Consider the following 144179-nt stretch of genomic DNA (forward strand, 5'->3'; position numbering starts at 1 on the left):
GACCTGGGAGAGGAAGATCAACTGCTTTGAAAGAGCCCTCTAAAGGTCTTCATTTGGAGAATGTACCTGCAGCGTGCAAGCTGTCTGAGGAAGGGGCCTGGCATTTAGCAAAACTCTTCCCACCCTGAACTCTAGTAGGCTTCTCTAGGCCCTAGGCCAACAGGTAACTGGGGTCCACTTTGTATCCTTGAGATTGGTCAAGGATCAAATTTGGCCATTATTGATTGATGGCTCACAAGCAGGATCTGTACTGGTGTGAGGTACTCTCAGACTGAGGCCTGGCGGAAACTCTTCTTAAGCACTAACAGGGCACTCTCGGGGATGCACACCTGTACAAGACAGGGCTCTCAAAGTTACTCCTGTGTTTAAAACCCTTATTTCCATCGACTCCACACTTACAGTGTGGAAGGAAAGAGGTTCTTTATTTGGTGTGTAGTGTGCCCAACGAAGGCAAAGCAAAGCGCTGGCAGCGGCGTACAAGTAACGTGGCCACCAGCAGCTCTAGAACATAATTGACAAGTCCCCCTATGAAGCACCAGCCTCCTCCCTAAAACCAGCTGGTGATGCAAGCCCCCCACCCCCACCCCCAGTCCGGAAAGCCAGGAAGCACTGGAATGCGTTCTCTCACTCTATTGTGCCTAGGTGTTGCAAACCACTGAAGGACAGAGCTTCCTGCTTTGATCTCATGGCCCTGCCATTCTGTAGCACAGAGGGGTGAGTTTAAATTAAATTTCTTTCTCTGCTGATAAGTTCTAATGGGCCTCAGAAGGTGAATAATTATGCAGTAACATTTCATGGGTTGTTGGAGTGGGAATTCCCACTGCGCTGTCACCAGGAACAGAATGCTCAATGCTAAATGAAGCTTCGCAAGTAAGCCACAAGTGTCTTTCAAATCCCCCTGCCGATAATCCAGGCCATTTCTACTTTTATCTTTCTTGCCTCTGCTAAGCAGTGTCATTTTTCCCCCTTACATTCAAGTTTTTTAGGGTTTTTTTTTTTGTGTGTGTGTGTGTGTGTGTGTGTGTGTGTGTGTGAGACTTTAAACAAATATTGGAAACAATACTTAAAAGATCGTATTTTTGAGGATAAAAAACTTTTTGATGATTAAACCATGACAAACACATGACATTGACAAAAGCTGGGGCAGTATTCTGGAAAAAGGAACATAGACCTAGGCTGAAGAGCTACCTGAGATTTGCCCTCACATACTAGATTCAGGTCTAGCCCTCTTGACTTTTAGTGAACCAGTGTGACTTTTTAAGAGGTGATCTGATCACTAGTGTTTTGAATCTACCTAGTTCTGCACCCAAACAGTTTAGAAATGGGCTCTTCACAAGAGAAGGTTGAAAGGAAAAATGCCTTTGCTGTTCCATGCTATTTAGCTGAGGAGGACTAAATCTTTGAGATTTTAATTTACATTTAATCTTCTGCCAAGCTTATTAAGAATTGTCAACAGTTTGGACACTGTAAATGTAGCATGGCTGTTTAATATCAAAAGGAAATCAGACCCTGAGCCTAAAAATAAAAGAACCCTAAATTTGCCATTTAAAGCACAATGAAGGCTTTCTTGCTTCTTTATATTATTATTATTATTATTATTATTATTATTATTAAGAAAATTCCTTGTTCTTCGTTCACACCAGTGCTTCATTCCACACCGTTTTCCTTGTTTAGTTTCCTTTCTTTAAGTTTCTTCCCTTAAATGAATTGAACTCCCTCCCACAAGCTTAAAGATTTCTAAATCAACACATAGAAATCGGAGCCTGCTTATCAAGTTTTCGCTCCTCTCCTGGCAACCCGTTTGAAAGGGCCCAAACAATGAGTTGATTTACATTATACTCACTTCACCCTGAACTCTATTCGAATGCTGGAAACTTTCAATAATTCACCTTGGGTTATCTTTATGTCTGTGGGGGAACCAATCCTTCCAGCTTTCAAGTTTTTGGCCACTTCATTTTAAATCCTGAAACAGAAGAAAGAAAGTAGATGGTCTCCCCCTCCCCAGAGTTCAAGTAATTGTCTAGTTGAACTGAAAGTAAAGGATTTGTGCTGCCCAATTTTGCACCCCATTTAATGCCCCTAATTACACAGGGACCCTGTCGTCGGGTTTCCCATCCCTTCAGGAAGCTGTGTCCTTGCTTACATGCTGATCAGTGCTTCGTATCCCTTGCATACCTGTCCCTTATTTCAGCCCTCCCCCTCTTCCTAAGCAGGTTCTTTCCCCATTCAATTTAGCCAGCAATGGCTTTTGTAAGGGAAGGGACTTTGTGGCTGGTGGAAATGTACATTTTCATTGATTTAGTGGCATTTTAACAAGATTGTTGAGTTATATATACTCTGACTTTGGTTACATATGTGAACTCTTCATCAGGGGGAAAATAATCTTTATAGCATTATGTCTCCCCTCAACTTTAATTAAATGAGCTGTAAGGGGTTATAATTTACCAACCTTTATACTTTCAGATAAAGTAAGTTGGTGCATTTCTTCCAAAGAATAACTATTTTACTTCAAACTATGTGAGTTAAGTTTGGGCAAGGTACACACATACACACTTTTCACGTCCTCAGTGTTGACATATTTTAGACAATATCATAGTTAAGTATTGTATTAATGACTGGAGAGCAATAAAGCCACTTAACAAATATTTTGAGAACAGAGCATTGTGTGTTCTTCTGCTATATACACTTTATAGGAGGCATGACATGCTTTCTTTAGTATGTAATTATTAAATGAAATGTGTTGCCAGTGACATGTGACATGTGTTTTAGTATGAATACCCTGAAAGTCAGATTTAGCAAAGTTTTTCCATTCTTAAAATTCTAACTTGTTTTGTAGGGAGGTTACTTTCATAAAGGTGGTGGTAGATGATTTCTAGTAGAAGAGAAATGATCTTATCTTTGTGACTTCTTTAGTTAGTCTATGCTCTGAAAGCATGGGTATTTTAAAATTAAAGGTCAGCTAATGGCTATGGGATCTTAGGTAGTATTTAGAGTTTCCCTCCCCCATTGCCTTAGCCAAAAATTTTAAGAAAATATATCTAGTTTAATTCTATGTTTTTATTTCATGTGTGAACAGCCAGATTAAAAACAATCTGTCAGTATTCCTTTCTTTCTTTCTCTCTTTCTTTCTTTTTCTCCTTCTTTCTTTCTTTACTTTTTCTTCTTTGAGAAAGGGGTTTCTTACTGTCCTGGATCTCACTCTATAGACCAGGCTGGCCTCAAACTCAGAGATCTGCCTGTCTCTGCTACCCAAGTGCTGGGATTAAAAGTGTGTGCCACAACCACCTGGCTATGGCCAGTATTCTTACTTCAAATAATTAAATGTACCTTTTTAGCAGCATTCTATTTATAATCTATACCTTAAAAATTTTATACTTTGAAATGACTTTCTTGTTTTCCTTAATATAGTAATTTAAAATACAAATAATTTAGTGATTTCACTTATTTCTCTCCTTATTTTCTGACTTAATTTTTAGGCTATGTTTGTTTTGGAAATTGAGTTTGTCAGAGTACAAAAAGATTTAAAAGTTGGGGCTTTCTCTTTCTTCTGTCTGTCATCTGTCTGTCTCTCTTTCTCTCAGTACAGATAAGTATGCCTCTTACCTTTAAAAAATTACATGCATTTTTGTCTTGTTTAATTAAGATTATAGCAAAAAGGAAAAAATCTTTTAGTTAGAATATCTTTTCATATAACTAGACTTGCCAGGTAAAATACTAGATAACCAGTTAAATTTGAATTCAGGCTAACAGCAAATACTTTAAAAATATAAATATACCTTCCACAAAATTTGGATCACATTTATACTAAAGTTTTTCAACGGGCCTTTTTAAAGGTAAAAATTTAATGGAAGCCTCAATTTTCTATTTTACTTTTTAAAAACTAATTTTTAAAATAAAAATAAAATTATATCATTTCCCCCCACTCTCTTTTCAACTCTCCCCATGTCTACCCTCACTTCCCTGCCACACTCCTCAATTTCCTGACCTCTTTTTCTTTAGTTGTTATTGCTTACATAGATATGCATGTTAGGGAGGCACTCTACCAGACATATCCCTGGGCCTGATGTTTAAACTTCTGATAATTTTTTTAAGACTCTAGAAAAGTACAGATTACTGTAGAATAAGAACATTATAAAGTGCCTCGGTGGTGTCACATGCCTTTAATTCCAGTACTTGAGAGACAGAGGCAGGCAGATGTTTGTGAGTTCAAGGCTAGCCTGGTCTACAGATCGAGTTCTAGGACAGTCAAAGTCAGGACTGTTACACAGAGAAACTCTGTCTCGAAAACCAAAGGGGAAAAAAAAAAGTGCCCAGGTAGAAATGACCACATTACTCTCCAGGAGGACAAAGCAGTTTATACTCCAACAGACAGTGGCTGAATCAGCCTCAGGTCATACCATTGTGGAATTACACACACATACACACACACACACACACACACACACACACACACACACGTGTGCGCGCAAGTGTACGCTTGTGGCTTTTATAAGGAAGAAATCATTCTTCTTCTTTCTCTTCTTCCTCATCTTCATTTTGAGATGGTCTCATGTATCCCAGGCTAGCTGAAACTCACCTGCAGTTGAGGGAGGATTCCTGGGTTTTTTCCCTCCCTCCCTCCCTCCCTCCCTCCCTCCCTCCCTCCCTCCCTCCCTTCCTTTTTCCTTCCTTCCCTTTCTTTTGAGACAGACAGGGCTTCTTTGCATAGCCCTGGCTGTCCTGGAACTCACTTTGTTGACCAGGCTGGCCTCAAACTCAGAGATCTGTCTGCCTCTGCTTCCCAAGTGTTGTGACTAAAGGTGTGCGCCACCATAGCCTGGCTCAGAGTCTTAACTCTGCTTTGAGGGGAGGAAATGCAAGCTGGTGAGTTCATTGGTCATAGATGTTTCTAGAATATGGCCTCGGGGGAGCAGAGACAACTTTATCTCATGTTTTCTTGCTTGCTTGTTCTCTCTCTCTCTCTCTCTCTCTCTCTCTCTCTCTCTCTCTCTCTCTCTCTCTCTCTCTCTCCTCCCTCCTCTCTCCCTTTCTTTTTTCCCATCCCTCTTCACCCTTCTTTCTTTATTGCCTTCCTTTTTTTTGTTTTTGTTTTTGTTTTTGACAGGGTCTCTCTACATAGTTCTGGCTGTCTTGGAACTATGTAGACGAAGCTGGCTTTGAATTCACAAAGATCTACCTGCCTCTGCCTCCTGAATGCTGGGATTAAAGGTGTGTGCCACCACACCTTCTTTGTTCCTTCTCTCCCTTCCTTTCTTCCTTCTTTCCTTTCTACCTTTTCTTATACTGAGTCCCAGACTGGCCCTGCACTCATGGCAGTCCTTTTGCCTCAGCATCCACATATTGGATTACAGGAGTGTGCTACCACACCCAACTTATAATGATGTTTTAAATGTTATGTTTGGTTTTGTTCAGAAACATTCAATCAGCAAATGCTGAGTGCCTCCTTGTGTTCATTTGAATTATTAAAAATAAGTCTGAGTATAGTAATGATGAGTCATAATTCCAGAACATAGAATCATAAAAGAAAACTGAAACTATCCTTGTGTTCTTACTTTAGGGAAAATAAAGTCTTTGCTTGAAAAGTAAATTACCCCCTCCCCCATCACCCTGCTGTTATGTTGCTACAATTAACTATTTAAAAATGATTAGGAATTAGTTTGTCATCTTACAATGCTTTAAAGTATCTTAAAATAGTGTAAACTTTAGTCTCTGGGTATACATGTATTTACTCAGAATTCAGTATCTATTTTTGTTTAAAACTGTCCTGAGAATAGAGATTAGTTTGTCCTTATAGTTACTGATTATTTCATATTCTCTGTGTTTAGAAAAAGTCAAGAGCTCAGTAATGCTATTCCCTGGACTTTCAGGAAAGTGGCAGATTTTTTTTTCTGTTTTAACTGCACGTGAATTCACAATACACTGAAGAGATTTAAAACGGAGAAAAGAATCGCTGTCTTTTTAAAACTTGGAGGGCTGGTGAGATGTCTCAGCTTGTGGGTAAGAGCTCCTGTCACCAAGCCTGATGACCTGAGTTTGATGCCCAGAACCCACGAGGTGGAAAGAGAACCAGTTGCTCCTTGACCTAACTGCATACTGTGGCACATGTGTGCTCCCCCTAACAAGTGAATAAATGGAAAAAATTTCTTATTAAAAAATTCTTATTAAAAAAGATTTTTTTCAAAAGCAAAGGTAATGATTGTTAGACTTCATTAATTGTTCAAAGTTTTTGTTTAAAACTCTTACCTATAGATTCTGTGTATAAAGTCATTAGTTTTTAAATTTTTTTATTTATTTCTTGAATCAACAAATTCTTTTTGAGATGCTGATGCAGGCTGTGGATCTCCCTTAAAAAATACATTTCTCATCCTTTAATTCCAGCACTGGGGAGGCAGAAGCAGGCAGATCACTGTGAGTTTGAGGCCAACCTTGTTTATAGAGTGAGTTTCGGGACAGCTAGGGCTATGTAAAGAAACCCTGTTTCGAAAAAAGCAAATCAAAAGAAAAACAACAACAAACAAAGAAACAAACACCGACATGTCTCACACACTCTTCTGATGCCTGTCAGGGAACCACTGGGCTCCACCTGGGGAGTGAGCTATTACATTTGTATGCTGCACTAAAACGGGACTCATTTCAGAAGTATTCGTTGGAGTTTAGTCAAGGAAAACATCTTTACTCTCTGGTTCAATAGTCTCCCTTAACAAAAATTAATGTAGAAAAAGAATGGTTAAATCTTGTCTGACTACACTGTTGTGTTCTATTTTTAAATTAAGATGATAATCTTCATCAAAGAGAAAAACCATGCAGTACTGTTCAAGTTCAGAGTAGGACTGAATGTTGGGATTTCCATTTCTCTGGCTAGTTCTGGCTATGCTGGGTTTGTGATACCATTTGCCAAATGCTTTGATTTTGTCTAGGTTAATGTCATAAGACTTCTGCCAATATATCGGAACATCTCAAGCAGTTTTGTGCTATCGCTAGTGGAATCCCCAATTTTAAAACCATTTCATTACTCGAGTCAATATTTAGTAAAACGTGTGTGTGTGTGTGTGTGTGTGTGTGTGTGTGTGTGTGTGTGTGTAATGCTGGAAATAGAATACAGGACCTTGTACATGCAAGCCATACGCTGTACATCCTCAATACTCAAGGCAGTATTTATTTTAGAATGTTTGGAAAGCCATTCACAGCAATCCAGACCTCAGTAGTGTCTGGACTGAGTTGAAACTCAGTAGAGTTTTGGGCCATCAACACTGCTTTCTTCCAAATCTCATCCATGGCTTCTACTTAAAGACACCCCCCCCCCCAATTTCAACATTGTAAATCTGTCCCTTAAAAATGATTTTTTTTTAAGCCTTTAACTCATAGTGGGGATCTTTGAGTGTCTGCTTCCTCAGTGCTTCTCTTGTTTTCTACAAGACATTTATCAAGATCTTTCTTATTTAGACCAGGGAGGGGAATGATGCAACTGGGCTGCAGAAGGAACAAAGAAGTTAGGATAAGACCCTGATAGTGAAGATAGCAGAGATGATTCAATAGTCTGAGGCAATCTGTGTAGACATCAGAGCTAATCTATCCCTGCACTGAGGCTTGACATCAGAGCTAATCTATCCCTGCACTGAGGCTTGTGACAAAGGCTGGGACGCCTGAGGCCTTGCTGGGTATGTTGATGGAGGCACTGTATTCCTAACTCCTCTGTGTTGTAGTAAGGATGTATAAGGAAAGTATATCAGAGTGTGGAGGGGCTGGGAAAAAACACAGCTCCACACCAACATGTTAGCCAAAGAAGAAAAGCATAGATCTTTGTTCAGACATTTGTACTTTTACAGCCTAAGGAGAAGGCACACCAAAAAATACCTCTCCATCACAGTTGCATTTAGGAGGGATGTTGGGTTATCTGGTGGGATTCCATCCAGGAGGGATGTTGGGTTATCTGGTGGGATTCTATCTAGGAGGGATGGTTGGTTAATTAGCTGGTGGGATTCCAAAATGACTCTAGCTTGTGTCAAGTTGACATAAATTGAGTAACAAGCCAAAGCATGTAGGTGCAACCATCTACTGATGAGTGAGAGCTTCAGGACTGTGAAATACTCTTAATGATTCCAGCTGAGTCTATGCTGTTAATCTTATGCTCCTACTAAATGCTAGAAACACTCCATTTTACAATTCTTTCTGCAATTCTCAGTGTTGCATGCATGGGTTTTTCAGAATTATTAATCAGGCTTTTACTTTTTCTCTATTCCTTTAAAGAATTGTCCTTTCCCATGCTTGAGAATAACATTGACCTTGTTGAGTTTCAGTATCTCTTGCTCCATGAATTCTGTCTGTCCTAGAGAGCCAGGCTTTTCTTTTGGAGTAAATTGCTGTTCATTAGTGTCTGTCTTCTTGGGGTACACAGCTCTAAGAAACTGAATAGTGCTGGGTAGTGGTGGTGCATGCCTTTAATCCCAGCACTCAAGAGGCAGAGGCAGGCGAATCTCTGTGAGTTTGAGGCCAGCCTGGAATACAAAGCTAGTTCCAGGACAGCCAAAGTTATACGAAGAAACTCTGTCTTAAAAAAAACAAAACAAAACAAAAAAAAAAAACACCCTGAAGAGTAAAAGAATTTATGAAACTGGTGCAGGTAAATTTTGCTGAAACTAAAGCCTTGGGACCAAGAATTTGTATTCTTCTCTTATTTAGGGTTTTCTAAGGATTTGATGATGAAATATGTTTTCCTTCTAGTCCTAACCTGATTGCTAGACTGTATTACTTTATTTAGTGTTTGAACAATGTCCTGTGACCTCCCTTCATCCTTCCTGTTTTTCTTTTTCCTTCACTCTATCCTTCCCTTTTCCCTTTTCTCCCATCTTTTTGCTTCACAGTGGCCTACAACATTTGGTAATTTAACAATATCAACCCTTTCCTAGAATTTCTTCTTGACTGTCAATTGGGTCAAGTGTCAGTTTTAGATATGTACACTTGTGGTTTTAAAGTGAACTTTTAAGTATCCGTAATTATTATTGATAGGGAGCTAAAGGTTCAAAAGCTACAGCATCATCACATCTTTTATCTTCTTTCCTTTACTTCAAACTTTCTATTTCCTCTCTGTGGTGGTTGGAGTGAGAATGCCCCCCACAGGCTCATATATTTGAATAGTTGGTTCCCAGTTGGTGGAACTGTTTGGGAAGAATTAGCAGGTGTGGCCTTGTTGGGGGAGGTGTGTCATTGGGGTGGGCTTTGAAATTTCAAAAGACCCATGCCATTCCCAGTGTGTTCTCTCTCTTCCTCTTGCTTATGGTTTGGGATGTGAGTTTTCAGCTGTTTCTGCCTCCAAGCTTTCATTCTGCCATCATGGATTCGAATCTTCTGAAACAATTAAATGTTGTTTTGTTGTTGTTTGTTTTTTTGTTTGCTTGGTCATGGTATTTTATCACAGCAATAGAAAAGTAAGACACTCCCTTAACTGTTTCTTATTAGTAAATTTTCTAGCCATCCCATGGTGCCACTTCACAAATCATTTTGGAATAAAAGTTCAAACAAAAAGTGATACATGAGTTGATGCTAATGTAGTACAAATTTCATGTGGTCATATGACATCTCTGTGCTCTGTGTGAAACAGAACTATTCAGTGGTTGAAAGTCAGTTCAGTTGCTATGACCTAAGTAGACTCAACATGAAGGCATACTACAATTTGATTAAGAGGTGGTAGGGTATAGTGGCTGGGTTAGTTATACAAAAGGTGTGACATTGTTACATCTTTTGTTTTTACTGACACCTGTGCATTGTTTATTCTTTTAAATTCATTCTTGTCTCTTGCTGTCCTCATTGGTGTTTTAATTGTTTTAAGGCTCATCAGATAGCCATCTTTCCTGAGAAGGAAGGGTGGTTGGCTTCAAGGGTAAGATGTGGCCATGACTGAGAGCTGCTGTGACATATAACACTTCTAGATGTTTCTGTAGAGGATGTTACCTCTTTGGACACCTTCTGTGTTGCATGTAGGACTTTCTTGTCTTTTGTGTGTGTGTGTGTTAACCAGTGCTTGTCTTTAAGTCTTTTATTTCATAATGATATCCAGTCCCAGAGTGAAAGGAGAGGAAAATGGCTGAAGAGCCTCAGACAAGTTTGGATTAAAATGAGTCAAGTGAGAGGCTGAGTGCTGACTGGCAAAAATCAGTCTTTCTTAGGTCATAAATCCTTTGTTTTTCTTATAAAAATATCAATCCCTATTAAGCTTCTTTTTCAATTTAGAGTTACTTGCTTTAACAAAAAGAGTAGGAATTTAAAAGTTGGACTTATAAAATGGATTAAGTATATATCACTGTTACTTATTTTGAAACAATTATTCAAATGTGGTCCTAAAACATTGAGTTCCTCTGAGCTAGCAATTACATTTTAAAACACATAACCTTAAAAATTGGGGCTTGGAGTTCCTACATGTTTATTTGCATCATTTCCACCATCTCTCTCCTCCCTCCAACTCTTACCATTCCCCCAACTCTCTCTCAAATTCATGACCTCTACCTTACTTTTTATTGTCACATATATACATCTGTATGTACACACACTCTATCTATCTATCTATCTATCTATCTATCTATCTATCTATCTATCTATCTATACTATGTACTCAGATATATACATTTAGTGTTTCTCATCTGTATATGTGTTTAAGGCTGCTTGGCATTGGGTAACCTCTCAGAGGGTTAATCCCTGGAGAAGACTGAGTGAGTCTCTCTCTCTCAGTAGCTATTAATTGCCTATAGTTCTTCATCTAGGGGTGGGCCCTGTGAGATTTCCTCCATCTGCTTAGACATGTCAACTGGTGTTGTCATTATATGGGTCTTGTTTAGGTGACGTAGTTTTGAGATTTTTATGGGAGCAGCTTCCCTATCATATATAGAAGATACTATCTCTCAGTTGTTGTCTGGTCTTCTGGCTCTTACAGTCTCTCTGTTCCATCTTCCGTAATGTTCCCTGAGCCTTAAGTGTATGGTTTGCATTGTAGATGCATCAGCTGTGGTTGGGAACCTCAAGGTCTGTTCTCTCTTGACCAGTGGTAGATTTCTGTAATCATCCCCATCTGCTACACCAAGGAGCTTTTTTTGATGAAGGGTGAGAGCTACACTTACCTATGGATATAAGTATTTAGAACGCAAATGGTAATTATACTGGTTTAGGAAGTAGGTTCTCCTTTAGAGACCATAACCTCACCATACATTGGTAGTTGGTTAGGTTTACAGTACCAGTCATGAATTCCCTACTATTGAAGTAGCCTTAAATCCAATTAAATAGCTGTTAGTTATCCCTAAGATACAAGTGACAGTATCGCACCATGGGATATATCTTGTTGGGCTGGTCATTGTTATTGTCCATAGGCTTTGTATTTAGGTAGGACTCTTGATTGCTTTTCTGCCTGGACAGTTTGCATAGCATCTTTGAAAACTATTGTAAATTCATAGCTGATTATAATAACTTGAGGACAAGGTGTTTTGATTGTGTCAGTTTAAAGAAAGTGGTGTATTTTAAGAACCTTTCTAAGAAGTGTGTAGCAAGGAGATGTCTCAGTCTATAAAAGTCCTATGGTTCAAGCCTAAGAACCTGAGTTCGGATCCCCATATCCACATTTAGAGATACCTTGGTTGTGAAAACATGATTCTTGAGATTACAGTTGATCTTGTTCAACTGTTATTGGTCAGCTCAGGAAGGAATGTCTGTTGAGACAGCCTATCTCCAAAGATAGTCTGTCTGGCCTTGGAGAGACTGCAGGTGAGATACATAGTCCCATATAGCTGCCACAATTTCCTTATTCCCAAGCTCCTCACCCTTCCTCTATATAGGGTTGCAATCAGCTTTCTCCCCTGGCAGGCTCCTTCATTTCCCAAGGGAGAGGTTGCTCTCACTGTGTGTTCTGATAAATACAGTCTAATCTGTTGAAGTCATACTTTGGTCTCTTTCCTATCTCTGTTTTTTTTTTTTTTTTTTTTTTTTTTTTTCAAGACAGGGTTTCTTTGTGTAGCTTTGCACCTTTCCTGGAACTCACTTGGTAGCCCAGGCTGGCCTCGAACTCACAGAGATCTGCCTGCCTCTGCCTCCCGAGTGCTGGGATTAAAGGCGTGCACCACCACCACCTGGCCTGTCTCTGTCTTTTTACTCTGCACTCAGAAATCTCTTTTTTTGTTTTGTTTTGTTTTCTTTTTTTGAGACAGGGTTTCTCTGTGTTGTTTGGTGCCTGTCCTAGATCTCACTCTGTAGACCAAGCTGGCCTTGAACTCACAGAGATCCACCTGACTCTGCCTCTCCAGTGCTGGGATTAAAGGCATGCACCACCACTACCCGGCTGCACTCAGAAATCTAACAGACATATAAATTGGGCACAGAGATCCACCTGCCTCTGCCTCCCAAGTGTTAGGTAATAAGTTTTAGGCCTCCTGAAGGCCTCTCCACCAATGTAGCAAATCAAATCAAACCGAATCAGGAAAAGCCCAGGTTTAATGGGTAAAGCATTCCTGGGTGATTCCCAGACCCTCAGAGAGGAGACAGGGCTGAGAGGCTGGAAGAACCACGGGTCTGTTTTGGGGAGGATGCCACTTATATACCCTGTGAGAGTGGTCTTGAGCCTTTCTGGGGGAGGAGCTGTGTTTAGTGGGCTTTGAGGGGGCGGATTTGGGGAGGAGTTGTGTTTGGCGGGCTTTAAAGGGGCGGGTTTAGGGAAAGAGAGGGGAGAAGTGTTGAGGTGAATCTTCCACCAGACTCCTTCCAAAAACTAGGATCAAAGGCGTGTTCCACCATGCCCAGCTTCCACATTATTTTTTGAGACAGGCTCCCTCACTGAAGCTGGAGCTCACTGATTCAGCTAGACCAGAAATGTTCAGCAAGTCCCAAGGATCCTTCTGTCTCTACTTACCCTGCACTGGTATTACAGGCAAATGCCCTCATCAGCTAGTAACCTCATAGATTTTTGCAAACTGTTTGGAACTCCAGTTTGGGGCATGGTTGCAGGGTCCAAGGAGGGCAATCAGTGGTTTTACTTGGGAGAATGCTGCCTGTGCCTCCTTCATGATCATTGGAAGAAAAACAGGGATGAAAATGAGCAGGGCCACAATAAGAAAGCAAAGTGATTTTCTATTGTTTATAGGTATGGGGTAGATGTCAACAGACTCAGGGGTAAGTAATTGCAGGTATTTGCCCATCCAGTGGGAATTACAGATCTAGGGCCTGGGCTGATTCTGCCCTGGGATCCAATGTATTCATATCACATTTCTCTTTCCGGCCTGTCTAACCTGTTCTGGAAGGAGACACTACCAACAGCTGTCTGCCCAGATAGGGCCGAATAGCCCCAAAGCAGTCAGCGCCAATGTCTCTAAACAATGATCCTGGTTCTCAACCCCCACCCCATTTTCACTTTGTGTTTTCTTTTTAAAGGTGGAATAGTACCTAGTAAATTGCTCAAATATTTTTCTGTAAGATTTCAGACTATTGACCGAGAGCATTTAGAGAGGTTGGCTGTAGATGTCATTGTAAATAGAAGAAAATACAATTGAGAACACAAGGGACAGTGGTGCACAGTTGTTGCTCCAACACTGGGGTGTTGAAGCAAGAGGAGCATAAGTCTGAGGCCAGCCTGGGCTACATAGTGACACCTTGCCTTAAAGAAGGAGGGGGAGGGAAAGAAGAGGAGGAGGAAGTCCAGGAAAGGAGAGAGAGAGAGAGAGAGAGAGAGAGAGAGAGAGAGAGAGAGAGAGAGAGAGAACAGCTTCTTACTGATTTCCATAGTGGCTGCCCCAGCTTACACTCCCTCCAGCATTTGTCAACATTTGTTTTCTTGATGATAGCCATTCTCCCTCTTGAAGTAGTTCTTTTGTTTCTTGTTTGTTTTGTTTTGCTTTTCCTAGACAGGGTTTCTGTGTGTCACAGCCCTAGTTGTCCTGGAATTTACTTTGTAGACCAGGCTGGCCTTGAACTCACAGAGGTTGGCTTGCATCTGCCTCCCCAGTTCTGGGATTAAAGGCGTCTGCCACCACCGCCACTACCACCTGGCTCTCGAGATAGTTTTAATCTGTGTTTCCTTGATAGCTAATAATTTTGATAACTTACAAATATTTATTAGCCATTTGCATTTCTTCTTTTGAGAACCCTGTTTAATTCTAGTCTTAGGGTTTCTATTGCTGTGAAGAGACACCATGATCACGGCAACTCTAATCAAGAAAACATTTGAGTTGGTTCACTTACAGTTTCAGAGGTTCAGTCCATTATCATCATGATGAGGAGCATGGTGGCATGCAGGCAGATGTGGCACTGGAGTAGTAGCTGAGAGTAGAGTCCTACATCTTGCAGGCAACAGGAAGTCAACTGAGACATTGGGTGGTATTTGAGCATAGGAAACTTCAAAGCCCACCCCCACAGTGGCACACTTCCTCCAACATGGCCATACCTACTCCAACAAAGCCACACTTCCTAATAGTGCCACTCCCTATGAGATTATGGGGGCCAATTACATACAAACCACCACATTCCACTTCCTAGCCCCCATAAGCTTGTAACAATATCATAATGCAAAATGCATTTGGTCTAACTTCAAAAGTCCCCATAGTCTATCACAGTCTCAACAATGTTTAAAAGTCCAAAGTCTCTTCTGAGATTCATGCAATCTCTAAACTGTAATTCCCTATCAAATCAAAATAAAAAAGGCAGATCACATATGTCCAACATATAATGGTACTGAATGTACACTGCCATTCCAAAATGCAGGAAGGGGAGCATAGTGAGGAAATACTGGACCAAAGCAAGACAGAAAACCAGCTAGGCAAACTCCAAACCCTGTGTTTCCATGTCTGCAAAACACTCTTCAGATCAACAACTCCTTTGAGCTTTGTTAACTGCAAAACAATTCTTTCTCCTGGACTGGTTCTACTCCTTGTTAGCAGTTTTCCTCAGCAGGTATCTCATGACTCTGGGATCTCAAACATCTTAGGGTCTCCAAGACAATCCAGGCTTTAACTTCACAGCTTCATGCAGTGGCTTCCCTACTAGGCCTCCATTCAGGGACACCCCCAACACATGCCTGGCCTCAGCAGCTTTCTTTAGGCTCAGAGACAAGTTGCATACTTTGTCTCTTCTATCAATAACTCTAAAGCCAGAACCATGTGGCTGAAGCTGCCAAATTCTGCTGTTTACTGGGGCTGGAACATGGCCCCCTTGTTCAATTACACTTCCACCAGCTTTCTGTCCTTTACAGTCTAAGCTTGGCTGTCCTGAAACTGGTTCTCTAGACCAGGCTATCCTCAAACTCAGAGATCCACCAGCCTCTGTCTTCTAAGTGCTGGGGATTAAAGGCTTGCCCCACCACACTGGGCTCTAAGCTTTTCTTTAGTTCCTTTTCACAAGTTGGAAACTTAGCTGGGTGGGATCTTGCCCTAAAGTCCCTGTTCCCTTTATTCCATTTCTTAATTCTTGAATTCTCTCCTTGAACACAGAACTTAGCTCCATTCCACTTCCTGGTGCTCTTTTTCTCCTCAAAAATTTGTATTTTGTAATTTACCTTGCTCAGCTTGCTCCTTTCCATTTTACATCTTCATCAGAGTTAACCCTAATAACCACACAACAGAGTCTATACTAGGCTGTTTCACTTTAGCCTCAAGCAGATTCTTCAGATAAAGGCAAAAAGCAGCCACTTTCTTCACCAAAATATCACAAGACCAGGCTCTATGCCACACACTAATATTCTCTGTGAGAGCCAGAATTCCTTTTTCAGTTTTAATTACTATCCCTAAGAGATCCATGAAACAAATGGTTGCCTCTGACCTGCAGGCCTTTGACCAAAAACAGTTCTTGAAATTCTGGAGGCTGTTGTTTATGGGAGATAACAAGCCACATGTTTCTCTCCCCTAAACAAGTTTGTGTGACCCATCTGTACTGGGTATGCTTGACCACACGTGGGAGGGAGGTTCACAGGCAGGAAATATGTCAGGATATGTGCTAGCCCCTGACTGGACCTGATGGGCCCAATGCAAACCATTACTCGGGGCCATCTTTGGAAACCTGGAGATGAACCTGGCCAGAGCCCATCCACCTGGCCAGTATTTAATGAAAGCTTGCTTCAAATTTGTTTTTAAATTGTGGTAGTAGTCTTATTCTTGACTCGTGGGATTAACATTTTCCTTTGAGACCTCTTGATCCTTACAGTTCATCAAATCACATTCAGCACCACTGTCTTCCATGCTCCTACTAGTATGGCCTATTAAGCAGTGCTTGAAGCATTCCCCTGCTTTCATAACCCAAAGTACCAATACAAAAACATGGTTAGGCCTATCACAGCAATATTCCGCTCCCTGGTACCAACTTCTGTCTTAGTGGTGCTGGAGTAGTAGCTGAGAGTCCTACAACTTGCAGCAACAGAAAGTCGGCTGAGACACTGGGTGGTATCCTGAGCATAGGAAACCTCAAAGCCTGCTCCCACAGTGACACTCTTCCTCTAACAAAGCCACACCTCCTAATAGTGCCCCTCCCTGTGAGATTTGGGGCCCAATTACACTAAAACCACCACAATTCCTTAGCCCAGTTTTAGACTTTTTCCCCTTCTTGTGGTCCTGGTACATCTGAACTGTCAGAAGCTTTGAATATCTGCAAGAGATTGGCACAAAATTGTGCTGTCAACATCCTGTCATGGGAGAGAGAAGAGCTCACAAGTCCACTCCTGCCCTCTGAGGGTTTATAGGTAGTTAGTGGTTGCTGAGTGTGTGTGTGGGGGGCATTTTTGTCAGTGGGTAAGTTGCCTGTGCTCTTGTAACTAACCCCTCACCCGTGTTCCTGAAAACAACCCTTATTATATTCATTGGGTAACACATGAAAGTGGAAAGAGGCTGCTTAGGAAGAGAAACTGGATAAGCATATGGGGTGGACAAAGGAGGGCCATAGGTAGTGAATATGATCAAAGTAATCCATGTATGAAAATGTTATAATGAAATCCATTACCACATATAACTAATATATCCTAGCAAAAAAACTTAAAAAAGAGAGGGACTAAAGATGTCATTATGTATTTAAGTAAGTGGAAAACATGACTCAGTTAACTGATATTGCTATTTATATAGAATTTGTAAGTCATATACTACATATTATTAAGTACATATGAATTTAAATAAACTGATAACAATATAGAAAAGCATTTTAATTTTTCACCCACAGTAGAAATATCTTTTATTTTAAGTAAGCGTTCACACTTCAGTTAGCCTATGCTTCATACCAACACCCAAAGCTTGGAATAGAATCTTTAGGAAGGATGGTGTGATGCTCTGTGCTGACTGGGAGAGCAGGAGCCGTCTCCCCTTCTTGGACACTTTACCCTGTACTGCTCCAGAATTCCCCCATTCCTGCCCAACGAGGGGCTATAACAGAATTTTAGAAACTGGATATTTATGGAGAGGCCACTTACAGAAATCCATACAGTCTAGAGAGAAGGGAGGCACAGTACTCTGACATGCTGCAAAGCTCAGTCTTCCCAATTAAAGGCTCTCTCTGCAGTCCCACCAGGCCTAACTAGCTGCATCTTACTCTTTCAGATAAAACCTTTCAACTAGATGATATTCTCCCCCAATCTCATCACAGAACTTTGACACAGAAATGCCTGTATTTTGCATAAAGCTGTCTACAAGAAAATGTGTTAGGATATTTTTATGAAATGAGAGATACTAGCACTTTTTCCAGGTAAATTTTGTAAACTTTTACTTTGCTTTTTTTCTAATTTTTTTTTTTAACGTATAACAGTGTTTTGCCTGCACAAGTGGATGTGCTACACATGTATGCCTGGTACCCACAGAGGCCAGAAGAGTTGAGTGGATCCCCTGGGGCTGAAGTTACAGGTGGTTGTGAGCCATCATGTGGATGCTGGGAATCAACACCAGGTCCTCCAGAAGAGCAGCCAGTGTTCTAAACCACTGAACCATCTTTCCAGCCTCCCTGATTTGCTTTTAAAAATCTCAAGGGAAAAAAAAAATATCTCAAGGGAAGACACTTGAATGGAATATTCCTGTACTTGAGTGTCAGTTTGTAGGTATTGACATTTGCAGTGAGAGACCAGAGCAGGCCGAGAAATGACTGTCTTTCATTACACAAATGTCAAAGTGCATGCAAGACTGGCAGCATCAGTGCACCCACTGTGCAGCTACTAATTTAAAGTATGTGTCTCTGTTTCTCAGGAGCTCTTGATGAGTTCCCTGTTCCTTGATTTTTCCGTTTTGTAGAACTAAGATCAGATCAGCATTCTGCACTGTGGAGAGTCTGTGAGCCACCACTAGGCAGGTCCTCCCTCTCCGGGCTTTTTCAAGGGCATGCTGAACCACCTGGAAAAGAGAAGGACCAAGACTGTCAGCTTAGGGAAGATGTACATAGGCATGCCTAAATTCAGTCATTAGGGAAATCTAATGATGTTCTTTGCTGTACTTGCTTATTCTCAGAGGAACTGCCCAACTGTGGTGGTTTGAAGGAAAACGGTCCCCAAAGGGAGTGGCACTATTAGGAAGTGTGGCCTTGTTGGAGCAGGTGTGCTCTTTTTGGAGGAAGTATATCACTGTGGAGGTGGCCTTTCAGGTCTCATATATACTCAAGCCATGCCCAGTAAGGCAGACCACTTCCTGTTGCCTTTGTGTCAAAATGTAAAACTCTCAGCTCCTTCTTCAGCACCATGTCTGCCTGCATGCTGCCGTGTCCCACCATGATAACAATGGATTGAACCTCTGAACTGTAAGCCACCCAATTAAGTGGAGAGAAAGTACTCAGAGTAGGACTGTGTTGGAAGAGCATTTATGACAGTGGGTATAATTGGAATGGTTAAATAGGTAAGGAGATGGTCCCAAGCTCAAAGCCAGTATTTCTATACCTGTGTCCCCTCACCACCTCATTTCTTCTAACCACAGAAAAGTCTGGGAGAGCAGAATAAGCAGAATGTTCTCCCTACAGCAGCTTCTTACTTCAGACATAGACTGCTTTGCTAGTTGGTTTAGCACCAACGTAGAAGAACAATCTAGAAGAGGCCATCTCCCTGGGCTTTTCTTGACTGGACAGATATGTTCAGAATTGGAGTCATTTTGATATGAGAGGAACTCAAAGGAGAAAGCCTTTCCAGAACCCGGTTGCCTGGTTTCAACCCTCTCTCCACCACCTCTGGGACTTCATTTCCCCAATCTGACCTTGTCTTCATGATACAACCCACTCTTTTTGACACACAGAAAAGAAGGCGTTACCTTCTCACTCTCATTGTCAAGGGCTGAAGTGGCCTCATCCAACAGTAAAATTTTTGGCTTCCGGAGAAGAGCCCTGGCAATAGCCAGTCTTTGTTTCTGACCACCAGAAAGCTGCACTCCTCTTAGTCCGACTTGAGTGTTGTATTTCTGTTTCAGGAACAGGCCATTAACAAAGAAGGCACTTTAGCAACCGTGGGAGATAGATGTCTAAACAATTCAGATTTCGCTACTCTTGAAAAGATTGGTCCCAACAAGTGCTGAAATCTATTCTAGGTCCATTTTGCAAATAAATGTGAGTTGAGGAGTCAATATTCCACGTCATTTTGCACCCCTGACCTGACCCCAAGGCGCAGACCTTTGCTGTTATGCTTCTCTGAAGGAATTTCTTCTGACTTCCTTACTAGCCTCTCCCTCCCTTCCTTTCTTTTCTTTCATTTTCCTTATTGAGATGGAGTCTCACATAGCCCAGGCTGGCCTTGAACTCTTAATTAGCCAGTAATGACCTTGAACTTCTGACCTTCCTTTTTCACCTCTTGAATACTGGGATTATAAGCATGTGCCAGCATACCCCATTTATGTGGTGCTAGAGATTGAACCCAGGACATTGTGTGCCCTAGGCAAGCAGGTTACCAACTGAGCTACAGCCCAAGCTTTGACAAAGGAAACCTCAGAATTAAAACACAAGGGGGATAAATAATGAAGAAAAGTTCTTAGTCAACACAGATGAATTTATATTACCTGCCATTTTCAATTCAAAACAATTCAAAATATTTAAAACCACCAGGCAAAGCATGAGGTTTCCTCCTTCATAAATCCTTTGTGAGCATGTCCCCAGATGGCAGCCCTCACTGGCTATGTGCTTTCTGCAAGTCAGAGAGGCTGGCATTTATGTCCTACCCATACCGAAGCTCTTATGATGACATTCTGCTCCTCTCAGTGTCTCCATGATGTCCCTGCCACTGCCATAGAACTAACTTCTGTCCTCACTAGGGGTCTTTCTGGTTCTTCTGGGGTTTGTTGTTTTGTTTTGTTTTGAGCCAGGGCCTCAAGGAAATCAGTCTTAAACTTGCTGTGTAGTCGAGGCTGCTCTTGACCTCCTAATCTCCCTCCCTCTACCTCCCAATGCTGGGATTACATGTATACATGACCACACCCATAATGCTCCTTTCCTTGGATTCCTGGAAAAGCAAACAGAAGCCGAGCTTTCTCGCTGCTCCCCTATCTCTTTTACTGTTAATTAATTAAATGTGTGTGGTGTTGTGCTTGCATGTGTGTCTGTGAACCACATGTGTGCTGTGTCCTCGGAGGTCAGAAGAGTTTGTCATATTCCCTGGAACTAGAGTTATAGACAGCTGTGGGTCCTAGGAACTGAACCCAGACCCTCTGGAAGGACAGCTGTGCTCTTAACTGCTGAGTCATTTCTCTAGTCCACTTTTATTTTTTAATATAGATTCTAACTGTCACCCCAAGCTGGCTTGAGACTTGCAGGCCTCTAAAAGGTTACTTTCAACAGTTGTTTTTGTTCTTTAAAAATGCCATCCTTAGGGACAGTGCCAGAGGCTGTAATCTCAGCACTTGGGAAGTGGAGGCAGGAGAATCGAGAGGCAAGCTTAGCATACAGTCAACATTTCAAGATCTTATCTAATATATATATATATATATATATATATATATACACAAAAAAAAAGTCTATAAAAATTCACTTACTCTGTGTGTGTGTGAGTGCGTGTGTGTGTGTGTGCGTGTGCATGTGCGTGTGTGTGTGCGCGTGTGTGTGCACGTGTGTGTGCACGTGTGTGTGTGTGTGTGTGTGTGTGTGTGTGTGTGTGTGTGGCACTCATGCCCCACTGTGTGCACACTGAGGTCAGAGGACAAGCGTAGGAGAGGCTGTTCTCCTTTTTTCACCTTGTGTGTTCTGGGGACAGAACTTGGGTCCTTAGTGTTGATGGCAAGTGCCTTTACCTGATAAGCTAGCTCTCCAGCCTAAAAAACTAAATTGTTTTTTGATCCTGTCATTTCTCTGTCTAAAAACATCTAGAAGCACACCTATCAAGACAGTTCAAACGCTTTAGCCTGGGGATTTTCACATTTAGTACTGCTCTGTACTGGCCTCACTTCAATTCTTTATTGTTTGACATTATGTGTCAGGATCTTAAGATCTCCCTTGTGTCTAAAGCTTCTTTTAGGTATCTATATTGCTTCATGTCTTTATTTTATCTGCCCAGAACGGTTTTACCTTTCCCTGTCTGGAGAACTCCTATGTAGTCTTCAAAGTCCAGTTCAAAGGAATATCCTCTGTGCAGTTTTCCACTTGGGACTCTGACCACTGCTTTGTGTTTTGCCTCAGTAGAAGGCTTAGTCTCTTCTTGCTTGTACAGTCTTGAGCCAATTCTGCTTTGTTTTTGTTTTTGTTTGTTTGTTTGTTTGTTTTGTCGTTTTTTGAGACAGGGTCCTTCTGAGTGCTGAGATTATAGGCATGCCCCACCATACCCAGCTTACTTTCATTTTCATCTGTCTTTCAAATCCATTTTCTTATCACATTATATTTATGAATTTAGGCTTTTAAGAACTTATTCCCTAAACTCTCCTAATGGATCTCCTAACTGTCTCTTCACCACTCCATGTCATCACTCACATTGCTGCTGGATGAGTAAATATCCAATTTAAACATCATTCCTATCTGCAAACTTTCAGTAAGTCTTTAGCAACTATTACAGTTAAAATTTCTTTGTTTGCTGCGATGGTTAGTCTTAATTATCCACTAATCTAGACATCACGTGGGAAAGGAGTCCCAATGAGGGACTGTTTAGATTAGGGTGGCTTGTGGGCCTGTGTATGGGGAATTATCTTGACTATTTTAACTGAGGTGGGAAGACAAACCCTCTGTGGGTGGCAGCATTCCCTAGGAAGGGGTCCTGGCTTGTGTGAGTAGAGAAGGGAGCTGAGCACAGGCATGTATGCATTCTTTGTTTTCTGCTCTTGACCATAGATGTAAAGTGAAGGCTGCTTCAGATTCCTGCTACCTTGACTTCCCCAAGGTGATGGACTGTAACCTGGAACTGAGAGCCAAATAAATCCTTTCTACCTTAAGTAGCTTTCTTCAGGGTATTTGATGAAAGCTACAGGAACTGAATCTAAGCCTGACTATTTCAGTGCTTCATCATTCCTTCACACACTCATGAAATACTACATGTGTATATATTCTTCTCCCTAATCCACTCTGCATCCATTCTTACTTAAGACTTTTTTTTTTGAGACACTCTTGGTAAGACCCCAGGGTGGCCTCAGACATGCAGTCCTTCCTTTCACCCTCCTGAGTCCTGGGATTAGAGGTGTGATGCATTCTTCGTCACACGGGGCACCACTTATTCTGTGAGCACATCAGTCATCTCTGCTGCCATGCCTTCACTCACATCATATCCACGGGCTCACAACAAAGAAGGCTCTTTGTGTGTTTCAGTGATTTCTGTATGCGTAGGACAGCATTTGGTTTGTCTGAGTCATCTTCCACAAGTAATACTCAAAGAGCAAGGCTGAGTAGCTGTGTGTTGAGTCAATGAAATAAATTCATAACTGTTCATGTGTAGATTAGGAAAGGAAGTGCAGATTTTGAGCTATCAGGACATGACAGACAGGTGAATCCATTAATTTGAAATAAAGGTAAAATAAGTCCTCAGAGACTGGCAGGGTGGTAATCAGGAAATTTGCTATTTCCTGGAAAAATAAGATTGGTAAAATCTAGATGTCTGTGAAGTCTTCTGTATGTGGAGCTGTATGTTTGTCATACTGAGGATTCTGGAAAAAAAAAACTGGCCTTGTCTTTCAGAGTTTTACATTGATACTGTAGTCTTATATTTGAACAGATGTTGAGATCCATTTGTTTGCTTTAGAAAATCTATTCTTGGCCAGGTGTGGTGGCACGTATCTTTAATCCCTGCACTTTTGAGGCAGAGGCAGATGGATCTTTGTAAGTTAGAGGCCAGTCTGGTCTACATGGTTAGTTCCAGGTCAGGTAGAACCACATAGTGAGATCCTGCCTTGAAAAAACAAACAAACAAACAAACAAACAAACAAACAAACCCGAGACTGGAGGTGGTGACACAGGCCTTTAATCCCAGCACTTGGGAGGCAGAGGCAGGCAGATCTCTGTGAGTTCAAGACCAGCCTGGTCTACAGAGGAAGTTCCAGGACAACCAGGGCTACACAGAGAAACCCTGTCTCAAAACACACACACACACACACACACACACACACACACACACACACACACACACATACACACACACACACACACAATCTATCTGAAGGAAATTCAGTAAATCACAAGGTTCACTTTTATTTCCCCCCAAATACTTAGTTCAGAGTGACACCATGTCTTTTAAATTCATACCCTCACCCAAGGCAAAGTACAAGCACATAAAGACATAACATGTGAAAGTCCAGTGCATTATATATGAATGGCTATCAGGCTTGCAAAAAAAATACATTGGAAATCAGGTTTGCTTTTGACATCTAACCTTGTCTGAGACTATATCAAATTCCGTATTTGGCAGCTCTGCAGCTCAAGGTTCAGCTGCTTGCTTACCCTGGGGAGCCCTTCAATGAAAGAATGGATGTTGGCTGCATCTGCAACTTCTTTGATCTCCTCTATGGGCACCATGCGGCTGTTATCACCATAGGCGATGTTCTCAGCGATGCTACAGTTGAAGAGCACAGGCTCTTGGGAGACGATGGCTGTCTGGGAACGCAGCCACTGCACGTTCAGCCCCTTTACATCAACACCGTCAAGCAGCTGCAAGAGCAGAGTGGAGACTAGTTTTTAAGATCCAACAACTGTGTCATATTACACTTCATGGTATTCACACATAAACAAATCGTAACAATAAACCTAGGAATTCAAGCTATTTTTTGAAGTATATGTTGCCAAAGGAAGGTTCATAAATCACCTGCTGGACAGGAGCTCCCAGCTTACAGCTCACAAGGTTGATTCCAAACATACACTTCTAGAAATAACAGCAAGGATTGGAGTATACCTAGTACTCTGTCTTGAAGTCACATAGAAAATGATCAACCTCCCCTCCAGTGTGACAACACTCCATTACTGATGCCCAACAAAAGAGCTGGCACATATTGATGAATAAGTCTACCTGTAGAGATGGGCATTTGCTCTGAGCCATATGTATTCATTCACACAGCCGTTTGATGAACATGCTTGCTGTGTGCCCAGGACTCTAGGTGCTGGGAAAGTAATACAATGCAAAACTCCCCCCTCACCATAATAGTTCATATTCCAGCTGACAGGCATCAAGTACACCAACAACTCAGAAAGGGAAGGTGACATGAAGACAGGGTAACAGAACAGACAGGGGCTGAGGCAGAGGATGTCTAGGATGGCTGTGGGAAGGGACTTGGAAGCTAAGCCATAAATGATGAGACACAGACAGCACTTGAGATGTAATGAGTAGGGGGAACAGCAAGAAAAAAGGCACATAGAAGTTGAGGAGATGGATGTTCAGCACACGGTGAGAGGGGTAAAGAGAGGAAGTTGGGGAAGGAGGTAGGAGCCAGACAGTGAAGGGCTTTGATATTGTTAAACCTTGCTTTTGCTTAGTAGCGAGCCATCCTCCAGTAGTTTTAAGCAGGGAGAGTGTATATGCTACCTGAAAATAGATAGGTATCACCCAGTTCAAGGGAGGTTTATGAGCAGCTCTAGTTTCCAAATGTTTGCTGAGAATCTATAATGGAAAAAGACTGCAAGTTGTAGGAGAATAGGGTTAACATGACAGCCTCAAACTTTAGGGAACTATAGTTCTATGAAGGAATGGGCAAGATGCAAGCTTTGTGTGTATGAGAAGGGGAGGGGGGAGGAGAGATACAGTGGTGGGGGAGGGCAATAGGAACACAGAACATGAGGCATATAAGATATAATAGATATGAGCAAGGTAAGGAACGTAATCCTTGGGTTCAAAGGAGGAAGAGATTGTTTCTTTTCAATGGAGATTGATTTGAAAAAAGCCTTAGCCTTGCAAAAGGTCTGGACAGCTGAGGGTGTGGAAGGCCAGTGAGATCAGCCAAGGGGTGGAGACCATTATCTGAGACCATTATCTGTCTTAAGCCAGAAGGGGTAGGGAGCAGTGATACGGTGTGAAGAAAAACGGACTTGCCCTCACGCCCATATTCCAAAAGAATTCCACAGCTTCTAAGGTAAAAATTACAGCTGTCAGGAAAGCTCAAGATCCCTTGGGTCATTGTACTTAATTTCGAAGTTCTTCCCACTGGTTTTGCTATGGGCCTGCTGTTTTCTTAGGCAAGAGTAGGACGGAAGTTCTTTGTTTTTTAGGTTTTGTGTTTGCTGTACTGGGTAACCTAGGCTTACCTGCACATGTAAGGGTTTGTCACTAACCCCAGCCTAGGTGTTCTAAGTCCATCTTACCACTTGTCCTTTCGTGGGGTCGTAAAATCTTTGTAGCAGTTGAACACACGTGCTTTTCCCACAGCCGCTGCTTCCAACAAAGGCTACAGTCTTCCCTTTCTCGATGCTCAGGGACAGGTCACGAAGAACAGGAACTTCCGGGCGACATGGATAGAAGAAAGAGACTTCTCGAAATTCTAAATTCCCTTCACAGGTGTCCTGTGAAAGGAGGAGGGCAGTGTTTACAGGGGACTTAGGAAGGTTGTACCCATGGCCATGCCCTGGGTGAGCGCTCTCTATAAATTGTGCATGTTTCTACACCATTTCAGTTTCAAGCCCATTGTTTCTAGAGAGCTGCTGACTGACAGCTGGACCTCATCAGCATTTGTGTTTTTATGTGTGTGGTTTTTGCTACCTTCAGTGATGGACTATGTTCCCACAAAGCACGAAATTCCCTCAGCTTGGGGCCACAGCCTGCTCTGCTGACTAGCTGACCACCTTCTCTAAATAATTTTTTTTTTTTAAATTTAGTGTAAGCTTTAAAAATCCTTTACTGCTTAACTTAGAAATGCCTGGGTCTTATAAACTGTGCATACTTTTTTTTTTTTGAAAACTGGACTATGTTTTATAGTTAATATACACTGTGCTTTGAACTCTGATCTATCTTCATTTTTAGTTGATGATTTTTTGGCAGTAATACTTAGATGAAAGCTTAGTTTTCTCTGTGTTTTTCAATTTCTTCAGTCATTGGTGATTTTTATGTAAACTAATACTTTTCTATGCTAATGATATTCTTTAAAAGCTTTCGAGAACTGTAACTAAATGGTGATTAATTGTTTTATTTTTATTTATTTTTGGTTCAAGTTTTGAGGTTGTTTTTAACTTCATGTTAAACCTTTCTTTTTCCTTCCCTCCCTCCTTTTCCTTCTCTCTCTCTTTTTTTCCCCTCTCCCTACTCCCCTCCCCCGTGTGTGTGTGTGTGTGTGTGTGTGTGTGTGTGTGTGTGTGTGTGTGTGTTTCTGGAGGTCAAGGCCAGAGCTTCATACATGCTGAGCACATGTTCTACCACCGAATAACACCCTCCAACTACATTAAAGTATTTTTGGCTTTTGTGATGAAGGTAGATGCAGACTAAGGTTGGACTTTCAGACAAATCCCTTAACTTTAGTCAGGTTTAATAGACATGTGCAGTATTCTGAACCTAGGAGAAAAAGCACAAAGTCTGTTTGATAGGGGTCGGGGGAGGTAGGAGTGGAACTCTGTGGAGGATCACTTGCTTAGCATTCAAGAAGCCCTGGGCTAGACCCCCAGTACTGTGCATGCTGGGTGCAGTGGCACACATTGGTGACCCTAGCATTTGGGAGGTGAGTGTGGAAGGATCAGAAGTTCAAAGATCACCTTTGGCTACATAATGAGTGTGAGGCCAGTCTGCACGACAGATGTGGGATCCTGTCTCAAACACAAGCAAACAAATACACACAAAACATGCTTGATGTTGGGTGATGGTGGTGCACACCTTTAATCCCAGCGCTCAGGAGGCAGAGGCAGGCGGAGCTCTGTGAGTTTGAGGCCACCGTTGTCTACAGAGCAAATTCCAGGACAGTCAGGGCTACACAGAGAAACCTTGTCTTAAACAAAACACACAAGCAAATAAAAAACATGTTTGATGATATTACTCTGTTGTCAACAGCATGAAGCCATAAGATGTGGTTAAAGTTTCTAGCAGCAGAATGAAATATCTACTATGATGTTATCAGATCTAAGAGGGGAGTAGAAGTCTTTCTTTTTTTTTTTTTGGTTTGTTCATTTTCTGTTTTGCCCCTATAAATATATACCATTTGCTCCAGTGTTAAAGCACCATGGAAAATGGAGAGAGCAATTAATTCTGCACATGTTCTGGTGCCTTTGGGAAGTCACAGAGAGATGTTTTAGAAAACTCCTAAATCTTAACACATTTTAAAGTTTATTTTTATTATTTTTAATTGCAATAAACCCCAAGATTTTAAATACTTTTATGCTCTTTACTTTTCCAAATGATAATACGTTTGATTTTTCTGTGATGTATCTTTGAGCATTCCATTTTGAGAATTTTAAGGTATTTTTATTTTTGTTACCAGCCATGCACACAAGCCCCTTATTAATTATACAGCTCCACTGATACTATGTGATCTTAAACTCTCATTTAAGCAAATATACTATTAAAATTCTAGAGAAAATTAGTGTTTTAAATGAAAACTTTAAGTATATACCTAACGATTCTAATTTTTAAACACAAGAAGATGCCTAGAAAGGTTTTTACATTGAACAGGTACTTAATGTACAGGACTGCTATCAAGAAGTGTATCTTCAAATTATTTAGCTCTCTGATATTTCTTTTTCAATACTCATGGTCTCTTAATGGTTGCAGTTAAACTTGTGTGTACAATTTAATATATATTCAGTTGCCCTTTTCCTTTTATGCAAATATATTTCCCATGAAAACTGTGTTTGCCATAAAAGGCATTATTCATCTTGCAGATGTGATTAGAGAAAAAGAATTGAAATTTAGCCAACATTCATGCAAGACCAAAATCATTGCTGTCTAAATATATTTTGACTTAGTAACCAATCTTTCATTGAACATTTGTATGGCATAGGGCATGTAAGCTAAAAGAAGATTTTTTTTTTTAAACATAAAATATATATCAGGAGTAGAGGTGAGAATCTGACTAGAATGAGGCATTCTTCCTCCTTTGTCATGTAATTCCTGTACACAAACTTCTGGTGCCTGATGTTAGAATATTCTCTGTCAGCAATACTCTACTGAGAAAGTGAACACGTAAACTCTGGTTGTGCTTACTGGTATTTCCCCGCTTTGACTGCAGCTGTCTATAGTCGGTTTCTTTTTCAGCAAAGCAAACAGATGCGCAGCTCCAGCTTTGGCTTTGGAATATTCAGGAGCCCAAACAAGTGTTTCTCCAATGGCCATAGCACCATACGCAATGGCGGTAAAAACTCTGTTGGAAGATAAGACACCAGCGTCTCAGGTCTATCGTAACAGCAGAACTTGAGGAGAAAAGGCAGAGTGGACAGAGGACAGATAGCGTTACAGATGCTGAAGGCTCAACAATGGCCTCTCTTTCCGGCTTTCTGCCAGGTGCTCTGTATGGCAAAAGAACCTTTGAATTTGAGTTATCTCAAACATTCCTCTTTTGATTAGTTATCAGAGATTCCAAGCAGTGAGCATGAAACTTTTTAGCCACTTTGATACAAGGTGCGCTTGTTCGGAGATTGGGCAGAGAATGCGCTGACAATAGGGAGAACGTGTCCCTGGTGGTGAGATCTGATGCAGGTCTCTTCTTTGTTTGTATGCAATGTAGTTACAGCAGGTGACTGAGCAGGCTTAGATTAACCCTCTGCCTTAAGCGATAAACTGTTTAGAGAGCAAAGTATGGACTTGCACTTTCTTACCCTTCCTGCAGGGACTAAAGGACACTTCAGCCAAGCCTAGAGGAGGAGTTTGTAGTTTGCTGTAGATTCTGTTCTCGGTTTCGACACATGTTCATTATAACCTTGCTAGCAGGCCAATGGTGTTTAAAAGCACACAGGGCATTCACAGAGTTGTGACCTAATACATGGTTAAATATTTTATTCCTATTTTTCTGTTTCCTTTTAGATGTAAAAATAAGGAACAACTCAGCTACAAATGGATACACTTCACCAGCAACATTTAAACACTAGGCAAAATGACATCATGGAACCTAGCTGCTTGTTTGCTTTGATCCATCACAGACATGTCTTGGGGGGGCGTGTCTAGCAGGGTAGGGCCCTTTAATCCCAGCACTCAGGAGGCAGAGGCAGGCAGATCTTTGTGAGTTCTAGGCCAGCATGGTCTACATAGCAAGCTCTTGGCCAGCAAGAGCTATGTAGAGAGACCATGTCTCAAAAACCAAACTAAAAAACCAAGTATGTCTGGATTCCTCATGAACTTCATCCTTTCCCATCTTGTGACCTCCCAAAGGGTGGAGGCTGTAATCTCTTCAGTGACCTTGACCTTAGACCCCAAGTCCTGCCTGTTTTACAAAGAAACATAGCAGAAAATATAAAAACAACCATTTTAAAGGGTATCTGTTGCTGAAACTACTGTTGTTAATAGTTCTGTGATACTAACAAATTTTTATTACTCTTTAAAAAAATTGTTTATGGCTCAAAATGCCATTCAGGAACTAGATATAAAGCTGTAACAAGAAGTATTGTCGTATTTAGGTAACATGCTGAATGTTTGTTTGTTGTTATTTGATACAATGTCCCTCTAAGTCACTTAGGCTATTCCTGAAATTACTGTACAGGCCAGGATGGTCTTGAACTCTGGATCCCCCTGCCTCAGTCTCCTGAGAACTGGGATTACAGGTGTGTGTCTCTGTGCCCAGCTGTGTTCGTTTTAAATGCAAGGGCAAGTCAGGCTGGATCAAACTGAAGTCTTAGTCTGACCAAAGATGAGGACTGAGCAAGTGCTGTGGGAAGACGCTCGGAGTGTGGTGACCCGGGTCCTAAATGTAGAGGAGTGGAGCTTCTTAGACGCTAGCAACAACCTAGTGTGTGTCCTAGTCACTGTTCTACTGCTGTGAAGAGACACCATGACCAGGGCAACTCTCCTCTCTCTCTTTCTCTCTTTCTCTCTTTCTCTCTCTCTCTCTCTCTCTCTCTGTCTCTCTCTCTCTCTCTCTCTCTCTCTCTCTCTGTCTCTCTCTGTCTCTCTCTCTCTCTCTCTTTCTCTGTCTCTCTCTCCTCTCTCTCTCTCTCTCTCTCTCTCTCTCTCTCTCTCTCTCTCTCTGTCTCTTTCTCCCTCTTCCCAGGCAGGGTTTTTCTGTGTAATAGTACTGGCTGTCCTGGAACTCACTTTGTAGACCAGGCTGGTCTTCAACTCACAGAGATCTGCCTGCCTCTGCCTGGGATTAAAAGCGTGTGCCACCACGTCCAGCTACAAGGTAACTCTTATAAAAGAAAGCATTTTACTGGGGGCTTGCTTACAGTTTCAGAGGCTTAGTCCATTATTAATCAAGGTGAGGAGCATGGTGGCACATTGGCAGACATGGTACTGGGTAAGTAGCTGAGAGTTCTGCATCCTGATTCTCAAGCCTGCCCCAAGTGACACACTTCCTCCAACAAAGCCAAACCTCTTTATCCTTCTAACCTTTTAAACAGTTCCATTCCCTGGTGACTAAGCATTCAAATATATGAGCCTATGGGGGGCATTCTTATCAAAACCACAACAATGTGGTTTAATATGTGCCCGAATATCCATCCACCCCAAAATTTTCACTTTTAGAGTCATTTTTAAGCATTAGGCACAGATACCCTGAAGATTGTGTCCTTGCCAGGTCCCTCTTTAAAATGCAAGTGTTACTCAGAAAGGCTTTCCTCAAAGCCTTGTAACTGTGGGAGGGCAATGACCTGAAGAATGGAGAATAGAGGAAGAAGTCTCGAGAGAGGAAGCCCCAATCCATACTTTGTCTTCACGGTATGAGGGGAACTAGGACTGGTAGGCATTATACTGAGATACTTAGAGAGTGGGTTCTGTGGTGATGAGTTAGTTACCTAGGGGCTGAGTTGGGACATTGATCTTCTTGATTTCCCCCACTAGTATTCTGTATAAAGTTAGGCCAATATCCGTATGCCTAGACATATGGTTTGTTGTTGAAGTCGCCCAGACTGACTCACCTAGCAGTGAGCTAAACTGCTCGTCTCTGTAACTCAACAGGCAATTAGTGTACAGCAACCAGGGCTGAACTCTCAATAATACAGTCAAACCAGATCCTTCAAATCCTGCTCAAACTCCTGGGGCATCTGGATGGAGGGTCTACCCAGAGAAATGCACCATCAACCTCTAAGCCAAACTGGAGTTAGGGCAGCTCACCCAGGGGTGAGCCATGAGAATAGTCAGATATACTACCGGATATTTAAAGTTACTAAAGTACATTAATTCCATTAAACAAGAAACATACTATAGGCCATAAATGATTTTTCCATTGAACTAACTCTTGATGCACAAATATGTAAAGCAGGAATTAAATAAGGCTCAAACAAGCTTTCATTGTGTGTAGCCCAGGCTGGACTTGAACTGAATGTATGTAGCTAGTCAAGTACTCTGTTCATGGAGCTTCCTTCACAGCCAGCTTTCTCTTTTAAAATTAGTTTTTGATTGGCAAACACAGTGATGGGGTTCACCATGGCATTTTCATGCATCCTTTGACTTGATAGCTTTCCTATGCTTGTCTTGTCCTTGGGAAGAAATCTTAATGCAGCATCTGACACTCAATCCATCATGAAATCCTCTGGTTTGGCCAGGGTGAGGGAGAAGGGTGAGCAGGGTGTGAGTAAGGAGCAGCCTGGCACTCAGGGTCTATCCCCTTCCACCTTAGTTGTGCGGATTCTCTAACATGGACAACCCTGCTGCCTTCTCATCACACTGGTCCTTACAAGCACATATGAGCACTGTGAAATGCCAACACCTACTATAACTATTAAGATAAAACCGGAATTTAAAAAACGTTTCTTTGAATAGAAACAATCAGCTAACACACAGACATGAGTGGCTCCAAGTTTTAACACAAAAGATCCAAATAGCAGTAACCAACATATTCACGGAGCCTAATCGTTGTGTCCCCCACCAAGCCCAGCTCCAGTCTGTAGACCTTGAGTGATTGACCTACCCTGGGAGGAAGTTTAGTGTACCTCGGGCTGGGTTCCCAGGATCACATCTAAATTCATGCTTATTTACCTTACATGTGTGACTGAATTTCTTTTTGAATTTGAGTCCTAATTGTAAACAGAAGCCAAGAATATGTTGCCTGGCAGTTATCAGAATTAAATGCATAAATATATATGGCACCTGGAACATAAGAAGTGTTAACAAATGAATTTGTGTGTTGTTCCTTTCAAGGAATGAGGAGTTACTAGGACACTCTGCTGGAAAATGAGCTTTCATACTTTTGTAGAAACACGGTACACAGTCATTCTCATCATAGTGGTCAAATACCCTAGAGTGTAAAGTCCTCTTTGGGTGGACAGTGGAATAGCTGTCATCTTGGAAGTGCTCATTGAGTGATTTTCCCTGGCTCATCCTCTTTCCCTCTTCATCCAGATGCAACCCAGAGTCCTCTCCTCCCACTCCACATCCTTTCCATGATGGATGGAGGAACACTGCAAACCACTGAGATTTACTTGGTGTTCTGGAGCTTGTGAAATACATGATACAATCTGACCACCTAGGAGATAATTAGTCCAGGAACTTCCCAGTTCACAAATTAGGAAACTCCAGCCTGTGAAAATGATGCAGTTGGCCCAGGATCACACAGATTTCAATGTGAGCAAGCCTCCTGCTGACTGTGTTTCCTTTACATGCTGTGCTTTCTGGTGGTAAGCATGGTGTCTGCCTCATGCTATGGTTCATAAGCCTTTGTCCCTGTCCTGGGATCTGCACAGGCCTTAGACATCTACTCTGCTTTACTTCTCTCTGCAGGTTCCTTCTCTGTTAATTTAAACGGCTTATGTGCTTTTCTTCCAGATAACTCCTGGGGAGGAGCCAGCAGGAATGGGCCACTGTCATGCAGGGCTCAAGCAAAGAAATCTTTCCTGTTTGCTAACTAAGGTGGCTGTCTCAATTACAAGAATCAGTTCTTCTAAGCAAAGATGGACATAAAGGTCTAATGAGCTTTTTGCTAGCCCTTGGTATTTCAAGTATCAGTTAGCCATTAATATAATTGAAAATATAGTTCCGATCACTACATTTAATATCAAAAGTCCAGTGTAATAACTTTCTGTTGAGAACTGTATTTAGATTTTGAAGAACATGAAACACACACACACACACACACACACACACACACACACACACACGCATGTGCCCTCACACAGTTGACTGTCTTCCTTAGGAAGTTTTCAAGCCTTTATTATTACTGTAATACAGTGTCCTGATTTCTTTCCCTCTTGCCTAGATGCACTGCTTAGCATTGTCTATGTGTACCACAAAGATGGAGGTGACCAGCAAACAGAGGAGAGCATGAAGTGGTTGTAGTGGGAAGGTCCAGAAGCCTCTGCTGGTCATCAGCAGTTTCTGGCTTATATTGTAAAGGCACCTCAGCTAGGATTGTGCCTAGTAGCATCAGTGCCAAAGCTTTCATTTTTGCTTTTGGATAGAGTCTTGTTATGTAGTTCATGCTGGCCTAGAACTCACTATGTGCCTAGGTTGGCCTCCAATTTGCAATCCTCCTGCCTTGGCCTCCCAAGTGCTAGGATTACAGGTTTTTGATAGGATATCTACTTTATTAATGCAGATTGCGACAGGGGAAACTAAGCCTATTTTGTATTCCCCAAACTCTGTGCCTTCATAGTGAAATAGTCAGCTGAGCATTGTCTGGCTAACAGAAAAGGCACTATTTTACTACCTTTCTGAGTATGAGGGCAATCCCCCAATCCCTAGCCAAAAGTTAACAGAATAAAAATGATATGATCTTGTTTAAATGCTCATTTCAGGGAAAGTTCTACAATTGTGGAGATGACACTAGTCATCTTTTTCCACAAGGCATGCATGCTCCCCTTTATAAAGAGGCCTTTCTGCCTCTGCAACAGCATGACAAACCGAGTGTATGAGGAGACTGCTGTGGCACCCCCTGCTCACCTCCATTTCTAAGCATACTGACATGGCACCCCCTGCTCACCTCCATTTCTAAGCATACTGACATGGCACCCCCTGCTCACCTCCATTTCTAAGCACACTGACATGGCACCCCCTGCTCACCTCCATTTCTAAGCATACCGTCTCTTCGGGAAAAGACAGTTTACCCACACCTGTAGTTGTAAACCTTGAAAATACACTCATGTTTTACTGGGGAAAATACACTATTATTATGATTTATTTTACTAATTATGATTGTGTGTGACAGGGTATGAAATGTGATATAACACTGTAGAATTGTTTCCTTCCTTTATATGGGCTCCGGGGACTGAAATCAGGTCATCTGGCTTGTACAGCAAGTGCCTTACTGGCTAAACCATCTTACCTGCCCCACATCAGTTATTTTAACAATAAGTTAAAATATGACATCCCCAACTTTTCTATAATTCTAGGAAAGTTTCTGGTAATAGAATAGATAAATTAATAAGAAATTTATTCTGGCATGGAGAGCAAATTAGAATATAGACCGATGTTGATAGTTCTTTAAAGTGTGTAATCCTGGGTCTTGAAATAATCTGGATGTTTAATTAAAATCCATATTTCTGGTCTCATATCAAATAATCTGTAAATAAGACTATAAGGTGAGCTCTAAGCACCACCTTTTTAAACCAGCTCTGAGATTGCTGAGTTGGGAAGCCGCCTAAGAGACCAGCACAAATACTTTAACCCTCAAGAGGATTAGTTTAAAATCCCAAGAGGATTCTAGGAGGAGGAGGTTTCTAGAGGAAGGAGCTGGGTGATTAGAAAGAAAATCCTCTGTCACTCTAGATTGTGAAGTCACATCCAAAGGGACACTTGAGACACACTCATGGTAGAGGAGGGTGCACTGGCCTCTATAAAAAAATGGAGCTTTAATTAGACAGTTCTCATTACTTCTCAGCCAACAAGCCTATACTATGTGTTATACTACTCTGCCTGTAGCTAGACAGCTATTTCTTCCCTCCTGGCCCTGGGAAACACCGTCATGATACTATTCTGGAATCACTAGTGTGTGTGTGTGTGTGTGTGTGTGTGTGTGTGTGTGTGTGTGTGTCTGTGTGTGGTGGTGGTGGCTCAAGATGGCCTCAAACTCATAGTCAAGAATGGTCTTGAACTTCTCATCCTTCTGTTTCTGTGTGCTGGTATCACAGGTAAGTGCCTGGTTTTCTGTGGTGCTGGCCAGGACTTTGTACAGGCTAAGCAAGTACTCTACCGGCTGGACTTCATACACTTCCTGCTCCATTAATCAACTAGTCTTGTGCTAATGGTCCTAGGTATGTTTTGTGAACTAAAACTAAGGAAGCTGAGCTTACACGTGACGGTACATACATGGAAGGTCTAAGAGCTCTACAGCCCTTCCACACATAGAAACCCAGGAGCCACAAAGGAAATTGAGAAACTGGGGACAATGACCAAGAAAAGCCTAGAGGAACCGGAGAAGAAAATTTCTGGAAGAAGCTGGCAATGCTACTGAAGGTCAGAATAGAGGGGGTGGGAGAATTGTGGGCTGGTGGCGGACATGGAGGTCAGCAGTGACTTTGATAATTAGTCTTTTTTAGTGGTGTGGAGAGAAACAAGTCTTGACCTAGGGATAGTTTGCAGAGATCAGAGATGCCGACTTAGGTAGAAGGGGACTTATTGTCATGGGGAAGAAAGATTCTTTTCTTTTTCTTAGGTGATCAAAAAAGCAAAGAAAGCCAGGCATGCCAGTACATACATACCTTTGATCCCAACACTCCAGAGGCAGAGGCAGGCAGATGTCTCTCAGTTCAAAGCCAATCTGGTCCAGATGGCAAGTTCCAGCCACCCAAGGCTACAAAAGAGGCCAAGAATTTGAAAGGGAGAAAGGAGAAGTATATGGGAGAGTTTGGAGAGGGAAAAGGATGGCGGGAATGATGTAATTATATTTTAATTTTAAAAAAATGAAAGAAACTAAAACGCAAAACAAAACAAGAAGCAAAGAAAGAGTTATGACCAGAAACAGGTGGAGAAGATGAAATGCCTTCTGTGAGAGCTGAAAGTCACTGGACATCCTACTTTACTGACTGTGTTTAATAGGCTTGCTCTCTCCTAATAATTAAGACCAGATACCTGACAGCACAGTGCCATGGGCATTTACAGGGGCTGGATGTTCAGAGTGCCAAGAGGATAGGATGTTCTAAGTTTCCAGTATTTGCTTGACAATCAAACTTTTGGAAGACAATGAACTTCTAATCCTGGGAGTGGCCACACAACATCAGAACCAAGGCAAAGGGCTGGTTTAAGAGGCTGTGAATTGCATAAATTAATCCATGTGATTTGGGGTTTTATTTCTTGTTAATCTGACAAACTAGTCTTTGTAATCAGAATGAAGCCCAAGGCAACACACCTTAATTGTGTTCTTATAGATTCACATAGACAGCACTGCATATCATGTTAGAGGGAGGAAAATAGAGAACAGAGACCCTGTACTTTTCTGTTGCATTTTTTTTTTTCAAGACAAGAATTCACTTTGTAGACCAGGCTGGCCCCAAATTCACAGAGATCTGCCTGCCTCTGCCTCCTGGTGCTGGGATTAAAGGCATGTGCCATACTGATAGTGTGCCACCCTTCCCCAAATCCTCCACTCCGCTCTGGTGCAGTTTTAAATACAGATATTTGTTTGACAGGAAACCTGCCTTTAGGACAACTGTGAAGCGCTGTTCCTTGTGAACCTGCGTTTACTGTTAGCTGGTAAGATTTAGGAATGCTGATTTGGTGACTTGTAGATTGTTTCTTACCAGTGCTTAGCAAAGAAATGTCCTAGGAAATTTATGAACAAAGATACTTTTGTGTGAGTAGAAAATAAAAATTATCTGAAATTACACGGCTTCAAATGAGTTTTGAACATTTATTTTAGTTGAACATATCCTCAAACTACAAATATGTCCCAGCAATGAAGGAATTCCAGGGAATATCAAGAGCTTTGGGAGCCAAGACCCACAGAGCAGCCCTAGTGCTTCTGAATAGCCCCTGCCTTAGAACAAAGTCACTGTCATTAGGGACTGAGCCCTGACTTAATGTGCAGGGCACAGAGGGGTTGTTAAAAAAAGTATGGATTTTCTATAGCTGTAAATGTCTAACAATGAGAATTGTGATATAAATAGCAACACATCTTTTTAGGCATTTTAGGCACAGGCAGCTGGAAAGAAAACACTCAAAGTTTTTCCAGTTGCAGTAGTTAGATGACCCTATCAAGCGAAGAAAGCCCTCTTGGTATAAAGAGGGTCTCTGAGTACAAGCTACAGCAGGCCACTTTGGGAGGAAGCTGCTACATCGAAATGGTCAATTCCTAACGAGCTGTGTGTGTATGCAAGCACTGACTTGTGCTCATACTGATAAAAGCCATCTCCACATGGGAAACTCCATGAGGTCTCCGAGTTCCCCAGGAAGAGGACACCGAGAAGCCAGCTTTTCTCCTGAAACCATGTTGAAGTGAACTAAAGCCAAGAGCAATTGATCACAGATCCTTTGCATTTGCCAGTGTGTGCTCACTGCGTAGTCCAGACGTACTGTACCAAGTTTAGGTGTGCTATGCTTCCTCTAGCTACGGAGCACTAACAAAACAACAACAAAAAAAACCAACCTTGATTTAGTCATTACACCATGGAAACACATCACAGTTTGTCCTATAGACACAAAGGTTACTTATCAATTAAAAACAAAACAACACACAAATTATACACACACTTAAAAGTTTTTAGAAAGCCTCTTCTACAGAGGCACTAGATGGGAATCCTCCACAAACTAGACATGTGTACATAACACACTTACAGGGTTTAAGTATTTGTACAACTTACATGAACATGCCTTCTGGTGTCATCCGTCCAGCTTGAATCAAATAGGCTCCAAATCGAAACCCTGCTGCGTGGGCGAAATACACAAAAGCGTGGCTGACTGCGTAACAGCTTCCAGTGATGTGTGCTCTCTTCAAGGCATTTCTGAAATACACAAATACAAAAGTTACAGAACGTGGGTGGTAGAAGGTAAATACAATAAACTCAGAGTGATGAATGCAGAGGACCTTGAAACACCATAATTCTGTGGATATACATTTTTCTAAGGATTATAAAGTTATCACAGAGAAGATAGGCGATTTTCTCTATAGCTGTAGATGGTTTACTGTAACTGTAGAGTTACTGTTACTTTCAAATGAATGGACAGGTTGCATGAAAGAATAACTAATGTAAGAGTTAAGGAGAGGTGGCTCAGTAGTACTTAGAAGTATTCTCTAATTTCCATCATGGTCTTACATTAGTAGAATACACGGTGACAATTAATGGGTGGTGTAGACCACAAACATCAGTGCAAGTGAGTAGAACATTATTTCTCTGATAGAGTAACACAGAGAACCAGAGGCAGTGTGATAAGGAGGGCCTGTTAAATAAGCATTGTGTCCACGTTTGTTCCACGTGTTTCATCTCTCTAGAGATGGATGAGCCATCCTAGTTTCTTTCTTCCACATATCACTTCCTCCATGTTCAGAAATAAGTTGACACTGTGCCAACAGTCATGTGTGGAACCTACACTTCTTTGTTGCGCTAGCCCTTGATGCTCTTTATTTTCTCTTGGTAAAGTCACATGAGAAGTTAGGACGCGCTGTTCTTAGGAAAGAGTAACATGGACATGGCTTAGCAAGCAAGCCATAGGGTTACTTCATTTCCAGGATGAAAGCCAGCAGAGTGGGCTTGAGTTACAGTCACCTGTGTTGGGTCTGAAGCATCTCCTCATACATTTGCTCGAAGGCTTTCTCTCTTGTTAATGATACTATGGTACGTATGTTTTCCACAGCTTCTGTTGTTATCTTATAAGATGGGACAATAAAATATAGAAATAATATTAGTGATGTTAAACTCCCTGGTAGTGAATTCCCGTCTGGAAATACAATATTTCAAATCAATAAGTTTTTCCTGGCAATTACTCTTACCCCCACCCCAATAACATAAAAATTACTTGATGGAAATTTCTTTTGAAAAGATTTAATACATACAGTTTAAGGCCCTTAAGTCTTTACTGAATTTAATTTTAATTGTTTCCCCAGCAGAGAAATCAAACATTGGCGAGCATGTTCACATGCAAATGGGCTTCTTATATATTATGAAACAATTCTTATAAAAGATAGCAGAGAAATCAAATAAATAATTATTCTGTCACAGAATTGGAAATCATAGCCAAACAGGACTCAGGAATATCCCAACAAGGCATCATACAAAGTGGCTGTAAAATTCTTTATAAGATAAAACCATTTCCTATTTTGAAGTCTAGGAACTTAAAAAGACATGTAATTCAAATATAACTAATGTTTCTTTATGCTTACATAGTGTTCAACAAGAATGCAATTACATGGGTTCCAGAATGGGGAAGGCTCTTGGCTTACAATAACATTTGAATCTGTGTTATCCTCATTTTGTTTCAGACTGCCTCTGTAGACTGCCATTTACCTGCTGAACCATCTCACTGGCCTGGTCTATATTTTAAGTTGGTCTCTGGTAAGTTGATTTACTGAAAGCAATAGGGACAGATTCAGATTGCCTAATTTAATGGCAGTTACTAATTGTACAATCACAGCTTAATCTCATGACACAAAAATAAAACATCAAATGGCACATTTATAACAAAAGCTCATGACACAAAAAATGAGATAAAAAATCTAATTAACGTCAATAATTAAGAAAATGTTCAAATTATCACCGTTTTAAAAGCATACAGGGAGGGCTAAACAACTCTTCACTGTCTCTGAGGCAAATATTTGCTAAGTAGTTCAGTTTATCCACTACAAGCAGACATTCCAAGGCTCCTTATCAATAGTGTAAGAAATGTGGAAAGGTCCAAGGGTCAGGCAAACCAGATCACTAAGTAACTGTCTGCACTTAAGATTTATTTGTAGTGTTTTATACTATGCTAGCTCTAATCCAGCTACTACAATGTGGACTATAGATGACAAAGTTATTTTCATATTCAGAGGATGGACATCAATTGGCAAAGAGCTTTGAAGCAATATGAAGAGAGAAAAACCCCTGGAACATATTGCAGCTTCTGAAAGGCTGCCATGATAAAAAAGGAATGTAGTATGCAAAGCTACCCAAACAAAACAAACCACAGAATACCTCCCCACCCTGCTACCAAAGCATTAAAACACAATGCAAGAGTAGGAAGCCTGAGATACTAATGCATGGCTAGCTACCAGAGGAACAGGTGAATAGCAGATGGGTGAATACTGGACATTATATTACTATACAAGGAGGATGCCTGCATGAGGTCAGTCCTTTCACCAAATGACCCTCTTTCAACACAGATGGTTACTCTATGGCAGTATTTTCCTAAACCTCAAACATAGTGATCACTTTTTTGACTGTGGTTGATCTTGAGAAGCTTAAATGTGCCAAAGAATTTTCTATATAATTGCATGAATTGTTCATTTTGATTATACAAAAAGATAGGTAGTATTTAGGTATTATTGATTTCATTGTCTTGTATTCAGTAGCTATTTGATTTCCTATACATTTTGAAAAACAAAATACTCAGAATTATCGTAATTTTAATAATTCAGTCAATAGAGGACAGGGAATCATGGCATTAGAAAATTCCCCTTGACAGTAACAGTAATAATGGATGGCGTTGTTATGTGCACTTGCTGTCTTCTGTCTGTCGTTCTAATTGTTTTGTATAACGATGCTGTTTTGTGTAATACACAGATCTGTAAACGGACACTCTTACTATCATTCTCACTTTACAGAGGAGCAAACGAAATGCGGCAAATGTATACATAACATACTTGTGTCACAAGTGTAGGAGCTGGCTCAGCTTTGTTCTGAGTCACAGACCATGTTGCTGTAACACACCTATTCCTTGTCCAGCGCTGGTCCACATGCAGTTCAGCATATACACAGCACTCTACAGATTCCTGAGAGATGAAGTCATAAAGACATGACTAATGATGGAAATAAGAGCCTATACTTTACCTTTCCAGCACGCTTAAGTTCTTGTTTATCCTTGTTGGCAAATCCAGCCACTGCTGCAGTTTCAATCATTCCCGTCACTGCAAGTACAGGCGCAAAGCTGAGAATCAGGAGTGTCATCTCCCATCCGTATACGAAGGAGATGAGAACAGACAGCACTGAGTTGGTCACATCTTGCGTTATGATACCAAGTCTTGAAGTTGCTGCCTAGAATCAGACATATTTGGGGTAGGGAGTGAAATTTAAAAGAATTCTTATACGTTCCTGTAAAATAAGGTGCTTTTAAACTTCTACTTGGACTTGTTCTTAAAGATTAATGAGAGCATATATTTCGTGAAAACCTGGCTAAGGAATCCTTTCATTTTTCCACTTTATGTTCAGTATTGAGACAGCCACATGAAATAGCATCTGTTCTAACACTGTAGGAAGACTATAGAAGCTTTGGCTTATTTGAACTTAAATATGACCTGCTTTGTTTGTTTTGTTTATTTTTTTAATTTATTTATTTTTTTTTGAGACAAGATCTCTCTACACAGTCCTGGTGGTCCTGGAGCTCACTGACCAGGCTGGCCTCAAACTCCCAGAGATCCACTTGCCTCTGCCTGCTGAGTGCTGGGACTAAAGTTGTGCATCACCATATCTCCACATATATGACCTCTTTAAAGGTCACTCTGAGAGCTCTTTTTAGCTGTGTGGGATTTCACATTCTGATTCAAATGAAGTGTATTGTAAGTTAAAGTAACGGTTTCTTTTGTCTCCTTAAATATGTTCCTATATGCTTGTGTGTGTGTGTGTGTGTGTGTGTGTGTGTGTGTGTTTGTGTGTGTGTGTGTATACTCTATCTCAACCCGAACATACTTGGTTTTCTTTTAAATAACTAGTTTGCTATTATTATTATTATTATTATTATTATTATTATTATTATTATTGTGTTTGTATGTGCTGCCCCACACGGAGAGGTCAGAGGACAGCTTTGTGAGTTGTTTCTTTCCTTCCACCTTTATGTGGACTCTGAGAATCACATTCAAGTTCTGGTTGGGCTTGAATGACAGGTGCTGAGTCATCTTTCCAGTCTCCTAACTTATAAACTTGTGAAGAGAAAGCTGGGGCTTGAAAAAGCAGCAGGGTAATGGGTATTGTGAACAACAACAAGAAAATGAAACATAAGAGTGAGTTAGTTTTTTTTTAAAGATTTGTTTATTATGTGTACAGCATTCTGCCTACATGAATATGCACACCAGAAGAGGACACCAGATCTCATTACAGATGGTTGTGAGCCACTATGTGGTTGTTGAGAATTAAAATCAGGACCCCTGGAAGAGTAGCCAGTGCTCTTAAACTCTGAGCCATCTGTACAGTTCCTATCTGTGTTTTTACATGAGGTTTCACACTGTGATTCTGGCTGGCTTACAACTTGTGGAAATTCTCCTGTCTTTGTCCCCCAAGTGCTGAGATTACTGGCATGTAATTATAAGTAAGCATGTACCATATTTGACTTATAATTTTCCTTAATAGGCTTATCTTTCCATGTACTATCACAGTGACTACCTTTTCATGCATGGCACCATCCTCATCTTGCTCTGACTTTCCCCCCACTTTTTTGACACAATGCCTGCATGCCCGGTTCATCATATCTAGGCTCTAACATCTACCCTGCTTCTTCTCCCACAGAGACAGAAGACCAACATTCAGCTATTATAACCCAGCTGTGTTGAATGGAAAGATTAGAGGCTCTCTTTCACTGATGTGTATGCTTTGAATATGATATTTATCATTTTCTTTTTTATACTTAACAAATGGGTCTCATTAAGTAAAGGTATAAGTGGCAATATCAAGACAGAAAAGAAGGTGGAAACATCATAGTACAAGGTAAGAAAATATTCCCCAAATAATCTTTAAATGAGTAGAATTGTCTTTATAGTTGTTATATAAGCACTACAGGCTTAAGGTGGGTGTGGTAGCGGAAGCCTTTAGTCCTAGCACTCAGGAGGCAGAGAAAGGTGGGTCTCTATAAGTTTGAGCTCAGATTGAACTGGTGAATTCAGTGAATTCAAGCTACATACTGAGTTCAAGGCCAGTCAATATTATGTAGTAAGACTCCATCTCAACTCCCTTCCCCCTCAAAAGGCCCAAACAAAGGGCTACAGGTCTTATGAATCTTCCTTTGGTGGGGAGCTTGATACTTAGGCAATGCACTAAAATGTTAACTTTCTTTAGTGCTATGAAGAAAAATAATGAGAACAGATTTTCACTGTGTGGTCCTGGCTTGTCTGGAACTCTCAGTGTATATCAGCAGCCTTGAACTCTTGGAGATCCTCCTGCTTCTGTCTCTCAAGGGATGAGGTTAAAGGTGTGTGCCACTACACCCCTCCAGCCACCTGATTTTTGATGAAGATGCCAAAAAATGCATATTGAAGGGAAGACACTGTTCTGGCTGGTTTTCATGTCAACTTGACAGGAACTAGAGGCATCTGAGAGGAGGGAGCCTCAGTTCAGAAAAATGACTCCATCAGATTGGGCTGTAGGCACGCCTGTAGGGCATTTTCTTAACTAGTGATTGATGGAGGAGGGCCCATTGTGGGTGATGATATCCTTGAGCTGGTGGTCCTGGGTTCTATAAGAAGGCAGGCTGAGCAAGCCATGGGGGGCAAGTCATAAGCAGCACTCCTCCATGGCTTCTGCATCAGCTCTTGCCTCCAGGTTCGTGTCTTGTTTGAGTTCCTGTCCTGACTTCGTCAGTGATGGACTATGATGTGGAAGTTGAAGTGTAAGCCAAACCAAACCTGTCTTCCATAAGTTGCTTTTAGTCATGATGTTTCATCATAGCAATAATAACCCTAAGACAGACACGCTCTTCAGCAAACGGTGCCTGGAAAATGAATGCCCACATGTAAAAGAATGAAAGTATATCTTTATTTTTTTACCTTGAACAAAACTCAACTACAAATTGGTCAAGGATCTTAATTTCAGACCAGAAATCTGAACTGCTAGAAGATAGATTCTCTCACAAACTTGACGGGTTTTGCAAAATTGCATCTCTCACAAATTATACAGCTTTCAGTAAACTATCAAACAGTGATGGTGGTGGTGTGGTGGAGAGATGACTCAGCAGTTAAAAGCACATGCAGCTCTTCCAGAGGACCTGGGTTCAATTCCCAGCACCCACTAGCAGCTCCCAATTGTTTGTAACTCCAGTTCCAGGGAATCTGATACCCTTACACAGACACACACACAGGCAGAATACCAATGCACATAAGATAAAAATAAATAACTTATTAAAAAAACAGCCACAGGGGCCATAACTGATAAGAAAGCTATGTACAGAGGAGTGGCTAGCCTGAGCAAATGAAAGGGCTCTTAGGATGCAATTATAGTAACATTTTACATGAAGGGAGTTCTGCTTCTGGCCAAGATGAAGTAACAGATTCTTCTATCAGAAACAAAAAGAAAGTACATGGCAGGTTGGTTGTCAAGGCATTTGACATAAGGCAGCCAGTGGCAGAGATGGCAGACAAACATAGTCATTGCCTCAGCTACTCCCTTAAGTTTTCAGGGCAGTGGAGGCATGTGAACTGAAGTAGAGCACAGCAGACTCCAGAAAGGAAAGAGGGCTAAATTGAGACACCAGGACACCGACAGAAGGTGTTTTTTGAGTGCAGCTGAAAAATGCATGCATATGAGGACTGGGAGTATTTAGAGAGTGCCTGGCTAGAGAGATTTGTGATTCACAGGGCTTTGGGTAGAGTGCATAGAATGCTCTTGCATTGGAATTAGACTTCAGTCATGTTGAACAAATCATAACATAAACACTTGAATAGAACAAACCCTTCTGAGGTGATTTTAACTTACTGAAGAATAAAACTCATATATAGAAAGATGAAATACCTGGCATCTAAATTGCCAAATTCCTAATGTGTAGTATCTAATAAAAAATAAGCCGGGCGGTGGTGGCGCACGCCTTTAATCCCAGCACTCGGGAGGCAGAGCCAGGTGGATCTCTTTGAGTTCGAGGCCAGCCTGGACTACCAAGTGAGTTCCAGGAAAGGCACAAAGCTACACAGAGAAACCCTGTCTCGAAAAACCAAAAAAAAAAAAAAAAAAAAAAAAAAAAAAAAAAAAAAAAGTAGGTGCGCTAAAATGTAGCAAAATGAGACTCATAATAAGGACAGAAGTTAATCAACTGAAATTGCTCCAGAAGTAACGAAGGGTTAGGTGCTGAGCTGTCTCACTCACACATAGACTCTAAAAACAGCAAGTTCATAGAAAGAGAATAAAGTAGTGTCAACCAGACCCTGGCCCTTTAATGCCATGCTTTACAGCCATAACATATCATGAATCACTGTGTGTTCTAATTCAATCACACAGCTTTTGGTTTGAGTGTTGTGACACTATATACTAAAAAAATAAAAAAAAAATTTAAGTATTACCAGAGTGAACACTCATCGTATCACTCCCACTTTGTAGGAAAACAACATTCAGAAAAAAATAAGAAATTTGAAATGGAATATCAGAATTTCTTCATAAAATGTGAAAATGAGACTTAAACTAATTTTCTAAGTGGCTTATTTACCAGCCAGACAAAGAAATTGTGCATAGACAATAGTTAAATTAATTACATTTGATTGTAGCAGTGGAAGAGATGTGTCCAGAATGCAAACTTTGTTATAACACTATTGTTGGTTAATAACTATTGCTCAGAGTTGAAGATATCAAAGGAGCAACATCAATAGTGAATGTTTGATAACTAGATTATTTTGATAGCCAATCAGATGGCACACACTTGCTACCTTGGGAAGCTGAGGCAGGAGGGTCTTGAGTTCAAGGACATCTTGGGCTACATAATTTAAGGCCAGTTTAGGCTACATAGCAAGATGCTTTCTCTTCTCTCTCTCTCCTTCCTCTCTCTCTCTCTCTCTCTCTCTCTCTCTCTCTCTCTCTCTCTCTCTCTCTTCTCTCTGTCTCTATGATAGTGCGTATTTCTATATTAATATAAATATATGTAAATATAAAGATTACATATATAAAGACTTATATATAAAGATTCTTCTCTGCAGTGGGTTTCCTGGCTCACATTGGATTTACATATGTTAATGCTAATACTCAGGTTGTTTCTGTTTTTGACACATGGAGATTAAAGTGACTGAAAAGTTAGGTAATGTTAATAATTCATATGTGGAACAACTATACATGAGAATACTTTAAAAAACCTGAGAGAGAACTATGTTAACCTGAGTGGTGGTAGTTAAAATATTTAGAAGAAGAAATAAGGATTAGTTGGACAAACAGACAAAAGCTTGCCAAAATTAAGAATGCACACTATATTTACTCTGTGTTATAATTCATCAGTGTGCTTTTTGTGAAAAATCATTAACTTTGTCATTGAATTTACCATAGTTTTGGATGTCAGATTTTGCTACACACTTGATAATCATTCTTAATAAACTCAGCCTAAAACCTCAGGACAGGATTGTAATTATATGTCAGCTTATAGTGTGCTAAATAAAGTCATTTCAATAACTACTAATGTTGCTTGACTCAAAAGGACTATCAAGTTGTTTTATGTACATCCCATATCAGAGTGAAATCAAGAAATGAGGTCAGCATTGTCCAAGTTAATATGCTAGCACAAACCGATCAGCTCATTGTCCCTGGAATTAATAAATGAAGTAAATGTTTATGATTTCTTGAAGCAACATAATTATAGCTCTGATGAGCAGAGCTCTTGGCTTCAGTATTGGGTCTGATGGTGGCATAAGTGTGCACCATAGTGTCAATAACATTTTTTGTGTGTGCAAAAATGAGGTAAGACCTCTGGTTGATGAGTTACTAGAATGCATACAAACAACAATACCTTGTAATTTTTGTGGGATCCAGTTTCCAAAAGAATCTAAAATGGATTTACACTTTTATTAAAACTGCTTATTATATAGGAGTCTGTTGACAGACATGTGGGCAGTAAGCCATTACCTTGGGCTAAAACAATACTAGTTAAAGAGGCTGTGCTATTCAACTCTTTTGGGAAAGATGTTGTCATCCGACTGCATTTCACCAATGTGTTTTGATCATTGTTCTCAAAGCATCTAAAAGTGACAGGGAGAATATCTGTCAGCAAAAAAGAATTTGTTGGACAAATTCAAAAAAGCTGACTGCATATACACATATAATATAATGTATATAAGATTCTATATTTTGAGTCACTAGTTAAAAGTTTCTAACTAAGACATACTATTATTAAGGATCTGTCTTATAAAACATTCATCCTAATATACTTGACAAACTATAACTGAAATTGCATAATACAGAAACTGAAATATGATTTATCTACATTCATATGAAAGAAATATAACACCAAATTATTTCTAGACTCATCTCTAGTATCTCTTCTTGAGAAAGGAATTAGAGGGCAAATGAGACAGGCAAGTCATTCTTTGTCTGATATGAGAAGTATCCATCATATTGGGTGTGAACTCACCATTATGCAGTCAAGCAAACATTTACATGAACTCAAATTAGTAGAGAGGCAGACTCAGTCTCATACTTAGATGTCATTTTACCTTTGAAATTCATCGAGTTCACAGTGTCTAGGACCTGACCATTTATTCTATAGCTATTGCTATTTGAAAAAGACTTATTTATTTTTATTTTATGTGTCTGGGTGTTTTGCCTACATGTAATATCTGTGTACCATGTGCACCCTTGGTGCCCTTGGAGGCCAGAAGAGGGCATTGGGTCCTCTGGGATTGGAGTTACAGATGGTTGTGAGCTGCCGTGTGGGTGCTGGAAACCGAACACAGATCCTCTACAAGAGCAACAAGTGCTCTTAACCACTGAGCCATCTTTCCAGCCCCATCACAATTACTTTTGATTGAAGTAGAATGTTTTGGCTCATTCAGAAGTTGTTGTAAGAGCAGTATTTCAGTTGTAATCAGGAAGTTTCAAATGAATGATCACCAGCACTAATTAGATGCTTATAAAGGGTCAAGCTGGGCAATGTTCTGTTTTTAAATTTTATTTCATGTGTATGTGTGTGTGTGTGTGTGTGTGTGTGTGTGTGTGTATACACACACTTGTGTAAATGTTAAAAGACGGCTCTGTGGAGTCGGATGTCTTCTTCCACCTTCATGTTGGTTCTGGGGCTAGAATTCAGGTCACCACACTTGTGTAGCAACTACCTTTACCTGCTGAGCTCTCTAGGCCCATGAGCAATATTCTTTTTTTTTTCCCAAGAAAAGGTTTCTTTCAAAATATTTGAAAGATAGGCAGTAAGAAAAAATTAGCACATTAGCACAGTAAAGGAAAAAATAGCACTTTTGTGGGCTGGGGTTTTGCATGGACTCACCAGGACTGACATTTTTCTGCCTAGGGTTGTAACTGGCACTTCAAATATGGTGGCTGTTCACACCAACCTATTGTCTGTTAGATGAATACCATGCTTGATGTGTTTTACACATTTTTACCCCATGTGTGCTAGTAAGACAAAGATCTTCAGCCCTACTTTAGAATTGAAATCTTATCTAATGAAATCTTAGAGATTCTCCTTAACTTTGTTAGAGTTCATATTGTAACAGAGCTTAAAAAATTTATCTTGGACTGGGATGATGGTTCAATGGATTTGAAGGTCTAAGTTCTGGTCCCTAGCAACCACATAACTTGGGCATGGCCATATGTGCCTATGGTCACAGCACCGTTGGAGCTGGAGACAGAAGATAGCTGGGGTGTTCTGGCACCAGCTGAGCTCCAGCTTCAGTCAAAGGCCTTGTCTCAAGGGAATGAGTAAGAGAGTGATAGAGCAGGATACCTGGCATCCTCCTCTGACCATAAGTGTATGGGCACACATGTGCATGTACACACCCACACACCTACACTAACAAAAACAATCTCACTTAAATTAAGACCAAGACAATTTGCTTTGTACTCATTTTCTCAATTAGATTAAAATTTTAATTATTTTATAAGGGTTAATTTTATTAAAATAATTTGAAAAAAATTGGCATTTGTCCTATCTATCTGTCTCTCTCTGTCTATATCCATCTATCCATCTATCTGTCTATCTATCTATCTATCATCTGTCTATCTAACATCACCATGTAGCCCAGGTTGGCCTTGAATTCACTATGAGAAACAAGCTAGCCTGGAGCTTGGAGCAATCCTCCTGTCCCAGCTTCCCAAGCACTGAAATTATAGACATGAACTACCACATTTGACTAGCAAGTTATTCTTTTCCTCTTGCAACAACCCCACTCCCATACTTACTTGAGCATCATGCTCAGCATGATGCTACTGTGTCAGTGACCTGAATATGATGAACAATGTTTTATTTACCTGTGATGTGACAGGCTGATGTTATACACACTGTCTAACATGATCTGCTTAACAACCCCCACAGAGCACATCCCTGAATCTGAATCATTAGCTGTCCCTTTAAGTAAGGTCTTAGTTTCCGGGAAAATGAAAATTAAACTTTTTGTTTCATTGACATTTCTGGAACTGGGTAAAGTGCATGCCTTTAATTCTAGCTTTTGGAGGCTGAGCAGGATGGAGCTTCATGGGTTCGAGGCCAGCCTGGGCTGCTTAATGATGCCTTGTCTCAAAACAGTGCAATGGATCAATCTGTGCTGGGTGTATTTTCTTTCATCTTTCTACTTTTCTTGTTCTGTTATTTCCTTCTGAACTCTTGTCTCTAATTCTTAGAATCTTCTTTAGTTTTAGATTTCTTCTAATACATGGGCTAAAGCCTCTTCATTTTAGGCTGAAAATAACCTCGTCTCAAAGATATCCTTCAGTCTTTCCTTAAGAATTCCCTGTTGGACATGATACTCCTTGGTCTCCTTATTGCTAGGTTACCTCAGCATAACATCCAGATAGGCACAGACACACATGTATACCACACCACACAGCATGCTGTTTAATAAATAAGACCACAGGACTGGCAAGAAGGCTCAGTGGGAAAAGACACCTTCTGCCAAGCTGGATGACCTGAGTTTGATCCCCAGGCCCCACATAGTGGGTGGACAGAACTAACTTCAGAAAGCTGTTCTCTGCCCTCCACATGTGGGCTGTTACTCATGCTCACTCACCCACAGAATACATAAATATAATAAAAAAAAATTTAAAAATCACAATACACATACCCCCTGAATCTGTGCTACATCCATGGCTAATGTGGTGGTCAAGGCTCCCGGGCTATTTTCTTTATCATCATACCAGGCAATATCCTAGAGAGAAGGAGAATTGACACATAGTTAGAAAAACTTTCTTCTCGGATCTGTGATCTTTCTATTAAATTTGAAAGAACTTAGCTGCCTTATCACTTGCCAGTAAGCAGTATGGATCAGCTGACTTCTGCATCTTATTTCATAAAGCTTTATGTTTTGTATAGACTGAAGAATATAAGACCAAATTGTGGGCTCATTACCATATTACAATATGTAGAATGTAGAATTACAGTTGCAGAATGATTATTGTGAAAAAAGGCTATTTGCCACAATAGAGAGAGTTGCAGTTTTACTTCATAAGTACTTTGTGAGGAACAGACTATTTATTCATTTATTTAGGTTTTTGGTATTAGGGGTTGAGTCTAGGGCTCAATGCATGTTACATACCCATTAGCAGTTATTTAGGTTTTTGGTATTGGGGGTTGAGTCTAGGGCTCAATGCATGTTACATACCCATTAGCAGTGAGCTGTATATCTAGAACATTCTATTTGCATAGTAGAGTATGTCCAGTACAACTTAGAAGCATTTTCAAATATTTTTACCTAAATAGATCAGTGACAAAATTTTTTTTCCTTCTCCTTTAGGAAGGAGGCAAGATTTTACTCAACACTTTTTATGACTCCCTAAGTTTGGTAAGTCTTAGGTACTGTGAGATAAGAGTTGGAAGGCTGAAAAACTGCTGCCTAGAAGCATGGAGTCTAAAGAAGACAGGTAAAAAACATGAGCAATAAAATCACAAGGTAAGAATTGATTTCATTTCAGCAGCTAATAGAGATAGCCCTTCTGAGCACTTCTCAGCCTGAGGAAATGATTTCCTTTTATTAAGTGTTTCCTCCTACTCACTCAGACAACACTTAGGAATTAAAAACCAGTGGAGAAACTGACAAATATGCTTCTTAAAAAAAAATGCAAAAATTGTTGGCTTGATGCAACCCAGCCAGGGCTCTGAGACCCAGGTTACACAGTGCTGTCAAGGAAACCAAAATAAAACAGAAGCAGGCTGTGCATGCAGTATGAATCATGCAGTGTGTTAGAAGAATGATGTGTGGAGGAATGCGTCAAGAGTAGGGTGGGTGTAACTGAGCACAGTTCTGTGTGCCACTTCCGTGGGAAGCTTCCCCAAAGTCTTAGGTGTCTTTGGTGACCTGTGGCTGTGATCACTGTGAGTAAAGCACCCCAGCAGTAGGTGAACACTCATGAGTGATGGTTGCAGTATGGGTACAGCATCGGAGCTGGAAGTCAAGTTCTGTTAGTCTGTATCACTTGCCGTCAAATTCAGAGATTTCATCTGCTTTCTAGTTGTTTCTAGACTTTAACATGATATGGAAGAAATTTTAGGTATGATATGAAGAACACAGAAAATTAATATTGAATATTATGTTCCAGATTCTGTAGTAACTTTTATACCACACAATGAATAGTCTTAGCTACCTGTGCAATCAGCAGTATGCCCAAACTGCTTTTCTACAAGTCAGTAATTGTCTTCCTGTGTATGTGATCTATGCCAAAATATTTAGCAGGTTTTCTGGAATTTAGTTGTCATTAAGTGAAAACTGGCTTGCTTTCTGTTCTCCCAGGGGGTAATATAAGTATAAATAGAGGCTATTGGGAATTTTGATATACATTTTCCCTACCAATAATTTTACTAGAAATAAAAATACAATCAAACTCCAAGGAGCGTGTCGCATGTATTTTTTCCTGTAGTTATTTCAGCTGCGCCATGAGGTACTATGGTAATCCACATTTTGAGGACTGGGGAAATGGATATGCTGAGGGATGGAGGGGCTAGGCCAAGGGCAGACAGCTAGCAAGTGCCAGGACCAGGATTTGAGCTTCAGCAAAGAGGCAACAGTTCTTAAGAAATTATTTTGTTCTGCCTCTCATCTGGCTGAAGCATTCTGGTTGAGTTTTATTTCTTGTTTTCTGAGCTTTGGTATTTGGTACCTTACAACCTTTTGGAAGAAGCTTCAGGCCTTTTTGAGACTTCTAAGTGGCTGCTATCAATGCTATTATCTGATAGCCGAAAGATTCATTTTTACCTAGAATCCCTAAACAATCCAGTTTACAGGGAATAGGACAAAAACAAAACAGAAAATGAAGCAACAACAACAACAAAAAACCCAAAAAACTCAAACCCTACAGCTCTGTAGATCAATATTGGCCATTAAAAAATATAATGAACAATATTTTCTATCATGGAAGTTAGGAACAACCAGAATAATTTTTCAACTGAAAGGCTCTTAAGTAATCACATAAAAGATAGATTGTATACCTACAGAAAACCACACCCGATTCTATAAACATGTCTACTTCAGTGAGATTCCAAAATGATCGTAAAAAAGAACTGCAAGCCTCAGCATGCTTTCGAAGGCTTCAAAGTTTTATCTTAGGACAGAAACCCAGGCAATAAAAGTTAGGTAAAATCCCATATTAGCAGTCTCCCTTGCCACAGACTTCAATGCTGTAAAGGCACTTACAAAGAAAAGGCTGAAAACCCTGTTCCTACACCAGCCCCTCCATCAAAAAAGGCAAATATAAGAAGCAAGAAGAATGCTGAAGGACAATTGTGAAAAACAAAAAATACAATGAAAGAAACTGAGCTGAAATTATATGGGAATTGAATAAAGTTGGTCAAGTAGCACCTGGCTTCTTTGTTCAACTTTGCATGTTTTAGAAGGACAGAATTGATGGCTTGTAGAATAGCAAGTCCCTGTTTAAGAGTGGCATTGTGCTGATGGTCTTCACACAGTTAAAGCTAGAGAGGGATCCATGTTGCATTAACCACTGGACCACCAGAGTATTTGACAACTGTTCTTCGGTTAAAGCAGCTCAGGATCTCGAGGTTCTTCCTCTTAAAACATTTTGTGAACAGGATCTGAAGAGATGGCTGAGTGGTTAAGGACAGTTGCTGCTCTTCCAGAGGATCTAAGTTAGGTTTCCAGCATGTAAGTCAGGCAGTTCAACAGCCTCTGACTCTGGTCCTAGGAGCCCAGTAGCCTCTGGCCTCCTTCACCACCTACATTCATGTGCACATACCCATACAGATGTACATGCATACTAATAATTAAAAATAAAATAGATCTTTAAAAATATTCTGTGAACAGAGGGAAAGTCCAAAATAACACAGAGAAAATGTAAAAATCTACATTTGTTTGTGTGAAATATCAAGATCTTCAGGAAACAGTTAAAACCAATTCTATGAACATAAATACACTTGAACTGGGGAAAATGAATTCATGAAGATAGAAACAGTAAGTCAGTAGGTGTGAAATGTAGTTTTAGTTAATTACAGTCTCACCTTAATTAAGATTCGAGGTGGGGACATAAGGTGCTAATACGTAAAGACATATAAATTTACTAAGATTTACATGCAGGGGTTAGATCTACTTTTTAAAAATTGTTTTAGATTAGAGGCTGTTTCAAAGGTAAAGAAAGCTCTGAGCCAGTACCTTCCTGCATAGAGTGTGATGGCACTCACTGCTGGAGACTGAGTGCTGTGGTCCAAGGACCATGGAATTCCATCACACCCCCAGACTGCTAAGAAGATGTAAAAACTGCTTTTGACAATTCCCCTGGAATGACAGTAACTCCATTTCTGAAAAAGCAATTGCCAGGCAGGAAGCTTTCTCACTGCTCTGCTGACAGAAGGTGAAGCAGGGCTTCAGTGACTACCAGCTCTCAGGGGAACCCCATCCACCTTCAGCTACCAGACTCTCTCACGTGGGAGATTAGAACTTGATCCACCTAGTTTAGCCATTTCCAAGAGTGACTGGTCATTGGCAGCAGTCTGACCTTCTAGGCACACAGACGCTATCTGAGCTGAAGACTTTCTCTACAACCGCTGAGGGACTGTGGGACTTTAGAGTGTGGAGAGAAAAATCTTCACTGGCCCATGGATGAGATCTTAGGAATTAATGACTCCTGAAAGGCTGTTCTGAGGTCCCCAAGTTCCTTTTCAGTTTTAATGCGTGGTCTTTCTTTTTCATCCCCTGACACAAAGTGTTGCATTAAAGAGAAGCTAAATGAAATGAATACTAGTAGACCTGAAGTCTTTGTTTTATTTTCAAAACTCATAATTTGGATGTGCTTTGCTTTGGGGATTTTTTTTTTAACTGTAATTTTGTGTATGTGTGTGTGTCTGTACATGGGTATGTGCATGTGAGTGCAGTTCCCCTAGAAACCAGAGATGATCACATTCCCTGGAGTCAGAATTATAGGTAGCTGTAAGCTACCTAACATGGATTCTTGGAACTGAACTCTGCTCTACTGTAAGAGCAGTGTGCACCCTTAACTGATGAGCCATTTCTTCAGCCCCTGGATATGCTTTTACTAGGAGAATATGCATATAAGAATTCTGAAGACAGATTTTGCTGCCTAGAACAACAACAAAAAATTATGCTTTTCAATGATCTGATACAGAGACTATTTCAAGAAATGAGAAAAAACTAAAGGTTAGAATGTTTGACAACAAATCTCAATTAAAAGAAGAAAAATTCCACTAAACGCACTGACCTGGTACAGCATGGCTTTGAAAGCCAAGTGTCTTAATCTCATGGCTAAATTTTCCTCTGCTCTGCCATAAAACAACCCCTAGGAAACAAACAAACAAAAAATTCTACATTTATTATTAACTTTCTTTGTATCATTCAGTTATTATATTTCAACTGAAACAAAGAAGATAATGTAAACATGGAATCCTGCCCAGGGCTGGTTAGTCAATTAAAAGTTTACCTGCATCAGGTAAGTAACAAGAGCAACAATGCCCAAGATGACTAACATCATGGAGTAGAGTTCTGCATCATGTTTTAATGTAGTTTTATTTTTATCTTCAAACATCTGAGAAAGAACAGAGTTTCTATCAGAAGCTTGGAGGAAAGTACAAACAGAAAACAAAATAACCTCATTTAAAATGTCCACATATATCAGGATTTCCTACAGGGATTGCAATATAAGGAAAAAACTATGAATTTCTGGGCCAAAAATTACTGTTATTATTCTCTGTTTACTTTAAATATACAGGATAAAATCAATTTACTTTTAATTTCCCTACAATTGCTCTGTAAATGTATTGGACAAACAAGTCTTCTATTATCATAGTATATTTTATTTTTTTTTATTATTATGACTTTTTTCCTCTCCCCCTCCCTGATTTGTGTATATTTCTGTGAATTTGGGCATTTGTGTATAGGTCAGAGGTTAACTTTGGTAGCATGTTCTTACCCTCCACCTTGCTGAGGCAGGGCACCTCCTCTGTTACTATACTGCGCACTCTAGGCTAGCCATCCATCAGCTCCTGTCTCTGCCCAGATCTTGCCATAAAGTGCTGTATTACAGATGTGCACTACATCTGGCTTTTAATGAGGGTTCTAGAATCAAATTCAGGTTGTCAGATTTGTGTGGTAAGCACTTTACCTGCAGAGACAGCTTTCTGACCATATAGTATTTTTTCAATGAGATCAGCAGTTTGAATTATTGTTTCTAGTAACTTTTAATAACTCACATTTCTTAATTTTCATCTAAAGTGAGATATCTGTATGTGCCCCTAGAAGTTGTTCACAAAGTTAAGTACTACACACACACACACACACACGTTGGCACAGAATGTACCTGTGTATGGGGCTGCTGAAGACAGTGTGGGTCTAGTGATTTCCTGAACCAGTCCACTCTTCTGGGGCTTTGGCAAAATCCCAAACTCATATTCCCTATCCCTGAGCTGGCTGGTAATAAAAATTTGTCATTGTTTGGACAGGTTGGGAAGAGAGAAGCTGTATCTGTCTCTTTTATTGCGCCAGTGCTTAGGAATGCTGATATAACACTGGAGTCAGAATTAGAAAACAAAGCAATTTCTCTACAACTCACCCAGCCAGCAGGACTCAGCTGAACATTATGAGACAGCAATGGTTCATCTCCCAGGCATGGGAGCTGCCTTTCCTACCACAGACCCTGTCCGAGGGACGACCCACAGAAAGTTCTGGATTCCCCTTTGTGGATCAATATGCTACAGCTCTGTGTTCTCTGACTATGCTTAAATTGCAAAAAGCATAAACAAGTGAGTTTTACTTACAGTGACTAATTTTGCAAAGATGATAGAAAATGTTGGGTGAATAGATCCATTTAGGACAGAAGCCAGTGTTCCCAGAACCACAAAAGGCCATTCAGACTTGTTTAATTTAAATATTTTTAATAGAGAAACTTCAGGAAGACTTGTCTATAAATAAAACAAGTTGGTTAAGAACAACATCAGTCTGAGGACATTATGGAAGCCAGGGAAGTGAGGCAAGACAAACAGAAGCACTCTGGAACCTAGCAAATACAACAGATGGCAGTGTACAATCGTATTTTCTTAGAAAAATTTACCACTGTTAGTACTAATGATGAGCCTCAAACATACTTACATCCAAGTGATGATCTGTACAATGTCAGCTTTGGAATTCCACTCAGTTGCTATCACTAAGAAAGTACAAATTGGGGATGGAGAGATGGCTCAGTGGTTGAGAACCCACATGGAAGCTCATAACCACCTCTAACTCCAGTCCCAGGGGATCTGATGCCCTCTTCTGGCCTCCTCAGGCACTGCACACATGTGGTGCATAAGCATACACACAGGAATAACAACCATACACAAAAAAATAAAATTAAAAAATTAAAAAGAAAGCACTTACTAGGTCACATGTCAGGTAGCTAAGAATCGCAAGAAATAACAGAATCAGCTTTTCTTAATCTTGTTAGACTGGATTCAATCTCATGCTCTAATAGAGGATAAGAAGTCAGCAGAGAAAGTGCAAGAGGTCAATGTTTTACTAGGATTTTAGCCTTGAAAGTGTTCCAGTTCGGTTGGATGGCATGGTGTGAGGGCATGCATACTGTAAAGTGCACAGGCTGAGTGCTCAGAGCTAAGACTGAAGTGACAGTGTCCCATTCAGTACATGTGAGGCAGCCAGGAAAGCTGTTATACTCATTACATGTTTGATACTGAATTAGTATGCAGCTGTCATGCATTCAGGAACATTTTACTATTGTCATTTTTAAAATTTTTTGGGGTGCCAGCATTCAGCTCAGTGCCCCCATATGCAGTTGTGAGTGACAATTTTAAAAGGTGGAATTTTATTTTATTTTACTTTTTGTTTTGCCCCTAGAATTAAAAAAAAAAAATGCAGGTTTTAAAAAAAGGAGTATTGGTTAAACAGTGTTAACAAGACAGAAAAAATAAAATGAAATAAGACAAAATCAAAATGAAAAATCTCTGTAAAATCATGAGAAATGTCATACCTAGTATATTATGGATTTTAGAATGTCTTAAGATAACCTGATGCAAAAATATGAGATACGCATTTTCTGTAGAGACACAAACCAGTCTGATAAAGTTAAAAATCTCCTAAAGAATTAAAAATTTCATCTCATCTATTTTTGAATTTTATTGAGTTATAATTTGCACATAGCCAACTGCACATACGTGTGTATTTTAGGAGTTTGGAAGTAGCTAGGTATTGATGAGACTGTTAACACAGTTACCGTAATTAACACAACTGCTTCCCTGGAAGGTTCCTCCTGCCTTTTGCAAGCTGCTCTCCTTAGCCTCTCAGATGCTAGTCCAGCTCCTTACCCTGTACCCACCTATACCACTCACATTGTGTTTCTCACTTTGTGATGGGGGTGCTGCTATTTTCTTATTTTAATGCTTTGGGAGTTTTTAATTTAGCCTGAGCTCAAGTCCTACAGCAGATAAGTGGTTTATAAATACTTTCAATTTATGGCTTATCCTGTTACTGGAATCTGTTTTATAAATGGAAATGTTCTTCACTCTAATAATGTCTAATTTATTATTATTTTTCTTATCAGTATGTTTTTGATAATATATCTAGGAAATCTTAATGTCATAAAGACTTTCTACTGGATAGTCACATGTAAACTCAATGTTTTTACATTAATAAAGTGTGTGTGTGTGTGTATGTGTGTGTGTTTACATGTGCACATGCATGCCACAGGTATATATGGAGGTCAGAGTTCAACTTTCAGAAGTCCATTCTATTCTTCTACCGTGCGGTGCTGGGGATTGAACTCAGGTTGTCAGAAGACTTTACTCACTAAGCCATCCTGTCAGCTGGTTTTTGTTTTGTTTTATTTCACTACTGATTTTTTATTAAGTGCTAGATGCTGTAAATTTTACTCTGCTGGGTACTTGAAATAAATGAAAATTCCTATGGCATCCATTGATGACATCCACAGTTATTGACAATCTGACAGTAGTTTATTTCTTACATTCACAAAGTAATGTTAAACCTTTTCCAAGGGCTAATGGGGAAAGTTCTGATTTTTTTCCTCATTCAGATTAATGACCTCTGATTTCTATCCAGAGAGCTTCTGTGAGCTTGTGGACTATATACTAAAAAACAAAACAAAATAAACTAATATAAAAGCTAAAAAAAAGCCACAAATAAACAAACAGCAACAACAATAAACAAAACAAAAAAGAATAGCATTCAAAATTGAAAATTATTTTTTTTAATTTAAAAATTAATTTTATTAATTTATTTTGCCCACATGCCTATACGTGTGTGCATGTGTGCATATATGTGTGTGTATGTGTATGTGTGAGTGTGCATGTCTGGTAAAAGCAAGCCCTTTTACCTGCTGAGCTGTCTTGTTGGACAGAAAATTATTTTATGTGTTTATACAAATGTACCTTTAGAAAAAGAAAAATGATAGAAAAGAAGGGGAAAGAATAAGTGTGAATATCAAGAAGATCACATAGTAAAAGGGAATGCATTGTATCTAAAGTGTGAAACAGCTGATTGGCTGTGTCACACAGGGCATCAGGAGGGCTGGGGTACACCATCAGGCAGATGAGAGGGAGAAGGTGGGCGGGGAGACAGCGGGAAGAGCCAAGGGTGCTTTAATCTGAATTGTCTGTTAGCACTAGGAAGAGAATGGCTTTCTAGTTTGGGAGGTAACAGTGGGCCCAGGACAGCTGTTGGGGGATTGGCAGCTGGAGGCTAAGGACACTGAAGCCACCACACAGGAACTGGCCAGATGAGGGACTTCTGGTCGGAGGTAACAAATACAAAACAGCACAGAGGGCCAGTAATATGGGGCTGGGGAGAGGGAGAGCTCTGGGGCTCAGGGTGGAGGGAGATGCTTATGACAAGGTGTGCTGGCTGGTTTGTTTCTGTTTGTTTGTTTGTTTGTTTTTTTCCAACTTGACACAAGCCAGAGCCATTTGAGAGAATCTTAATTGAGAAAATGCATCCAATAGATTGGCCTGTAGGCAAATCTGTGGGTGCATTTTCATGTGGGTGGTCCCAGCTCACTGTGGACAGTGCCACCCCTGGGCAGGGGTTGTATAAGAAAACAACCTGAGCAAGCCATGGAGAGCAAGTCAGTAAGCAGCCTCCATGGCCTCTGCTTCAGTTCCTACTTTGAGTTCCTGTCCTGACCTCCCTTCACGATGTACTACAACTGTAAACTGAAATAAACCTTCTCTCCCCAAGTTCCTTTTGAGCATGGTGCTTGTCATGGCAATAGAAACCTAACCAGGGAAGGTACTGAGAATATTCAGCTGTGGGTCTGGAGCCCAAGGTGGGTTAAGAGGAAGGAGTTAAATTGTGATAGAGAAATGATACAGGGTAGGGTAGTGACTGAAGGGGACAAGTATCTCTATCCAAGGAGCTGTATCAGAGGTTGGAACTGTATATGGAGGCTTGTCTGCCTCCAGGCTGTTGCAGCGGGAGTGGCTGGTGAAAGAGACATTGAGATTAGTTAGAAACCCCTCTCCACCAGGACTACATGCAGAGAAAGAGGGTAGTATGTAAATGACCAATCAAAGGTCATGATACTGGGCTGGATGCAACTCTCAAGCTCACTTCCATTCTTAGGCGTGCATTTTCCTTCTTAATAGTAGGTTTAAATTTCTATGACTATTCACTTGTTGCTGGTCCAGTTCTTTGTTCCTAGACACAAGGACCTGGAAGTCCCATTGGATGACCTCTAGATTCAGTTCAGAACATCTTGACCCAATTTAATCTGGGGTGGCCCTGGTAGTGTATCCCACACTTCAAGATGCTGTTTTAATCCATGGATTGCCTTCTAGGAAGGAACAGCATATTTTCATAAGATTTTTTCCCCCTCCCCAACAAAGACCTTTGACATAAATGTGATTCATTAGATGACCTCCTTTGTATCACAGGGAAAAGAGAGCAAATGTTTTGTGGGCTTAATGGTACAGTACTAGTTTATTTTAAATCAATTATACATTTTATAAGGATTATTTGGACATTGGAGAACATGTATGCAAGCATGTTGACAGGTGACCCCATTACCTTTTGATGGTGGATGGCTTCCTCAGACTGGTCAGCGCCGGGGGGCTTGGTGCTACTCACATCACACAGAGAAACAGAGCTGGTATTTCCTTCAGAGGAACACGTCTTTGACTCCATTTGTTCATCAGCTTTTTTAATATCCTTAAATGAAGAATGCATAGGCTGTCGTAATGATGCCTTAAAAACACAAAGGCAGGGCTAGGGAGATAGCTCAGCTGGTAACGTGCTCAGCAAACATAAGGACCCAACTTTGGTCTCTAGAACTCAAAGTTAAAAAAATAAAACCAGGCATGATGGAATGTACTTAGTATCCTAGTGCTGGGAGGAGAGGAAAGGGTGCTGCAGGAGGGAGCTGGGGTGTGGGAGCAGCTGGAGGGTGAAGATGGGAGGGATAGGTAGAGATAAGTTGATCCTTGGGGCTTGCTGGCCAGATAGTCCAGCCTACTTGGTGAGTTGTAGGCCAGTTTCTTCCTTCCTTCCTTCCTTCCTTCCTTCTTTCCTTCCTTCCTTCTTTCCTTCCTTCCATTTATATATTTATTTATTTATTTATTTTACAGTGTTCTGCCTGCATGTGTCCCTACAGGCCAGAAGAGCAAGCCAGATCTCATTACAGGTGGTTGTGAGCCACCACGTGGTTGCTGGGAATTTCTGGAAGAGCAGTCAGTGCTCTTAACTACTGAGCCATCTCTCCAGCCCCCTAGAGACTTTTTCTTAAAAACAAACAAGCAAATATATCCACGCAGGTACACACACACACACACACACACACACACACACACACACACACAAAGGAAAAAATACAAAGGTATTCTGCTGTGTCACTTTAAAGCTTGTGTGTGTGGCCAGGACCTGAGATCTTAGGAGATAATAATACTTTCCTGGCCAGCAGCCACAGCCCAACCCAGACTGAGATTTCAAAGCAAAATGGATATGATGCATTGCGGCTCCTTGAGGAAAAAAAAATACAGAAAAATCAAACTAATAAAGTGTTAAAATATAGATTAGGGTTAAATTCTAAGCTAGATTGCACTGGACCTAGTTTTTCTTTTTCTTGCTATTTAGAAAAATGAGGGCAGCTCCAGTGAAACACAGAAGCAGTGTTCACTGTTGTTCCCTCTAGTGCAGGGAGCTGGCAAGAGAGAGTGGGAGCTCAGACAGGATGGGAGAAAGATAGGGAGATGGAGGCAGGGTCAGGTGGGCAAGGAGCAGTGCACAGGACTACATTCCAGGGATGCTCAGATTCCTCAGCAATCTGAAGAACATTTAATGAATCACACAGAGCCACAGTGAACTTTAACCAGACTGTCTTGCTAAGCTTAACATCTGTAATCACACACCTTTTCTGTTATTTTTCTACTGCAGAAGAAATCTTTTATTTGGCTATTTTTTTCTTCAGAAGTTATTTAATCTGTGGAAATTTTAAAATAGAATTTGATCTGCTTTCATAGTAAAGTTTTCTAAGGAAGAATTCTATTATTGGTTAAAGACAATTTATTTTTCTAAGGAGCTTGCTAGACAAAAGAATGATGAGGATGGGGGTGGGTGTTAAAGGTTTTAAGTAGAGACGGGAGAAAGGAAGATTAAGGGCCAGTCAAAACTAAGGAGGTATGAAAACTCCTTATGGAAACCTATTACTTTGCAAGGTAACTAAAAAATATAATTTTTTTTAAAAAAGGAGTTTGAACATTAGTACCCTACATGGGTAAATGAAAATCTTAGTGCCAGGCCTCAAACACCTCCTTACAACTCAAGGTGTCCTCAGAGGCCGCCAAAGCAATGCAACCTGTTGACATTGCTCTTGGTTGCTCGCCAGAACTAGAGGGTAAGACCCTATTGTTGAAGATAAAACATATTTTGATTGTAAGACACAGAGAAACCAAGCTAAGACGGGCCTGAGAAGTTCCTTCCTGCTGGCCAGCTTCCCTAGTGCTGGGAGGCTTTCTATAGGAAGCTGGGTGGTGGTGGCCGGACAGGGAGTGGGTAAAGGCAGCAACAGTCTTACCCAGCACTGGACCCTGAGTATCTGGAGAGGGCATCAGATCCCATGGAAATGGAATTATGGATAGTTATGATCCATCATGTGAGTGCTTGGAACAGAACCTGGGTCCTTTGCGAACAGCTAGTGCTCTTACCCACCAGGCCATCTCTCCAGCTCCTCTGGACTTGACCTTATTTCATATCCACAAATGCACAAATAACTCCAGATACTTATAAGAATTAGCTCAGTATTAATTAATTACTGTATTTCCCTCATGTTAGGGATTGGAAAATAGAAGCATAGAGAATTTAAGAAATTTATCCCAGGCCCTAAAAGTGTAACCTCACAGAGTCAGCTGGCAGTGACGGCAGCTCATTCCTCAGCTACTGTGCCGAGCTACTTCTCAGGTTTTCTTCCCTTTTCCCATGTGTATGTGCTCTCTCTCTCTCCTCTCTCTCTCTCTCTCTCTCTCTCTCTCTCTCTCTCTCTCTCTCTCTCTATCTCTCTCTCTCTGTGGTGGTGGTGGTGGTGGTGGTGGTGGTGGTGGTGTGTGTGTGTGTGTGTGTGTGTGTGTGTGTGGTGTGAATGTGTGGTGTGTGTTTGTGCTTGTGAAAGTGGAGGCCCAAGGTCAACAATGAGAGTCTTCCTTGATCATTCTCTACCTTATTCATTGAGGCAGAGTCTCTCAGTTGACCCCAGAGAGTGTTGACATGGTCAGACTAGTTGGACAGTTGTGTACTGGGATTCTGTCTCTTCTGAAATTATAGCTCCCCCTCCCCCACCCCACCCCACACCGGTGGGAATCTGGACTTACAGCCCCACCTACTGGTAGTAATCTGGAATTACAAAGGTCTGCCACACTGGTGGAAATCTGGAATTATAGCCGCCCCCACTCTCCCCGAGACACACACACACACACACACACACACACACACACACACACTGATGAGACTCTGGAATTGCAGTCCCCCCAATACTGGAGGGGATCTGAAATTACAGGGGTCTGTCACACTGGAGTGGATCTGGAATCTGATCCTCATACGTGCAAGGCGATGCTACCTCCCCGAAGTGATCCATCTCCCCGTTCTTGGATGCTCTTAGCAGTGTTGGCTTTGTCATTGTGATGGTTATGAACTCCCAGAATGACTAATTTTGACACTATGAGCAACAGTGGCAAATAGATACACCCAGAATTTGAAAAAAGAATCAATTATTTGTGTGGGTTCATTGAGCATTAAGATCACAATGTATTCGGTCTGAATTGACACAATTTTGGTTATCTGAGAATACTAATCTACTTCAAAGAAGGTGTTAAAATATTTTACACAACTGTAATTTCCCCACATTGTGAAACCCTTTAACTCAAGGCCTAGTAATGGACTTTCAGTTTAATTATAATAAAAACTAAAGATGTGTTACTCCAAAAAAAGCCTGAATGTAATGGTTCTTAAAGATCTCAAAAAGTGATGAATTTGACCCTCAATTATGTCCTCTTCTTACTAGTTATATTGGTTTGGAAATAGTGAAGTTAGTAACTTTGTAAGCTGATGCCCCTAAGACAGTGGTTCTCAACCTGTGGGTTGTGAGCCTTTTGGGGGTCACATATCAGATAGCCTGCATATCAGATATTTACATTAGATTCATAACAGTAGCAAAATTACAATTATGAAGCAGCAATGAAATAATTATATGGTTGAGGGTCACCACAACATTTAACTGTATTAAAGGGTAGCAGCATGAGGAAGGTTGAGAACCACTACTCTAAGGGATGAAAAATGATGCAAATTCAGTGTCAAGCAATGTCTCACTTTTACTTACTTACTTTTGTTTTTTTCGAGACAGGGTTTCTCTGCGTAGCCCTGGCTGTCCTGGAACTCACTCTGTAGACCAGGCTGGCCTGGAACTCACAGAGATCCGCCTGCCTCTGCCTCCCGAGTGCTGGGAATAAAGGTGTGCACCACCATTGCCTGTCCTCACTTTTCTTTTTAAAGGAAATGCAGAATATGGATGAATATGAAATAAAATAAAAATCAAGTAGCTCATCAAGTAGACTGTACTTTCTTCCTTTTTGTTTCTTTTTTTAGTGTGCTTATGTGAATGTATGGAGCAGAGTTTGTGAGTATGTGTGCTCATTCCACAGACACTTATTGACTTCCACTGCACACCACACACAAGGTCAGGTGTACTCTGCGTTTCAAAGCCCTGGCCCTTCTGCCTGGAGTCAAAGAACTTCTACTATCTGCCCCTCACTGTCTCTAGTTATTCTCCCGGCACACATCTTTCTGCATGGAAGGCTGATCTTTCTCTTTCAGCTTTGTCTTTTGTCTCCACACTGCTATCTCATCCCTCTGGCTTTCTTCTCAGTTTTGTCCCTGACTTTGTAGCCGTCTAATCACTTCCTTTGGGAATGTAACCCTGTCCCCATTCGTCCTGCTCCCTCACAAAGAAACATGCAGATGTAACATCCTGTAAATCCTACCTGTGCCATGGCGAGTGAGTAATATAGCCCCTGCTTGGCCATCAGTTCAGCATGGGTCCCCTTCTCTGCCACCATGCCATCCTTCATAGTCACAATCGTGTCTGCCCCACGAATAGTGGAAAGCCGGTGTGCAACCACAATTGTTGTCCGACCTTTGCTTGCCTGCCGGACAGAAGACGTGGGAGGTAAACAGAAGAGTGTTAGAATTAACCTCTGCAATAGTCAGGACAACTTATTTTTACAGTATTATTTTACCAGGAATCTTATCCTAGGATATAGAAAACCAGAATATTTAGCAGATTAGAAAGGCCAGTAGAAATTAGAATATAAAAAAGTAATTTATTCCAAATGGTGTTTTTTTTTTTTAAATAAAAACTGTAGTATCTTAGTACTAGAAAGAAACCTAACAAGAAATTTTTAGCTGTCTAACCATAGAGCAAAAGGGATCTAAGATTTAAACTCACTGTCATCTCTCAAATGAGCATGTTCTTTAACAAGTTATGGTAGACTCAAGGTAAACCATGTTTTAAAACAATCATAAGTACATAGAAAGGTGCACATGGGGCATTGGTAGATGCATTTCAAACTGAATCCATCAGATCACACGGGCAGGCCGCTACCAGCACCTAGACGCCATCACTTGCCTTCGCTCACTGCCACTGCTTATGCACCAAAGGAGACCACTGTCTTATTCCCAGTGCCTCTCTCTCTCTCTCTCTCCCTCCCTCTCTCTCTCTCCCTCTCTCTTTCTGTATTAATGTAATGGAATCTGCAGTCTATACTCCTATGTGTCTGAGTCTTGGTGTTCAATATTATGTTTTCGAGACGAACCATTTTGTTTCCCATACCTACACAGTATTTTACTGTTCAGGTATAATTTATCCATTCTACTGCTAACTGGGTTTGAGTTGTCTTTACTTGTGTGTTTTTTTTTAATAATATATAGATTCTTGCATGTGTTTATTTAGTGAACAAATTTATAAAGATCTATCATTTGTACACCTCAAAAGGGACTGCTGAGGCATAGGGCGTCCAGTCTACAGAGCCCCCAAAGCAGGAGAGTCCAGGCAGCTTTCTATTTACACTAACAGTGGGTTGATCTCTTTTTGTCTGATAGATGAGTACTTTACATAAAAACCTTTATTTACATTTTCCTAATGGCTAATGAAGTTGAACAACTTTTCAACTGGTTAGTGAAATATGAATGCTCTGTTTTGTCATTGGCCCAAATCTTTTGCCCATTTTTCTTTGGGAGCCATCTTTTTCTTTCTAATTATTGGGAGCTATTTACATAGTCTAGTTTTGGGGACTTTGTGAGAAGCTGTGTACTATTATAACTATTTCTTTCATGTATGTGATTGTCTTCTCACTCTCTAAAAGCTGTCTTCCAATGAATAGAAACTTCCTCTTTTAATGATGTCCAGTTTAGTGACTCTTTTCTAATTGTGTCTTTTGAGTCCTATTTCAGAAATATTAACCTCTGTCACATACAGATGTTTTTCTGTTTTATCCTCCAGTTTTTACTATTGTGCCTTTCATGTTTAAACCTTTAATTCACCTGGAATTGATTTTTGTGCATGATGTCATTGTTAGCCTTTAATTAAATGAGTGTTCTAGTAACCCCGCTGTAAGTAAGGTGAGATTATCCCAGGTCTGTTTTTGCATTGTGCATTATTCTGTCGTCCAGGGCACCTGTCACTACACCAATAATATGCTGTGCTAACTGGCATAAAACTGAAATAGTTTTGTGATGCAGTAGTTTGAGCCTTTCAGCTTTGCTCTCCTCCATACGGCTGCACTTGCCAACCCTGAGCTGTGCATTTTGCACCGAAGCCCAGCCCAGTAGCAGGCACTCGGCAGGCACACTGCAAGTGACTGTCAGCTTCACTGCTCACACTACTACTGTATCACAGATATTTAATTGTCTTATTCCCAATTCTAGTATTATTCATTTCAGAAAAGGAAACCGGAACTCTGAACACCAAGAAACTTGTTCCCGTTCTTTGCCAGCAATGGGAGGGTGGTGCTAGGCTCTGATGTAATTGCCTCCTCTCTCTATAAAGGTCTCTCTATTGCAATGGATATGCTTACTGAGGTGAATGAGGGTTTCTTTCAAAGTCTTGCACTTACAGTCTATAATAAAAGGAAACTTCTCAAAACATTAGTGATTCATAATCAAAACTAATGAAATTATGATATAATGCTACATGGAAAATGCAGGGGAAAGCTGATGCATCTTGTTATGATTATGTTTAAAATCTATCTGTAGGAAAAAAAGGACTAAATAGGATATATCAAAATATTAATAGTGCATGCATTTAACTATTGAGCCTATGAGTTGTAATTTTCTTAATTTTCACAATTTCATAAAATGTGAACATATTATACTTTTGCTTAAAGTGTTGGAATAATTAGGGGAGCATGTTCTCTGTCTGAAAGGTTGTGTTCCCATGGTAATCTCTGCAGGCATATGTATGAACAGAAGCTGTCATGAAGAACTGAAAATAGTTACTTGGTGTGAGTAAAGGTCTTTTGTCTCAAAGCATCTTATTATTTCTTGAAGAAATGACTATTGTGATACATTTAATGTATTACTATCCAGGGCAGCAAGGCAAAGTGAAAGTCTGAAAAGGCTTCAACATGACTGTTGTTTATGTGAGAGAAGCCAGTGGGCAGAGATGAAGACTGGAAGCCTCTACCATCACCAAGCCTAAAATGTAAGACAGCATCTGTGAAAAAGCTGGGATATGCAAATAAGCAAGAAAGCCCATGCTAGGTCTTCCGAGCATGAGGCCCTTGCACTAACTTTTCTCTCAGCTCTGGCCAGCTTCCTCCCCAGGAAATGTATTTTTTCTTGATAAACTACCTCTGTTTCTACTACTATCCTCCTGTCCCTGTCCAACCCCTTGTCCCAGGACACAGAAACCTGGAAATCCCAGAGGCTGCCCACTGAAGCCAATATCTCTTGATATCACTAGGACATTCTTAAGTGAGAAAAAAGGGGGAGACTAGAACTTGGACAGTAGGAAGATGGGGGTCATGTAGTTATAACTTCAGAACAGTTGAGTTTATGCTGTAGGATCGGGAGTTTTAAAGAGCAGTCACAGTTAACACCCATGTCTCAGATGACAACAGGGCATTGTTCCTGGGATTCGATTTTTACAATTACATAGGAAAATAAAACTGGGCAGGAGACCTGTAATCAAAGCCAGCCTTTTGCATTAAGCAGATTTTTTTTATTAGTTTTAACTCTAAAATATGCTAAAGTATCTGTGAATGTCATATATGTGCATATATATTCAGACATGTGTGTGTGCTCACACCATGGTGTGCATATGGAGGTCAGAGGACAACTTCCCCAGGATCAAACTCAGGTTTGGCAGTTCGGCCTTTGCTAACTGAGCTGTCTCTGACCCCATAGTCACACATTTGCTAAGAATGTATACACATATATAGGTAGTCCATAAAAAAATACATATATATGTATACACACATATGATTGTATCTGTATATACATGTGTGCTTAAGTACACGCACATTTTATATCAGCCAATCCAGCTAGGAAAGCAGTAATGTAATAATTTGGGTTAGTAATGGGGAATGAAATGTGCCATTCGAAATAAGGCTAGGTCACTGAATGATGTCAAAGTCATTCTAAAGTCTCTCACAGTTCTCAGTACTATTTGAGGAAGATAACTAGAAGTCAGTGCTTCGCTACTTTAAGTCACATTGTGTTAATGTGAAAACCCTTGGGAGACATTAAGGAAGAAAAATGATTAGAGAAGGGAAGAGTCCCATCAATGTGAATGGAAGGAGCGAAGACGCCCACTGCCGTTTCTGTGATGGGGCGTGTTGCTGCCATGGGAAGGTGAGACCTGTGGAATGGAATATTGTGTGCGCGTGCGCGTGCGCGTGCGCGTGTGTGTGTGTGTGTGTGTGTGTGTTTAATGTCAACCATTATCATTTACTTTTCCAAGTCATACCCTGGATCCATACCAGAGGAACTCTGGGAACTACCAGCTGGTATCCAAAGAACCCCAAATCTGTACTTTCTTGCACTTAAAAATAACAGTGAAACCAGGAGTGTGGGACTCAGAAAAGATTCTGTGCACTTACCTTCTCCAGCGCAGTTTGAACAACTAACTCACTCTCTGTGTCCAGGGCAGATGTGGCCTCGTCTAAGATCAGAATTTTGGGGTTTCGAACTAGTGCTCGAGCAATGGCGATTCTCTGTTTCTGGCCTCCGCTCATTTGAGCTCCTTTTTCCCCCACTAGTGTATTAAATTTCTAATGAGACAGAGAGGAAAAAGCACAAATATAGAGGGGTGATTAAATGATCAGAAGAGGAATGACAAGCACGTTTATGTTCTTTTTTTGGGGGGAGGGGTTTCGAGACAGGGTTTCTCTGTGTAGCTTTGCGCCTTTCCTGGAACCCCCTTGGTAGCCTAGGCTGGCTTCGAACTCACAGAGATTCAGCTGGCTCTGCCTCCCCAGTGCTGGGATTAAAGGCGTGGGCCACCACCGCCCAGCACATTTGTGTTCTGATGGCAGCTTAATGACTACTTGAGCCTGACCATTCAGAATCTTCGATTTGATCATTGTAAAAACAAACTCCTCTGGGAAAAGGTCCTGGCGAAGACAGTACGGAAAGGTAAATTAGGACCAAACCAGATAAACAGAACAAGGATTCTTAGAAAAATTCTTAATTGGAGGGAATTTTCAAATCTCTTTTAGATGACCTCAGAATACTTTAAAAAAACCAATGAAGCATTCACTGTGATATAAGTGTTTGTGAGCAATTTGATAGGCTGTCTATGCTTTTCCTCTTGGAGGCTCTGAAAAGTAGCAATTAAAAAAAATGAATGCCACTTATGATGCCCATATGTAAGCCTAGTGCTGAGGAGTCTCAGGTAGGATGATCAGGAGTTCAAGGCCGTTCTCAACTGCATATCAAATTCAAAGTCAATCTAGGTTACAGGAGAACCTGCCTTAAAAACAACCAAAGGTCAGGTATGGTGGAGTACGGCTTTAATTCCACACTCAGGAGCCAGAGAGGCAGGTGGATCTCTGTGCGTTCAAGGCCAGTCTGGTCTACATAGTGAGTTCCAGGACAGGAAGGGCTCTGTAGAGAGACCCTGTCTCAAAAAACAAAACAAAACAAAACAAACATACAAACTGAACCAAACAAACGAAACCAAAATTTACTACAACTTCTTTTTTAAAAGCTGTATTTTTTCCTAAAAACATTTTTCAGCCGGGCAGTGGTGGCGCACGCCTTTAATCCCAGCACTCGGGAGGCAGAGCCAGGCGGATCTCTGTGAGTTCGAGGCCAGCCTGGGCTACCAAGTGAGTTCCAGGAAAGGCACAAAGCTACACAGAGAAACCCTGTCTCGAAAAACCAAAAAAAAAAAAAAAAAAAAAAAAAAAAAAAAAAACATTTTTCAGTCTTGGGAAAAATTTAAGGCCCTTTCTATTTATTTATTTCTTGATAAATGCATTTTTAACAAATTGAATATTATTTTATTATAGTGGGATGACTTCTAGTGTTTGTGACCTGTATTAGTCATATTCTGTTGGGTTATGGCACACATTTCAACAAGGATGGAAATTTAAATATTCTTCCTAAACATTTAATTTCTAGAAACTTTTTTTTCTAAAAAAAAAAATGTCAGTCTTGGGGCTGGAATATGGCTCAGTGGTTAAGAATACTAGCTGCTTTTGTAGAGGACACACGTTTGGTTCCCATGGTGCTTACAGTCACCTGTAATTCTAGTTCTCAAGGATCTGATGCCCTCTCCTGCCCTCCATGGGCACAGCACACAGGTAATGCAGACAAATACACAGGCAAACACTCATATACATAAAAAAAATCTGAAACGGATGAAAGATTTCTAAAAAAAAAAAAGTCTTATGATAGACGAATTATGCACGGTTTTCATAGATGCAGTCCTGTTGTTTTGGCAAACAAGTTACCACAGTATGTCACCATCACCCAGTTATGGCACAGAGCACTATAACCTACAAAAATCTCAAGATCCCTTTCAGTCCAAACTAGACCTTGCTTCAAAATTGATTTGATTTTGACAGTACAAATTTCTTTATGTATTTTTGACAGTATCTAGTGCAGCCCGGGATGACCTCACATTTGCCATGTAGCCCAGGATGACCTTGCACTGTTTTTGTGTCTCTCTTCCTGCCTTCACATCCCAAGTGCTAGGATTACAAGCATTGGCCATAATGTCTGGATTTATACGGTGTTGGGGATTGAACCCAGCGCTTCTTGCATGCTAGGAAAACTAGTGTGGTGGTGTTGTGGGTTTTGTTTTTGTTTTGTTTTTTTTTTACATTTTTTCTTTTAGTAATTTCATACATATATACAATGTATTTAGATTATGTCTACCCTCTGGGACCTCACTCCATCCAGCTCTCCACTCCTCCTGGACTCCCTCTGGGTTCAGTTCCCAACTTCAAGCCCCTGTGCCCTGCACCTGGTCAGGTAGAGGTATTCAGAACATGTTCTTGCACCTTGTGTCTTGCCTTTTCATTTTCTAAACGGTGGTTTTTAAAAGAGGGTTTTAATTTAATTTTTACATCCTTCTTTTTTTGTTTCTTTCTTCCTCCTGGGGGGATGAGCCCAGGGCCTTGTGTATGGTAGGCAAATACTCCACACTGAGTTACATGCTCAGCCTTTAGTTTCAGTTCTTTTTATAGTATTTTAAAGAAAATTTCATACATATGTACAATGTATCTTGATCATATCCTCACTCCTCTTTTGAGACATTGTCTTATCATCCAGCTCAGGCTTCTCAATCTTGACCTTCTCCTGCCACTGCCTCTTGATCTCACTCACTTGGCCAGTTTACTATTTCTTTTTTAAGATTTACTTTTTAAATCTTTATCTGTGTGTGTTCACTGTGTGTGTGTGTGTGTGTGTGTGTGTGTGTGTGTGTGTGTGTGTATAGGTGCCTAGAGAGGCCAGAAGAGGTTGTCTGGTCCCCTGGTACTAGAACTACAGGTGGTTGTGAACTGTCTAATATGTGTGCTGGGAGCCAAACGTGGGTCTTCTGGAAGAGCAGCAAGTGTCATTCACTGCTGAACTATCTCTCTATCCCCCATTTTACCACTTTAAAAATTAGTACATAGCATCCTAAGAACTCTTTGCTTATCTTAATATTATGATTTTCTTCTTTCTCCTAAGATATTACCGAATTAATTATTCTTTTGAGACTGTCTTACTGTATAGCTCAGATCGGTCTTGTACTTTTTAGGTAGTGTGGGCTAGTCTCCAAATAGTGATCCTCCTGCCTCAGCCTACCAAGTGTTTTTCTAAATTTTTATTTTTGAAATTCAAGCTAATATTTTGCTCTAAGACAAAATAATTTTTGTCTGTGGTATAATGCAAAAACCACAGTTCATTGGATGTCTTGTTCTAGGCCCATTAGCAAAATGTTTTTTCATCTGCTTAATTCTATTACACTTGTTAAAAATTGACATGTGGCCCATTTCTGGAGTCTTTGCCCTGATGCTCTACACATCCGATTTCACTCCTCTACTGCTGTATTGTTGCTGTCTTGAACTAGATGTTGTGAGTGTGTGCCAGCTTCATTGATCTGTTTTTAAAGCTGCTTTGTCTATTCTCATTTTAATTTTATAAATAAAAAATATTTTAGAGTCCATACATCATTTTCAACACATATACAAAAGACTCATGGAATTCTCTGATTGGTGAAGAATCAGATTTATAGGTCAACTTGAGAAGAATATAACCTTAAAAACATTGACTCATAGTAAATAAGGTACAATTTATTTAGGTCTTCTTTCATTATTTTGGTCAATCTTTTATTAAATGTATTTTTAAAAAGATTTATTTATTTATTTTATGACTATGAGTGCTCTATCTGCATATACAACTTTATGCCAGAAGAAGGCATCAGATTCACTATAGATAGTTGTAAGTCACCACATGGTTGCTGGGAATTGAACTCAGGACCTCTGGAAGAACAGCCAGTGCTCTTAATCACTGAGCCATCTCTCTATCCCTTAAATGTATTTTTAAGAAATTTTTATTTTGATGACATTGTGAATGCTTAACATTTTTTCATAACTTTTGCTACCTTTTAAAGATTCAGTTGATTTTTAAAGGAAGTTTGAGCTCATTAGTTGTTGCTTTTTCTTGAACTTTTTTGGCAGTTTGTGTCTTTGAAGGAGTTGACCCTCTTCCAAGTTGTTAAAACCACAGGCACAGTAGGGTTCATAGTATCCCCTTGTGGACAACTTTACAGTGACTGTAGGCTCAGTGGTCAAGAATGGCCTTTCATTGACCATTCCTTCATTTCTCTCCTCTCATTCTCCCCCTTTCTCCTTCTCCAGCTCCCCCTTTTGAGCTCCCTCCTACATTTCTCATTCTTTCCCTCTCTCCCTCTCTCTCTCTCTCTCTCTTATTTTGAGGCAGGGTTTCTCTGTATAACATCTCTGGCTGTCCTGGAACTCACTCTGTAGACCAGGCTGGCCTCGAACTCACAGAGATTCACCTACCTCTGCCTCTCTCTCTCTCTCTCTCTCTCTCTCTCTCTCTCTCTCTCTCTCTCTCTCTCTCGAACTTCGGCATCTATCATGCTAACTTGTAGTTTCTTCTTTGGATTACAGCATTGTGATTTACTATTAGTTTTACTGCAAGGGGCACCTTTGTCTATAAATGTTCTTTTACTAACTTGCAGAACTGGGTTAAAGAGTACATGGAAATGCTCCCAAATTCTAAGTGGGAGGCAAGAGAGCCCTGTGTGTTGTGAGGAAATTCACTGTAAGGAGTAAAAGGCCAACGAAAGGAAATGTACCATTTCTCAACTACAGGAAAGGAACCTTGAAGCCTTTAGTGATATCGCTGGCTTACATGCCATGCTAATCACTATGTTAAATCATGGCATAATAAACATTATTTTTAAAAGTTATTTTGTTACAATGCACAGTGTGGTTTGTAAGTATGTCCTTAAAAAACGAATGTTTTTTGATATTGTGACTCATTGGAATGACGGATTTTAGATGTAATTTAGTTTCAAGTGTCAGCTTTTTTCTTTTTTAATATATCTTACTGGGTGCACACCACAGTTTTTAGGTGGTTCTAATGAACTTAAACTTCAGGAAATGCAGATAAACGGTTTAGTAACTATCACACAGTACTCACTGGTACATGTCTTGTTGCCAAGAATTTCAAATTTATCACATCTTTTTACAGTTTCCCATTTCTTACTCAGTATTCATTTCTTCTGCTATATATAGGAGTAGCCCTGTCTGTCCCATTGTCCTCGCTCACCAGTCCTGTGTACGTGAGCGCTTCATTCACACTACTAGCCACAAGGTGGCGCTACAAACCAACATTTTTGCAGAAAGCGTTTCTCAGCTTGTGCTCAGGATTTTCTCAAATTTCTTTGTCCTGCTTTAACATAGACATCATTTTCTCTCTTCAATATACAGTGAAACACAATAAAAATTAAACACAACAAGGAGTTTTTGTAATTGGCCTTTCACTGGCGTCTTTCTGTTTTGGATTTTAGCATATTCCCTTCTCCGCAGATGTTGCACCTGAAATACTTCCCACATTAACTCCCACTGTGCAGTGTGAGTTAGCCTCCCCTGGGCTGTGCGGAAAGCGGATGTGCTCAGAACCTGGGCAGCACCATGCTCACCTTAGGAAACGCCACTATGAAGTCGTAGGCATTCGCTTCCCTCGCTGCCTGCTCCATCTCCTCTTCACTAACTCCTTCACGCCCCAACTTAATATTATTGCCGATGGTGGTCCCAAACAAAACAGGCTCTTGGCTGACCACTCCGATGTGCTCTCGGTAATGCCTCACGTTTTGGGCTCGGATGTCATTCTCATCGACTGTGATCTGACAAACCAAAGAACAAAGCAGGGTATGATGCTGTCCGAGGTCTTGGCTTTTGACTATCTTATTAATCCGAAGAATAAACCGAGAAGCAGTATCTCGGCAAAGACTGGCTATATTTCGGTAAAATATTTATGGTATAAGTAACACCAGTAGATTTTGTTTTCCTGGTAGATTGGAATCAACAAATCTTCAAGAAACGATCAACTTAAAATCCTATGAAACCACACATTAAGTATTAATAAGGTTGTCAATAAGATAGCCGCACACGAACACTGTAGGCGCTACAAATGTTATTGTGGAGACAGACACCATCAACTTTGTTGTTTTAAGACTGATGGCGCCTGTAAAGTTCTAGCTGTTCCTTCTACTCATTGTTTTAATTAATTAGTAAATAAACTGTCTTTGTAGGTAGCACTGTTACTGTAGCATACTCCAGGGACAGGACTGGATGTAGCCATCAGAGACTCCACTCCTCACAGCCCTGGCATTTATGTGAGAATGGACACTGCTTTGCACTTATCCAGTGATTTATTTAGTTAATATTAGCATGGACTCAATGTCTATAATATTTTAAACATGGACTGAGACATGCAATTTAAAAGAGACCAGCTCCTACAAGATTTTCTTTTAAAGACAATAGTTAAGTAGAAGCACTAAGAATCGTGTTCTCAGGAATATCAGCCTCAGGTAAGAGCTGATTTCAACATTATAGATTTTGGAAAATGAGAAAGAATGGGCCAGAGAGATGGCTTGCATGCAAAGGCACTTGCTGTCCACGCCTGCCCACTGGAATTCGACCCTTGGAACCCACATGAAGGCGGAAGAAGAGACGCAGCTTGACAGTTATCTTCTGATCTGCACATGATCTGCATCTTCTGCCCACCTCAGGCACTCTCATGGAATGTAACAAATACATTCTAAAAGAAGGAGCATGCTTTCTACAGATATGATTCTTCTAACACATTTTGAAATTCTATTTTTCTTTTTTTGATATTGTTGTTTGTGGTACTGGGGCTCGAACCCAAGGCCTTGTATTCCAGGCATGCACTCACCACTCAAGCACAACTTCAGCCCTTGCTTTTTCCTTCCTTCCTTCCTTCCTTCCTTCCTTCCTTCCTTCCTTCCTTCCTTCCTTCCTTCCTTCCTTCTTGCCTTTCTTTCTTTCTTTCTTTCTTTCTTTCTTTCTTTCTTTCTTTCTTTCTTTCTTTCTTTCTTTCTTTCTTACTTTTTAACATAGTTTCACTATGTAGCCCAGCCTGGCTCTAAACTTATGAGATCTCTGCCTCAACCTCCTGAGTGCTGACATTTTAGGTATGCATCACCATGCCCAGCTAAATTTTGAAATTCTTCAGAAGACTGATGTGGTAGTTTGAATAAAAATGGCCCCATCAACTCATGGGGACTGGCATTATTGGGAGATGTGGTCTTGTTGGAGTAGGTATGGCATTATTGAAGGAATTATGTAACTGGGTGTGGGCTTTAAGGTCTTAGAAGCTCAAGCCAAGCCTAGTGTGGCTCATTCTCTTCCTGCTGCCTGCAGACCCAGATGTAGAACTCTCAGCTCCTTCTCTAGCACCATGTCTGCCTGCCATGCTTCATGCCATGATGATAATGGACTAAACCTCTAAGCTGTAAACCAGACCCAATTAAATGTTTTCTTTTATAAGAGTTGTCATGGTCACGGCATCTCTTCACAGCAATAGAAACCCTAACTAAGACAACTGGGCACTACAAACTACACTCGTTTACCTTGAACCTGGTCTGTAGTCTATTTACTCTGTTTGTTATCTGTCTACATAAGAGAATGTGAACTCCAAAAAGCAGAGGCTTTTGTCTACCTTGTTCACTGAGGGATTCCAAGAGCCCAGACACATCAGACAACACATAAGTTGAGTGAACAGATACACAGGAAGGAAATAGCGTGGCTCTTCTTAGTATCACTATAAATATAGTTGGCACAGCTGCCTGCCTTGTCATAGGTAGTATTTCCAAATTCCATTCTGTGTACATGACTTTTCTTTCTTTTTGTGTACATGTGTATACGTTCGTGTGTGTGTGTGTGTGTGTGTATGTGTGTGTGTGTGTGTGTGCACTGTGTGTAGAGACCAGTGTCTGTGCATGTGCACATGTATGCACATAGACCAGTGTTTGGGTGTCTTCCTGGATCACTTTCCTTCTTAGTTTTTCAGATAAGGCCTCTCAGGGAACCTGGAGCTCACCAATTTATCCAATTAGGTCAGCAAGCCTCAGAGATCCTCCTGTCTCCACCTCCCCGGCACTGGGATTGCAGATGTGCGTCTGTCTGTGAAGCCTCAGAGATCCCCCATCTTTACTTCCCTGGCACTGGGATTGCAGATGTGCAAGCCATGCCTGGCCTGGCTTTAAGTGGATGCTGTAAATGCAGCATCTCTTTCTCACATAGCAAGCCCCGAAACTATCTCCTCAGTCTCTCCCGCGTGGTTTTCCTAGCAGCCTGTACTTACACAGCCTTCTTCGGGGTCATATAGCCTCTGCAGAAGCTGGACTGTTGTGGTCTTGCCACTACCACTGGGACCAACCAAAGCCACTGTCTCTCCAGACTTAATCTTGAGATTGAGACCTTTCAGAATCTGTTATATACACAGGAAATGACGCCATTAGGTATGCTGGACAACAATGTACATAAAGTCAGAAAGTTAATCTGTAATTACAAACAGAAAAATTCTTATGTGGCACATGAAAACAACCAGATCTTATATTTATTTGTGTAGTATTTCATTTATATCTCTAATAATGTACAGTTTGGGAGTACAATATTTAAATTTTTCTCTATACAAAGAGGAGATCTAATTTAAGAGTTAGGTAGTCACAGCAAACTGTTCACATTTTTTTTTGCTTTTTTATTAGCATATTTTAATTGTAAAAAAAAAAGGGTTTTCATGAAGGCATTTTCTTACATATATTATATATTTATAATATATATTGATCACATTCATCTTTCCAGTGCCTTCTCTTTCCCTCTTCCCTCATTCTTTTTGATTTCCTTCTTCTTTTCAAATAAACAATTTTTCCTAAACATGTATGTCTGGTGCATGCTCATGTGGATATACACATTTGCATGTGTGCAGGTACACATGCATGTGTGTGTACATGCACATGGAGACCTGAGGGTAATATCAGGAGTCTTCCTCAATTGTTGTCTGCCTTATATATTGAGGCAAAGTCTCCCTCTGAACCTGGGTGGGCTGCCATACCCACCAGGTTTTAAGTGAGTGCTGGGGATCTGGACCCTTTTCCTCATGTTTGAATAGTGTGCACTTTACCTACTAAGCCTCTACCAAGCATGCAAACTTCACATATTTTTACTGAAATATTTTACATGAATCTTTTTAAAAAATTTATTAATTTTTATTTTATGTGCATGAGTGTTTTGTCTGCATGTATGTCTATGTGAGGATGCCAGATACCCTGGAACTTGAGTTACAGACAGTTGTGAGCTGCCATGTGGGTGCTGGGGATTGAACCCCGGTCCTCTGGAAGAACAGCCAGTGCTCTTAATCTCTGGGACATCTCTCCATCCCCGTCTTACATGAATCTTATGACAAACAAGTTAAATTTTTATCTTTTAATTTGCAACAAATGAAATCTCAACAGGTAACTTTGAGTTATTCAAGAAAGCTCTCCCTTAGAATAGGTCTAAAATTTCTACAAAGTATACTAAAAAAAGCAGTTGGCAAGCTCACAGGGACACAGGTGAGATCTTAGCAGTTTTAGACACCTGCCTGCATCTAAGCACACATGACAGCACAGTGGGAATATTTACAAAATTTTCTCCATGTCTGAGAGTCACTACCAAGCTTTAGTTCCCAGGGATCTGCCTTATGACAGCAGTCTCACCAACGACAAGAGCCACCTACGGATACCCTCAGAGATCTTTGCTTGTAACTGTGTTTTCAGCTCCAAAATGAGCCTCTCGTTTTGATCTTATCATTTTTAAAGAAACAAATATTTAAATAAGCACAGTGTGAAACCTCCAATGGGCCAATCAGAAAAGCATTTAAAAAAAAAAAAGGAGATGAACATCCTGTACTAATGATAAAGGGTGCTTCTTCCATGACACTTTCATCCTCAAGTTGGTTACTCTTCATTCCACGGAAGAATGTGTCCTTCACTTAAAGTCGGTAGGCCTTAAAAATTAACTGTTCAGCTTAACAGAAAGGGTTATGTTCAAAAGCTAATTTAAACGCTGGGGAGATGGCTCAGCAGGTAAAAATGTTAACCACACAAGCCAAATGACCTGAACTCAATTCCTGGAACCCATGTAAAAAAAATTCAGTGCAGTAGAGTTCACCTAGGAAGATCCCAGACCAGCTAGTCTCGGGTATGCATCAAATCAGCAGAAACAAGAGAGGAACCTGTCTCAACAAGGTGGAAGAGGAGAACCAAGTTCTGAAAGCTGAGCTGTCTCTGAACTCCACCTATGCAAAGTGGCAGGTCCGCTTACCCGCTCCCATGCACACACGCAAATTAAAACAATTGTTTACCCAAATATGGTGGCACACACCTATCCGAGTTTGAGACCAACCTGGGCTACATAGTGAAAACCAGCTTCAAAATAAAGAAACAAGTAAAATAATTGTTCAGAACCCAGAGAACATGGCTTAGAGCATTATAATGGCGCAGTTTGTGCTTAGCGGCAGAAGCCAACCTAAATGTATATTCAAAATGCAGCCTAAAGTGCTGTGTTAAGAGGAAAGGCAAAAACTGGGGCAACAATGGTAAGTGACAACCAGGTCACAAAACAAAAGACTTTGATGAGAGACTTCCAGTAAAAAGAGTAGTCAGAGAGAAAACAAGGAAGTGGGAGTGGACACGTCATTTTAACCCACATTCTGTAAGGCACGTTAGAGGTTGATGCAATAGTAATCTCATCTGTCTCACTTAAAATTGAGCCCCCACTTTTCTCTTAATTATGAATTTTGTTAGTAGCTACCTTTTGCAATCCTTAACAATACTATTTTGGGAGTGGGTAGCAAAGGGAGTAAAGGTCTTAATTAAACACAAGGAAAAAGTTAACAGGAAAGATAGATAAGATATGTTTTTCCAAGAGCTATTTGTTTTTTAAAGATTAGTTTATTGAGTGCCCTCCAAGAAGGCAGTTGGCTGGGCATTAGCTAGACTTCAGTCTCCTTTTAATTGTTAAAGGGTGAGTGAAAAGAGTGGGACAGACTGTGTGTGTGTGTGTGTGTGTGTGTGTGTGTGTGTGTGTGTGTGTGTGTGCCCGTAAAGTGAGAGGAAGAGTATCAGAGACACAGCTGATGCAGTAGAAGCCTCAAGGATGGAAGAGGGGAAGGCCTAGCAGGTGCATAATACCTGGTGGTTAGAAACTCCCAGATTCAAATGATTGAGTGTAGCTGGATAATACCCAGATGCCACCACGAGGTGGCAGCATTCATTAATCCAAGACATTTTGGTGCCCTCAGAAATGCAGAGTGGAGGAAATGGGAGTTAAAAATGCCTGTCAGTCAACTACAGGAGAGAGGCTGGAAAATATAAATCACTGTCCTAAGAGATATTAGCCCACTGCTTATCAGTCAGCCTAGCTATCAATCTAATTGAGTCTCTAAGCAAGTAGCCAAAATCTGGGTCAAAATTATCCCAGAGAGAGACTGGGGAGATGGCTCCCTGGGCAAGCACATGGCATGTAAGTGTGAGGACAGTAGTTCAGTTCCCTAGCACTGATATCAATGCTGGTGTGTGTGTGTGTGGGGGGGTCCACCTGTAATATGGGGTTTGGGAGGCAGCAACAGGGGATCCCCATAGCAAATTGGCTAACTAGACTGGATGAATTGGTGAGCTTTGGGGTCAAGTGAAAGATCCTTCCTCGATCTGTAAGGTGGAGAATGATCAAGGAGGACACCAAATGTTGACCTGGGGCCTCCACAGACATATGCACACATGTATAAGCACACCTCACAGGTGAACACTCATATACACACATACACAAACAAAGGAATCTTTAAAAAAATCCCACAATAGAATATTCTGGCCAGAAGATAATGTCAGAAAAGACTACAGTGCAATTGAATTGAACCTACCTTGACAGATGGTCTTGATGGATAGCTGAAAGAAACATTTTTAAATTCTATGTTTCCTTTTATACATTCAGGTTTATATCCAGTTGTTGAAAAGTTATCTATATTGGGTTTCTTGGAAAAACAAAGAGATTGTTATACATCTTTAAAGGGCTAAGCTGATACTGCCTCTATCCCCAAATCGTTTAGAGATGGGTTTGAAGTTTCTTAAGTTCTTGTTTTAGAAGTGCTTGAGTTGGACATGAAGTTTTCAATAAAAGACGTTTTCCCCACGAAAGAGTTAAATTCAGTCTTTCATCCCATAACCAAGTGATCACTATGGTTTTAGTGAAATGAACATGCCTATCTTTTGGGCTCCTTCTTGCAGTAAGGACAGCTATATTTCAAAGCAATGAGAGCTCCTACCTTATCAATAACCTGGAAAATATTAAAGGCAGCTCCCCGGGCTATGGTGAAGGTTTCCAAGTGAGGGGCTGCAGATCCAATGCAATAACTACTATGGATCACACTAAAGAAAACCTACAGAGACAGAATAAACAAGAGTCACATTTCTGCAGTAAGAAAGACAACATGTGTGGCCTAGGCCTAGGACATATGTGGCCTAGGTTCATAGAGAAATATGAGATGGCTCAGGTAAAAATGTGGAGGTCATGATAAAGGAAACACAGGCCATCCCCAGCATTCTTGGCTTTTTCTTAGGACGACTCTCCATTGTTGCAGGAGTTTGTCTCTACAGCTGCAGTGGCATTTGAGCTGCCTGAACCGTGCTGGCCCACAGGAAGCTGCAGGCAAGCTCAGCTCTCTCACTATGCACCCCTCCCCTCCACTATGGCCATCGCTGGAAGCTTTAGCAAGAGGGTGACTGAAGTTATAGCTCAGAGACATTGTATTGTTTCTCTCCCTGCTTTAAAATTTTTTTCTGTCACTGGACAGCTGTCCATATTTAGGCAAATGATTCTGTAGAAAAAGTCAAATAGCCGGGCGGTGGTGGCGCACGCCTTTAATCCTAGCACTCGGGAGGCAGAGGCAGGCGGATCTCTGTGAGTTCGAGGCCAGCCTGGTCTACAGAGCAAGATCCAGGAAAGGCGCAAAGCTACACAGAGAAACCCTGTCTCGAAAAAACCAAAAAAAAAAAAAAAAAAAAAAAAAAAAAAAAGTCAAATAAGGAAAGAATTCTACAAGGTGGTGCACTTTTCTCTGACATGCAGATGTGGGGACTAGAGGAGCAAAAACTAGCTGCAAATTCTTCACATGAAATGAATGAAGAGCTTAAAGCATTAACTATAAAAGCCTCAAGTATAAAAGATTAATTTAATTGAAAGAAGAGACATCTACATAAGATGAGAAACCAGACAAAAATAAAAGCATTGGAGCAGGTCATTTTGCTCAGCATGACAGACTTCTTAAGCCTGAACTGATGTGTTTGTCGTAGAAACTGGAGGGTAACTGAATGAGTTGCAGTTTCATACGTAGCTGTAGCAGTTTAAAGGACCTGGGTTGCAAGGTTGGAAAGGGCTGCAGGAAGCCTTTTTTTAAATGTATGTATATGTGTTTCTGTGTGGGTTTTTTTTTTGTGTGTGTGTGTGTATACTAGTGCAGGTGCCAGAAGAGGCCAGAGGGCATGGGGGTCCCCTGGAGTTGGAACTGAACATAGAGGCAGTTATGACCCATCCCCATCCAACATGGTGCTGGAAATGAACCTGGGTCTTCTTCGAAAGCAGTACACACCCTTAACCACTGAGCTACCTCTCCAGCTTCATGTAGTTTGTTTTAAACATGGCTAAAGGCTGGAAAGGAGAGAGGAGCAAACCACAGTAGGATCCAAACTACTGTAGGACTTTCAGTTAGCAATGCCTCTGTGGACTGTGATCTAATCCCAGGAAGCCTGAGACGAAATGCCTCACTACAGACTAGCCATTTTCAGCACTGGACTAATTATTATTATTATTGAATTCCCCACTGTATTTATTGGTGGGGAATTCAGTCATGACTATGATTCTTCTGAAAGCACAATGCTTGGCACAATGAGGACACAAAACATGTTGGATGAATAAATCTTAACTATATATATTACATACATATACATTTAATGTTATATATATATATCACGAGAAGGTAAAAATGTTTATTTAAGACATATTTGAAGAGTCACCCTCAAAGTGAAATTTTCTTATTAAGCTCTAGGTAAGGAAAGATGATCTAAGCCTGCTACCTTTGTTTTCAAACAAGACTTACAGCAAGAATAGTCCCGATGGTGTAACCAGGCTCTCCACCGAAAATCAAGGAGGTTCCATACCAAAAAGCCAGTCCATAGGCTCCATTCATGAAGAAGTAGACCACTCCAAGAGACAGTTTTGCAGCTATAGCCTTCTTTATGCCAGCATCCTTTGCATCTTTTAGATTCTGTGTATACCTTACAAAGACAAAACACCAAGTAGCCTTTGGAGAAAACAAAACCAAGCACTTTTTCTCACAATTAAAGGGACAGACCTTTGAATTTCTTTCTCTTGGGCTCCAAAGGCTGTGACTGTTCGGATTGATGACAAGACCTCTTCAGCTACAGCCCCAGCTTTGGAATAGGCCTCCAGCTCCTTACTGGTCAATGAGATGACCATCTGCAGTAAACACAACCACTGTTAAACAAAGAATGAACCTGCTATGGTTTGAATGTGAAGTGTTCCCCAGAGGCTCAGCTGGTGGTGTTATTTTTGGGGAGTCTATGGGACTTTTAGAAGTGGGGTCTAGCTGATGGCATAGGCTACTACACATGGGTATAGCCCACTTCTGGCTTTCGTGTCTTTCTCTACTTCCTGGTCCTTGGAAATAGGAGGCCCAGCCATGCCCTTCAACCACCACCAGCTCAGCCCTCTACCTTTCCTGTCATGGTGGGCTAAAACAAACTCTGAGCCAAAAATAAAACTTCTCTCTCTCTTGTTGTTTATACCACAGCAACATAAAACTGACTCTGATAGTTAGTTTTAATTGTCAGCTTGACATATCTAAAATTAGATCAACCTGGCCTGTGAGCATGTTTATTGAGCAGTATCTTGATCATATTAATAGAGGTAGGGACACCTGCCCATTACAGGTGGCCCCACTCCCTTGGCAGGTGGTCATGGGAGAAGGCAGAGCACAAACATGCACACATTTCTCTCTGCTCATGATTGCTGCTTTGACATTTCTGCTGTGATGAATGATAGCCTGGAACTATGAGCAAGACCAAACCTCCTCTCCTAAGTTGCCTTTGTCAGAGTAGTTTTTCACAGCAGCAGGAAAGGAAGCCAGGGCATTTACCAATGGAGAACTGAGGCAGTGATGATTGACAGACACTTAACCCACACACAGTTTGAATCCTGAGTAGCTTTTCATTACCCAGGATTGTAGCATGAATCTTAGAGAGTCTTATTAATAAAATCAAACCCGGGGCCAGTTGTTGGGGTGAAATGCTGGATGGTCAGAGAGACAGAACAAGCCACAGCTAACCTCACCTGGCCAACTTCTCAGCTGGTCTTGTTTCCTCAGACTGGAAGCCTCTGTGTCCTCATATCCAAATGGCTCTCAGCTGAACTGCTGCTAGAAGCCTGAAAGCTTAACCAGCCAAATGCTTAACCAGCCTAATGCTTCTAGTTTCTGGTCCTCAAGGCCTTATAAACCTTTCTGCTTTCTACCACCACTCCCTGGGATTAAAGGCTGCTTTCTGGGATTAAAGGCGTGAGTCACCATGCCTGGCTGTTTCCAATGCGGCCTTGAACTCACAGAGATCCAGAGAGATTTGTCTCTGGAATGCTAGGATTAAAGGCGTGTGCTACCACTGCCTAACCTCTATGTTTAATATTGTGGCTTTTCTGTTCTCTGACCCCAGATAAGTTTATTAGGATACACAATATTTTGGGGAACACAATACCACCACACAGGATCTAAATCCTTATCTGACTTTTTCTTCTACCAGTGACGCTCTACTGTTTTCTCTCTGCATTTTTAAAAGCTTCTTTTTAACTGTGGGTAGTTTTATAGGTACAATGGGGAATATTTGACTTGGAAAAGGACATTAGAAACATTTATTTTATGGGCACTGAAAATTAGTGAACCTGATTTGAATTGATTTTTTTTCTTTTGCACAAAGAAAGGATTCCAGGAGCTATAGGTTACAGGACTATGGCAGGAAGGGGATTTTGGTCTCTCATATGTATGGGGAATGGTCTTAAAACTATTACTGTTCATACATGATGGAGTATGCTCAGTAAATGCTTTATCTCTCAACACTAAGAGGTGAGACAAAGTGAAAAAGGAGATCATTGCTATTGACGGCAGTAGGTGCAATTATCTGATTTCTCAAAAAATCTGAAATAGCGAGTATCCCTTCCTCTATTATGAACCATTTGCCAATTCTTTGTAGTCTTAATTAGTAAAACAGTTCAGTGAGAAGAACAACAGCAATACCACTTAAAGCTGGGAGTTTGATATTGTCTACTCATGTAGCAAGCTACCTGTTTCCAAAATACCAAAGTACATTCCATGCAATTGGAGTCAATTTAATGTACAGGAAGCTTGAGTAGCTGGTAAAGTCATGGGAAGTCATAAATTGAATACTGATGTCTTAGTTGGAGTTATTATTGCTATGATAAAACACCATGGCTAAAAGCAACTTGGAGAGGAAAGGGTTTATTGTGTTCACAGTTCCATATCACAGTTCATCATCCAAAGCAATGAGGACAGGAACTCAAGCAGGGCGGGAACCTGGAGGCAGGAGCTGATGCAGAGGCCATGGAGAGGTGCTACTTACTGGCTTGTTCCACAGGGCTTGCTCAGCCTGCTTTCTTATAGAACCCAGAACCACCGGCCCAGGGGTGGCACCACCCACAATGGGCTAGGCCCTCCCCCACGTATCACTAAGAAAATGCCTTACAGCTGGACATTATGGAACATTTTTCTCAATTGAAGCTCCCTCCTCTCTGAAGACCAAGTTGATATAAAACTAGCCAGAACAGCTAATCATTTCTGAGTTTACTTAACAAAGACAATTATCTTCACACTAGATCACTCACTGGAGGGCAAACACCACACTGTGCTAAGACTTGTACATATTGAATATTCAGTAAATACTTGCCAAGTTAAACTGAACTGAAGGGGATCATTCACCCTGTGGTCTCTCATTTGCTTTCTCTTTAGTTAATACAGTAGTGAAACTTAGATCCCTCTGCTATTCCTTTACAACTTGTGTCCACCTTTCTCATGAGTGGATAAGGATCTGCTCCTGGTAACACATTCCGGGTATTTTTCCTATTGAGTGATCCTTATTTCATCAAGCTTGAGATAAAGATGAGGATTACAAGGTCAACACCAGAAACCAGAATATCACAGACCTGTGGCCCAATGTTCTTCAGTGGTACGGTGTCCATGTTCCTCTAAATAACCCCTTACTCATATTCCTGTGATTCAATAACCCCACTGAAACACACTGAGTCATATGTATAAAAGATATGACAGGAGAAGGGTGATTAGAGGACATGAGTGAGAGTGAGGGGTGACAAGAAAGGGCAATGGGGATGAATATGATAAATACATTTTACATGGATTCATGAAACCCCTTGTTATGTAAAATTAATATGTGCTAATAGAAATCTTCAAAAAGATCTGTTGTATAAATACCCAAGCTTCGTTTTAAGAAATCAGTCAACCACAGAATATTTTTATTGATTGGACTTGTATACTGATAGCAAGTGAGCAAGGAGATTTTATGGATTTGATTTTTGAAAAATGAGTATTACAAAATTAAAAGTAACAGTGCCTCTGATGCAAGTACTGGGCATGGCCACTGGGAACTGTGGAGACATGATTTTGAGAAACGTTAGGGATGCACGGGATGCTAGAACACACACACACACACACACACACACACACACACACACACATACACTAGCTTGTGAACAAGATTACTATCTTCTGGTATGTGCACTAGAACATTGCTCAGAATTGAGCAATTGAGAATGAAAATAAAAATTTGTGTAAAAAGCTGAAGTATGTTTACTTAAATGTTAACATATATTCTAAATAATTTAAAGGTGTGTAAAATGTAAACTTAAAGAGACTGATATCAAATAGCATTTTAAGTGTATTACTTGAGAATTTTTTACATTCAGTTCTACCCAATACCATGAACTACTGTGCATTTACTTGGGGGGGATTTATAATATACAATGTTCTATCAGCAACAACTAAATGTCCAGTGTGTAGTCATCATCCTCTACTGTGCTACCCTTTGAAGCAGCACTAGGCTATTTTTCCTGTTAGTAAGATATTGATGACATCACATCTTAGCCACATAATTTGAAGATATAATGGTGACTACTGTTTAAAAGACCAGAGGTTGATAATCTCTCTTATGCTTTGGGACATGCAGAATAAATAGAAACACCCCTTTCTCTTTTGCAAGTTTGGTTAGATGTTGTGCTCATTCTGCTGCTGCCAGGACCCGGCCTGGCTTGCTTACCCTAGAACACACTGCTGATGAAACCATTATGGCAGGAGATGTGGATAGAACCACCAGGGAGAGTTTCCAGCTCTTCATCAAGCTCATCACCAGGCCAATAGAAAACCCAGACATGTTCTGAAACAGCAGAGCGATCTTATCTCCAATACCATCGCAGATTTTGTTGATGTCCCTGCAACAAAGAAGTTCTTGTGGTTCAGTTACACACACACCAAGTCCACACACTACCTACTTCTTCCCTTACCCAGCCATGCGCGTGTTAAGTTCACAGACGTCACTGCCATCAAACCAGCTGATGTCTTGTGCCAAAATTGAATGAAAAAACTGTTTTCGAATTCTCGTGGTTTGCCGGGCTGCGGTTATGACCCAGAAGGAAATCTGTATGTAGCCAAAAATGAGGGCAGCTGCTCCTATTCCAACATAATACAGAGTCAACCTGAGGGAGGATGATTGGAACATTAGGCAGAAGCATAGCTTTCTCCAGTGATAAGACAAATAAAACAAAAGCCATCAAAAACTACTGAAAATAGAAAAGAAATCTAATATTTGGTAAAATTTATTCTGGAACCTAGAAAATACCTAAAAACACCAATAATAACAGAATGAACAAATATTGAATAGTCTTCTAAGTTTCCCTTTACAACATCTAGAGCATATTTTTGACATTATTAGTAGAAATTAGTACTTTAAAACATGTTTGTTCTGTTTTTTTTCAGTACTTACAATACTTTCAGGTGAAGAAGTTACATTCAGGTAATTTAAAAATAGGTCCAAGTAGAATAGGAGGGAAAAGAAAATGTTACTATTCACAAACAACTGACAGAGGATATATGTAGGTGTGTGTGTGTGTGTGTGTGTGTGTGTGTGTGTGTGTGTGTGTACATATCTATCACTTATTCTAAAATTCAATATAAGGAACTTACATTAAGGTAATATGTACAGAGGTTATACTTTGTGGGTAGCCATTTTAGGGATCATAATAATACAGAAGAGTTGAAAGGAGTTTTAACACCTGTGGTGGTTTGAATGTAACTGCCCCCCCCCCGAACTCATAGGGAGGGGCACTATTAAGAAGTGTGGCTTTGTTGGAGTAAGTATGGCCTTGTTGGAGGAAGTGTGTCACTGTGGAGGCAGGCTTTGAGGTCTCATACATGTTTAAGCCATGCCCAGTGTCTCAGACCACTTCCTGTTGCCTGCAGATCAAGATGTAGGACTCTCAGCTACTTCTCCAGCATCATGTCTGCCTACATGCCACCATGTCACACCATGATGATAATGGACTAAACCTCTGAAAATGTAAGCTAGCCCCAATTAAATGTTTTTCCTTTATAAAAGTTAGAGTGGTCATGGTATCTCTTCACAGTAATAGAAACCCTAACTAACCCAACACCTTACTAGGAGGATAGGTAAGAAACAGGGCTATTTAATAACTACCTATCAGGAATGTACTATGTGAGGTTCTAGAGCTACAGTCATGTGCATTACAGATATTGATATTCTGGTAGAAAGATAGACAGGATACAAAGAGCAAGAATTTCAGGTGTACTTGAAGGGAGTAAACAAGAGACAGGTCACGGAATAATTGGTGTACAAGCATAGTTGGGTGTACATGGTTTGGAAGAGCTAGTACAAATAATAGAATGCTTAAGAAAAGTTTCTTTGAGGAATTAATATTAGAGCTGGGATCAAAATGTAAAAGAGAGTTAATCATTAAAAATCAGGGAGAGGAGCTGGCAAGATGATTCAGTAGGTAAAGGCACTTGTTTCCCAGCTGACAACCTGAGTTTGATCCCTAGGACCAAAATGTAGTAGAAGGAGAGAACAGATTCCCAGGAACTGACTTCTTACCTCCACACACATGGCATGGAAAGTGAGTATATATATGGAGAAAGAAGAGGTCTCTCTTGGGATGGACAAAGCAGAAAAAAATGTGTGGTATGGTCCAAGAACTTGTTTAGCTAGGTGAAAATGCAGGAGAACATGGCACAACACAGACCTTTAGAGATCATGTACTCTTTCCGTTTTGTTGCAAGGGAAGTGAAAGGTCACCAGAACAGCCGGGCATAGGGTGGTCCTACATGCTGAACTTTGTAAAAGACCACTCTGGCATCTTTGTGGAGAATGGGTAAAGGTGATAACAATGGAAGCAGGAAGTTATTGCAATGAGTCATGGGAAAGGATAAGGGCTTAGATGAGAACTCTAGCATCCAAGGTACAAAAATGTAGAGAAATGCTAAGGTTCTTGCTACTAAGCCTGATGATCTGAGTTTGATCCTTAGAACTTATATTATATAAGGAGAGAATTAATTCTCACAAGATGTCCTTTGATCTATACAAGTTCATAGTGACATGTGTACACACACACACACACACACAGTCACACACACAAAATCAATCAATCAATAAATGTAAAAAGAACTTTTAGAAAGTGCATAGAGTCTATATTTTGGAAATAAAAATGATCAGACTAATGAACCTTCAGACAGACAGACAGCCTTCTTTGCCATAAACACAACCAGAAGACTGTGAGGAAAAACAAACTCCCTCTCTACTGTTTCTAATAACTTTAAATTCCGTATACCTTGAGAAATATGTCCTGCTTTTTGATTGCTAGCCTACACACCCATCTTTGAACTCAGTACCCCTCATAATTCCTAACAGGGAGGGAGAATCTGAAAAGCTCCCCCAATGGGGCTTCCTGTATCTATAGCAATGCCCCCTTTACATGGGAGTCTCCATCTGTAGCACTCTCCTTGAAGCAGCAGACAGACCCTGGTGACCTCTTTACTATGGCATAGGTGTTTTGATTTCTCAGTGCTTTGTATTTTGTGTTTATAACAATAAAACAATTCTTTGTTTAATATACCCTTTCAAACAAGGTGGTCAATAGAACAGGATACAAGGAATGAAATCAGGGGATGACTTCCTGGCTTTTGTTGATTAGTGTGGTCAGTAGAGTGCCATTCACAGACATGGGGTACTGGGAATAGGACAGATTTTCAGACACTATCAAGAGCTCTGGTTTGGACATATTAAAGGTCCTGGAATGGGAGTTTGGAGACTGAAGGACTGGAGAAGGCACCAGGATGGAGATGGAATGTTAAAAGCCAGAGCTTCCAGGCAGAATTCCAACAAACAGCAAAAACCATTCTGGGAGACAAAATATAAAAACGTAGGTCAAGAAGAGGGACAAGGACTGCGCTCAGGAATTCTGTAGACAGGTGGTGTTTGGCCTGAAGAGAAAGAGCCTGCAAATAAAGTAAAGCGGTTGGAAGTCAAGGGAGTTAAGCACTCAGTAAAACTACGGAACAAAATAAGACTGGTGTTCACTGAGGACTTAACACAGATTTGTCTACTGCTAAACTTTGTTTCCATCTCCAAAGTGAAATAGCTGTTTTTCTGATACAACATTCCCAGCTGAGGTTTAAAAAGGCTACTCTGTCACCTTAGTTCAGCTCTCTGAACAAAACCCTGGTGGTCTCATTTTTGTGCTTTTGTTATGTCTTTGTTATTTATGACCAATCCCAAGAGTCAAGCTGAAGTGGCATCCAGCGGAATGGTGTTACACGCCTTTAATCCCATCAGGAGGCACAGGCAGGTAGACTTCAGGCTAGCCTATTGTACACAGAAACCTCTCTGCTGGCCAGGGATACATAGTCAAACAGACCTTGTGTCAAAAAACAAACAAAATACTAATAGCTTCCTTTTAAAAAATTGACAAAGACATCCTAAAATGTATGTAGGAGTGTATAGGACTCAGAATAGCCAGGATAATTTAAAAAAGGAAATTGTGCTGGAACTTATTTTCTGATTTTACTTATTTATTAACTAAATAGATACTATAGTAAAGAAGAAAACAGTATGGTGCTAGTGTAAAGACAAATGTGTTGATAATTACAAAATTTCAGAGGCTAAAAACTAATCCTTACAGTTCTAGATAGTTGGCTTGTACCAAGTTGTGTGGTTGAGAAAGTATAGCCTTGTGTTTAAAAATGTGTTGGGACATGTGAGAAAGATGAGATGAGACCCTTCCTTAGTCACAAATTAACTCAAAATGGACCACAGGTCTACAGATAAGTACTAAACCATGAAAACTTCTAGAAGAAAAACAATAACTCTGTGTTTCTCAAAGAATTCTTAAATTCAAAAGCACAATCCATAAAAAAGTCGATAAATTGAAATTCATCAAAATGTAAAACCTGTGTGCTCCAAAAGAAGTCTTTAAGAAAATGAAAACACGATGGGAGAAAACAATTGCCTATCAAATCTGAGAAAGAATGTGTACTCAGAATTTATAAAGGGCTCTTTCAGCTCAGTCATAAGACAATGTTGCAGTTTAAAACATGTGTACCTCACAAAGCATCAGTCAACAGGTACACCCACAGACAGATGTACCCACTGAGTCCATAAAAGTGATGGAGACTGAGGAAGTGAGTTTAGAATTTATCTACCTTCAATAGTTTGTGTTTATGTAGACATGTGTGGCTGTGCCTAACATGTCAATAGTGCATGGTGGCACATTCTTGGAACTTTACCCTTGGAAGGAGGTTAAAGAAGGATGATCACGAATTCAAAGCTGCCCTCAGCTACGTGGAGAGTTCCAAGCCCTACCCGTACAGACCATTTTAAACAGCAAGTAAATGAACAGTCAAGGCCCAGAGAAAATACTAGGTGTCACTCTGGTCTGTTTGAAGACTTTGAAAATTTCAGTGAAAAAGTATAGAAATCCAACTACTGAGGGATCTGGATGCAGAGATCCGTGACTAGGCCCCAGGTGGATCTCTGGGAGTCCAAATAGCGAGAATAAGGAGGGTTTATATGAGAGAGAATTGTTGAGACCAAGGTCGGATAAAGCACAGAGACAAATAGCCAAACGAACGGAAACACATGAAATATGAACCAATGGCTGAGGGGTCACCAACTGGATCAGGCCCTCTGAGTGGGTGAGATAGTTGATTGACCTGATCTGTTTGGGAGGCATCCAGGCAGTGGCACCGGGTCCTGTGCTCATTGCATGAGTCGGCTGTTTGAAACCTGGGGCCTATGCAGGGTCCCTTGGCTCGGCCTGGGAGGAGGGGACTGGACCTACCTGGACTGAGTCCACCAGGTTGATCTCAGTCTGTGGGGAAGGCTTTGCCCTGGAGGAGATTGGAATGGGGGTCGGGCTGGGGGGAAGGTGAGGGAGGCGGGAGGGGGGAGAACAAGGGAATCTGTGCCTGTATGTAGAACTTAATTGTATTGCAAAATAAAAATTAAAAAAAAAAAAGTATAGAAATCTAGTCAAGAAACCCAGTAAAGAAGAAACGTTTTAACTCAGCATGTGGTGGTTAATAAAGTCAATCCTACTATTTACCTCATAATTTATAAAACAGAATGCTTTTATGATTTTTTGTTATTCAGACTTTGTGATTGTTAATCTGGATATAACTAAGTCTCAATTAAACTTTGCTACTTTTTAATTTTATTTTAAGAATTACTTGCTTCACTGTATTCATTTAATTCATCTTCCTCCTGTACTTCTTTTTAATGCCTTCCCATTTTTTTCTTTTGTGATGCTGAGTGTCAAACCCAAGGCCTTACAGATGCTAACCTCTCCCAGTAAATTCTATTGTTAGCTCATCTTTTCAAATTTGAAAATCTACTTAAATCAAATTTTTCTATAATAGTTGAAAAGAAAATAGTGTTTACAAGAGGAAAAACAAATCCTTTGCCCTCTAAGAGATGTACTGCAGTTCTAGGGACAAAACTGGCATAAAAATACAGATCCTCACAGCTTTTCTGTTGATAACAATTTTTCCAAATAAAACTCAGAGAATATGACTATGTACTTTTTATTTTTTCATTCTTTTGTATGGGTAAAGTACTTATGTGTATGTTCACACACACACAGAGGCCAGCATGCTGTCTTCCATGTGCTCCATCTTGTCTTTTGAGACAGAGTCTTTTGCTGAACTGACTTGACAAGAGTGTCTTGCTAGTGAGCTCCAGGGATCTGTCTGTCTCCCTCTCCCTAGTGCCTGGCTTTAGTGAGGGTGGTGGGGATTTGAATTCAGTTCCTCACACTTGCACAGCAAGCCCCTTACTGAAGGAGCCTTCTCCCCAGACTCACTCTTTAAATAGATGGAAAATTATGTACTAATTATACTGTATATGGAATGAAAGAAAAAGCACATTTACTTTAATCACTTGTATATAATATGAATGATTAAGGTTTCTGGTTTTTTTCTTGTAGGTATTGGATAAAGCAGCATGCAAGAGTAGGAACTTAATTCTTCATTTGGACTTACGTAATGATATCTTCATTCAACTTCTCTCGAGACTGAGAACAGTTCTGATAGTTTGCTGTAAAAAAGTTATCTTTCTTAATGATGAAGAAAATTAATTAATAGTTAGCCATAGTGTTTCATAAGTATCCCTCCAAACCAAATACATGATTTTTGCTTGCTTGTTTGATTTATAGAAAATGGAATCAATGTCTCTGGGTTCATGATCCTTTGATGCCTATGGTTTTAAAGAAAAACTTTCTCTTTTCTCAAGACATATTTTCCCAAAGTAAGAATAAAAGGTAACATGGACCTTGTAGCTCACAAAAAAGAGTTCTCTAGGACACCTTTAATAATTAGCTGACAGCCAGCCAGGAGAGTTACAGCAGCACCGTCCCACTTTCTGTCCAAGGTTATGTGCTGTGGGATGTTCTGTACGGCAAATGTGTTGCTGATTAGTCAATAAATAAAACACTGATTGGTCATTGGCTAGGCAGGAAGTGCAGGCGGGACAAGGAGGAGAATAAAGCTGGGAAGTGGAAGGCTGAGTCAGAGAGACACTGCCAGCCGCCATGATGACAAACAGCATGAGAAGATGCCGGTAAGCCACGAGCCACATGGCAAGGTATAGATTTATAGAAATAGATTAATTTAAGCTGTAAGAACAGTTAGCAAGAAGCCTGCCATGGCCATACAGTTTGTAACCAATATAAGTCTCTGTGTTTACTTGGTCGGGTTTGAGCGGCTGTGGGACTGGCAGGTGAGAGAGATTTGCCCTGACTGTGGGCCAGGCAGGAAAATTCAAGCAACAGTTATGCTTTTTAGAATTAAATTCAACATGTCCCAGAGAGAGATTTAGAAAGTCCAAGAAATGCAAGTACATGTGAGGAAGTTCTAAAAGCTGTCACAGCAAAAAATGGACACAAATCTCATTGAAATATATTGGGTTATAACTAAGAGAACCACATAATAAAACTTTCAAACAGTCTGGCAGTGGTGGCACATACCTTTAATCCAGGCACTCAAGAGGTGGAGGCAGGTGGATCTCTGTGAGTTTGAAGCCAGTCTGGTCTATAGAATGAGTTCTAGGACAGCCAGGGCTACATATAGAAACTCTGTCTTCAAAAAAAAAAAAATACTGACACACACACACATAAAAAACCCAACCCCCCAAAAAAAACATTTAAAACAATGTTTTAGTTAGAAGTCTTTGATGCAATTTTTTTTGTGTATTTTCTGGAAAAATATCATCTGTCATTAGCAATATCCAATTTCTTTCATAAACCCCTGTAATAAATACTTGGAAAGAACTTCAGACTTCACTGCTCTTCATTTGTTATATCCCATATACTAATGTCTGTGAATTTATTTATATATGAACAATCATTACCTCCATTCCATTTTTGGAATCATGATACATAATTTTAACTATACCATTTCAAAAAATTATAATTGATGTAGAAAGAGTGAAGATAATAAATCCTAATAGAAATGTTAAATGAGATTTAACTCAGCTACTAAGGATAATCAATACTGCTTCTAAAATGGTATCACATTGACATAGAAATAGTGTAATCTCAATTTCTGAGGTTATATTAGTAGAAGTAGTTTAAGCAAAAGTTCAGTGTTTGCAAAAAAGGGAATGGCTAATCAATGCTAATTACTATTTTTATTTTATTTGTGGCAAATAAATAATCCTCCTTTATTATCCTCTAGAAAATTAACATTAATAATTAGCAAAGCTATTGTTAAAATGTTGAAAGAATGCACCTTATTTTACTACTTCTCTGCTGTAGGATGGTCTGTATGTCAAATGTGTTGCTGATTGGTCAATAAATAAATCACTGATTGGCCAGTGGCCAGGCAGGAAGTATAGGCGGGACGAACAGAGAGGAGAATTGTGAGAACAGGAAGCTAGGTGGGGGAGACACTGCCAGCCGCCATCATGACAAGCCGCATGGGAAGATCCCGGTAAGCCACGAGCCATGTGGCAAGGTATAGATTAATAGAAATGGATTAATTTAAGATATAAGAACAGTTAGCAAGAAGCCTGCCACGGCCATACAGTTTGTAACTAATATAAGTCTCTGTGTTTACTTGATCCGGTCTGAGTGGCTGTGGGACTGGCGGGTGAGAGAGATTTGCCCTGACCGTGGGCCAGGCAGGAAAACTCTAGCTACACTTCTCTTCAAAGATTATTTTTATTTTATGTGTATAAGTGTATTGCCTGCATGTATGTACGTCAGATACCCATGGAAATGAGAAGAGGGCATCAGATCCCCTGGAACTGTGGGTGCTGGGAACTGAACCCACATTCTCTGCAAAAGCAACAAGTGCTCTTAACCACTGAACTACCTTTCCAGCCCCTAAACACCTCTTTAGTAATGTGTTAATCTAACAATAATACCCAAAAAACTTACCTAAATACAAACTGTTCTTATGTTTACCACAGTGATGGTTAATCATGATTGTCACCTTGATTAGGTTGAGAAATGCTGGGAAAACTAGTAAAGCGCACTGTGTGGGTCTGCAAGGGCATTTTCTGGGACGATTGTCATATCGGACAACAACTGCAGGAAGCCTAGCCTTGAGTGCAGGCAGGCAGTGACATCCAATAGGGGACAGGGTGGAAGAGAAGCAGAAGGAAGAGGTGGCCACCAGCTCAGGCTTGCTCTGGGGTCTCTGTGCTTCTTAACCATGAGGTAAGCACTTATGCTTTGCTGTGCACACCACCACACCCATTCCCTATGATGTTCTGCTTTATCACAGGCCTACAGCAGGAAATCACCCCACCATGGCCCAAAACTTCCAAACCAATAGTCAAAATAAAGCTTTCTCCCTTTTAACTTGTTTATGCTGTTCGTTCGTTCGTTTGTTTGTTTAGTGTGTGTAGGTCAGAATACAAATTGCAGGAGTTAATTCTTTCCTTCTGCTATGTGTGGTGATATTTTATTTGTGCTCTAATAAATAAAGCTTACTTGGAGATCAAAGGAAAAAGCCAGCCACTATATTAAACATAGAAGTAAGGCAGTGGTAGCACATGCCCTTAATCCTAGCAACCAGGAGGCAGAGATTCATCTGGATTTCTGTGAGTTCAAGACCACACTGGGAACAGAGCCAGGCATGGTGGTACATGCCTTTATTCCCAGCACTAGTTAACCAAGAGGTCTGGAGGTCTGGACAGATAGACAGGAAGTGATGTAGCTGGGCAGAGAGAGGAAATGAGATGGCAAGGCACAGAAAGGATACAGATGTGAGTATGCATGAAGTAGCTCTTTCTTTGGCTGAGGATTTCCTAGCGGTAAGAACGTGGCTGGCTTCTTTCTGCTTCTCTGATCTCTCAGTTTTCACCCCAATATCTGGCCCCAGGTTTTTTATTAATAGGACCATTTAGCAATTTGTCTTGGAGATCAAATGTAGGTCATCAGATTCAGCAGCAAGCACCTTGACCTCTTAGCTGTCCCACTTGTCCTCGGTCAAGTATTTTGCCACACTGATAAAAAATGCACCACAGCAGTATCTATTACATGTGCACTACTTGTTTCTACCTAAAACAAGTGTCTTACTGCTGTGACAAGACGCCATTACTAAGGCAACTTATAAAAGAAGGCATTTAGTTTGAGGCTCGTGGTTCCAGAGGATTTGAGTCAATGATCATCATGTTGGGGAGTGTGGCAGCAGGCAAGCAAGCATAGTGCTGGAGCAGTGGCTGAGACCTCACATCTGATCCACAAGCATGAGGCAGAAAGAGAGACAGTCGGAGGGTAGGGGTAGAAGGAGAGAGTGAGAGGGTGGGAAGGAAGGAGTGGGGAGAGAGAGAGAGAGAGAGAGAGAGAGAGAGAGAGAGAGAGAGAGAGAAAGACAGAGAGAGACAGAGACAGAGACAGAGACAGAGACAGAGACACAGAGAGAATGCTAATTGGAATGGCATGGACTCTTGAAACCTCAAAGCCCACCTCCAATGACACACCTCCTCCAACAAGACCACACCTCTCAATCCTTCTCAAACAGTTCTACCAACAGGGAATCAAAGATTCAAATACATAAGCCTATGGGGGCTATTCTCATTCAAACCACCACAGAAGGTAAGAATTATAGAATACAGCAAACAAAATGAATCCTAAGAAGACTGCCTTATGCTGCTGGGTTTATCACTGAGAGTTGACAATCAGTAAATATCTACTCAGTGAATTGATGGATCAATAGTCACAACAGAAGTAATTTAGCTTATATCACTAAAATGCAAATGTTTTTGTGTGGGGACACAAAGGTGTTTGTGTCCACAGGTCACTAGGAAAACCAGGAATATTAAACACACAGGGGCCTCTCCTCAATGGAGGAGATAAAATACCTATTTTTCTGCCCAGAGAGCTGGGAGTGGATGTGGTTAATGACATTTTTGCTGTCTGAGGCAGCAGACCTCATCCACTTTTTGCTATAGAGGTAGACTTCATTCAAATCCTCCAGAATGTCTATTACAGACTGTCCCTTTTTAGACCTTTATTATTAGCTACAAAGCCTACCCTCATGGTCACATATACTTTGTAAAGGAGTGTCTAATTAGTCACACCTTAAGTTTTATTGTGCATCTGGAATTGGAATGATTGTTTCCTGGAAACCTGGAATGGGACTTTTTGCTACTTGGAACTTTTCCCCAAATTGTACTGTGTTTTAAATATGCTGATAATGAACAGCCTGGAATTAACTCCTTGAAGTCTGATTCAGGTTGACGAAATCAATCTGAACTGAATTTTCATTCTCATCTCTTCGAAGGTTCATTTCCTGCCTGAACCCCTGCAGGGTTCCCATCATTTTTGCACACACATTGTGTGTATTTGTGTGTGTGTGTCTTTGTGTGTGTGTGTGTGTATTCACACGTGTCTGTAAGTGTGTGTGTGTCCATAGTTCCTGTAAACCACTTCTTTCCTTCTCCCCTCCCCCTTTCTCCTTCATCTCTTGTCCCCTCTCCTCTTTCTTTTTTCCCCTTTGTCCTTTTCTGCCCCCACTTACTCTTGCCCTCTCTCCCCTCTCTCTTCCTTTTCCTTTTTCTCTCTCTTTCCACAACCCTTATGTATCTTCGCAGACACACATCTTATTGCTGATTTTTCTGAAGAGCTATAATACAGACTTCAGTCATTTAGTATCAAGTAACATAGACTTGAGTACATATTATACAAATATTGTTTTATAATGATCTATAAGATCAATGTCTGATTACTGTATTTAATGTATGAGTCCCCCATAATACAGAAAGATCTTGAACTTACTTCTGTTAGTTGGGAGTAGGCATCCATTAATAAAATGGTCACTAATTTCTCCTAAAACCAGAGACATTAAGGGAACAGTGGCTCCATTTACTATGGATGCTAGTATTCCCAGGGTCATGAGGGCAATGTCCAGATTGTCAGCAAAGCGGAACTGAGAAAACAAAGCATGGAAATGTTGCTGTTGTAAAACTCAAGCAAAACTGCCAACCTGTAGCTCTTTCCACAAAGCAAATGTTATCTAATGAACTGATTATGAGATTAAATCAATCATAAAACCATGGGTATGCCTTTATCTATACAGTAAAAAGGAAACAAACAAGCACCCAGTCTTAGCTCTTAAAGATTCACAGCAAGGTTTAAGGAAGGGCTGAAAAACAAATCAGCCCAAACAACACAAACTATATGAAAACATACGTCAGATCCCATGTAGGCATGATTCTGAAGCTTCTATTTGGAATGAATTAATATAAAATTAATATAAAGGGCTTGATGAAAAGACAATCAACAAATTTTCATTCATCAACATTGTTGCATTGCCGTCACTAACTGTAAACATCCTGCTGGTAAAAATGTGATGAATTATATTTTTGATATTTTTAAAGTTCCTTACATTAAATTTGCCCCCAAACAATGCCTCTCTTGTAAACAAGGGACAATAATGATTTACAGGGATGTTTGTAGTAAGACAGAGACCTGAAAGGCAAACATTGAATGCTCTATCTTGTAACAAGTCCCCACAATACCAATCTAAAACCAAACCACTTATGCCCAGAGAGGAGCATTTGAATGTAAAGTATGCTGAACTGCATTAGATTTGAATAGCACTAGGCAGGATCAGTACAGGTTGTGTGTATGCAAACTATTTTTTGTTCACTCATTGCAATAGCTCAGCAGTAATTATGAAGTAACTGCCATAGCATTTTTTTCAGCACTACATATGATAAATAGGTGACTGCTCCCATGTCTTTTACCAGTATAGTGTGCTATTTTATTTTTTAGATTAAAAATTTTGAGAATTTCATATATGGATATTTTTCATTTATGTAACTCTCTCCCCTTTCTCTCCCCTCTCCAAGTTGTCTCATATCACCCCAAGTCCCTCTTGAATTCATACTTTCTTCTATAATTATTATTGTTACACACATACATACACACCCACACATGCATGCTCACATGCATAAACACACCTCCCCATACCCACACCATACACTACTAAATCTATTAATGTTGTCCACATGTGCATGTGTTTGGGGGGGTGTTGTCTTGTTGATAACTTATGCACATTTTGATATTCATAGGTTTTTAACTTTTGAAATAGTCAGAAGTTGTTTCATGTGTGTTTTGCTGTGACAGATAATTTTGGTTGTCAACTTGAAACACCTGGGAAGAGAAAATCTCAACTGAAGAACTGCCTCCAATGGCATGTCCTGCAGGCATGCCTGTGGGGGTATTTGCTTGATTGTTAATTAATGCTGGAGGGTCCAGTCAACTGTGGGTACTACCATCCCTAGGCAGGTGGGCCTGGGTTATTAATAAGTTATATGAACATGAGTCTGAGAATGAACCTCCCTGGTTTCTATTTCAAGCTTTTGCCTTGAGCTCCTGCCCTGGCTTCCCTTGATGATGGACTATACATGTAGATTGAAATAAACTCTTTCCTCTCCAAGTTGTTTTTGGTCATGACATTTATCACATCGACAGAAACCAAGCTATAACAGTGGCTGTTACTGACAACTAAGTGAAGAGATTAGTGTTCAGGGGTAGATCTCTAGGAAGATATGCATGTCAGATTCTATTGCTGTTGAAAGGGAAAAATCAGTAGCCATTTCGAGAGATGCTCCCTCCTCCCTTCCTCCAAAGGTATTTGCTGACCAGCAGTTTTAGAAGTGACCAGAAGTTGAACTTATAAGGCTGGGACAATAAATCTATGTATCCTGGACTTGGCAAAACAAGATATGGGAAGTAATGGGCTCAACTAACCAGAAGTTGAACTCAGAAGGACTGGAACAATAACTCTGAATGTATATATCCTGGGTTCAACAAAAGCAGGACATGGAGTAAAAATTTGTGTCTCTGTAGATACCCTGAATCCTGTTAGCTATCAGTAACCTCATGCTTATGTAGATGTAACCAACTGTCTTATTAAATAAGAAACACAGAACCAATGCAAAGAAGAAAGCCAAGAGATCAGAGCTAAGAGCCTTACCCGCCTGCTGCAGCTAGCCTCTTCAGCCAAGAGACCTCTCCGAAAGAGACCTACTTCCTGTCTGTTTGTCTTTATATAGACTTTCTGTTTTGCCTTCTCATTGGTTGTAAACCCAACCACATGACTGCCTCGTCACTGCCTGTCTGTACAGACCTCCAGGTCTTCTATGGTTGGTATTGAGATTAAAGGCGTGTGTCTCCAATGCTGGCTGTATCCTTGAACACACAGAGATCTACCTAGCTCTGTCTAACAAGTGCTGGGATTAAAGGCGTGCACCACCAACGCCCAGCTTTTGCTATGGCTCTAATAGCTCTGACCCCCAGGCAACTTTATTTATTAACATACAATTAAAATCACATTTCAGTACAAATAAAATATCACCATATGCCTATAGTTCAGCCAATAACTTCAAAGAACTCTCTCAACCCTAGCCCCCTCATCCAATCCCAAGCTGCATGTAAACCTTTCCTATATAAACCCCTTAAAGTGAGTGCTTGGCCGTCCTCCTCTACCCACTGTGTCGGAAGTTGGACATGAGGACCAAGCCCCAGCCTTGCTTGTTTTGTTATTAAAAAACCTTTGTGTGCTTGCATTGGATATTGGCTCTGTGGTGGTCTTGCTTGGGGGTCTTGTGACCTGGGCACAACACTGTGAAGAAACATGATGACCATGGCAACTCTTATAAAGGAAGACATTTAATGGGGATTGGCTTAACATTTCAGAGGTTTAGTTCATTATCATCATGGCAGGAAGCATGGGTGGTATACAGGCAGACATGGTGCTGGAGAAGGAGCTGAGAGTTCAACATATTGATCCACAAGCAGCAGGAGACTGTCACACTGGTTGTGGCTTGAGCATATATGAGACCTCAAAGCCCACATCCAAAGTGACACACTTCCTCTAACAAGGCCACACCTACTCTAACAAGGCCTCACCTCCTAATGGGCCAAGCATTCAAACACGAGTCTGTGGGGGCCATACCTATTCAAACTACCACTACAGTGTTCTTTGAACATAACTCCAAATATATAAAAGCTCTTTGTACCAGCTTTGCTTTTGCACATCCTATAACTCAAGTATGTGGAATTTAGCAATAGGATTTTAGTATCAAGTTCTGGAGGGAAACCGAGAGCAATGCCAATGTCCTGTAATGCTTGGGGGAGGTTTATGGGACTCCAATGACCAATAATATGAAAAGAGGCACCAAATTCCAGGCACTGGGCTTTTTATTTGATAGCCTATGCCACCCTGGGGAGGCATTGTCCCCATATTGTAGGGTAACTCAATTTAAACTCTTTTTTTTAATAAACACACATTATATATACACACACATATGTATACACACATTATACACACACACACACACACATATATGTACAAACACACACACACACAAGCTTCTACAATAGTTAAGTTTCCATATGGTGTTTTCAAAAGCCTTTAGTGTTACGTTATCCCTTCTCAATATTTTCTCTTCTACCCTGCCCTCTCATCCACCTACCCCACTTAATGCTTTTTGCTCTATTGAAAGCTTCATCATGTCTGACTAGCTTTCAGAGTGCTAGAAGGTGTAATTCCAGCTACTGGGGGGGGGGGAAAGTAATCCACAGTCTCACCCAACTGTAAATGTTGTGAGCTTCAATAACAACTGGCTTGGCAAGATACGTCTTACGGTGCATTAATGGCACAAACATGGACATAACCAGCCACTTTCTGATTGGATTTAAGGCCTGCTCTACAAGATGTAACTCATGCCTAATATTGTCAACTGGGCAAAATCCAATGGCTTGGTAGGTTGCAGACTCTAGGGCAGAACCTAATAGTGTAATTCTGATAAATGGATATGGCCCCCAAGTTCTATATTTATTCCCATAGATTAGTGCATTTCTCAACTCTCATCAGAGAAACTTCTTTTTAAAGTAGATGGTAATTAATATAGTAACCCACCACTGGCCAATATGATGAGAATAAGAGACTGAGGAATGCTTAGCTCCAAGTAGGACACCTATATTACACTTCCTCCTTCCAAGGCTCGGGATTATTGTGGAAGAGGAAGTAGAAACATTCTAAAAGGATATAGTATTAAACATCCAGAGGACAGTATTTTACAGACATGACAAGGCTAAGGCACCATGAACTCACAGAGTTTGGGACAGCGTGCACAAAAACCTGCACAGGTTCAGACCAGACACCATCCCAGCATGGACTCAGGAGAGGTCCATGAAGTGCCACCCCTAACAGGAGCTATTGTTAATTGATGGCTTCTGGGAATGGGAGGGTTAGTTTTCTTCAGGGATGATGCCCCTAAGCAGTTATCCATACTCCAATAGATAGCCTTACATCCACATGCATACTTAGAGCACCAAGTGGACTCAGTGGATTGTTATAAAAGGGCACATGAGGGTGGAAAGGAACAGTGGTGGGATGGGATATGGGAAAAATGGGAAAGGGAATTGGGGCCTGATTTAATAAAAATTCATTGTATGCATATATGATATTGTCAAAGAATAAAAAAATGTAAAAAGAGGCTATTTGAAAAAAGGATTTGTATACTAGCAATATATATTAATGCATGTATATCGGAACTTTTCCCAATGTAAACATAGCAAATGTCATCATGCATAACTGCCCATGTTGTTGAGCAATCTCTGGTAGCATTCTGCCCAGAACTTTATGCTGCTAGAAAGCTGTGCAGATACTGCATGTTTTTCTTATTTCTTACGGTGGAGCTTTGAGATGATTTTTTTTTTTTTGTCAGTTTGGATGATCATTGTGGTGGTTTGAGTAAGAATGACCCCCATAGACTCATATATTTGAATGCTTAGTCACCAGGGAGTGGATCTGTTTGAAAGGGTTAGAAGGATTAGAGGCCTTGTTGGAGGAAGTGTGTCACTAGGGGTGGACTTTAAGGTTTCAAAAGCCCACACCAGGCCCCGTGTCTCTTCTCTCTGCCTGTGGATCAGGATGTAGCTCTCGAATACCCCTCCAACACCATTCCTGCCTGCTGCCATGCTCCCTGCTGCCATGTTCCCTGCCATGAAGATAGTGAACTAACCCTCTGAAACTGTGAGCAAGCCCACAGTTAAATGCTTTCTTTTATAAGAGTTGCCTTGGTCATGGTGTCTCTTCACAGCATAGAACACTGACTGTGAGTCACTATAATGAATCCCTTTCTATTTCCCCATTTTTTTTCCACACAGAGGCTGTAAATTACCAAATGTAAGCATCCTATGTGCTATTGTCAATTCCTACAATTTCTTTCTTTCTTTTTTTTTGTTTTTTTGAGACAGGGTTTCTCTGTGTAGCTTTGGAGCCTGTCCTGGAACTCGCTCTATAGATCTCAAACTCACAGAGATCCGCCTGCCTCTGCCTCCTGGAGTGCTGTGATTAAAGGTGTGCACAACCACTGCCTGGCTAATTCCCACAATTTCTTTCTTTTTTGTTTTTGTTTTTGTTTTTCGAGACAGGGTTTCTCTGTGTAGCTTTGCGCCTTTACTGGAACTCACTTGGTAGTCCAGGCTGGCCTCGAACTCACAGAGATCTGCCTGGCTCTGCCTCCCGAGTGCTGGGATTAAAGGCGTGCGCCACCACTGCCCGGCTAATTCCCACAATTTCTAACACACACACTTGCGTCCTGGTTTTGCTTACTATCTCAATAGGTCCAACAGCTCGATTTCCTGCTTTCGGCAGTTGTTCTTGCGGAGGTCTAAAAAATAAATATGAGATGGAGAAAGTATAGTATGAACATAATTTGTAAAATTCTTCAATTAACATTTTGCCGAAGTGCAAAATATACCTTTGGCAGCAAATTTATGCATATTGTTAAATTTCAAAAGCGGATTTAATGACAGGGAGTGCAATTTTTTTAAAGAAAAGTCACTGGATATGGGCAGTGGTTCTCTGTATAGAAACGAATACATCTGGAGTGAAAATGTTTAAATTGTGTTAAAATATACACAGCGTATGCCATCATTGTAACCATTTTAAGTGACAATGGGGCACTGAACGCACCCTTCACACCATCCACCGAACTCCAGTATTCTGCAATACTGATTCCTCGTGCCTCTTGAACACCTTCCTTGTTCTATTCCCTCAGCCACCATTCTGCTTCTTGTCTCTACGAACCTGACAACCCTAAATGTCTTATCCAAGTGAACCCATACAATGCTTCCCCTTTTGTGATTGGCATAAAGTCTCCAAGGCTCATTTTGGAATTACTTACTAGCCGGATAGCTTTGAGTTTCCTCCGTGTTGCAGCCTATCAGAATTCCCCGTCCCCCATTTTAAGGCAGATTGCTATTCTCTCTGTCCCTGTCCCGTTACCTTTTCGAATCAGTCAGCACACACTAGGATTTCTTCCATGCTTTGGCCTTTGCTAACAATGCTTCCATGACTATGAGCATACGCCCTGCTTTCAAACCTTTGGGTGTGTGCCCAGAAACAGAGTTGCTAAATCATACACCAATCATGCTTTTAATTAAAAGATTTCCATTTATTTATTTATTTATTTAGTGTGTGTGTGTGTGTGTGTGTGTGCGCGCGCGCGCGCGCGCGCGCGCGCGCGCGTGCCACAGCACCAGTTTTGCCCAGCACGCAGTTTTACCCACTGAGCCACTGCTCTAGCCCTGTTTTTAAATTTTTGAAGAAGGCTGTGTAGTTTCCAGAATGTTCCTAAAAACAGCACACGAGGAGGCTGCTGCTTCACACTACTTGTCCTTGTTTCCTTTAAGACAGTAGCATCCTAAGCGTAAAGTGGCGAATCAGAAAAAAAAAAAAAAAATTGAGCCTTCTCTAATACAATGTCGCAGAGTCGTTAGGATCTTCATAAGAACTGAATTGTGTTGGGTGCATTGCGTGGGATACTCTGAATTTCGTCCTCCCTTTGAAAGTATCTTAGCTCACATTTGGAGGGCACCCGACTGCAACACGTGACTTTTGGACATTGACTTCCTATCAAACACGCACAATTCTGAAACACGTAACACATTTAAAGAAGGGAACATGGTAAGTGGTCGCAAAGGTGCCCTTCCACGTCTCCTCTCCAGCTTTGAAACGTACTGTTCTGTCAGCCTTCATGGATGACAAGCAGTGCAATTTTTTGTCACTGTGATGAATTTCTGTGCCCCTTCTCCTGCCGCAGGTTAATGGTTAATTTGTGTACAGGCCAGTGTCCGGGAGGAGGCATAGACGAAAGAAACAAATAAACAAAACCCCAGTGCTTTGAAACGGTGAAGCCCTTTCCTCACGGCTGACTTCAGCTTCTGTCACTTGATGAAATTTCATTTGAGGAAGACCATTTCCTTCCCCCTGACCTTCGCAGGGTTTACGTCAGTTTACGACAGTTTCCTCTGCACCAGACGTGATAGGAGCCCCAGGCTGGCTCCCGCTCAGCGGCTGCCGATGTGCAGGTGCCGAGGTTGGGCACCTTCGGGGTCGCCTCTCACAGGCCCCGTGTGCTCTCTGCTTGGCTGCAAGCCGAGGTAAGTCAGTGATTCAGTAATTAATTTTGTTTGGCCCAAAGCACCCACATTTCTGTTCCTATGTCAACTGAGCCATGCCTACCTCGTCAGAATCTTGCCCAGATTTTGAGGCCAGAGCCAACCCCCTTATTCCAGGAATCCCGCTTTTCAAAATCACCCAACCTGACCTTTAATCCTTGCCACGGGCTGTTTTCTTGGATCCTCTTCAGTGTTGTCTCCTCTAAGTGAAGTCAGCTGTGAAGTTGCAGTTACGCCTGGTAACCAGCAAAATTGCCACCTCTCTAGTTTTTCCGAGGGTGTTCCCACTGGCCTACTCGCTTCTGTGGTCTACGGCTGTGTATGGAGAATCCCACAAGGTCAGTGGTGCTGTGACCATTTTAAAGATGAGTGAATTGAACAACAAAATAAACAATCCTAGTTTACATAGCTAGGGATTGACCTTGGCTGTGAATCCAAAGCTTGAATTTTCATCTACAGAGTCATGATGCTGATGAAATGTGAGCAGAAGGTAAGATTTATTTGGTCCACAGGTGATGCTGAAGTGCTCAAATGAAATCTAAAACAAATTTGTCTCCTCATCACCCCCTCTTGTCATCATCTATGTTGTAGAAATTAAGGAACATTCAGTTTACAAGAAAGCAGCTCAGCAAGATGGGAAAATAACACAGAACAAAAGATTAAAGGCATATGTGTGTGGGATGCAACTCCTTTGGCTTTCAAAGTGCTCCCAATACTTATTTTTTATGTTTTAAATAATAGCCATTAATTCAGCCATTGTGAAAAATAGTATGGGGATGTCTTTAAAAAACTGCAAGTAAGGCCAGGCATGGTGGCTTATGTCTTTAATGCCAGCATTCGGGAGGCAGAAGCAGACAGATCTCTCTGAATTCCAGGTCAACCTGTCTACATAGTGAGTTTCAGGACAGCCCACGACTACATAGAGAGACCCTGTCTCAAAAATCAAAACAAAACAATAACAAAACTACAAATAATAGCTGGGCTGAAGGGATTGATCGGTGGTTGGAAGCATGAACCATTCTTCCAGAGGATCAGAGTCCTGTTTCCAGCACCCACATTGGGTGGCTTACAGCCACGTGTGACTCCAGCTACAAGGGATCTGACCTCTGTCACCTCCACAGGACACCTGCACACATGCAGACATACACTCATACACATAATTGAATTGAAAATAATAAATATAAAACACCCCATTAAAAATAGAATAACCAAGTGATCCCACTACAAGTATGTCTTGAAAGGAATTATAATCAATATGTCAAAGAGTTGTCTGCACATCCATGTTTAGTGCATGAGTATTGATACTAGTAAAAACCAAAATGCCACCAGTGGATAGATAACAAATATGTGGCATAGATACACAGTACAATAATAGCTAGCCTTCTTATTTTATGTTTATTTATTTATATTTTAAAGATTCATTTAATGTGTATGCATGTCTTGCCTGTATGTGTATCATGTGTGGTGCATGGGTCCATAGAGGTCAGAAAAAAAATAAGATTCCCTGGTACTGGAGTTATGAGTGGTTATAAATCATCAGGTGCATACTGGAAACCAAACCTGGGTTCTTCGCAAGAGTAGTAAGTGCTCTTAACTGCTAAACCATCATTCCTTATTCTTTATTTTTTTTAAAGTTAAACTTTTAGTTTTTAAGTGTGTGTGTTTGAATGTACATGTGTGTCCAGTTTCTCATGGAGGTGTGAAGTGGGTGTTGGATCCCCTGGAACTGGGGTTACAGGCAGTTGTGAACTACGCTGTGTAGATGTTGGAAATCCAACTTGGGTCCTCTGAAAGAGCAGTACACACTAAGTCATCTCTGTCTCTGTCTCTCCCTCTGTCTTTCTGTCTCTCTCTTTTGAGATAGAGGTTTACTCTGTAGCCCAGGTTGGCCTTCAGACCCTCCTACCTCAGCCTTCCTAGTATTAGGAGTACAGACATGTCCCATCCCTCTCAGTATTTAAAGGGTTTATATCACATATGAAAACATGTATGAATCTAGAGGGTACTATACCAAGTAAAAAAGCACAGAAGACAAATATTGCCTGGTCTCATTTTTATGTGAAATGAAAGTTACACTCATTGTGATAGAGTAGGCTGAGTAGGGTAGGTGGTGACTGAGTGCTGAAATTGCTAAAATGGTGGGAGATTCTTTTCTGGGTATTTTGTGTTAACAAACCACATGAGCTAGGGAATTGCTCTCCAGTTATATAGAACATGTATCCAAATATAACCTGTAGTTATGGTGAAAGTGAAAATAGGACTTAAAATTCTTTCTATTTTGTATTTCTACAGAAATGCATTCTGGGTATAGAAAACAGTATACTGTACATAGGCACAAAAACATCTATTTAGTGAAAATGAATGTACCACATGGAATCAAGGGTCCATCATTGCTGAAAGGAAATTATGCAGCCATCTTTACTGTATCTTCTGCCACAAGGAATTCAAAAGAGGTGCTTGCTATCTGAAGTCCTAACCTAACAATTCCTGTCATAATTCCCTATCCTGAAACCAGTGTGGAAGCAGTTGTAATATATTAGTGGTGATAACACTTGTATTAAAGTACAGCAAAATGCAAACAGTGTGAATTTTGAAAAAGAATAGTTTTTTTTGTGACAGTTGTGAAAGGAATAATGTATGTTTGAAATTTCAGAAAAAAATGTAGACTTTAATGGAAGCTTACCCATATCTCTGATTACTTTCTTGCATCCCTTCAGCTCTTTCAGAATGTGCCATATTATTTATAATTTGATTCTTCTGAAATAAAATAATAATAATTTTATTAATAGTATGAGTAGATGAAAAATTTCACTTGATTGGCATACAATGGCATTCTGCATCTTTAACAGTCTGCCCAAGCAAGCTGCCAAAATTCACACTGCCTGGCCTTCCCTTCTGTATGAAGCTTCTGCTTAGGCCGTTGATCTTGTTTATATTTTGTCACTGAATTTGTGAATCCTTCACCTCATTCTTAGCTGAGAGTTGGAGTTAATGAAAAATTTAGAATTGGAATAAAACAAGGAAAGTAAAAATGGAAAATGTACTGTTGTGCAAATATTGGATTTCATTTCTATTCTGCCACTGATTTGATTTTAGGTGGGGAATCCTTGAAGCTACCTGATGTTTAGGTTCTCTATAAAATGTGGATTTTTTTGATATCCAGCAGTCTAAGAAAGTAGTTTTCTGTTTCACCAACTACCAAGTTAGATATTCCACCATAGGTAGATTTATAGTAATAAAAATTAGAGTATTTTGAAAACCTATTCATCATTAGACCTGCGTTAAGCACAACATATTCTTCCACTGGGTGATACTTTGTCCTAAGGTCACCACTGTGTCCATAAATTATTATTTCACTACTGATGAAATATGCTCATGATCAATCTCATTTGTTAGGGCATATAGCATGTCATCCTGTACTGAGATGATACTAAAGATATGGGTGTAACCTGTAGAGTGGAATTACTAATTAATTAAATGGTACTAAAGCATATGGCACTGCTAATATGCTTTCAGATAGTGGGAATCTTAATGAATTATTGTGTCCTAATGAGTTAGAAAGGGATGCAGCACCAAGAAAGAGGTGTGAGACAAATGCAGTCATTCACAATAGTGAGTAAAATAGATACTGACACTTGCCATCGGGACTTTATAGTATCTCTAATTTAATATATACATAAGAAAAGTGATGAAACAAAAATCATAAAATAGTTGGTAAATATCATTTACGTGTTATAAAAGTAATTATTATTATAATAAAACCCACACATTCATAACAAGAAGTCATATTAAATCTCACCTTGGTAAGAGCATGATCCGTTGTCCATTTACACAAAACTCATGTGTGGCTTTCTCTTCAACAAATAACTTCTCTTTAGTGATTGTGCTTAGCCAACCTTGTATTCTGGTCAGACAGCTGTAATGTCTGATATAATCAGTGATGAATTTCCATGCAAAGCACATGGTGTTCTTCACATGATATTGCTCTTGGAAACAACATGAGCAAAGAGAATCCCCTGAGTGAAATGAGTACTCTTTGGAAACAATCTTCGATGACTGCACACCTAGTTTCTGTTGTTTAGTTTCAGAATACTTTTTAAAATAGCTGAATAAATAAATTTCTCTAGTACATTAGCAGCACATCAACAGAATAGGTATTAGTAACAGTCCATGTGAGGCACTGATTATACTGCTTCATTACTGCTCCCTAGGATGTCCTTCTGTGTTTGCTGTTGGTTCATATTTGTATTATGGTGAACAACATTTGACCTACCTTACAAATCTATTACCTTGCTATAGTGTATGTCTTACTTATTCCTTTATAAATTACTTGCAAAATATGAGTTTCTATGATGAACCAGTTATTAGTTACAAGTATCCAAAAGATGTTTCTTTTTCAGAGGAGCTTACAATATCATCTTCCCCAACCGTACAATAGTCTTATAACTTAGTGTGTCCCTGAATCAGCTGCTAGGTGTTATGGGAGACATTAATGGAAATGCAGAAATTTAAATCTTTTGGTTGTGTCAAAATATACATAATATAAACTTCACATTTTAAGCATTTTAAGTGCAGAGTTCAAGGTCAGTGACATCAGGTTCCTATGGGATGTTGTATAACCAGCATAACTAGCCATCTGCAAATGAGGCTTATCCTCCCCAAATGAATTGTGTATCCACTAAGTAATAACTCTTCCGCTGTCCAGTTTTTGATAAGCTCTACTACACCTTCTGCTTCCATGACTTTCCCTCTTTAAGTCATCTCAAAGAAGGGGATCTGACAACATCTGATTCTTTTTATGTTTGGCTTTTTTCACTTAGCGTGTTTCATGGTTCAGCTCTTTATCAGAATTGAATTCCCTTTGTGACTGAATTATTACTCTGTGTGCATATTCCACCTCTGGGCTCTTATGAATAATACTGCTGTGGACATTTTCATTTAAGTTTCTATTTGAATGATCTTTCGCTTTGCTTCATGAATTTGGAAGCAGAATAGTTGGAACATATTCTGTGTTTATGTTTTTGAAGACTTGCCATTCTTATTCTCGTGGAGATAGTGCCACTTTACATATGCAGAAGCAACACACAGATGTTCCCATTTCTTTATATCCTCATTGACATCTGTCATGCTTTGGTACTGGTAAATGTATTCCTAACAGGTGTGAAGTGTGGTCTCATTGTGTTTTTTATTTCCCTTCTAAATAGTGATTCTGAGGGACTGTCAGACACTTACTGGCCATTGCACATTTTTTTTTTGAGAAATGCTTTTACTCCGACTTGGTTGACTGTTTTTAAAATTACAAAATGGTACTGAACTTTATTAAGTACTATTTCTGTATCAATTGATATAATTGTGTTTCTTGATCATTATTGCTGTTTATCACATTTTTTGGTTTCTATGTTGAAGTATGCTTATAACCTAGGCATTAAATTTCACTCATGGAATTTAACCATTTTCATATGTTGATTACATTTTGCTACTATTTTGGAGATTTTTTTGCATAAGTACTGCATTAGCTTCTGATAGATGTGGCATAAATAATTTATAAGAACAAAAGATATATACTTTCTTAAAATTTCAGAAGCTTCAGTCCATGATCAGTTGGCTCTGTTGATTTCAGTCCTGTAGAAAGGCAGAATGTTGGGGATGTATGATATAGCAAAGTTACTTCTCATGGTTTTGAGGAAGGAGAGAGAGAGAAGAGGAGGCAACAAAGGGGTTGAGAGAAGGAAAAGGGAAAGGGGAGGGAGGATGAAGGAGGAGGAGCAGAAAAGGTGAAGGATGAAGAGGTTGGAGTCCCAGTGACCCCTTCAAGGTTATAAACTATTTGACCTTATTTACTTCCAATAATATTCAAGATGGTTCTTTACCCCCATCTTGGTGGTCACCAGGTCTTTGACACATGGCCTCTGGGGGAACTTCAGATCCAAGCTGTAGGAATTATTCATAAGGAACATTGACCCATTTTGTTTTCTTGTGGTATCGCTGGTTTTGCTGTTAAAGGACAAATTGGGAAGTGTAACAGTTTCAATTTTTAGGAAGAGTTCAAGCCTAGCCTGATCTACAGAGTTCTAGGCAAGCTTGGACTGCAGAGTGTGACCCTGTTTCAACTCCTGCCCAAGACAACTAACTACCTGACTTCCTTCTACACACACACACACACACACACACACACACACACACACACACACACACTTTTTCTCTTTGTATAGAGAATCATGATTAATGGATCTGGTAAGAGAGGAAGTTGTGTGTGAGTAGTATAAAGAATAACTAATCTAGCATCTGAGAACTCTGAGGAAGAACACCATGGCCCCAAATGCTTTCTTTCACTTGCAGATTAGGATGATCTGAGGTAAATTCTGTGAGGATGGCTATGACTGTTGCCAAGAAAAGATGCCCAGAGGAAGAACATCGGCAGTTTCAGGAATGCAAGGTGAACTGTCCCTCAACAGAGAGATGAGTTCAGTCATTAGGTAGATAAGGTTGTTCTAGGCATTGAACCAAATCTTTATGGCAACTATTATAATTTTCTGAGAGCAGGAAGAAACTGGTCTTCTGTATGTCATAGAATTAACCCCATGTTACGGTAGACCAGGACTTGGGCAAGACAGAGCCAGGCAGACTCAGTATGATTGAGTTTGTGGTGGCAAGATAGATATTTTGGAGCAAGACAGATTAAAGGAAGATTGACAGAATATAGAATCATAGTACAAGGAAAGAGTAAAAAATAGGAATTCAATAATTAAACTGTAGGAACTGGCATAAAAGGTGACAATGAGAGTCTGGAGAGAAGGACAGTTTGTGGTCATGGAAGGCGACTTTTAGCTAAACTGTACAAGTTGGCTTAGCATGAGCATCAGTGTGAATCTATTTGGCTTACAAATTGAGATGTGGTAACCAAAAAGTGCCAATCTACAGATATACTCTCAACAATTTTCTGTGTGGAAGGAATAATTGGATTTACTTTTATATTCTGATAAAATCATGAAGAAGAGATATATTATGGCTAAGTGTATCCCTCCTAGAGTCATCTATCTGTGCAATAGGATGTTCTGTAATCATGGAGGCAATTTGTAGACTTTCGGCCAACTTGTGTAGATCTTGTCTGCTGGACCTAGGATCTGAGGATCTCTTTCTGGGGCAGACTGCAGTCTAATACTGTAGACAACCTTACTTTAGTTTTAGTGTACTTTTATACATGAGTAAAAGAGAGCAATGATCTAAGGAAGGTTGTTTGAGTTTAGTAAAAATATGATAAAAAACATGTAAATAAGTGTTAGTAAGCTCATACTAAATGTTAACAGCCTTTTCCCAGAACTTTCTCAGAACACACAGATTTAAACATAATACCTGGCATGTAATTATATCTGGAGAGGCATGAAAGCAAGGCAGAGGCCATACCTAGATTCAGGGTACACTGAAGATTGAGTTATAGAGCTATGTTCTAATATCCAAAAAGAATAAACATGTCTTATAAATTGAATATAAATGTTTGTCACAGGAGGCATGAAATCACATCCAAGAACAATTCAGGGAATAAATGCACCTGAGATAAAAAGGCCCTCTGCTTTTTCCCCTGGAACCTCTTTCACAGTTCCCCAAGGCATTGTTCATCATGGATCATTCATCTGACCGTATTCTGACATCAATTTCTGCCTCCTCCAGTATATAGCCACTGGGTGTGTGTGTGTGCCTATTAACCATGTGAAATGAATGCTGTTCAGGAGCAAGTGCCTAGTTCCTATTTAATCCATTATGCATGTATTTAGAGCAACAATTCTCGATCTGTGGCTTATGACCCTTTTACAGGTGTCTCCTAAGAACATGGGCAAGCACATATTTCCATTGGTCTTAGGAACTGAGACACCGCTCCTCTATCCATCTCTAGGCAGTTCTACCCATATGCAGATATGCTCACATATGAGTACCCCGTGTGATGACATCATTGTGCCGGCCCTATCACATACACCCCAAACAAATACAGGTGTTTGTGACAGAGTTGGCACCATAATGTACTTATGTAGACTAGTCACACATGTGTAGAGAGCAGCTACTGTGTTGAAAGTAGCAATATTGGAAGTAAAAATGACACCTCATGAATTATAATTACTGGGTAAATGTAAAATCATGTACCGTAAAACCATCAACTACTGCAAATGTATATATCTGTACCATGGGAACTTAATCTGGATGCTGATCAACCTTTTTATATTCAGCTGTGGTTGATGTGAATACTGCCCCCCTTGTGATAGTAATAGGTATGTAAAAAACAAAAAACAAAATGACACAGAGATTGGTAAATCATAGAGAACTTTAATGACTGTATTGACTGAACTATGTCATATATCATCTTTTGTATTATAAAAACTGTTGTTATATATTATTTTCATTGCAAAACCATTCAATGACAATGGGTCATATAGAGAAGACTGTTAAAGAAAGTATAGTGAGGATTTTTTTTTTTTTTTTACGGTATGGTTTTACCTCAATAATTATAGCAGGAATTGGGAATTTGTTGTGAAGTTCTATCAGCTGAATCTATGAAGCTGAACAAACTAAAACATCATTTTGATAACAGCACCCAAGCTTTGCTGGCAAAGATACCAGCTATTTTAGAAGCAAAGCTGATGGACTCAAGAAAGCCAGACTTCACACTGGTAGCAAGTACTACAAACAAGACCTAGCATCCATTGAAGCCTCACGTTTGGAGGCACTCAAAATCACCAGGGCTATGAAACCTCACACCATTGCTGAGGATTTGCTGTTGTCAGTGGACAAAGACATTGTTCAAGTTATAATCAGAGACAGGTTTGTCACACACTTGAGTGTAATTTCCTTATCTACTGACACTGTCTGCAGAAGAATATATGACATGACTGCGGATATTCTTGATCCGGGAATCCAGGAAATTGAATCTGCTCTAATCTATATTTAGTATCCATCTTGATGAATCTACAGACATTGTAAACTGTTGACAGTTACTGGTTTATGTGAGGTACATTAATAATGGCAACATAAATGGCAACAACTGTTTTGCAAACTTCTTGAAACAACAACCATTGCATGTGATGTATTTGACACAGTTGGTTAATTTCTAAAGGAGCATAAGATCTCTTGGGAAAAGTTTGTGGTGTTTACACAGATGGTACTCTGGCAATGCTAGGATGTCGATCTGGATTTCAACTTTTGGTACTGAATGAGTCACCAAAAGTCATCTGAACTCACTGTATGATTCATCGGCAAATATTAGCAATGAAGACAATGCCACAAGAGTTACAAGAAGTCATGAAAAGCATGAATTTTGTCATTTTTGTAAAGGCAAACACTTTAAACAGTCACTGTTTTCTCAACTGTGCTACAAGGTGGATACACAAGCAAAGCTCTGCTCTTTCACACTGAAGAGAGATGGTTGTCAAGAGGAGAAGTTTTAAAATGTGTTTTTGAGCTTTGTGATGAACTCAAAACATTTTTTAATCAGAAAGAAAGACCACAGTTCGCAGCACTTTTCAGTGATGAAAGTGAATTTCAGAAAACAGCTCACCTGGTTGATATCTTTGCTATCTTGAATGAGTTAAATTTATCACTGTGAGAACAAAATGCAACAGGCATTTATTTGTCTGAAAGATTCAATCATTCCAAATGAAACTTCAGCTTTGGAAAAAACAAAAACAAATTGGATGGTAATAGAAGTCACATGTTGCCTACCTTATCTGCTTTTTTTGAGGAACATGACATTGAATCTGACAAAAGGATCAGGATGATAGTTTCTGTGGAAGAACACTTGCACATGCTTGCAGATGAAATTTCATTGTATTTTCCAAATCTACCGGACACTCCATTTGCACTTTTCAGAAGCCCATTCACAGTCAAAGTTGAAGATGTTCCTGAGAGGGCACAAGAGTTCACAACTTATTAGCAGCAATGCAGCAAGAACTGATTTCTTTACAATGCCAGTTACAAAATTCTGGATCAAGTGTTTGCAGTCATATCCTGTTCTGTCTGAGACTGTGTTGCGCCTTCTTCCTTTTCCAACAACATATCTTTGTGAAACAGGGTTTTCCAGCTTGCTGGTTATCAAGTCTAAATACAGAAGTAGACTTGTTGTAGAAGAGGATCTTCATTGTACTCTTACAAGACTGTCTCAAGAAGTTCTGATCTGGTGAGAAAGAAGCAATTTCAATCTCCACTGACATTGGCTTTTTACACATACTGTCACAAAATGTAGCAATGTAGTTTACTGTTGTTATAGTATGACTGTTACCATGCTATACCATGCTTCAAGACAAAATTTCATTTATTTGTAATTAGAAATAAATATTTCACTATATATAATTACGTATTGTTTTGTGATTAATCACTGTGCTTAAATTATGTTCAATTTGTAACAATGAAAATACATCCTGCATATCAGATATTTACATTATGATTCATAACAGTATCAAAATTACAGTCATGAAGTACAATGAAAATAATTTTATGGTTGGAGGGTCAACACAGCATGAGGAACTGTATTAAAAGGTCATAGCATTAGGAAGGTTGAGAACCACTGATTTATAGGGTGCAGTGTAATCATTTCACATATGCATATAGCATAGATGTTTTGATATACATGATAAAATTAGGGTAATTAATATTTCTTTGTGTTGGGAACCCTCTGACTTATAGTTGTTTTGAGATACAAAATAAATTGTTATAAGCTAGATCTATCTTTCTTTGAGACTGAACCATTATAACTTAGTCTTTTCTGTATTTGGTATCTTTCACTCAGTCTCTTTCTTCCCTGTTGTTGATTGTTTTCTTACTCTTTGTCTCTTTGGGGCCCGCCACCCAGCTCCCAAATAAATCACACACAGAGGCTTGTTCTTAATTATGAATGCCTGGCCTTAGCTTGGCTTGTTTCTTGTCAGCTTTTCTTAACTTTAAATTAACCCATCTGTCTTTTGCCTATGGGTTTTTACCTTTTTCTGTTTTTGTATATCTTTCTTTTCTTACTCTGTTGCTGGTTGTGTAGCTGAGTGGTTGGTCCCCAATGTCCTCCTCCTCTGGCTCCTAGATCTCTCCTCTCCCAGATTTCTCCTTCTGTTAATTCTCTCTGCCTGCCAGCCCCAACTATTCTTTCTTCTGCCTTGCTATTGGCCATTCAGCTCTTTATTAGACCATCAGGTGTTTTACAGTAACATAGCTTCACAAAGTTAAATGCAACATAAACAAATGTAACATACCTTAAAATAATATTTCCCAATACTTCCCCACCTCAGCTGGGACTCCCTAGCATATAATGACCATTAGTCTACTCTATTTGTGGGGAATCAAATTTTCATATTTCCATCTCAGTCAGAATATTCAGTTTTTGTCTTTGAACTCCTAATTTCAGAAACTTCAATGAATTTATTTACAATTTCTGGGTTTATTGAAGTATAATTGACAAATACAATTATGTGTACTTGACATAATCCATGAACATGAACATATACATTGCAAAGTGACTGCAATCATGTTAGCTAACCCATCTGTCACTTCACAGTTTGTGTTTGTGTGTGTGGTGAGAACAGTGGAGATCTGCTTTATTAACTGCTACATAAGAACTGTAAAGGGCCAACAAGATGGCTCTGCAATAAAAGTGCTTCCACTGAAATCTAACAATGTGAATTTGATCCCCAGATTCCACAGTGGAAGGAAAGAACCAACTTCTGGAAGTCATCCTCTGACTTCCACGCTCCTGCCATGGCATGTGTGTGCCAGCTCGCTCGCTCGCGCTCCTCCCTCCCCCCCCCTCTCGTTTATGGGTACAATGTCTTTTATTGTTGTTTGTGAGACATGTTTTCTTTATGTAGTTCAGTCTGGTTTTGATTTCACAAATCCTCCTGCTTCAGTATGCTAAGTGCTGAGATTGCAGGTGTGTGCCATCATGCCTGGCTCTATGCAGTGTTTTGATACATGTGTTCATTGTGTAACATTCAAACCAGGGTAAACACATTTATCTTCTAAAACATTTCTTTCTGATGAAAACATTCAAATTCCTTTGTTCCATCTTTAACAGATACACAGCAGATTATCATAGTTTCTCACCATGCATTAGTAAACAAAAATTTCTTATTTTTACCTAACTATAACTTTGTGCCCATTGCCCACACTCTTTGTATTTTCTTCTCACTTCCTCAGCCTTGCTAATCACATTACTGCTTTCTGTTTCTGTGAGTTTGGGTTGTTACATTCCATATGTAAAGGGCATTGTTAAGTTTTGTCTTTCTTAATCTTGCTTATTTTATCAGCACAGGGTACTTCAGGTTCAGTCATGTTGCTGAAAATGATAGAGTTCTTCTCTTTTGAAACAATGAGTCATGTATAGATGCACTATGACTTCTGTGCCTCATTTTAATCCATTTATCCATTGATAGACACTTAGGTTGATGATATAGATATTTTTGACACACTCATTTCTAGCCTTTAAGATACATATTTCAAGAAGTGGGATTTTGGATCATATGGAAGTTATTCTTTTAGCATTTTGAAGAATATTCATATTAGTTTCTGTTATTGCCATTCTAATTTATATTCCCATCAGCAGTGCTCAACTGTTCCCTTTCTTCACACTCCTGTTATGAACATCTTATAGTTGATTTTTTTCAATTGGAAGAAACTAATTTTAAATATACATTTACAGGTCATTGATTAATGACAGTGGATAAATCTGAGGGAATTTTTTGTAAAGTGGCTTCATTTGGCACTTTTCAGCCACTAGGGCTCCCTTGTATGGTCAGACCACTAAGGATATGAATCCTGTAGTTCAACAGGCATTTCCATTAGTGCAGTCATTTGAATAACAAACACAGGCTCACACTTTACAGTACCTGTTTACACAATATTAGAGTACACACAATTGTTGGTTCAAATTCTTATTAACTTATGCAAATTCCCTTATGTGGAAGTTAAGTAGTGTCCCTTTCAAGTGAAATTTAAGATTCAAGGATTCAGATAGTCAGTGTCTGTTGTCAGCAGTCAGTGGTGGTCCACCATTGCAAATACTTCTTAGCTTGGGAGGATCTGCATCAACATACCCAGCCTCCTCCCCCTGTTCTTCCCTTGAAAGTTTCTTGAGCCTGGAGGCTGAGTCACCATTCCATGTGATTCCCCACTCCCACTTATTCTCTGAAAAGGAGGAGACTTGAAGGTCCTGATAGAGGTCACTCATGGAGAACTGGGAGTACGGTCGTTCAGATTTCTTTGGAAAGGAAGGACTCCCAGAAAAAGGTGTTTGTTTCTCAGGAAGATGGGTCAGGCAAGTTGGCAGGAACCAGGAGTTTTAGGAGTCATTGTCTAGTCTGGTGAAGACCATTGTGAATGGCTGGCCTGGAATGTGACTGGATAGGTAACACGTGACAAGACTCAGTGAATGGCTAGGCAGAGTTCAGATGCACTATGTTGTATGGTAGCTATTGCTCAATGCTCGGAGCCTGGGCTAGAATTTTCCTGGTTGTTTGGGATGACTGTTTTGGTCAAAGTTTACCGGTACTGCAAGGAGGCTCTACAGTCCAGAGAGCCTTCAAACCATGCCTTCCAGGGTTCTCTTCAGAGATGTGGAATGAGCTCTGTTTCTGTTTCTCTTATACCCACTGGTTAATCTCCTAATATCCCCACTCCTCTGGTCTCTGGTAGCTGCTGTTCTATTTTCAACTTCTATGTGATATTATATCCTACGTATGAATGAGATCATGTAGTGTCTGTCTTTCTGTCTTTGACTTATTTCACATAATGCGTTTTTCAAGTTCACTTAATGTATTTCCATGTAATTGATAATATTTTATTCTTTTTATGGCTGAATAGTATTCTATGGCATATGTATATACATATATACATATATATATATATATTTTCACATCTCTATCTGTCATCTGTCTATCTATTCACATGTTTATCTATTTAGGCACTGAGAAACATTTAGTTGATGTTGACTCCATATCTTAGCTTTTATGAGTGATACTGCAGGGGACATGGAAGTGCAATCTGAGTGTATGTGCTCTTGTTTCTTCCAGATAAATATCTTGAAGGACTACCAACCTGTTTTCTGAGGTAGTATCATTTTAATTTCAGTTAGTCTGTCTATATCTATCTGTCTCTGTCTATCATTATAATAGTAAAAGCTAAAATATTTGATGTCAAAAGTCAGTAATTCTGAAGACAAAGCAACTGTTAAACAATTTAAAATAGTTAAAGTAAATCTGACTTAGTCTTAATGTAAAAGTTGCTATTTTAAGAAAACATTAAAAATAATTACTATTTGATTGGAATAATAAGGTAAACATAAAAATTTGCTCAATTTTTATAGAATTATTATTTATAATCATAATATCAAAAATCTTATCAATGTAAACATTTATTTTTAACTTTTAGACTATATTTAAAACGTGAGTTTATTCAATAAAAAGTCACATTTGGATGAATTCTTTTAACTATTTAGAAGTAGAAATTAAGAACAGAATATCACTTTCTCATAATTCAGAGGATGAAAAACTGCCAAACTATATATATTTTCAAACACAATAAATAACATCAAAACTGTGAAGAAGAGGAGAAAGCACCAGAGAAAAACATTGTTGTCTTCCCCCAACCTCAGGTAGATGTTTGTTTAGTAAGACAACAATTCTAGGTAGTTGTTGAGAGCCTAGTAGTGAACAATGTTTGGAAAGTGTGGTTCTTTAGTCTATGTTAGAGTTTTAATTTGCACTGCCATCTTAAGAAAAATGTATAGCTGTTCTTTCATATCAGAAGTTCATTTTATGATTTCATGTTCCTAGGATTGATTTTGCTCACAGTGACCTTTTGGCATTGTACAGATGCAAGCAGGTTCATGTATGGGTGCATTCTGACATCTGTAAGATGTGGGAACTAGAAAGGAGTAAAAGTTGCTTTAAAAAAGTTTTTGTGAGAAAGTCTCTTTAACGACTCCATAGACTTGCTACAGTCTCATGGCCTCCAGTATCACCTCTGTTCTCAGCAGGCTCTGCTTACCACATTTCTCCTGGATTCTAACCCTTGTCTCTAAAATCCATGGGAATAGAATGCTTAGTTTACTTTGGTTTGAGCCTAAATGAACTCTTTAAAGAATCTCTTTAAAGAAACCCATTAAGAATCCTCCCACCATGAAAGTGTTCTGCCAAGACTAACTGAAAGCCACAAAAGATTTAGGGTTGGTTCTAAATTGGAACCTGTGTGGGCCTTAAACTCAACAAAAATCCGTCTTTATCAGAGGCTCAGAATATTAAACATAGGAACACAAAGTCATTTTCTAGACCCAAGAGAGTATGGGACAAAACCATGAAATTCTACAAGGGAATTCCTCAAGTGGAAGATTTTTCTTTTTCCTTTTTTTCCCTTTTAAGTTAAATGAAAGAACCACAGAAATTTCTCTAGAGAAGGGTTGTTATTAGGGAAGGAATCCAACACCTCCACTGAGTTCTTTGTGATCTGGGCCTAGCCTCTTCATGCCTCCTATTTCCTTGTGAACTGAGTGAGTGTAGTGCTGTCTAACCCTGCATCTGCTTATATTAGGGAAAAAATTCATTGTTTTATTCTCTAAGTCTGAAATGGTAGAAACAGCTTCCATGATAAGCACTTATTCTATGCAGTATGAGAATAATTATATGGAATTTCAATAAATATAGATATTATTATTATGCAAGTAATATCATTAAACACTGAGTTATTAGCCCTGTTTTTACAAGAGTTTATTGTGGTTTAGAAGATGTGTGATTGCCTAGATAATGAAGCTGTTCAAGGGGAAGAGCTAAATTGCCTACTCCAGAATATATTCTGAACTATGTTCTGCTGTCTTTCTACATATCCAAGACTCACCATTAGTTTACAGGTACTTGTAGGAACATGCCTTCTTATCTCAAAGGTAGAAGAGTCCTCACACACTCTCCCAGCTCAGTGGTTGCTCAGTTTTATTCTCTTGACTCTATGACTAGATATCCAAGGCAGCAGGCTGAGGCTGAACTTTAGGTTAAGTGGTCTGATACCTGGTGTCATTTACCTCAAAGGCATCTATGAAGGGATGGTGAAGTCATGTGTGAAAGAATTCTGGAAACCAGAGAACAATTAAAACTACTACAACAACAAACAACAAACAACAAACAAGAAACAAAAACCAAAACCCCTCAAACAGCCCTAGATCAGAGTTTCTGTGACCTGACCCAACTCTGTTCACAGAGCCCTCAGTCTTTGCTAGGTGCTAAGAAGTAGATATAGACAGTTGCTCATTAGCTTTTCACCAAAATTCCATAAAAATGTCTTTATCTTAAAGATGAGGAGATAAGTTTCTAATGTTTAATTTTCCATTTGTCATTGACTGACCTAAGTTTTATCCAATTATATCTGGGTCTGAAGAGAGAGGTCTTAATTCAGATAGATATAGGTAGATATATGTACATGGACCTATGCTTGAGCATATACATACCCATTCACATGTGCATATGAAGCTTATTTTACTAAGTCAGTGTTTAGAATCCAGCCTGAGCTACATGTAATAAAAAAGGAAAAGAAAAGGCACAAAATTAATTCCGTGGGACAAGGAAAGAGTAGCCAGTTACGTAAAGGGTCATATGTATTAGTAACATCTTCTACAAGCAAATGTTAAGCTTGAGCCACTGGATATAAATGAACAACTAAGTTTTAAAAGAAATGATTTCCCATTTGAGTTTATAAAGGTTTCTGAGATCATTTCTAATCTAAACAGGGAAAATTATTATTTTTTTAGGTAAGTTGTAGTATCTAGACATTTAGGGATTTTTGTAGTTCATTTCAAAATACTTTCAAAGAATTGTGTTAACATTCTCTCTTAAAAAATATATTTAATCGCTGGGCGGTGGTGGTGGCACACGCCTTTAATCCCATCACTCAGGAGGCAGAGCCAGGTGGATCTCTGTGAGTTCGAGGCCAGCCCGGTCTACAGAACGAGATCCAGGACAGGCACCAAAACTACACAAAGAAACCCTGTCTTGAAAAAACTGAAAAAAAAATCTTGTAGACCCTGTAAAATTAGTAATAATACTTGAATAATAATACATTTACAAATAAAATCTTCTTAAAACTAAATAGTTATATATGGGTTGCTTTAAAGTGAACTCAGAAGCAACCCAGATAACCCAGTCAGTACAGTGTCAGACTTCCAAATGACCTGGATGTAGTTAGACCCAGACCCAGAAGTGACTCTCACAGAGGAAGAAGTTTAGCCTAGCAGGTCTGCCGAGTTGGGCTTTGTGGTGTAGCATTGGCCTTTGTCAGGATGGTGAGGAAATAGGAAGAACAGGCAGTCACCTTTATTGCTGTTTCCTTAGTAAAGGTTAGTTGGGCAAGTCTGCTCACGATTGGCTATTCTGAATAATCCCAGTGTGCTCTGGGGCATAGGAGACACCTCTAGTTGTCAGGTACCTTGCCTTCTGGGACAAGGTCTGGGGGTAATGTGAGAACTTGGTGAAGAACCAGGACAAGAGTGTGGCTCTGAGCCTGTGTTCAGGGGGTGTGGTTGCTGTCTGTCTTTACTAAGAACTAGGGCAATTCTCCCTCTCTCTCTCTCTCTCTCTCTCTCTCTCTCTCTCTCTCTCTCTCTCTCTCTCTCTCAGAGTTTAGGTTTTGTTTCTTGGGTTTTCTTTTTTGGCAATTCTCTCAGTCAGTAAATTCTTGGTATCTGAAGGCATCAGAAAATGGGACACTAAAAATATGATTACTATGGGGGGGCGGGGGTTATGCTATTGCTACAAAACAGGGCAGTGTTTGAATTCACACCTAGGGCATATGTGTTGTGTGTGTAAGGGTTTCTTAAACACTAGGTCTCTTCCGATACAGTTTGTTAATGTTTTATCGTCTAAGAGTTAAAGGGATTCTAACAAATAGCTTTATGTTCTTAATACACTATGTATTATAATGACATTTTAAATTTAGAGAAACAATTAAATTATAGCAACAGTTGTCATCTAGGTCTATCTAGTTTACAGTTCTACATGTGGCCAAAGAGAAATAAATTCATTTTCTTTCTCAGAACACTAATCATGAGAGATGGAGGAGACCAGAGGAGGCTTGTCAACCTGAATTGTTTTACCTTGAGAACGTCACTACAGATTTGGGGTCGGGAGCTGTCAAAAACTTCTCCAGGTTCTTAATGGATAGGAGGCTTTGGAATGTAGATGTACTGTCTAAAGGAGACAGAGCAGGATAAGGTAGAAGGAGTCAGAGTATAGAAAAATGGGAGGAGGCATAGAAGGCAAAGGGGTTATCCCATTTTTGAAATTGTTTCATCTAGTCTTCCTAAAACACCTGTGATAGATTTTTGTGTTTTCCCAAAGTCTGGCCTCAAGAACCACATTTTTCCCCCACTTAGGATACTGAAGGGCCTCAGTATGAAGGGCTGCAGTGGCATGGAAGGAAATGCTTTAGTCTAGCCAAGGTCACCTACCTGCCTTACTCTTCAACCTTGAAATATTTTAAATAACAATCGCATTGCATATTCCAGAGTATTGCTTAGGACCATATAGCTGCAAGCCATAGAATGCAGTGAAAACTAGTATAAAATGAAACGGGACTTCAGGTAAAGTCAGACTCAGAGACTAGTTACACCTGTCCATGTGTTACTCCACCTAGTGGAACACTGGCGAGAAAGGGCCACACCTGATGCCTGCCGTGGCCTCTCTGTACTGCCGTGGCCTCTCTGTACTGCTGTGGCCTCTCTGTACTGCTGTGGCCTCTCTGTACTGCCGTGGCCTCTCTGCTGCCATGGCCTCTCTGTACTGCCGTGGCCTCTCTGTACTGCCGTGGCCTCTCTGCTGCCATGGCCTCTCTGTACTTCCATGGCCTCTCTGCTGCCATGGCCTCTCTGTACTGCCATGGCCTCTCTGTGCTGCCGTGGCCTCTCTGCTGCCGTGGCCTCTCTGTACTGCCATGGCCTCTCTGTACTGCCATGGCCTCTCCTTCAGGTTCTTCTAAGTAAACAAAAAGCAGAATTCTGAAAGTTGACCACACACACTGAGATCCTGAAAGTTAGTTAGAAAGCCCTAAATTCTCCTGCTTTGGCTGTCAGTAAATATTTGTTGGCTGCCTAATTTGTTATTTACTGATGATATAGTACTGAGAAAATTCTGCATTTTATTTGATAACAATGTAAGGCTCTATTAGCTATTAAAATGATGAGAACATAGATCTCATTTTAGTATTAGCAAAGGGCCAAAAATAATTTCAAGTAGATGGCGTGGATAGATGTTCTCCCATGGGAAATATTCTTGGAGCTTAGCAGTAACAGTGGAGAAAAAGAATGTCTCTGTTGCTTTCCCTTGGAATGACCCTGACCTCTCCACTGTGAAAATGTATGTGTCCATTGCCTGATAGAGATACCTGGATTATGTAAAAGAAGGTTCTTTTGATAGTTTTTTCTTGCTTTGTTTTATTTGCTATGAAATGGTCTGTTTATCAAATGACTAAAAAGAAACTAGCCAGGCAGTGGTGACACATGCCTTTAATCCCAGCACTTGGAAGGTAGAGGCAGGTGAATCTTGAACTCGAGGTGAATTCGAGGCCAGCCTGGTCTATGGAGACCAAAACAAAACAAAACAAAACCCAAAAAACCAAAAAACACACAAAACAAACAACAACAAAAATCTTAGTTTAAGAAAGTTAATTCCTAAGATCTGTGGCATTGTTATTCTAATTTAACAACAGGAAAGGATACTGTAGAGTATAAGGAGCCAATGTTGGATGAGGAATGGGATAGGTGAAAAAGACTCATGGTTTAAAATTTGTTTTAGAAGTGTGTTTTTGAGAGACACAATGGCAAAAGATATGACCACAGATATGATGAACTGGTGTTACATGATTTGTATCTGTAACAATTTATCACGGGAATTTTTTTTGTTAGTTGAAAGTAGATTTTTTTTTATATAATATATTCTGATCATGGTTTCTCTTCCCCCAATTTCTGTGAGATCCTCCCCACCCACCCCACTCTACACTCTTTCTTTCTCTTACTACAAAACACAGAGTTAAGAAACAAAACAAAACTCCCAAAATAGGACAAAATAAACAGAAAAAAAAGCCAAAGATAAAAGCACAAGAAACACATACAGACGCAGAGAAACACACACTCCTACACAGAAATCCCATAAAAAAAAAATCAGAAACCATAATATATAAGCAAAAGCCTCTAAGGTAAAAACATGCCCAGACAAAGCATTGTGAGACAAAAATCCCTTCAAAAATACCACTGAGTTCATTTTCTGTTGGCCATCTACTACCAGACATGGGGCCTGCCCTTAAGTGTGGTTTGTATTCCCAGTGGGACTCCATTGGAGAAAACTTAATTTTTCCCTTTGTGAGTGGTTGTCAATTGGCGATGGGGGTTTGGGTCTACTTTCCATCTCAGCACTGGGACCCTGTCTGGTTTAGACCTGTACAGGCCCTGTGCGTGCTGCCACAATCTCTGACTTCTTATGTGTGTTAGCCCTGTTGTGTCTAGAAGGCCTTGTTTCCTTGGTGTCCTCCTTCCCCATTGGCTCTTACAATCTTTCCACCTCCTTTTCCACAGTGTTTCCTGAACCCTAAGGGTAGAGATTTGATGGTAACATCCCATTTAGGAATGAGTATTCCAAGGTCTCTCACTCTCTGTACATTGTCCAATTGTGGGTCTCTGTATTTGTTCCCATTTTCTGCAGGAGGAGGCTTCTCTGATGATGGCTGAGTAAGGCACTGATCTATAAATATAACAGAACATCCTTAGGAGTTATTTTACTGTCCCCCCCAACTTTTTTGAGACCAGTAATATTTGGTTTTACCCTAGATCTCTGGCTATCTAGTCTCTGGTTCTTGGTCACCCAAGCAGTATTGGGTATGGGTTCCATGCCATGGAGTAGGCCCTAAGCCAAATCAGACATTGGTTGGTTACTCCCACAAGTTTTGCACCGCTATTGTACCAGTATATCATGCAGGCAGGTCATCACTGTAGATCACAGGGTTTGTAGCTGCACTGGTGTTTACCTCTCTCCCCTGGTATCGTGCAAATTACCATGAATACTAGTCAGTAGGGATGAAGGCTTTAGGTAGGCACCAGCTTGACTTTTCTGTTTCCTGAGTTATGTAGGTGTTGTCTTCGGCAATAGGGCCTTAACTATCCATTTGTGGAGAGCCACCAATAGCCTTGGCAGTGGTATGGGTTGTTTGGGGGTTTCCATGAGGCCCCTTTGGCCAACAACACAATTAGATGTAACCCATTCCTGGTACTGGAGGTTTCATTTGGTAGCAATAGATGTCTAGGTGGGCCTTTGTCTCCTTTTTTGTTTGGTGATTCCATTTAGATTTCTTTCATATATGTATATATTGTATGGTCCTTAGTGTTAGCTGTTCTCCTCCCAGATTCCCTCCCTAGCACCCCCTTCCCTCCCCCTCACACATCCAGGTCTAGTCCCCCTCATTCTTAACTAATTATTCTCTTTCCTCTTCCTTGGGAGATCCTTCCCTCCCCACAGTCCCTTACTCTATATCTAATTTATCACAGGAATCTTAAGATTAAGATTGTTTTGAAAGAATTTGGAGCCATAGACTTGTGATAACTATCTCTGGGCTTTGCTCTGCTCATTAGCAAAATAATAGTTGCCTGGATGCCAGTGGTCCTTACAAAGGCCGATTTTAGGGCATCTTCAGAGGTGTCATGTGATGGATACTGGTATGAGGTAGATCTGTGTCAGACACGTTTTCTATTTGATGCAGCACTTTAGGTGAGTAGTTTGGAGCTCCAAGTTGCTTTAGTTTCTAGAGGGCAGTTAGCAATGTCTGGAGACACTTTAGATTGTCACATTTGGTGGTAGGTAGTGGGGGTGAGTCTGTACCTATGGAATTCACCCTATATGTGCTATATAAAGAATCCCACCACAAGGGTAATCCATATACTAAAGTCATTAGAAAACCCTGTTTTGGTCAAATCCTTAGCTTGGCTTCTGTACTTATTAAGATGTCTCTCTGTCTCATTGTCTCTGTCCTCCGTCACCCCAGGTTGAGAATAGTAGTGAGATAGCTGTGAATACATAGGGATCATTCCAAATCCAAACATTATCTTCAAAGTGACATAGCAGAGGGGGAGACCTGTCGGTGAGGGAAGGCTGGCTGTGACAGCAGAAGGGACACCATGCCTTGTTGTCACTTGGAATAAAATATTGCTTCCCTAACCTTTGTTCCTCTTGACTCTTTTTTTTTTCTTGTGACCTTGGTGATAAAGTTTCATGGAAGGCACAGAGGACACCAACATATGGTAGTTTAGTGGCTAATGTTCTTAATCTTTTAAGCCACGCAAAGTAAAGTATGGCTCTTGCCTTATACTTCCAGGCTGTGTGACTTGACTTTCTGGAGCCTAGGTCTTTCATCACTGAGCAGATCTGGTATTTCTTACCCATATCATAAACCATGCTTGAATACTCACAGATGCATGCCATGCCAAGCCGAACCCAGGCTACAGGAAGGTTGGCCTTTACCAGTCCCTGCTGTGACCATCTGCAGTCAGCATTGTGCTGTCCAGTCCCACTGTGACCGCCTGCAGTCAGCATTGTGCTGTCACTTTAGGCCCCTTTGTCTTTCCCTCCACTGCATACAGCTTCATCCAGCAGAGCAAATATTATTATTGCTTCCCTGTGAGCAGGTTGATACCTGTTGCTTCCCATTTAAAACCAGCCATTTATGGTGAGCAACATGGTTCAGTGGGTAAGGCACTTGTGGCCAAATGGTGATGACCCCTGGAGACTTCATGGTGGCAGGAGAGAATCAACTCCTGCAAGTTGTCCTCTGACCTCCACACACACTCCATCTCAGGCTTATGACCACATACCCATGCACACATATACAATACATAAATGTTTAAAAAATAAACCAGCTATTTAAATTTTCAGTAGAATGGGATAGATATTTAAAATCTAGTAAAAGAAATCCCTTCCTTGAGAAAAAGAAAAAATAAAAACAGAAAAACTTCTTGAATGTAGATTTTAATTCTTCTAAAATGAATGCTATTGTTTAGGGACTCCACTTTCCATCCAGCTTATATCAGAAGCACCCGAGACCTTTAAAATACAGAATCGTACACTTCAGTTGGGCCCTGTGGAGCCAGAATTCCCTGTAGGGAACCAGAAAGATATCTTTATAAGGGCCTTCTTGGGTTGTGGGATATGAAGACAGACACTGACCAGAACTTTTCCAGCAAACCTCTCCAGCCTGGAACAATTAAAAACAAAACCAACACAAAACAAAACAAAAAAATCAAAGCCTGATACTAGATTATCCTGAGCCTGTGAGGTGGGACCTCTGGGAGAGGTGGATTGTGATTCAATAATAGTTGACTTCAGTGTAGACCTGAGCTTAAAAGCCTCAGAGATTGCAGCCTCTATTCTTCGACTAAGAGCCTTAAGCAATCTGCTGAAGTTATAACATATGACCTATTCCATTTTCTGCACTTCCCCACCACGTTCTCACAGCCCCTTTCCTGAGAGGAGTGCTGACTGCTGGACACTTGCTGTAGCTCTGCAATTTACCTTGACTGGTGAATGTTATTGGAGGGGTGTAGCTGGAGTTTCCTCTAGTCCTGCCCGGGGCCCACAGCCACTCAGACCCAAACAAACACACAGAGGTTTATATTAATTAAAACTGAATGGCCTAATGGCTCAGGCTTCTTGCTAGCTAGATCTTACATCTTAAATTAACCCATTTCTATAAATCTGTATCTTGCCACGTGGCTGGTGGCTTACCGGTATATTTACATCTTGCTTCCTCTGTGTCTGGCTGGCGACCCCCCACTCAGCCTTCCTGTTCCCAGCCTTCTCCTCTCTCCTTGTCCCGCCTATACTTCCTGCCTGGCTACTGGCCAATTAGCACTTTATTTATTAACCAATCAGAGCAACACATTCACAGCATACAGAGTGATATCCACAGCAGAGGGGGCTTGGGTCATAGAGGAACATCCCTGTTAGTGGTTGCCTCTTTACCAGGGTCCCAGGATGAAAATGACTTGGGACAGACAGAATCTGCAGTCAACCTGTAGTGCTCATCACATTATGGGAAATAGACTTCTGTTACTTTAACACTCAGAAATTTGAGGTTGCTTGAGCCCAGCTGAGAAAGTAAGGAGCCTAGATTTCTACCAGCACCCTGCTGAACTAGTCTAAGGAACAGAGGGGAGTGTTTGCTACCTCTGTCAGGGCTGCCACTTGGAGAAGGCATGTGTTCATTAGCTTCAGTCAGCACTTACCATAGAGAACTCAAAAGGCCTCTCCAGCTTAGCAATTCGGGTGTTCTGTGATATTTTTAAAGATGCACCACTGGCGTAGATGCCTGTTTCTTCTTTGCTGCTGTGATAAAAACAGGCCGACTAAAAGCACCTTAGAGGAGGAGGAAAGGATTTATCTGACTTATGTGGGGGGCCCAAAACAGCTTGAACACACAGCTGCCATGACAGGCCTAGGGGCCCAGACATAGCTTCTGAGACAAGCTTACTGGTAGGCAACACCCGGATCCAGGAAAAGCCATAAGCTAACACCATCCAGGGATGGACCAGGGGAAGTACCTGACATCCCAAACATTCTAACTGTTAAGATTAGATAAGATCGCCAGATGTCCCTGAGCCTAGCACAGACCTATTTCCCCTTTTTACCAAGATAACCCCTAGACAAATGTCAGCCAGTCAGGGTCCTAAACCCTGGAAATCCCCTCACCCCAACCTCTGCTATGATAAAATCCCACCCTGCCCTGGCTCGGGGCTCTCTGCTCTCACCACTGCATCAGATGGACAGACCAAGCTCTGAGCTTGAAATAAAGGCTCTTTGTTTTTACATATGGGATTCAGTCTCCCTGGTGGTCTTTTGGGGGTCCCCTTGATCTGGGCATAACACTTACACATTCAGATCACAGTTCATCACTGAATGAAGTCCAGCAGAAACTCAGGTAGGAACCAGAAGCTGAAAGCATGGGGCAACACTGCTTGGTGGCTCACTCAGGCTCATGCTGAGAAGCTTTCTTATATAGTAGATGGCTACATGCCTAGGGAGTGGTGCCACCCATAGTGGGCTGGGCCCTCCTACATCAATTAAAAATTAAGATAACGCCCTAAAGACATGCCCACAGGCCAGTATGATCTGAGCAGTCCCTCAATTTAGACTACCTTTGTAGATGACTCTTACATTAAGTTGACAGTTAAACATAACTAGGATACCGTTCCCTATTCTAGACTTCTTGTGGAGTGATAAAATTGATATTTATCTGTGGGAAAGAAAACCCTCACAGACAATATTCTTTATGTAAAAAAATTGTTGGCCAGTGATGTTTTCTAAACAAAACACATTTTAAAGGGGTGGTTGTTATTCACACTTTACCCACAGAGGGCAGGAAAACTCTGCACAGTGCTTGCAGGATGTTTTTGGGTGCCCTTGCTTGCATATCTCTGACAGTTTTTGCTTTCTCAGATCCAGTTTCCTTGAGTATGCTGGATAGTTTTATGACAACTTGACACAAGCTAGAGTCATCAGAGAGGAAGGAGCCTCAATTGAGAAAGTGCCTCCATAAGATGAGGCTGTAGGCAAGCCTGTAGGGCGTTTTCTTAATTAGTGATTGATATGGGAGGGCAGAGTCCATTGTGGGTGGTACCACTCCTGTGCTGTCTGTCCTGGGTTCTATAAAGAAAGCAGTCTGAGCAAGCCATGAAGAGCAAGCCAGTAAGCAGCACCCTTCCATGGCCTTTGTATCAGCTCCTGCATCCAGGTACCTGCCCTGACTTCCTTCAATGATAGGCTACAATATGGAAATGTAAGCCAAATAGCCTCCTCCTAACTTGCCGTGGTTATGGTGTTTCATCATAGCTATAGTAACCCTAACTAGGATATGAGTTAAATGGATTATTTTCTAACTGCTATCTATAAAGATAATTATTGTCTGTCACAGTTCTTCTATATTTATTTATTTACATTTTGAATTCTAGGGATTAGAATTCCTGTTTCATTTCCAGACATTTTAAGTAATTTTTGCAAACTTATTGTTTTGCAACAGTAAGTAAAAACAGGATGTTATGATATATCATGCAGGGAACCCCAGCTGGCCAGGTCAGGGTATCCCACGAGTGCAGGGAAACATGACAGGCAGATGCATATGCGGGCAGTGGCACATGGAATAGTCACTCACACCCAGGGTTTTTCCTTAAAATGAAGCTTTTACTTCAGGATGCAGGGCAGCCCCAAGGGGCAGTGGGTCAGAATACTAACATTGGTTTCCAAGGGGCGGGTCAGAATATTAACACAGTAGACATAAGGTAATTTAATTAGGATTGGAATCATTTAGTGATGATTCCAACTGCAAAAACCAGGAATTCAGTTTTGTAAAATATCAGATTGAAAGGAAGAAGTATACAACAGAAACAACAGTGTTCATCATTTGTTGACTGCCTGCTCCAGGTCAGAATTTTATTATATAGGATTCTATTAACCACCCCTGCCACTCCTACCCCTGCAATGGTTTAGGAAGATGTATGTCATCCCTGTTTGGGAAGAGGAAATTGAGTCCTCGAGATGTCAGGCTGTCCCAGCGACATGGCTACCACATGACTTCAGCAGGAAGAGTTGACATCCGATCCAAGTCCCTCAGATGCCACAGTCTACTAGCTTTGCTCTGTGCACATGGCCATTCTCACACTGAGCTTTGAAATGAGTTTCTGATTTGGCTATCCTAATTCCCTTCTCAAGTTTCTTCCTCAATTACATATTTTATATCCAAAATAAATATTTTTTCACAGTAACCTCTATCTGTACAGGAAGCAGAAAGTCGCATAATTGTCACAAAAAACTTCCACGGGAAAGGAAAGCTGTGGTTTGCAAGAAGTGTGCAGGGAAACTTCAGCATGTCTATGAGCCATTGGTCTTTGAGGCAGGGTCGGGGGGAGCCACCAGACAGTCAGAACACATAAATCTGTGTTTGAAATCCCTTCATAATCATGAATGGTTAATGGAGATAATTTGGTTCCATTAAATATCTGTAATAATTTCCTTATTTGTGCCTTATTGCCATTGTCTAAAGAAGCCATTCAACCTTCTGACCACTAGATAGCACTGTTGCTTACAAAATAGACCTGTGCCATCCCCAGACAACCGAAGTGTCAGTGTAGTCTTGGCCTCGTCCCTGATGATTGTCCTTTAGCTAAGTTGTGAATGACATCCAGGATCTAAAACACATGGTTCCTGTCCACAAGGAACTTGTGTTTGGCCCCAAAGAAGCAAGCTGAACTGATGCAAACAATCATAGAGCACCACAGACATGTACATTTATGTACAACTGGTTGCAGATATTCAAGGGAGAGGAAACAAGAGCTCTGAGGTCACAGGGAGAGATGAATGTAAACTACATGGCCATGGAAATCCATAGAGTGGGATGTGAGTGGTGTTCTAACGGAGGAGAAGGAATGGGGTAGGGGAAGCTCATCCTAGGGAGGTGGCAGGGTGTGGGTCCTAGACTGGAGATAGAGTTTGGGTAAGGAAGATTGATCTGAGAAAGAGTTGGAGTCCACTGTAGGGGTGGACAAACAGATTGTATTGCATCACAAGAATTCAGAGACCTTGAACTTATTTTCTACTCTAACTCTGTCTCTAAAATGGGGTGATATGGTTGAAGCTGCATTTTAGGAAAATGGCTGTAAGTGATAGAATGGGAAGATCTAGGGAGGGCTTTAAGGAGAACAAGCATTGCTAAGGAGGGAAGAGATATCATCTATAGTCTCCAAGAAGTGCTGTGTGGCAGAAGGTGTGGAAGGCAAACCAAACAGCTACGGTCTCATGTCCATTTGCTTTCAATTACACATTCCGCAATGGAAGGAGTCTAAAAGCCCACAGGCTTCAAACTTATCAATGATTCTTTATGCTTTTTCAGGACAAGGTCCCTCCTGGTCACCTGGCATCACACAGCACTCTGTGAGCTTGGTCCCTTGACCTGGTACCACACAGCACTCTGTGAGCTTGGTCCCTTGAGTTTACTGCCTTTTTCTATCTCTTCCTCTCCTGCTCATCTTTTAGCTTCAGTTCAGTTGTCACTTCATGAAAGCTTTGTGCACATTGGCTGCTTTATAATATAACATATACGGAGCATGTTATACAGTCACCTTCTTTATAATATGCACTGTTAGCTTTTTGTCACTGTAATGTACTACCCAAAGCAGACCATTTACAGAGAAAGGAGGTTTATTTAGTTCTTACAACTTTGGAGGTTCAAGGGCAAGGTGCCAGCATTGGGATCTTTCAACTGTGAAGGGTGGCATTGGTAAGGACACATGCATGAGGAAGTGATCATACCTCAAACTACAAGTGAGACCAGGCTCAGGCTTTTTTAACAACCCCCACTTCAGAGAGGGCAGCACTCCCAGTTGATCTAAGGACCTGTGCTATGGATATCACTCTGTATAAATAAAATGCTGATTGACCAGTAGTAGCCATGCAGGAAGTATAGGCGGGACAAGCAGAGAAGAGAATTCTGGGAACAGGAAGGCTGAGTCAGGAGATGCTGCCAGCCATTGCCATGAGTACCAACATGTAAGATACTGGTAAGCCACGAGCCATGTGGCAAGGTATAGATTTATAGAAATGGGTTAATTTAAAATGTAAGAACTAGATAGCTAGAAGCCTGAGCCATTAGACCAAACAGTTTAAATAATATAAGAGTCTGTGTGTTTATTTTATAAGTGGGTTGTGGGACTGCTGGGGCTTGGCAGGAGTTGGAGAGAAGCTCTCCAGCTACAGACCTGGGTGCTTCCCCTCTGCTTCCCCTCTTTAAGACTCAATATCCTTGCCAAGTACTGCCACCTTGAAGCTTTGGCATCCAGCAAATGAATCTTTCAGGTGTCTTCAAGGCAAGACTAAACCACAACATTCTCATAGAATCCAGATCTCTTCCATCATGGAACAAATCTGTAGAAGGAATTCATTCCATTTCCACCCCATAATTATGTGATTGTTTGATTAATCTCCCATCACTCATAAATTCCATGGTAACAGGATCTGTAGATATATTTGCTCACCATTACTTTTGTTTTCATCGCTATGAGAGATAGAAAAGACTCACTGTTTCCCTATTCTGTGTCTCTTGTGATCCCATGAAGGAGAGAGGAGCTGGTTAATAAGCTTAAAGTTCAAAGTCAGAAGACACTGGCTGAGAAGATCCTAATGCTTCAGTATCACTCTGAGTTGCCTGAGAGCCATCTACAAGGTCTTTGGCATGGCATGCAATACTAAGCAACTAATATTCTGGTCCTTGTAGGATATAGACTCATTAGTCTTTGATAGTCTGTTATAATCAAATATTCTGATTGTTGAATTGAACAAATAAGATAAAACTGAATGAAGTCAAGTCATTCTAAGTGCATTGTCACAAATAATGAGGGCCTTCCATAGAATCATTGCACAACACATTAGGGATTTTTGGTCAAGTCCTCAACATGGCCTTATGAAAAAGAGGTCTTTGTGGCAGCCTGGGACAAGTATCTTGAAACTCTCTTTCAATTGCAAGAATCAAACTCATGCCTTGGATAAAGTTGGTAACTTAGTCTGCACTGTAGTCAACCCATAAATGTATTGTTTGCCGTGTGGCCAAGAAACAACAAATGTTTTGTGTGATAACAAGAGTTCCTCACACCCAGCCTACTGTTTGGGAATCCATATGAATGACAATTTTTTTTCTTGGCTGTATGCTAACCTCCTCCTTGCAGTGACCTCATGAAGCTAGACTAGTAGTGAGATTAAATCAGGACAAGGACAGACTCAGTTATAGGAAATGATTTATATGATTTATATGATTTTACATCCTTAGAGTTATGCCGTGCACTGTATTTGAAATACATTCAAAGCCACAGTTCTCATCCATGTGCTTCCCCACATGCTCCCTCAAACACCTCCACACCCTCCACATGCTAAAGTGTTTCCTCTTTGCTTTGAATTCAGGTGGCACTTTGTGGCTATCTCAGCAAGTAGACTATGGTAAAAGTGACTCTGCATGGCTTACTTGTTAGATCCAAAATGCATTATGGTTTCATCTGGGCTGTTCTTTCAAGGATGCTCACTCTTGGACAAACCCCAAGGACAGGCTAGGGGAGAAGGTCTAGCAGCTCCTCTTCCCACCTAAGGTCTCAGCCTGCCTGCCCATGCAGGATCACATGTAAGTACACGTTCAGTCAATCATTGCTTCTGTCTTCAGCCTACCACAGATGATACCATGATAAGCACAGGTAAGCTGACCCCGTCTTTCCCCATCCTTATTGCAGCTTCATGAGCAGTGTGACTGTTACTATAAGGCACCAAGTTCCTGACTTGCTTGTAGGTAACTGGAAAAATTGTACAAAGTGATAAAAACTCTATTTAAGCTTGCCTTTGCTCCTTTTTTGTTATTGTTTTATAGACCTGAAATAATCTCTTTCCTCTTAACCTATTCTACTGTCTAAACATCAAGCTTAGCCTTTGTGAATCAATTCAGGTATGAATCTTAGTAGAAATTCTCCCATAATCTTTCAACAAATGCCTCTCCTTTGTATATAAATATTAATTACAAACTCAGTTGAATGGCTCCAGAGTGTATTTACATGCCTGATGTTTGTTTCAGTCTGCACACTCAGCTTTTCATTATTTATCTTTGTACCATAAATCTTTGTAGATCCAGAGACTAAAATAGTGCCTGGTTCTACCACTTACCACCACCACCTTTGTGGATTTCGTTAAGCTAATGAATATCTCTAAGACTCCCTTTCCTTATCTGTGAAAGAAGATAAGAAGGCCAACTTATGGTTGGGGTGTGGGAATTAAAAAATAAAGTCATGCAAGGTTCTGGTACACAGCAAACGCTGTATCAAATTTGCTGTGGTAGTTATTAGAGTTACCTCAAAATAGGAGAAAACATTCTGCTTTGTAGAAAGCAGATTGAGCGAATACTGCCCTGATATCCCTTCATCAGAATTCTACACTTCATGTTCCTGCCCTTGGCAGCTAAGAACTCATTATCTGTTTACCACCATGTGATTTTCTTTACGCATTGTTCTCAGCAGGAGGATAGGTATACCTTAGAAAGGAGATGTTGGTAGGATTTATGATTAGTTTAAACTCATAGCAAACAGATAATTCTTAAGAGCCAAGTGCTTTAGGCAGATAATACATTTTTAAATTCAAAAGCTTATTTGTGGTATAGAAATATAGTCTTAAAAGTAACAAGAAATGGGATTTTGCCAAGATCTACAGAAACTATTGTGATAGAGGGACACAAATACTCCCTCACTTCCCATCTCATCCTCATCTTTCACACAGGAAAGAACTGACGTATCTCAGAGTTCCATGGTTTGGCTAGGAGAAAGTACAAGCCCCTTAGAATTATTTGATTATTGTGTGGTTGAAATAGACTCATCACAGACTGATCACGAATCTGATATAAGACCCTCTAGGACTTTCTTACAGCCCTGTGAAAGAAAAGATCTGACAAAGGGACAGAGAGCTAAGGGTAGACTGAGCTTGAAGGAACCTGGGGCAAAACAGAAGACGTGTGTGTGTGTGTGTGTGTGTGTGTGTGTGTGTGTGTGTGTGTTCAGAGCAATGGCCAGAGGGCATTACCAGTATCTGCCAGCCATGAGAACAAGCACTCTGAAAAGTACAGCTCTTTGGACACCAAATCTTACAGTATTTGGCATGATGTTAAATTTGCAGATGCAGGCGAATTTATTTTTCTTTCTTTCTTTCTTTCTTTCTTTCTTTCTTTCTTTCTTTCTTTCTTTCTTCCTTCCTTTCTTTCTTTCTTTCTTTATTATTTATACAATTTATTTAGGCAGAGATTCCTTTTGTTTTCGGTTACTCTCCCTCAGAATGGAAAAGATCCTTTCAGCTTCAAGTGAGTTGTCAGCATGGCTATATCCAGGCAGAATAGCTCCTCTGCCTGCTTAGTGGGTTTATGGCCATCTATTGACTGTTTCTTGTGTATCATCAGTGAGACTCTCTTGAATGTGATTTCCTGGTAGTTTAAGCCAGCTCTCTCTCTCCAAGAAGCCAATGAATAGGCTTCTGTGGGGGCCAGCGGAAGTGGCCTCTCCTACAGCTGCCTGGTTAGCAGGAATTGCAGCTCTCAGCAGCAGCACCCATCTTATCACAGTCATCTGGAAGAGCACATGCTGTTCTCGAGGATCTTGGCAACAGGCTTTATGAGAAAATTTTGTGCAAGTTGTCTTTTCAGTTATAGCTAAACCACGAGGGTCAGATTCTACTTTGCACTCAAGACCCATGGATGAGTATTGCTACAGAGGCTGTGTCACCTAGAGAGAAAGGAAGCACAGAAGTGGGGCAGATCTGAGAGGCACTGGCCAACCTGCTTGCCTTCTTGCTCCTGCTTTCACATTTGCAGAGGAGCTGTGTTCTCTGCTCGTCAGTGTTCTTTGCTCTAAGGCAAACAACAAAGCAACACAGCGCGTGCTTTGGGTTAAATGAGAAAACACATCTAAGCAAGCATAATGCCTGGCATGTTGGGGGTTCCAGTCACTGTGGGTCTTGTTAATCATGTTTGTTGTTAGTTCCAGTATTCACAGTGGCAGGAATATTGTGAACCCTGGTTGGACCTGCTCAGACATTTCCTAATGCTCTGCTGGTCTTATAATCAGAACACTGATTGGACACAACTTGGAAATTGCATCCATGCAGCTTAAATGCACGAGGAATGATGCTTTTCTGGATGCCCACACATGCATATGATAGAAGCAGCTTGTCCCCCCCCCCCCATTCTGTCAGGCCAGAGCGTAGAAGTCTTGAGAGAGAACAGTGAGTTCAGAGCCTCCTGCAAACACACTCAGAAAAGTTCGGGAGGGCTGGTTCACTCTCCTAGAACCAATTTGTACAATGTCCCTGTGCCACCGGATATTTTCATTTTATTTTTCAGAAGTTATTTTAACTACAATCATGTGCTTTTTTCTTACAGTTTTTGGAGATTGTTATTGTTGTTGTTATTACTTTTTGATGCTATGGATTGAACCCACTGCCTTATGTGTGCTAAGCATGTACTTATTACTAAGCAATACCCGATGCCTTCCTGAAAATGACAGTCATTGTTTATGCCAAGCTGAACTCTTTTAGCTTTTGCCATGGGGAGTTTTCTTTTGTAGTTGTTCTTTTTAGAAAACTTAATATATAAGATATTTCAAATCAAAATTTTGATAAAAAAGATTAGCTGCAATCTTTTAATGAATAATAAAGGATTATTAAAGAATGGACTTTGAGACCGGACTGATACATAACCTAGCTCTCTACTGCCAGCAGTGCACTTGGAACTGACTTAGATGATGTGTGCTTCCCTGCTTTCACCCATAAAAAGCATTATTATTAAGGTTTAGCTCAAAGTATTCATTTTACATCAGAATTAATGGGATTTCCTCCCTGCCCCTAAACTCATAGAACAGTGCTAAAAGCTATATGAGTGTTTTTCAAAGAGTTATTTTGTTTTTAATTTGTGTGTGTGTGTGTGTGTGTGTGTGTGTGTGTGTGTGTGTGTGTGTGTATGTGTAGGTAGGTTATGGGTTATGTGAGATAACTGACCACAGAGGCCAGAAGAGGATGCTGGTTCCCCTGAAACTAGAGTTACAGGCAGTTGTGAACTGCCATGCGGATGCTGGACTCTGGTTCTCTGGATTCACAGCAAGTGCTTTTCACACTGAACCATCTCTTCATCCCCTATATAAGTATAAGTATTTTTTATAATTTATTTATTTTTATTATTTTATGTGCATAGGTGTTTTTGCCTGCATGTATGTACAAGGGTGTCAGATTTTGTAGTTACAGACAATTTCGAGCTGCCATGTGGGTGCTGGGATTTGAATCCCGGTCCTTTGGAAGAGCAGTCAGTGCTCTTTAACTGCTGAATCATCTCTCCAGCCCCTGTAAAATTTTTTAAAAGTCTTATTTATATTTTATGTATGAGTGTTTGCATGTATACCTGCATGCCAGAAGAGGGCTTCGGATCCTATTATAGATGGTTGTGAGCCACCATGTGGTTGCTGGGAATTGAACTCAGGACCTCTAGAGGAGCAGCCAGTGCTCTTAACCCTTGAGTCACCACTCCTACAGCCCTATTTAGTATTTTTAAGTGAATTAAATGTATAGGCTTAACTTTTGACAGTTTTATTTTCTTACTGGTTCTTGTACAAAGTAGTTAACACTTGTTCTGTTTTTGTAGCTGTTAAATTTTGTCATTGAGATGCAGGTTGTACTCGGCTTTCATCTGTAAAAGTTTTTGCTATGAATAGAGTATTGTGATACTAGTCATATCAATTATAGTTAAAACATTATCTTCAGGTTGTATCAAAATCATGAGAAAATGCTGAATAATTATTCTTTTCAGATATTTTCAGATTATTCTGCATCCAGTATGATGTATGCTATTACAATCTAATTTTCTATATACTTTAAATCATTTTGTATTTTGAATTGTGTTTAAACAAAATGCAAACTTGAGGTCACATGGTAAGTTAAGCATCAGTGGGGACTGCCAGAACATAGTTCTGAGTGCTTGTGAGAAAACTCCAGGAAAACAAGACAAGAGTTTTGTGACCTCAGTTTCTTAAAAAAAACATATAATTGTTTTTGGAATGTGCTTTTGTACCCTGCCCAGGTGTAGCAGATAGGAGTGACTTTGCTTTAGATTATTCATTACAACTGGTTATTGTTGTTTGTTTATATGGCTCTATGGAAAAACCTGTTTTGCCATGTGTGGCTTGTCTCACATGATTGGACACTTTACTCATGTAAATCTTATCCCTCAGAGTTGCCTGATGCTCTGAATAAAGTTTGCTCTTGCATGAGACTTTAATCCATCTCATTTTTAGGCTCCACCCTCCCAGGTTCACACTGCCTCTAGAGCAGTTAATGGGCAATAAAGCAGGACAGAAAAAGTCCTGACATAATCTTTCTCTTTTATTGAAGTGCTCATCTGCTCTCCATGATACCTGTTATTTATTCAGCCTATAGTCAGTCACTCAGCAGATGGCAGCCACCTTCTGGGCAGAGGGATACAGTGGGGTAGAAACATCAAAGCTCTGGCCTCATGGAACTTCCTTTTTAATGGTGGAACATGGACAAAAGTAGTCAAACATATCAATTGTATTTAAGTGACAATATGTGTCTGTAGAAAAGAAAAGCAGAGTAGAGAAGATAACTTTGCCTGGGTGGAAACTGGGGAAGCTGCATGGTGATGGGCGTAGGTATCTGAAGGAGGAATGCCAGCAGGGCATGCCTAGTTATGGCATATGAACTCGTGTAGATTCTGCGTTTGAAGAGTGATGGTCTATCTAGGATAATCTATGATTTGTTGGCCCAGCAAGTGGTGGACCTGTGGCTTTCACTTTGTGTGACATGGACAAGTAATGGGAATTCTCAGGCAAAAGAATGGCCTGATCCAAGTAAGTTGACACTGGAGTGTGCTGCCTGTGTGAAGTCTTGATTATTGCTATCTTTTATTATGTCTGCCTCCTTTCCTGTTAATTTAGACAACTAGATATGTTAGCACACACCTGTAATCACAGCTAGTCAGGAGGCTGTGGAGTGAGGATTATGAGTTCAAGGCTAGCCCAGGGTATCCAGTGAGATGTCGCCTGAAAACAAAGACAAAAATACCAAAACAGCAAATCAAAAACAGAAAAGAAAAGAAAAGTTATGAATAGGGCACTTACTACATGAGGCTAGGATAAGGATCAAGGAACTAGTATTTATAAAGGATTTTGAATTGTACCTGGCCCCTTTCCTATGTAAAAGTGTTTTGATAGCACCATTTTGGCTGTGGCATGAATGATTTATTGTATATGTTAGGGTGCCAGGCAGGCGTTCTAGTTGAATGAAGGAAACCTGTTATTAAAGAATTTAACACGATAGCAAGGCTGACATAGACCCAGATGGGAGCAGCGAGCATGGTGAACACTGGTTACATTTGAGTGATATTTGAAAGTGAAATCAGTGGACTAGAGCTGGAGTACAAGAGAAAGAGAAGGATCAATGATGGTCTCAACATTTTCAGCTTGACCTACTGGAAGAACAAAACTGTCATTTCTTGAAGACAGAGAAGATACAGTAAGCTGACATCCTTTGACCAGGGATCAAGAAAAGATTATTCAGCTCCTTGGTGTTGAATGGTTTTCAAAGGATAAATCTTTCATTAATATTTTTCAAGAAAATTAAAGTGCAATTTGGCCCAGTAAGTTTGGAAATTGTTTAGCTTTAGAAAAATCCAGGGAATTAAAGATTTAATCATAGCCGGGCGGTGGTGATGCCTTTAATCCCAGCACTCAGGAGGCAGAGGCAGGTGGATCTCTGTGAGTTCGAGGCCAGCCTGGGCTACCAAGTGAGTTCCAGGAAAGGCGCAAAGCTACACAGAGAAACCCTGTCTCGAAAAACAAAACAAAACAAAAAAATAAAGATTTAATCATGATCTTCAGAGATCCAATGATGCATTGTGAAAGTTCTCTTGGACATCTTGAGTAATCTTTTAGAAAACCTTTGGAGAGTAGAAAATGAAAACTGCAGACCTGTGAATGAAACCAGGTAAGATAGAGGTCTAAAGAGAAAGGGAGGGAGATCTGGGAGGGGAAAGGAAGGTGGAAGGGAGAGAAAGGGATGAAATGGAGGATCATTAGTTGTCACCACCCACTATACCACAATGGATGGTCATGCCTTTATTTTTATTTGCTAAATTGAATAGGAAATATATCATTTCCAAGGTTGATGTAGAAGTTAAACTGGTCTTTATGGTATATGGTTTATGTTCCCCACTTACAGGTATTTCTCCTGGAATTTTAATTGTCTAGTTCTAACACCTTTAAACCGTGTACTCAGACACGATGAGGGGAAGAAACTTTGAGAAGATATTTATAGATAATAATTGAAGTTGGATTTCTTTGTCAGATCAAGTGTTATTTGCAAAGTTATCCAAGAGCATCTAATGTAGCTAAAAGACACCCAAACTTGTATTAAAGGGAAATTCAGCAGTATATGTCTGCAATTGGACTGTGAGGAACCAAAAAAGATTTGGAGTATAAAGTGTCTTTTATGACTTCTCAGATTTGGAACCTACATTGATCCATTATACACTTGAGTTTAACTGAAAAAAATTCTAGTATTCACCGTAGCATATGGATACATACCTGTGCCTTTCCATC

General features: G+C 40.4%; 1 protein-coding gene across 3 annotated transcripts; it reads right to left on the bottom strand.

Annotated features, from left to right (window-relative positions):
- Positions 1-17133: 17133 nt before the first annotated feature.
- On the bottom strand, positions 17134-110869 carry Abcb5 (ATP binding cassette subfamily B member 5). Of its 3 annotated transcripts, XM_059279801.1 has the most exons (27): positions 110775-110869; positions 105126-105183; positions 99272-99422; positions 94029-94083; positions 87986-88177; positions 87742-87913; positions 83742-83866; positions 83487-83664; positions 81657-81770; positions 81255-81365; positions 77661-77786; positions 74974-75177; positions 69407-69577; positions 65291-65452; positions 60834-60974; positions 56582-56725; positions 55249-55353; positions 55030-55107; positions 50433-50516; positions 41305-41508; positions 39046-39146; positions 38143-38283; positions 28469-28625; positions 25651-25848; positions 23803-24009; positions 19218-19364; positions 17134-18317 (listed from the first exon to the last, which is right to left on the bottom strand). In XM_059279801.1, the coding sequence occupies exons 1-27, from the start codon at positions 110786-110788 to the stop codon at positions 18120-18122; spliced, it is 3738 nt and encodes a 1245-aa protein (XP_059135784.1). In that variant the 5' UTR covers positions 110789-110869; the 3' UTR covers positions 17134-18119. The 3 variants fall into 3 exon arrangements, with proteins under 3 accessions (XP_059135784.1, XP_059135782.1, XP_059135783.1); XM_059279799.1 differs by lacking the exons at positions 56582-56725; positions 87742-87913; positions 87986-88177; ... (2 more) ...; positions 105126-105183; positions 110775-110869 and having other exon boundaries at positions 83742-84790; XM_059279800.1 differs by lacking the exons at positions 17134-18317; positions 19218-19364; positions 23803-24009; ... (13 more) ...; positions 105126-105183; positions 110775-110869 and adding an exon at positions 56734-57266 and having other exon boundaries at positions 83742-84807.
- Positions 110870-144179: the final 33310 nt, after the last annotated feature.

This window comes from Peromyscus eremicus, chromosome 14 (genome assembly GCF_949786415.1).
Source record: "Peromyscus eremicus chromosome 14, PerEre_H2_v1, whole genome shotgun sequence".
Lineage (NCBI taxonomy): Eukaryota > Metazoa > Chordata > Mammalia > Rodentia > Cricetidae > Peromyscus > Peromyscus eremicus.

What these genes read in the sequence shown, in the direction of transcription:
- Abcb5 (XM_059279801.1), bottom strand. An exon ending in TCTTTGCAAAATTAGTCACT is followed by an intron (nt 55,354 to 56,581) that starts GTAAGTAAAACT and finishes GTTCTTTCTCAG; the next exon opens with ATGTTTGAAGATAAAAATAA. An exon ending in ATGTAGCACAGATTCAGGGG is followed by an intron (nt 41,509 to 50,432) that starts GTATGTGTATTG and finishes GTCTGATTCTAG; the next exon opens with GCAGCAACTTCAAGACTTGG.